The 118,498-nt window shown below is 41.6% G+C and overlaps 1 protein-coding gene across 2 annotated transcripts; it reads left to right on the top strand.

Annotated features, from left to right (window-relative positions):
* The first annotated feature begins 10,263 nt into the window (after positions 1-10,263).
* On the top strand, positions 10,264-111,104 carry SHQ1 (SHQ1, H/ACA ribonucleoprotein assembly factor). Of its 2 annotated transcripts, none has more exons than XM_048858623.2 (12): positions 10,264-10,351; positions 17,124-17,308; positions 18,158-18,222; positions 19,975-20,097; positions 22,867-23,039; positions 27,149-27,261; positions 28,082-28,212; positions 52,494-52,648; positions 54,451-54,504; positions 59,125-59,248; positions 68,026-68,146; positions 109,820-111,104. In XM_048858623.2, exons 2-12 carry the CDS (start codon positions 17,166-17,168, stop codon positions 110,469-110,471), a joined length of 1,854 nt encoding a protein of 617 aa, XP_048714580.2. In that variant the 5' UTR covers positions 10,264-10,351; positions 17,124-17,165; the 3' UTR covers positions 110,472-111,104. The 2 variants fall into 2 exon arrangements, with proteins under 2 accessions (XP_048714580.2, XP_048714581.2); XM_048858624.2 differs by lacking the exon at positions 10,264-10,351 and adding an exon at positions 11,441-11,577.
* Positions 111,105-118,498: the final 7,394 nt, after the last annotated feature.

Genomic DNA, 118,498 nt, shown 5'->3' with positions numbered 1-118,498 from the left:
TCACAGCTGTCCCGAGGGGTACCTCCGCCCTGCCTATTTCCATCTAGGGGGAGTCAGACCCCTGCTCACTGGCATGGAGCTAGCATGCTGGAAATAGCAGTTCGGCTGGGGCACTGAGCTGCCAACCCTGGGGTATGCACTAGGGCGGCTAGCTGCTGCTGCTGCCGCCTGTGTATTCACACCAGTATTGGTACAGTGCTAGCTTGACGAAAGTAGTGTAGGTCTGTCTACTCAAGCCAGAAATTACACCCCTACCTGCAGTGTAGACATACCCTAAACGGCATGTCCTGGCCACGCAGAACTTTGTGCTGGCAGCAGGGACAGGATTCCGGTCCTCTTGCTCCAAAACACAGGCCCCTGCCCTTTGAGCTCAAAAAGAATCCCGGTAGCAATTAGGAGTGTAGGTCCTGTGACACACAGAACTGTGGAATTCTAATTCCATACAGACTAACTGGTTCACTGGAGCACTGTCCCACTGCCAAGAGGTGTTTCACACATAATTCACTGTTAGAGACCCTTTGGTCAGGGATGCAATCAATGTAAAAGTCCTGTTTGGTGGTGAGAACAGGAACTGAGAGTCAGGATTCCTGGGTTCTACCACTGACTTATCACTGTATTACGCAGAGCTAGATTTATGACTGGCAGGTCCTCAAAGTGCCATGGTTATGTGAGTGTGCATGTGGGGTGTGGAGGACAGGAGGTGGATGGGGATAAATCAGTCCCTGAAATACATTTCTTCTGTCTGTGCTGCCAGATTGGGAAATCAGGCACTGAGATGCTGTCTACTATACACCTCAACACACATCTGCACTTATCACACACACACATTTGCCAGAGGTAGATTATGATGGGTGGTGAGTTGTGAAACTTTCATGGGAGTGCAGGAATGCAAGAATCCACTTACTTTTCTTGTGTTTTGGACTTGCCTTGCTGTGACTGTGGGCAAATTATTTCACCCACCAATGCAAGATCAATGGAGATGATAATATTGACCTACCTTACAGATTAGGGAATCAAACTCAGTGAGGTTTGTGAATTGATTTGTGATCCTTGGATGAAAGGTTTTATAGAAATGCAAGTATTAATATTATGCCTTATGGGCTAGAATTTAACTATCCAAAGGATGGAGGCATTACAGTCACAAATCGCTGAAGTAACAGCTGTTCTAGGGAAATAGGGCCCCCAAGTTTTCTCTTTAAGGGTGTGTGCTTGATACAAGATCTGCAGCAGAGCCACAGCTGGCCCAGGTCAACTGACTTGAGCTCACAGGGCTTGGGCTGTGGGGCTTCGAAACTGCAGTGTAGATGTTTGGGCTCAGGCTGGAGCCTTGGTTCTGGGACCTTCCCCCTACAAGGAGTCCCAGAGCCCAGCTTCAGCCCTAGTCCGAATGTGTGCAGTGCTGTTTATAGACTCGCTGAACCTGAGTCAGCTGACACAGGCCAGCCCCAGGTCTTTTATTGAAGTGTCGACATATCTTAAGACACATTTAATTCCTGAAACAAACTGGAATTGTGTCTGCTCAGTGTTGTCTTATGGTTTCATTGAGTATCTTTAAGTTATCTGTGTAGTGCTGAAGTATGCTGGAGTCAGGTTGTATGCCTGATGCCTCCTGATGCCCTCAGGAAAACTAAATGTGTTTCTCAGGAGACTGTTTCAACGGTAGGCTTTTAAACAAAGGGCCTAGCTGCTGCAACACTTACTAATTTGACAGGTTTCAGAGTAACAGCCGTGTTAGTCTGTATTCGCAAAAAGAAAAGGAGTACTTGTGGCACCTCAGAGACGAACCAATTTATTTGCGCATGGCCCACCTGATGATCACTTTAGATAAGCTATTACCAGCAGGACAGTGGGGTGGGAGGAGGTATTGTTTCATATTCTCTGTGTATATATAAAGTCTGCTGCAGTTTCCACGGTATGCATCCGATGAAGTGAGCTGTAGCTCACGAAAGCTCATGCTCAAATAAATTGGTTAGTCTCTAAGGTGCCACAAGTCCTCCTTTTCTTTCTGCACTCCACAATGTGCTTTTTCTTATACCAGACACACAGGTAGTGAAGGAGCCAGTGCATTGTACATGATGCATCCAGTGCAAAAGTGTGAGATGATTAGGTATTCAGTTCCATATGTTACAATGCTCTATGCTTTTAAAATCAGATTTGCTTTTAGGATCAAATCCTGCCAAAACGAGGAGTAAGAATGGCAGGAGTTGGATCTTCATACGTAAAGAATAAATGTTGAGAAAAGAACATTGTCAGTCACTCTGCTGAAAATGTGAGAACTGATAAAAAATCTGGCAGAACGAGTCCCTTTTGGGGAATCTCCTTTGGACATTCTGTTAGCTACATAAGTGTTTCTTTTGCTTGACTCGAAGTCACAGCTCTTTTCTTGGTTAAATAGATTGGGCCAGATCTCTGGGGCCAGATGAAATATGCTCAATGTAGGAACCAGAAAGGACCGAGAAAGACAAGCTGCCTTTCTGTTCCCCTGATCCCAGTACGGACTGGAGACCAAGCTAAGGCCTGCTGTGCACTGTGTTGGCAAGAATGCTCCCTCGGAGGATTGCTGCACTGACAAGAGATTACTGGAGCCTCGTGTGCCCCAAACTCATCCCCTCCTGCTTTCTGTCACATCCCTGATCCCCCACATCAAGGAAGTTACACCAACTTTATGCGACCCAGGGAATCCATTGATATCCTGTCAGGGCAGCTCTCCATCCTGTTTGCACTGATCCAGCTGTGATTTAGTTTTCTTGTACTGTTAATTAATAAATGCATAATTTGCCCAGCATGTTTGGCCCTGGTCTTTCTAAACATTATTTTAATGCATTTTTAATGATCTATACATCTATGTATCTATGCATCAATGTTGCAAATAAGTTCCCCCCCCCCACACTAAGTATACAGGTGCAATTAGGAAAAAGATAATTACTGAAAGATAGTCAGAAAGGATTATTAAAAGGTCAGTGTCAGGTAGTTTAGGGCCCAAGTTTAGATTTTATAAATAAAATAACGGATCATTCCATGTTTGTACCGTGCCTTAGCACAGTGGAGCTCTGATCTTGACTGGTATCTAAGAATGGCCGCCATAATACAAATAACAATTAATAATAAAAGGTAACAAAACACTTTTAAAGGATTTGTCCAAGTACCTGGGAGATTGCCCATGGCAGCTGTACGTTCAGGAAGAAGACTCAGGATTCAAGTCAGGATTGTACATGTATACCTGATAATGTGCAAGTACTGGTCTGAGACACTGGTACCTGTTTCTTATTAGTAACTACTCCCTTAAGATTGTTATAGAGATTCCAGTTAGGAGACTGAATGTTGCTGGGTAATAGTAATTTAAGATACAAAATTTAAAAGAATTCAAGCATTTTTTTTTAAATAAAGAAAATAATCATTAAGGAACTTGGTCCTGTTTCATTTCCATGAAATTAGCCAGCTAGACTTATATGCCATGCTTCTTACCTTGGTATCCAAACACCTTATGGGACTCATGGGTGGTTCTGCAGGATCAGCCCCTTTATGATTTAAGTTATCTTCTTTGAGATTGTCAGTATCCCACAATGTACTTAAATCTAATATTCCTGGAAAGAGTTTACTGAACTGAAAAGAATGGCACGGCACTTCTTTTATTAGAACTGTATGATAAAATCTACCTACATTTACTACTGAAAACTTAATTTAACTTAGGTTCAGAGCAGATGCCAAAGTATAAATGACTTCATAGCAGGAGAAAATAGCAATAGTAAATGAAAAAGCACAGAAAAACCACAAGCACAAACATATGTGTGCTTTTTTCAGCACTTACATACTGTCCTGTAAAAGAATTACACACTCATTCTCTCTAACAGGAAGAGGTATCAATAACAAAAGCTCAGACATTTGCCTTGCTCAATTTTACACCATCTGTTGTTTACGTCTAACTTGTACGTAGGAGAGCTATGGGCCATTGCAAATTATGCAGTTTGCAAAACGTAGGGGATTTTTACAGGGATATTTATCCCCTTCACTTTTGCAATACCTTGTGATGTGCCACTCACCTATCTGCTCACTCTCGCTTAGTTTAAATCAAGCCATTGTAGGGATATTAACTCATTAAAGTACCATAAGATGATACACATAAGCAAAATCAGCTCACAAAAGCAGTAGCTAGGGATTTTAGGCAGAGTTACATCACTCTGCCTTTAAATCCTTTATACTCTGCCCATAGTTCACCATTGCATGCAGCTCCTTTCCTTCTTTTTTTTTTTTTTGGCTGTGTTTTGAATTGGCATTCATGTCAAGTCCTGATAATATATTGCAGCAGTTACAGAGACAGGGACACTCAGACAGATAGTTTAGATCTATATCTGTGGTGGGAGCCAGCTCAGATAAGTGAAACTTCTTACACGGTAGCTTTAACTGGACTGTTTTGACAAATATATTATTACTTAAAAATTATCTTGTTACACACTTTTGGTATTGTAAATATGTCTCATGTTCTGGAAACTCTTTGCGTCCCCATCTGATGATTAAACAGTTGTTTAGATGGTAACCTGCACATGCCTGTGAACACCGGGGGTAAAATGCAAACCTACTTCATCTGCTTACTGGTCCTACCTGGGAGGAAATGGTGGTACTATGCTCTCCAACCTCATCTTCCACATGCATGTTTCAGTATTGTCCAGTGGCTACACCCACACACAACCCCAGCATTCCCCTTTTCCCATGCCACTATCTATGTAGGAATATTTATGGCTCCTCTTATCTTAGTATCTGACTAGTGCCCTGCAATCAGAGCCCCTGTGAAGTAGGTTTCAGAGTAGCAGCCGGGTTAGTCTGTATCCGTAAAAAGAACAGGAGTACTTGTGGCACCTTAGAGACTAACACATTTATTAGAGCATAAGCTTTCGTGGGCTACAGCCCACTTAATTGGATGCATAGAATGGAACATATAGTAAGAAGATATATATATATATATATATATACATACAGAGAAGGTGGAAGTTGCCATACAAACTGTAAGAGGCTAATTAATTAAGATGAGCTATTATCAGCAGGAGAAAAAAGCCTTTGTAGTGATAATCAAGATGGCCCATTTAGACAGTTGACAAGAAGGTGTGAGGATACTTAACATGGGGAAATAGATAAATATGTGTAATGACCTAGCCACTCCCAGTCTCTATTCAAATCCAAGTTAATGGTATCTAGTTTGCATATTAATTCAAGCTCAGCAGTTTCTCCTTGGAGTCTGTTTTTGAAGCTTTTCTGTTGCAAAATTGCCACCCTTAAGTCTTTTACTGAGTGGCCAGAGAGGTTGAAGTGTTCTCCTACCGGTTTTTGAATGTTATGATTCCTGATGGCAGATTTGTGTTCATTAGTAGTATTTTACAGATAGGGAATTGAGGCACAGAGTGTGAAATTCAAGCCTCATTAACTGCAATGAAGCCAAGATTTCATCCCTAATTTTTAGAGGTGCTAAAGTATCTCAAGTGCCCCTGGACTTTGACTGGAGTTGTGAGTGCTCAGAACCTCTGAAAATCAGGCCCAAAGTGACTTATCCAACATCACATAGGAAGTCAGTGGCTGAATCTGGAATTAAACACAGATTTCCTGAGTCCCAATCCACTGCCTTAATCATGAAATACTTCTTTATTTTCATCCTCACAATCCCAACATTCCTCTCCCGAATTGCCACATCTATAATCCCAGCATCTTCCCCACATACATATACTTTGCCATGATTACAATCCCAGTTTCAGATGGTGGGGATATATAATTGAATATAATTAATTGTCTATGAATCATGTACATATCATGCTAACATCTGTTTAAATTCCCTAAACACGTAGACACTGGTAGGGAACAGTATCAATGTTTTAACCACTTGGCTTGGGACAGCTAATAAAAATAAGAAATGTGAGGAGGGACAATAAGGATTTAATAAATTAAATTCATTCAAAGTGCAGCTCCATTGACTTCTAAGGAATAGTTTACAGAGTGAAGCCAGAGTATGAATTTACAGTGCACTAGCTTGCCGGGCAGTAACATCACATGGGGACACTGCTACAGCGCACTAAAAGTTTTGTAGTGTACTTTGACATACTGCTGTTTGAAATGGGGGTTAGCAGGACTGGCTCTAGGCACCTGCAAAGCAAGCATGTGCTTGGAGCGGAACAATTCCAGGTGCGGCATTCTGGCCATCCTTTCTTTTTTTGTTTGGGCGGCGTTCCGGCCATCCTGGTTTGTTTTTTTATTTTTTTCGCTTGGGCAATTGTGCTCTCAGAGCTTAGGGCGGCAAAAAACCTAGAGCCGGCCCTGGCAGTTAGTCAAAGCGCAGTACAGAATTTATAGTCCATTGTAGCAGTGTCCACACAGGATATTACCACATGGCAAGCTAGTGCACTGTAGATTCATATCCTGGTTTGCCACATGGTACCTTCCCATGTAGACAAGTGCTTTACATTCATCAGGGTTTAGTTTGGCCCAATGTCTGTAATATCATTGCCCACTTATGAAAATTGAGATTTAAACAATTTCTTTAAGGCTTTGGATTAGGACTGCAAAAGGCATGGAAGACAATCAAAGTTAGAAAAGAGTCATGGACATGTAAAATAGTCATTAAATATCAGCAATGATTCTATTATTATTGAAAATATTGAGGATCAAGAAGCCTTCATACACTGAATTGTTTTAGCATGGGAATCTGACCAGTTTGAACTGCATTACGATAGATTATAACCATAAAGAAAAATCTACCCTATAATCACATTCACATGAGTCTGCCAGTTTAGAGGAATCTGATGACATACAAGATGATTTCTTCATATTTCCATTAAGATGTGGCTTTTAAGCAATGAGAGATTTGTTCTCTACGTCAGAAAAACATTTAAAAGCCAAAAATTGCTCTCTCTGTAATGTTTTAGTTTACATTTCCTCCCAGTTTAAGCTTAATAAAATGAAATGTTCTGTATTAGTGAGAAAGTTATATTCTAACATTAGCCATAAGATCCAGCTGGCTTCTCATTATGCAATCCTGTAAATGATGCCGAATTATGTACTGTGGAAACTGGACATGCATTTTGCTAAATTTACTCCTATAACTATTTTACTCTTGGATAATAGGTGTACCTGTTCAAGGTATCACACCATAGAGGGAGAGCTTGGAGAAACGTGTGGTGATCCTGCACACTGAAAAAGAGAGTATCCAAATGTTTGTAAAGGGCTAACACTGGGGCTTTTTATTGCTGAACTAGAATTAACTAAATCTTGATTTTACTCTGAAATAATGGTAAGAATGACACCTTCTAGTCAATTTTGTTTTCTGGCACACAGACTTCAAGGTTGCATTACAGTGACTATCTTGGCGGATGCTGGGCACTGAAACAGCTAACTGCATGAGTTGCTGAAGCTTGAGCTAAAGAGCCAGGCTCTGAAACAGACTCACATTCTCTTTGGACTGGGCATAGAAGGGGACATGTAATGTATCTGGCGAGTGGGTTACAGTTTTAAGCAGGAAAATAACTCAGGGCCTCCTGCTTCAAAAAATAGGACCCTATCACTTGGGTTAAAAAGTGAATTTGACCCTGATTCTGGATTGCAGTAAAAATGGACAGGAGGTCATAGGGATGCAAAGGCTGATGTATGCTACCTTTGTGTCCGCTGAATTTCTGGAGTTGTCAGTTAGAGCAGCTCCAGGGGCAGCTCTAACTTACACTGTGCTGCCATAGCTTCCTGTGGAGCTGGTCACAGCCAGAATGCAAAGCCAACTGCCCCCTATAACTCCTTGCCACACCCTGACATGCCTCTCCACTTTTCCATTAGCCCCACGCCAGCAGGAAATCTCCCTGACACAGAACCGGCACTTGGAGTTCACAGATGAGGTCATGACCAGGGTCTTTGTGTTATGTATAGTAGCATTAAGGCTTATGTCCTTGAGCAGGTAACAGCTAAAACAGAACATGATCTCTCTCTCTCTCATGCATTCAACCCACGTGCTCACACGCACACACGCGCACACACACTCTTGAACAAGTCTGTCATTCTATCTACCTAGACACACTAGGAAGTACAATACACATACATCCTTGATTTTGTTTAAATTCCACTTTAGAAAGTAATTTGAAGTTTGAAAACATGATCCCAAAACCAATAAAGGACATGATCCATACTTTCCTGTGTCTAGTGCTAAAACATATTCAATACGTTATATTAGAGTTCTTTTTAAAAAAATCTAAAAAAGTGACAGAAGATCAGTGTGATTCAGGGTTCCATATCTTCTCTGGGGAAAAAAAACAGATAAAGACTGCAAGAAGAAATAAAGCTACTAAAATATCCATTGATGGTCAAAATGCTTTTATAATTGAAACTACTAAGGACTATAAAGTCCAGAGAAACTAAATCAATGACTTGGAAACAAACTCAGATTAAGGAATGTTTAATTAATGGGGGCCACCAAGCGCATTAAGATAGGAGAAGTCAAAATCTTGTGTTTCTAACTGGTTTCTGAAGGTGCTAGGAATGAACAATTGTGATTTTCCTCTATAATGCACTGTGGCACCTTCTATTCTGATCTCAGAAAAAACACCCAAACAGCACTTACATCATTCTTATAGACTGAGAGATTCTGCAAACCAGAAGCCTGAAGATGATCATGTGAATCTGAGTGACTATTTCAGGAATCCAATATTTTATCTAGATTACAGCAATTTAACTACAGGTCCATCTCCTTTCCAGTTGCAGAGGTGTTTTGTAATGCAGTGATGTTATTTGCTCATATGCTCTGGCTTTCCAGCAGGTGGAGTATTTATAATATTTTTAAGAAAAAGGGCATTTCTCTGTAGAAGAATGTGTTTCTTTCTTTTTAAAGCCACTACCAGCAGAGGTTAAATAAGCCTCTTTTTTCCCCCTTTAGGAAAGAGATTCATGATGCATTTCAATGGGGGTCTTCATACACCAACATTTAAAGATGCGGATAATTATTTTGAACTGAAAACCAAGACAGTGTCTCCCCTTCACAATAGCTAGGGCTTTTACACTCTATGCTATTTTAAAAAAAATGTTGTTAAATATCTTTGCTTTTTAGCCTCAGCTTTTCTACTTTTAATGTTCTCTTTGAGGTTCTTTGTCTATTTTCTCTTTAAACTTTGCATTTCTAATCTATGGATTGATTAGTTAGGACCCATCCTTGCAAAGAGCCATTCACATATATAATCTTATTCACCTTCACCTGTTGACTTCAGTGGGACTACTTAAGTGAGTGGAAGTTCCTTATGTGAATGATACTCTGTTTATCCATTTTCTGAAGGTTTTTCACCTCTGAATAAAAATTTCAGTTCTCAAAAAATCCCAATCACCTTTTAAATTAATTTAAATCTTAATCTCACATTCTATTTGCTTGACCCTCACTCTGTATTATTTCATTCTCTTTTCCCCACACTTGCTTTTTCTTGCTGTATGTTTGCTTTTATTTCCTTACAAGCCCTACTCATATCTCTAGCTCTTATGTGGCATCTACTTCCCAGGGCCTGACCCTGCAGTATAAATATAAATAGTATGTGGCCATATCTACAATAGGCATCCTGGTACCTATTACTTCAGGATGTCACAAAGGTGTATCTAAGGTTAGAAAAAAATTGAAGAACATAATGCATACACAAAAGAGGGCAGAGTTTTTTAATGTAGTTTATTTGTAATGGACTAATGATGGTACTATTCATGCCCACCTGCTGCCCAAAGAACATCGCAGACAGCTCCAAGGCACCCATGGGAGGGAGGGAAGGAAGGTTGGTTTCAGGGGAAAGTGGGTCCCAGGATTTGTATTTATGGCTTCCACTTCTTCCCTTAAGGAGCCACCCCTGGGGCTGCAACAGGCCAAGTCCTGATGCTGGGCTAGGACACAAGGGCCTCAGCCGCAGAGGACAGCCTTTGAGAATGGGACCAGAGAAATCCCTGGTTGTGGGACGTCCTTCGTCAGAACCACCAAGCCAGCGAGGTCACTGCGGCCCCCTGGGGCTGGGGCAGGAAGAGAACCCAGGTGTCCGGGCTGTATGTGGGGGGGGGGGCGGCCTTCCCCTCAGCAGGGACACCGTGAAGCCTGAGGACAGATGAGCTGGGCGGCCCTAGCAAGGCCCACGTGGGCGGGCCGTGCTTTCAGCACGGGCGGCGCCGAGCAGCAGCACAGTAAGCGAGGGGCGTGGCAACCTCGGAGGCGGGGCTGCCCAGCCCCTCCGCGGGTGGAGTCTCCACGTGCCCCGCCCCTTCCCGCGCTCTGGGGCCTGTGTCCCCGCCCCCGCCCAACGCCATGTGTGTCCGGGTCACGCGCGGGCCGCGCGCAGCTTGGTCCGCGTGCGAGTGAGGAGGCGGCGCCGCAGTAAGTGGCGGCGCGGGGAGGGCGGCGGGGGTCCGCAGCGCGCGTCCGCCGCTGCCGTTACTGCCTGGGCGCGCGGACTTGCCGGACCTCGCTCCCCCTGCACAGACCCCTCCCCCTCCCCGGCAGAGCGACCGACCTACAGACCCTCATCCCCACCCCCGCGGGGAGACAGACCGACCGACAGACAGACCCCTCCCCCTCCCCCTCCCCCTCCCAGGCAGAGCGACCGACCGACAGACCCTCATGTCCCCCGCCCCCCCCTGCGGGGAGACAGACAGACCCCTCCCCCTCCTAGGCAGAGCGACCGACCGACAGACCCTCATCGCCCCCCCACCCCCGCGGGGAGACAGACCGACAGACAGACCCCTCCCCCTCCCAGGCAGAGCGACCGACCGACAGACCCTCATCCGCCCCCCCAGAGGGGAGACGGAGCGACAGACAGACAGACACCCCCCCCCAGCAGAGCGACCGACAGACAGACCCTCATCGCCCCCCCCGGGGAGACAGACAGACAGACACCCCCCCCCAGCAGAGCGACCGACAGACAGACCCTCATCGCCCCCCCCGGGGAGACAGACAGACAGACAGACAGACCCTTCCCCCTCCCAGGCGGAGCGACCGACCCACAGATCCTCATCGCCCCCCCCCCCCCCCGCGGGGAGACAGAGTGACAGACAGACACCCCCCCCCGGCAGAGCGACCGACCTACAGACCCTCATCCCCACCCCCGCGGGGAGACAGACCGACCGACAGACAGACCCCTCCCCCTCCCAGGCAGAGCGACCGACCGACAGACCCTCATGTCCCCCGCCCCCCCCTGCGGGGAGACAGACAGACCCCTCCCCCTCCTAGGCAGAGCGACCGACCGACAGACCCTCATCGCCCCCCCACCCCCGCGGGGAGACAGACCGACAGACAGACCCTTCCCCCTCCCAGGCGGAGCGACCGACCCACAGATCCTCATCGCCCCCCCCCCCCCCCCCGCGGGGAGACAGAGTGACAGACAGACACCCCCCCCCCCCGGCAGAGCGACAGAGAGACAGACCCTCATCCCCCCATCCCTGCGGGGAGACAGAGCGACTGACCCTCATTTCCCCCCCTCCCCGCGGGGAGACACACCGACAGACAGCCCCCCACCACAGGCAGAGCAACCGACAGACAGACCCTCATTCCCCCCCTTCCGACAGATGGACTGACTCCCGCCACCCCTCCCCTCCTGCGATCAGGTTAGACCCGCTCAGCACCCCCACCCCAGGGCCCAGACCCCTCCCCTCCAAGGTCTTCCCCCCCCATGGCGGCCCCTGCAGCCAGAGCTGGCCCCTTCTACACCGCGGAGAGGGACCCTGGAAGCGTGGGCTAGGTGTCCTTGAAGGGTTGGGGGGAGCGAGGGGGAGGGGTTGCTACCTACCCCCTGCTTGTGTGGGTCCCGCTGGTTTGGTTGGCAGTGTGATTTTTACATCCACAGAAGGGTGGGTTGTACTGTTTCAACTGTGGGGTATCGTTGAAGCAGTCCAGCTTCTCAGTGTAGACAAGCCCTAAGTTTTATTTTGAAAGCACATTTACACAAAATCTCAAAGCTTGTCTACACTTACATTTTATAGCGCTCTAACTTGCTGGCTCGGGGTGTGAAAAATCACCCCACAATAGCGCTTTAAAGCGCTAGTGTAGACAGGCTTCGAGTGCTGGGAGCTAATCCCCTTGTGGAGGTGGATTACCAGGAGCACTGGGAGAGCTCTCTCCCAGCGCTCGCGTGCGACTATACTCGCACTTCAAAGCGCTGTTGCGTGAGCGTTCCCACAACAGCGCTTTGAAGTTTCCAGTATAGCCATGCCCCTGGTTAAACTGGCTCTTTGAATTAACAGTCAGGAAACTGAATAACCATGTCATAATATTAAGGGCATGAAATAAAAAAACCGCCTTTTCTGTGTCTAAACCCCACATAATGGTCAGGTATTTCACCATATTGCACTAGAAAGGCAGTGGTGTGGCACAAAGGAAGTTGAATCACTTTGGGACAATTGAAGCTTGATTGGACAAAGCATAGGATAATAAATCCACTGTAAGGTTTCATGGTAGCAGCCGTGTTAGTCTGTATCTGCAAAAAGAAAAGGAGTACTTGTGGCACCTTAGAAACTAACAAATTTATTTGCACATAAGCTTTCATGAGCTACAGCTGTAGTGAAGTGAGCTGTAGCTCACGAAAGCTTATGCGCAAATAAATTTGTTAGTTTCTAAGGTGCCACAAGTACTCCTTTTTCTTTTTACAGATCCACTGTAGAGGACAATCCTGAATTGGTGGGGAATGAACTAGATGACCTAATGGATCTTTATCTCTCCCTTAGCTAATGTTCTCTTCAGAATCATACTATATGGTGTTTAAAGTGTTGCAAAGAGAAAAAGTGAAATATCTAGCAAGTATTCAGATCCATGGTATTTTCTTAGTGTCAAAAGCAGTAGTATCTGTGGGCATGCCTTTACTAGCAACAGCAGCAGTTTAACATGGTTGTGTAGTCGCAGCACCTCCCAGCGCTATAAAAAACCCACCCCCACAAGGGGAGTAGCTACCAGGGCTGGGAGCATGGCCCCCAGCACTGGCGCACTGTCTACACTGCCACTTTACAGCACTGAAACTTGCAGTGCTCAGGGGGGTAGGGGTAGGCGTGGGGGGTTTCATACCCCTGAGCAAGCAAGTTGCAGCCCTGTAAAGTGGCAGTGTAGACAAAGCCTGTGCTTCCATTCCCACCCGATGGCCCCGTTAGCTGTGTGATCTATTAAGTAGATTAGGTAGCATTGTGTTAATGCAGTGCATTATGGCCTTAAAGAAGACAGTATTGTGATAAGAACATGAGTATGTTTAATAAAGACTATTGTGAAAATATTATTTTCCATGCATAATAGCTCTTTTCCAAATTATAATTCTTTTGTTTTTAAAGGATTTATTTTTAAATCCACCAAAAAGGCATCCAGGATAGTATATAAATTTCCTTTTAAAAAACAAACCAGTTCTTAGGGTTTTTTTTTTCTCCAAAAGAAAATTATCTCTAGCTGATCAAAAGAATATTTGTGGAGTCCTCTAATAGCCAAACCAATTTTTTGCCTGGTAGGATGGAATTAATTTTTGTTGATGAATTAAAATATCCCCTGAAAAACTGGGTTTATAAAGGGAATAGTGATGCATCTGTAGTAATAAGATCTATAGCTGTAATTCACAGAAGGCACAGATTAGGGAAAGAGAGGCAAAGGTAATTTTAAATTGCTCTTTGGTCACATTGATTCTGGGCCAGCTGTGGGACGCTAATTTACAGCAGCCTTATGCAGGCTGGGTTCTGCTGCAGCCCAGATTCTTGCTCAGTACTATGGATTCTCTTCTGACACCGTAAGAATGCTCCATATGCCTAGCACTGTTAGGGAAGCAGCGTAACACTGCATATGGCAGTCAAACATTGGGGGGAATTCTTCCCGGGAGGTTGCAGTTCCTTTTTTGCCCCCAAGATGTGATTTTTTTTTTTTAAGTAGATGTTGACCAGTTAAACATTACTGGTCAACTAAAACTATATAGGCCCTGATCCTGCAAACACTTTGCAGACATTGAGCTCAGTGAAACTGCTTGCGGACATAAATCTTTGCAGGACTGAGTTTCAAGAAATTCAGAAGTGACATCAATGTACTCGGACCACAAACTATAATATAATATAATATAATATAAGCTATTACCAGCAGGACAGTGGGGTGGGAGGAGGTATTGTTTCATATTCTCTGTGTGTATATAAAGTCTGCTGCAGTTTCCACGGTAAACATCTGATGAAGTGAGCTGTAGCTCACGAAAGCTCATGCTCAAATAAATTGGTTAGTCTCTAAGGTGCCACAAGTACTCCTTTTCTTTTTGCGAATACAGACTAACACGGCTGTTCCTCTGAAACCTATGATTTGAACATAATTACATTTTTACTTTGAGAGCATGCTGAAATACATCATATGATTAATGTATGAAAAGAGCACTTGTAATGCATGATATGAAATGAGTGTTTCAGAATTTTTTTAAGAAAAGTTCTTAGTGTTCTATGAATGAATGTGTGCTTTAGAAACAATACTTTTTTTTTGTTTTATAATTTATGGTCTCTTAAACAATGTATTCGTAAAATGAAAAATGGACACAGGGAAGTTTGGGGAAGATAGACATTTGTCTGTGGGGTATTAACCAACTTCCCATATCTGTTATAATAGAAAAAAGACATTAATAGGAAATACTTAACTAAAATGAATTTCTGATACAGCATAGTGTATTATACTTTTGATTAAACATAGTGGTGGTGCCCTGTGACTGTAATGTCACAATAAATGTAAATCTGCCATTTATGGATTGACAGACCTATAGATGCAAAATATATTCGTGCAAAAACCAAAAGATAGGATAAAGGACCTTATTTTGTCTTTCTTGAGCAGGGGTGGGCAAACTGCGGCCTGTCAGGGCTTTGGATCTGGCCTGTGGGATTGCCACCCCCGTGGCGCTGTGGGGCTAAGGCAGGCTCCCTGCCTGCCCTTGCCCTGCACCACTCGCAGAAGCGGCTGGCATCACATCCCTGCAGCCCCTGGGGGATGATGAGTCAGAGGGCTCTGCGTGCTGCCCTTGTTTGCAGGCTCTGCCCCCGCAGCTCCCATTGGCCAGGAACAGGGAACTGCGGCCAATGGGAGCTTTGGGGGAGGTACCCGCAGGCGAGGGCAGGGATGTGGTGCCGGCCACTTCTGGGAGCGGTACGGGGCCGGGGTAGGCAGGGAGCCTGCCTTAGCCCTGCTGCACGCTGCTGCCACCCCGAAGCCACTCAAGGTAAGCGGCGCCGGGCCGGAGCCCTTACCCTGAGCCCCTCCTGCACCCCGCACTCTAGCCCCCTGCCCTGAGCCCCCTGCCAGACCCCGAACCCCTCCTGTACCTTAACCCCCTGTCCTGAGCCCCCAACCCAATGCCCTGAGCCCCCTGCCGTACCACACGCCTCTCCTGCACCCCTTCCCTGAGCTCCCTCCCACAATCTGCACCCCCTCCTGCACCCCAGCTCCCTGCCCTGAGCCCCCTTGTACACTCTGCACCCCTCCTGCATCCCAACCCCTTGCCCTGAGCCTCTTTCTGCACCCCGCACTCCCTCCCGCACCCTGCACTCCCTCCCACACCCCAATCCCCTGCCCCAGCCCTACATTCATGGCCCTGCATGCAATTTCCCCAGCCAGATGTGGCCCTCGGGCCAAAAAAGTTTGCCCATCCCTGTTCTTGAGGGTTGTACTTTAATATATCATAAATCTGGCTCATATTTTTCAGCCTGTTTTCTGTAATATTTATTGGATTTCAACACTTCAGAGTCTACTGTCCTCTACATGTGCAATGAGGTGTTAATATCTTCATTGCTCAGCAGAATTTTAGGTTGTGAAATTGTGAGTAATTTGATACTGTGATTCTTTGTCATATTCAAAGCATACTTTTAACTGATTTTTTAAAATAATTTCTTTTTCTGCTTTAGTATACTTTCCGTCATATGGACAATTCTCTTCCAAATTTTATTTAATTCAGTTAATGAACTTTACAAATCTAACATTTAGCAACTGGGAAATTATAATCTGCTTTTTAACAACAGGAACGAATGCAGTGTTTGAACGTCAGGAGTATTGTTAGTGTTGCAGGAAGCCAAAAAATTGGTTGATATGTGTTTAGTTGCTCCCTGTCAAACTTTTCATTATTTGTTGTGAACATATTTACGTAAAAGCCATGTATTAAATTCATGACTATCTAAATTATTCTGTATAGAGGTTACACTTACTGAGACTTTTCCTGCCTTTATGATTTTAATCATTGTTAGGAGTCCATTACTGTGATGTGCTAATGCAATGGAGCCAAAACACATCAGGTTACTAGACTGATCTTTTTTTCAACTGCTATAGCAGAGCTCAGGTTTTAGGAACTCTGAAATCAAACAGGGCAAGCTAACACTCACTCATATGTGCAACGGCAAGGCAGTCCCATGAACCATATCAGTTCCATCGTCTGTCTCTTTCACTTTTCCTACCGTATTCCTAAATATTTTATAAAGATTCTTCTGGGGGAAAAAGTATGTGCATGGGAGAAGGGAATTGAATAATAATGGATTAAATTGGACACACCATGATCAATATCCTCCCTATAGGAATCAATTTTCAAATATTGTGTATTGAATTCTATCCAATTCTGATTACGATGACTAGTCATAGGCATCAGTAAATTGGTCATGTACCACCATCTTCTCATGTAATGGATTATACTTCTACCAGGTTTATCAGGTTTTAATTATGATGTTGTTAGGACTCAGGATTTCTTTGCATTGTATAAGTGTAAAAAAACCCCAAACCAACAGTAACAAATAGCTGGAATGTTTTTTCTTGCTAAAATTAAAAACTCTTTTGTTTCTCCATTGACATGATTATTAGAGGTAGTTAATTAACTAAAACTTAGCACTATCAGCTCTGTGCTTTACATACTGAATATGCTTGGCACTTTAAAATACTTCAGGAGTTTATCTTCATTTAGTTGGTTTGATTAAAGGCTATAATTAGGAACTAAGGAGATTGTTTTACAATTCTTGACAACGAAAATGTAAACAGTTCTTTTGTTCAGAGATGTTCTGGTCACGGGTATATAGAAGATAACCACATTCTCCTCCAATCTTAAATCCTGTTGCAGAGAGTGTATTTATTTTTGTAGTTCTCTTTGTTTATGAACATAATCTTTTTCCTTTTTTCCTTTTTTCAATAGGATTTTACAGGGAGTGTGGTTGCCTGTTCAGCTGCACTCATCATGATAACTCCAGCATTTGAACTGAGCCAGGATCCAGATTTTCTTACTATAATAATCAATGTACCTTATGCCAAAGTTTCTGAGTTTGATGTATATTTTGAAGGAAAGGATTTTAAATTTTATGCTAAGCCTTACTTTCTCAGGCAAGTAATGTAGGGATTTTAAAACCTTGAGCTTCATAAAATAAAAATATTGAAAAGAGAATGAACTTTATTTCTGTGTCTTACAGAACATTCTACTGCTGCAGTTCCTATACTGTGGTCTGCAGAGAACTGGCTGGTTACATGGTGCTGGTTCTCTTCTTGTTTCCAGCTGCCAAATCACATTAAAAGAAGCTAAAATATGTTAAATACGCTCGTGATATTACTTTGTCATGTTGGATAAGTAATGCAATCATGAATGGTATAGAAGATCCATGAAACAATTTCAATATTAAGAGGTCATCCGCACTTAAAAAGTTTGACAACTCTTTGCCTATAGTATCTTGTATTTTTAACACTCTTCTTTCTCTTGTTATGGGAACTTCAAGCATCAAGGCACCAGCTCTCATCTCTTGTACATGTTCATTTACCATAAGTGGGGTTGAGTAGGTGGGTGGACAATAGTATATCAGTTAGTCTAAAATAACAGAAGGATTTTCCTATGTTGTCATTCTGGGTCAACTCTCTTCATTCCTTGAAATGGCAAAATCCTTTACCTGTTCCACATAGTGCCGATGATGTCTTTGTAATGATGCTGATCCTATCCTGGCTGGGAAAACAGGAATATCAAATTCTGTCTCAAATGCTGATCTCTTTCATTTCTACATGGGGGGTAAACTTTCAAAGTAGTACACAGGGATTTAGCTGCATGACTTCCATTAACATCTATGAGAGTCATGTAGTTAAATCTCCTGTACTGCTTATGGAATGTGCCATATAGTTTTACTGGTCGAGCCATTAGTCTGGATGATAAATCAGGCGTTTGATAAGACATGTCATTTTTGTTCACAGGCTAACTCTTCCTGGAAGAATTGTGGAAGATGGAAGAGAAGAAGCATCTTATAATGTGGACAAAGGTATTAGTTAATAACATTGATATTTTTTATTATTAAAAACACAACACATGAGCTCTACTAATGTACCTTCTGCTGCATTGTAATTACAGAGAACTTTTAATTTACTTGCAGCAAAGTATGTTTAACTGGGAATCCTCATGGTTTTGGTTGTGTTTTAAAATCTGTAGTTCACAGTGGTTTATTTTATATACATTTACTATATAAACACAAATGGGTTATGCTAGCTAAAAAGAAGGAAGGTAATGACATTTCCATGTTCTGTTCTTATCTGGCATGAAGAGCTAGCCCCTGGTGTTCATCTACTGAAAGGACATTGAGGGCTTGTCTACACTACTGTGTGGGATCGATCTAAGATACGCAACTTCAGCTATGTGAATAGCATAGCTGAAGTTGATGTACTTAGAACCACTTACTGCGGCGTCTTCACTGGGGTAGGTCGACAGCTGACGCTCTCCTGTCAACTCCGCTTGCATTCCTCGTTCTGGTGAAGTACCGAAGTCGATAAATCGACCCCCACTAGATTGATCTCTGCCAGCCGATCCAGCGGGTAGTGTAGCCAAGCCCTAAGTGACCAACCACAAGTGAGAGTGGCTTTCATAATAGAACTTTCTGTATTGAAAGCTGAATTCTTCATGGATACAGATCATAACGTTCCTGTTAAAGAAAGATCTATGTATATTATTTCTTCCAATGTGACATGAACGATAGAAGTCACTGAACCAAGATCACTAGCCCATTCAGCCTGCAAGAAATAAGAATGAATAAGTTTCAGTAACTAGTAAGAGAACAAATCTCAAGACAGACTTCTGGCTAGTCTTATGAAAGAAATCAATGGAAATACACACATCAGCCCACCAAAAGTAATGTATTGCTGTAGAGACAGGACTAGTAAAGTTTTCGTTGAGCTCCAAAAAGAAATTCTAATTTATGTTGAAGCAGCAATAGTAGAAATACCATACAATATTCATATTTGCTATGACATCTGCATTATCTTTCATATGGTGATGTCAAAACATGGAAGTAGACACACATTTTCAGGCCTCATGGTAAATAATATATACACAAATTGCTCAAGATTTACGAAATTTAATGCCTGGATCTTGTAATCAGATCTTTGCTGAGCTCTGTGCATTGCCTGTTGATTGCCGTGGGACTTAGTGCAGATGTAAGTACAATATCTGTGTGTGGGAAAGTGACTGCAGCATTGGGGCTTAAAATTGTATCTGGTACAATTAAAGTATCTGGTTCAACAATTTATTCAATTAAAAAATAAAGCCCCACAAGAATATGTTTTGTAACCAAGACCTTGGCTTATTAAGATACAGTCTGCTGCCTCCAAAGGCAAGTTTATATACCTGAAATAAAATGTGCATCAGAATATTAAATGTGTCTTTCTTTAATCTTATGGTTGATTATTTGAGGGGAAAAAAGTTTTAAAAATAAAAATGTACTTATTCTATCTTTGTTATATGAGCTGTGTCAAGACATCACCATAAATGATAGTGTTGCATTTTTGTGTACCTTTTGAAAAATAATTTAATTTTCCGATTTCTGTGAAATTCATACAGTCAGGTTAACTCTAAAAAATGCATAGAGATGAACACATAGGAAAATTTTAGTTGCATGCATGAAATACATCCAAAGAGCTTCCCAAACATTTAGCTTCAATAAGAAGAAATGATTGTACATTTTTTTACAGTTTATCTTTTAAATTGTTATACATCTGAACCAAATTTTAATTTCTCTTTCAAGGCATTTTTACAGTTCGACTGCCTAAGGAGACTCCTGGTCAGTATTTTGATGGGTTGGACATGCTGACAGCTCTGTTAGCACAGAAGAAATCTAGATCAGCTAAACCATTAGTGGAAGAGATAGGTATGATTACTGACACTGGTAAATACAACATATTTTAAAAGTTTAACTTGTATAGTTGATTTTTTGTTTGAGTTTGTAAGGTGAATTTGTAAGCAAGAAAACTTCCCTTGTGTGAAGTGCATTACACGTTTACATGGTTTGAGAAAGTGTTTTGTAAGAGTTATATTTGCATCTCAAAATATATAACACTTACTAATCCTTTGTTCACCTGTAGTGTTTGTATGATCCATAGGGGTATGAGATTCTGCTGCTGCCTTTGTGCTAAGGTATCTGGTCTTTTAGCTCAAGTAATAGTAGCTCATTAGATCTCGTGGTCTCAGGTTCAACCCCTGCAAAAGACTTAAGAATGCTGTTACATATAGAAGAAGGCTTGAATAAATGTGGTTAATTGTGTGATTGTCTTCTTACCAAATAATTAGCAATATCTCTTTCCTTGTGTGTGTGTGTGATGGTTTTTTTAATATATGGAGTTGTGATCTTGGGGGTGAAATCCTAGCCTTATTGAAGTCAATGTGAAGTTTGCTCTTGACTTCAGTGGGGCCGCAGTTTTGCTCTTGGTATATATCTGGTTTGTCTCTGAGCCTCCGTTATCATATGTAGGAATGTGGGGCCCTGATCGTGCATGGAGCATTAACATGAGGGTCTCTCTGTATGAAACATAGCTTAATAGTACAGAATGTGGCTCACTGATTATCTGAGCATTCTGAGTGGTCTTAAGGTGTAATCGAGGGTAGAGCACAATGCAGTACCCATCATCAGGGTAATAGAAGCAAGCGTAACTGATGAGGCTTGTATCCAAAATAAAGTCATTGTCTTTTTGCCAAGTATGTGTAAAAACGGCTCTTAGAACAAATGCCATTTGGCTATCGAGAGGCAAGAATTAACTATCATGAACTGTCAAATTCTAAACTTGAGTTACAAATGCTGGGGAATACAACCTTCAGTCAAAAAGCTGATATAACCTGACATTCCTTCCAGTTGCCTCCTCCAGTCTCTGCTCGTTATCTTAGTCTTCTGTGGATCGAGTCTCTTCAGGCTAGCTCTCATCCAAGCGTTGCTCTCTGTTAGGCACTGAGAAGGGTTCTCAGTCATGCTGACTAAGATAAAATGAAGTTTTAGATGTAGGTGTCATACAATCACATGCACATGTTGGTGTCATACAAATACAATCCTCTCTGATCCTCCTGATGGATCCAGAGACATGTCAAACAAGGTGGGTCGTGTAGAACCCTGTGGAACCCTGCTAAAGAGAGTTGTGGGTGCAGGTGAACAGTGACCCATAACCATTCTTTGGGAGCTCTTAAAGAAAATAGTGGAGCCATTTGAGCACAGATTACTCCTGGGAGAATTTTGCACCAAAAATTAAAAGTTCTGCACGCAATATTTTAGAATTCTGAAAAATACTGCATATTTTATATGTCAAAATAACAATATAATGCCACTTTCAATTATTTTGGTAATGTATTTCATACCACCTGTCAGCAAGTATGTCTGTAACAATACAAACAACAAAAAAGATTCAGGAAATATTTTTTGACAAATAGATTTCTTACTAGGCATATTAATACAGAACTTTGAGTAATAATTCATTTAAACTACAATACAGAGGTGTATTTTCCGCACTCTTCAGAAGCAGTGCAAAGGCTTGGGGGATTCAGGTAATGGAGGAGCTGAGGGAGAGGGAAGTAATTGTTTGGAAGGAGCCTGGGAGTGAACCTAGAGGGTTGTTGGGTGTGGACGGGAGAAGTATTGAACAGTTGTTTCTTTTCTGGTGGGGGGTAAGGAATTGTTGTGGAGCCTCTCCCATGCAGACCCTGGCTGATCCCTAGCCTCCCTCATTCAGTCAGGCACATCTGCCTCTGTCCCCCCAACTAGCCCTTCTGAACCCTGATATGTGCCTCCCCCGCAGTAGTCCCATGTGCCCTATGATTTCTGTCCCCCCCCCCATGCCCTGTACCTCCTCACTTGGCCTTGTGAGCAGGGCACTGTGAGGAACGCAGCATCTTCTCCTCTCTATCTGCAGCTGGCTGCTCCCACCCACCCATCCGTTCTGGCGCCATAGTAGCTCCTGGTGGGTGAAAGACATAACTAGTGCCTCTAGCAGAATGTATTTTCTGCGGACAAAAAAATTCTATGGGGGACATGAATTCTGCACGTGCACAATGGTGCAGAATTCCCCCAGAAGTAACAGATTTGTCAGCAGCACCTGATGTTTTGCACTCCTGAATAGAGGTGTTGACATTCAAAAACAACTCCAGAATTTACCCACAGGCTTTCATGAGCTAAGAAGGACATGGATCTAATTTGTATACTGGTATGTGGGCCACACCTATGCACACAGTGAATATATACTTATGCATTTGGTACTTAAATGACATTTATATGTACAACTACTAAATTATCCCCCATATAGTTTTCATGGCTTAGCATTGAACTTTGTAACTATAGTTTATATTTTTCACCAAGCCAGATAGTGTCATTTTAAAGAAGAAAAAAATCTAAACAGCAGTAGATAAATTAATGCAGACTTTGTTATTGCTGAAATCAGTTAATGGTACAAAATCCTTTGTCGATCTTCCATTTTCCTTTCTTTCTCTGGAAACAATAGGGTCATCTGATACTAGAAAAGTTTTTCTAATAGTTTAAAAAATTAGTAAAACAAAAAAGCCTGATTCATAGATTAACTAGTAATCTTTTCATTAGCTACACTTCGACTAAAGTATCAACTTTGAGATCCTTTTCTTTTGTTATGATACAAAACATTTCTAGGTACCTCTGCTGAGCTAGCTGAGGAGGAGGAGGAGGAGGAAGAGGAGGAAGAGGAAGAATTTGACTGGGAAATTGAACAGACCCCTTATCATGAAATTGCAGAAAGCACTTTACATTTACAGTGCTGCTATGGGTTTGGAAATTTGAAATCGGGAGTTTTTCAGCGATTGCAGGTGTGTGATTTTTCTTTAAAAGCGAACCCTATAAAGTTTATAGTGTTTAGTATGATCTAGCATGCTGATTTCAGTTGGACTTAAAGTCAGTGCAATAATGTTTCAGATGTGTTCAATTTAGCAACATGTATTTGTCCAGGACAAATCATGCCAAATCAACCTCATTTCCTCTTTTGACAGGTTTACTGGCCTAGTGGATAGTAGGAAGCAGTACATATGATATATCTTGATTTTTTGTAAGGCGTTTGACACAGTCCCAAATTACATTCTCATAAGCAAACTAGTGAAATGTGGTCTAGATGAGATTATTGTAAGGTGGGTGCATAACTGGTTGAAAGACCATACTCAAAGTGTGGTTCCCAATGGTTTGTGGTAAAACTGGCAGGATGTATCTGGTGGATTCCCACAAGTGTCAGTCCTGGTTCTGATACTACTCAGTGTTTTCACTAATGGCTTGGTTAATGGAATAGAGCATATGCTTATAAAATTTGCGGGTGACACCAAGCTGGGAGGGGTTGCAAGCCCTTTAGAGGACAAGGTTAGAATTCAAAATGACCAGGATCAATTGTAGAGTTGATCTGAAAGCAACATGATGAAATTCAGTAAAGATGAGCAAAGTACTGCACTTAAGAAGAACAAATCCAATTCACAACTACAAAATGGGGAATAATTGGCTAGGCAGTAGTACTGCTGAAAAGGATCTGGGAGTTATAGTGGATTGCAAATTGGATGTGAGCCAACAACATGATGCAGTTGCAAAAATGGTTAATATTCCTGTTAATACCCATCAGAATGTTGTATGTAAGACATGGGAAGTCACTGTTTCATTCTACTCGGCATTGGTGACACCTCAGCTAAAGTCTTGTGTCCAGTTTTGGGTGTCTCAGTTTAAGAGAGTTGTGAACAAATTGGAGGGAGTGCAGAGCAACAAAAGTGATAAAAGGTTTAGAAAACCTGACTTGTGAGGAAAGGTTAAAAGACCTTTCCCTGTGTAGTCTTGAGCAAAGAAGACTAACGGTGGGACCTGATAAGTCTTCAAATATGTTAAAGGCTGTTATAAAGAAGATGGTGATTAGTACGTCCACTGAAGCAGAGCCGGAAGTAAATGTTTTAATCTGAAACCAGGGAGATTTGAGTTAGATATTAGGAAAATCTTTCTAACTATAAACGTAGTTAAATTCTGGAATAGGTTGGAGTCTTCTTCATTGCAGGTTTTTAAGAACAGGTTAGACAAATGCCTGCCATCGATGGTCTAGCTTACTTGGTTCTGCCTTAGTACAAGGGAGAGTGGACTAGATGACCTCTTGAGGACCCTTCAAGGTCCTACATTTTTATGATTCTATGTCATTGAAAAGATGGGTCTAAAAATGAGGACAAACAATGCTTTGAACTATCAACTTGGAAATGCAAAGATTTTATCTAATGCAAAATTAAATTATTTTATAGTCAGTTCTGTTCTCGTGTCTGAATTGCCCAGCTGTAAAATAAGGAAAATAGTACTTCTCTACATGAAAGTGGTATGAGGATAAATATGTTAAAGATTATAATGCCATATAACGATGTAAAATACATATATATGTTACAGATGTGGGAATTTTTTTAGTACTTATGAATCCAGTGTGCACCTCCGTTTCCCTCTGTGCTTTGTACTGCTATGTGCTGGGTGTAAAGAGCAGGAGACATAGGTGTTTTGTCACATAGCTGCCTCACGTTACTGCAGATATTGCTAAGGTGCACTGATCCTTGTATAGGGTAAAAGACTCCTGTTCAGAGACCATCTCAGTTGGATATTCTGGGCAGAGTTCATGGAGAGAAACAGGAGTCCTGGAGCCCAGACACTTGGTCTTGGAAGCGATGAGGCTGTGTGGCCTACCCTTGAGGAAGAGTGGGACCTCTTAGGGATCTGGAATGCTGAAGGGTACCTTCAGTGAACTGTTTAAAAGTTGAGGTGTAGCACATATCCTGTGGATCCATGGCAGTATATTAGTGAAGTCAGTCACAAGATAGATACGTAGGTTGCTTGTTGATAAACTGTGGTTTTGTTTTCAGAGTTAGTGCTAAATGCATACATATTGTTTAATATAATTGTAAACAAAATCTTGACTTTATATCCCAAACTTAGAAGTGGATTTTGAAGGATATACTTTATAGTTTGTTGTATGTGTGTAGTCTAGGGAGAAAGTTCTAGCTAACTTGCAAAAGAAATGCATCAGTCTGGACTAATTACTGCATTCTTGTCTGACTATATATGTTTATGCCAGATATTCACAATAATAAAATTATTAACTAGATAGTAAAACTGCTTATGGTTTTGGAGTTATCTCAGAGTAAAATGAACTAAAAAGGACATTTCAATTATTCATACTGGCGATACAGTTATTAAAAACAATTGAAATAAGATTGGTGTATGTATTATTTGCTTAGAAGAAACCGTTACTAACTTTGACCCCAATCCTCCAAGTTGTTCTCCTTGGGTAGGCTCCGTAAAGTCAGTGGGGCACTGCTCAGACACAGGAATCTACGTGTGTGGAACAATTTGCTGGATCAAAATCTTAAACTGTAGGCTTAAATCTGCATTGCTAATATACACTAAACAATTTCTTTGTTTATTGACTGTTCGTAGTTCATCTCCAATTTATTCCAACCTGGAGAGAATAAGGATTACATAAAGATATCACAAATATGTGCAGCATTTATTATGTTAGTAGATTATAGACAATTTACTAACTAATGTTTTGTTTCTGTACATAATACCAAGAGGTAGAAGTACTAGCTGTTTCTATCAACTCTAACTGTAATGTCAAGACAATATAACTTGGTTACTGCATGAATTATTATGTCTTAAGGTGGAAAAGTGAAGTAATGTCAGGGGAAAGCTTTCATGTTCTAATAGCACGTATATTAATTGGTCTGTTGCCATGGAATTCCTGCAGAAGTACATATTACACCAATATTAATGCCCCATTAGTTTGATTATTACAGTGAAATTCCAAATTACTAATGATTGCCCACTTCAATATTAAGAGTGTCAATTTGTGCATAAACAGTCCTGCGATCTCAGGTGCAGAATGTAGAAGTCAGTGGGGATTTGGGGATACGCAACATGTTGTAGGACTGGGCCCTAGAATTGCAAGAACAATAATGCCTGGTTTTTGTCTGTATCTTTATTGCAATAGCTTTCATTAAGTATTGCAGATTTGAGGCATTAATGAAAAATAGTGCATCTTTTTCTTTGTAACCAAGAGAAAAGCCCAAACAGAATGTATAGTGTTTGAAACACCCAAGGCATTTGGCATTTTTTATTTAAAAAGTCTGTGTCTAAAAGGTGTGGTGCAGGTGAGCAGAACTGATTGAAGTAGATTTAACAAAGATAGCACCCAATTTTCATTATTACAATCAACATGGAATCAACAGCAGATACATTATGAATCAAAAAGCAGTAGATTTGTAAAATATAGGGGAAATACTGGATCCAGGTCAGAGCTTTTTTTGTTTCATTGTTTACTGTTTCTACTTTAAGCTAATGTCTTAAAAACAAAATAAATGTAATTATATTAATTGTGCATAAAAACAAAGTATGCAATGAAAGGCATAGCATTATGACCCATAATTAAGGCTAAGATTTTGTCATGGATATTTTTGGAAAAGTCACAGACAGGTCACGGGCAATAATAAAAAATTCATGGAAGCCCATGGCCTGTTCCCTGAGTTTTACTAAAAATATCCATGACAAAATGGGGAGCCTGGGCATCTGCCAGTGGACTGGGAGCTCCAGGGGTCTCCACCATCCATGTGGGCTTGGCGCTCCCTGGTCACCCTACCACAGCAGAGTTGGGGGAACCCCACAGCTCCCTGCCTCCACAGGCTGCAGGGGACCCTGCAGATCCCAGCTGGCACTGGCTGAAGTCATGGAGGTCTTTGGAAGTTACTGATTCCATGACTTACATGATCTCTGTGACTAAATCACAGTCTTACCCATAATGCATAGCTTTTCAGTAAGGGAGACTTGGTAGTGGTACCTATCATTCTAATAGCTCACCTTAGTATAAGGCTGTTCAGCATTGCTTCTAAACTCTCATTTATTCTTTTTGTTCTTGTTGCCTTTCCAGGATGAACTCAGTGATTTTATTGACGTTAAGGATCCAGACTTAACCCCTGCAGATGGACGCAGACAGAAACGACTGGAGACTGAGGCTGCTAAGTTTGATCCTGATCATTATCTGTAAGTACTACTTTATTCCTCCTGATGAAGTGAATTTACATCAGCTAAAATAAATGTATTTTGCCATTTAATAGATGATGGATTTTAAAATCTCTTGAAAAAAATGGGTTTACTTCTTATTTGCCTGACTCTTCATGTCTCATAACACTAGACTTTAGAGGGTGTTCATAAGTGTGACAGTGACACAAGACATTGCTCATCCACTTCCAGCTTCCTTTGCTGGTCAGTTAAACTCAAAGGCCAGTCTGTACGCAAGCAGAGCTGCTGCTGCTGCGAACTGCAGAATATTATTTCATAGTTGACCTCTCAAGCATCAGGGTAACCAATCCTTGCCAGCATTTTAGGTTGTAGACATCGTAGTTTTCTCCTTAGTAACAATGGCAGTCAACCCATCTTAACCATGAGCAGATAAACATTCTCTTTTTAGATGGATTCTACAATGTTTCTCTGAGTTCTGTGATCATTTGACTTTTGCTTAAGTCACCCTTTATTTGTTGCTCAGATCCCATCCCCTTGTTAGTGAGCCCGGAGCAGTGCCACCCGGCCAGAGCAGCCCCCTGGCTGTGCTGGCTGGCCCTTTAATCAGTTAACCGTTTAAACTTTTAATAAATGGTATTCTGTTATTGTTTAACAGTGCAATTAATAGTGTGATTAATCAATTAATTTTTTTAAATTGCCCAATTAATTGTAATTAATTTTTTAATTGCTTGAAACCCCTAATTTTTAGTGTATGGCAAATGCCTCTAGAGAATCTGGGATTGGTGTTTTTTTGTATGTGTACTATACACTGAAATAAATAACAAGCGACTCTTTTCTCCAGTGCTGACTTTTTTGAAGATGAAGTCATTCAGCATGTTTTGAAGTACAAGCCCTGGTGGGTTGATGCTTGTGCAAAAAAGGTGGCTTCCCAGGGAAGGCGTCATCAGGAACATGTTAGTCAAACAACGTTCGGTAAGAGTGTATACATTTCATTTAATTTTTATTGCTTCTGTTCCACATTACTTGCCAGAAAGCTGTCTTCGAGATGAAAAGTCATGGTTCTAGCTAGCAATTTCCAATCTGTAATATTAATACCACCCTTTGTCATTATGTATTTCAAGGATGATTATAATGAGGTTGTTTTGAAGAGTTGAGTGTCTGTTTGGATAGGAGATATTGGTCATCTCTCCTGCAGCATTTATATATAAACTACTAGAGTTTTGTGCAATTCATTATTATGCAACCTTGTATCTTCAGAAGAAACTATAGTTTTAGTTCTTTGTCATCTGTTCTCAAGGATTATATTAGACACACCAGTGATCTGTGAAGACTCAGTTCCCTTTTAAGACTTTGCTATAGATTTTAAGGACCTCTTGGAAACCACTCAAGAGTTGACAGTCATGAAATGTAATATCAAATTAAAACTGTCTTTGTTTGGACATTATATTAGCTGGAATGTGGGAGTTCCCCATGTGTTATTAGTATATCTCCTTTTTTCAGATTTTCGTAAGTCATTGTTCTCTTGGTACCAGATATTTCCTTTTTTTGAAAACACAGTAGTAATTAATTTTTGTATCCACTTGTGAATATGATGCAGACACTGTACGGTACGTCTCATTGTTCAGAATCATTTGCATAAAACTGTCCTAATATCAGCCAATATTTCTATACAATATATGAATCATCTTTAGAAACTTGTATATTATAATATTCCACATATATTTTTTATGTATCCTATGGGCTTCTTTCCATTCCTTCTTTTATGGCCTACAAGATGTGTTTCATCTTTAGAGGATGAACTTGTGACAGTACTGTTAATGGATCTCTGTGTGAGATTACTACTTTTACATAAAGTGGTTTTAGAGTTGACTGTAACTTTTATATATGTTCTCTGATTGTCATATCATCTGCTAGATAATTTAGGAACACAGGATTTGCCATACTAAATGATAATTGTTAATACATCAAACATGGGATCCATATGTACAAATATTACTTTGTGTTTCTAGGCTCTAGTTCCTTGTACTCTGACCTTTTACACAGGAAATAGAAGGAAATCTGGGTAAACAGTGTGTGTTGCAACAGCTCTGGTGCATTCTCTCATTGATCTCCATCCAGCCATTGCAATGAGGCATTGTTAACACACACATCACATAAATTGGAGACACAGTAGATTAAAGACATTGAACAAAAGTGTGAGAGACATGGAAACAAAAAGGTAGCGAGGTTTATTTCTTTTGTTTGCTCTCACTGTTGACTTCTCATTTAATAAAGTTGTTACCACATTTGGCCATGTTACAGAATACAACAAAAATGAAGAACAGTGGGCAGATTATATTGATAGAATAAATAGTTTTTTTTTTTTTTTTTTGCAAATGATGTTCCTGAAGAAAAACATGGGGTTTATAGGAAATGACTCAGAAATTACTCAAAAACTCGACAAGCCTTAGTGATCCAACTGGGAAAAGTTATGCAGCGATTGGGACAGTCCTAAGGGACCATCTCTTTCCCAGATGGCTCATTATAGGGGAGAAGTTTAGTTTTGATGTCACAAACGTGATCAAAACCCCTCAGTCTGTTGGCTGAATTTAAGAAACTCATGGCATTTTGTGAGCACTCTTGTAAATTTAAATGACTCATTAAAGGACTGTGTGGTGTTTGGGTTATGTAATGACAGCAGCCAAAAGAAATTGTTGACTGAAGGAGATTTGAGAAAGAAGCTGCTATCTTGTCAGTGGAAACTTTAGCAAGAGATGACAGGGAATCGAGTGAGAGTCTGAAACCAGTGGAGGCTGTTGAACCCTGATTTAGATGTGATAGAAGAAATCACCATGAGAGGGAGTGCAGGTTCCACTTGGAGATCTGTCATTAATGCAGATGCATAAGGGAGCAGGAAGCCTCAAGGGTACAGAAAGTACGTACATGCTGTGGAGGAGCAATCAGTGAGCAATCTGATGAGTTCTCTATGTTTGAAGAAAGTATTAAAGCAATAAAATCAAAGACAGTGCAGCCAATTTGAGTTGTTATGAAGATTCAAGGAATTTCTCTTTATACAGAGTTAGAACAGGGATGTCACAAAAATATTTTACTCAGTACTTCCAAGGAAAATGCAAGTTGACTGTCTCCAGATCTGTATTAGTGATATATTCTGGAAAAGAACTGATGCGTCAGGGTATTGCCAAAGTGGAAATGATATTGAAAGACCACATGTATGAATTGAGACTGTATATTGTGGAAAGGGAAGGATTTCTCTTACTGGTTGTGAGTGGCTGTGTTATCCAGTAGGACTGGGCAGACATCTGCTTGCAGAAGGCAAGGGTGCCGTGTGTGCCTGAACCAGAGCTCACTGAAGTCAATGGGAAGGCTTTTGATGATTTCAAAGAGCTTTGGATCATGCCAATATTAAAAAGTCTCAGGAGGCTAGGGCCAATGCCCAGCTGCAAAATGTCAGAGAGTTTAAAAGTACAGGCACTCTAGTGGCACAAACTAATATTGCGTTTATCATAATATCCTTTGAGATTGATTTAGATGATGCCCATTGTATGATAAACCTGTAGTTTGTTGGGCATGTCAGTTTGTATACCACTGAAAGTGTTTGTTGTGTGCCAGACTGAATTTACAGCAGTGCCCATGGGGGCTGCCCTGTGCCCTCCCATGCAAGGGCATAAGGTGTGGAGTTGCCACTATCCTCCCTTGGTTCCTTCTTACTGCCCTCCTACTGCCTTCAGTGAGACAGAACCCAGCGAGTATCTGTCCTGCTACCCCGGCTAAGCTTCAGACTTATTCCTTTTCAAACTATTTGAAGAATATTTCTTGAATGTTCCTTTTTTATTATATAGGGACAAGGTAGTATTAAGGCCTTACCCAAAATTCATCCTCAGAGTGGTCTGAAACTTTATCTGAATCAATCCATCAAAAAACCACATTATGCACTGGGAGAAAATAAATTGCACACTAGATGTTTCCAAGACTTTGCTTTGTTATATTGATAGGATAAAACCATTGAGACTCACCCTCTCTATTTATGGCTGTAGATGGGTTTTGTGAAGGTTAAGCCATCTCATCTCAGAGAATATCACAATTGGCTACAACAATGTATCTCCTTGTGTTAACAGTTGGCTGGTGAATCTCTCCCACTGAACATCAAGACTCATTACAGAGTGACATTTGCATTCTTCAGACATTTGCCAATATCAGAGATGTACAAGGCAATGACATGGAGTAACTCCCTGACTTTTGTCAAACACTGTGGACTTAGCAGCTGGGTCAGGACTAAGTTTAGGAGAGCAGTATTACAATCAAGGTTTTACTGATGCAGCTGAAACTCCTCATTCCTCCCATCCTGAGGGGTAATGCTTGCCAGTCACCTGAAGTGGGATTCACTCTCATGCATACTTGAAGAAGAAAGGACAGTTACTTGCCTTATGGTTTCTTTGGTTCTTCAAGTTGATGTTGTCAGTGTGGATCCCCCAACCTGTTCTCTATCCCTGCTTTTCAGAGTCCTCAGCTACCAAGGGCTTTGAATTGCCAGGGAACTGAAGGAGGGCTGTGGTCACTCTGCTCTTGCATAGAAGCATGAGGAGGCACAGGGTGCATTTGCAACCCTGAGGGACACTGTTGTGTTAAAAAAAAAAAAAAAAATCTGATCTCATGCTCATCAGATGCAGGCACACCTACAGTGGGTTCCGTGTTGACAACATCTCAAAGAACCACAGTTACTGTAGAGTGGGTAACTTCTTTTGTCCTTTATCAGCCTGTCTTTCCATGGCTTGAAAAGCAATGCTTGTGTAGTACATGTGTTAAGCTTTCATGTATGTATAGTTTGTATGCTGTGTAGTTTTGCAGAAAACAAAACGATACACATTTACTCTTACCATGTTATCTTATATAATCAGATAATATGTATATAGTAATACTGTGTTAAGTTCCATTTTATGACTTTCAGCTTTAAGGGACATTTCTTTCTAACTGCGGAGATACTCATTATTCCTGACAGAAATTTATTGAAAAAGGAATCCATTTCTATTTGTGCCACTTGTAAGAAAATTTTAAAAAGCACTATTACTTGTATTATATTTGTAAACCAATTAATGTTGCAAAATGTAAGTGATTTATAATGGGTATATGACTCAGTCCATTATGGAGTGGCTGTATAGTCAGAACGATTCTATTTTGGCGTTAGAGAGCACTTATTTGCAGAATTCAGTGAAAATTTAAACTGAAAAGCAAAAATTTATTTTTTTGTAATTAGCCCACCTTCATCAACTTTACTGTCTTTTTTACTTTGAATGGGTGACTGAATGGAAATTTGAGCTAGCCTGATGATACTTATACCTATACATACTAAATACCTATAGAGGTAATAGAAGCCCAAAATAATCACTTTTTTTCAGCCTAAAGTGGTTTAAAAATGGACCCGCATCTCCATTCTCTGTAAAATATTTTTTTAAGTTTAGCATTTTCTCTATAAGTCCTCTAAAACAAGGGCTTACATCTGTGTTCAAAGTTCTTGCTCCTTATCTGGCCAACCCAGTGTGACTGGGATCCCACGATGGGGGTGGGAGGGCGGTGGCACATTGAGGTTACTCAGTTAGGGCAAATTTCAAAGAATGGGGCAGACAATCCCCCTAACTGGTGGATATTCCAATACTTAGATTTACCAAGCCAGCACAAAACAGCTTCTACAATACCTTACTGGCTACACAGAAGCGAGAAACTTAGTTCCCTTATAGCAACCCAGCCTTGGGCTTCTACACAGACTCTCAAGTCAAATATGATGAGGATTACTGAAAACCTTATTCATTGTATAAGAAAGTTCTGTCAATCCCAAAGGATCGGACAAATCACCTGTCAAGTTAAAGAATATTTCAGATCTTACCAATTCTTATTAACTGAATTAAAATTTATTAAAAAAGAAAAGAGAGAGATAATATTGATTAAAAGATCAGTATACCCACAAACATGAGTACAGTTCTGAGATCAATTTCATAGAGATGGTGAGCTTTGTAGTTGCAAAGAGTTCTTTCAGAATTAGTCCATGGATTCAGTCCAGTGTTTATATCCAGAGTGATCCAGGTGGGGTCTTAACGACTGAAGCTTTCCCTGCATAAAGCATCAAGCAGATCTGAGATAAAAAGGATCAGGACCCAAGAGTTTTGTAGATAGTTCCCGGCCTTCTCTTGACAGCTCGGAGTTCTTAGCTGAACAATAGGGAATCATCCCAACTCTGAAGTAGACCTATTTCCTAAGCATCACTGGTAATTAGCTACATAGATTAACATAAGGCAATTGCCTGTTTTCTGCCATTTGAAGGTGATTTGCTATATACGTCAAAGAGAAATCAATACAATGATATCAATATATTTACAGTTCATTTAAATGTTCTCCTTTTGATCTCTGAATTAAGAGAATACAGCATAGACAGGGACTGTTTGATTACATTGTTAACCGCTAACAGTATTTATGTAAACATACAAAAACACAAACATTATCTATCAATGTGTCCCTAAAGGTTGAATTTGGATCATGTATCCTGTAGGATGCTTAACCCTTTCTGGCCATGTATCACACCCAGTAAAATATCAGTCTCCTTCACTTGTTTTTTCTTATATCAGCTGGATGAACTGTTGTTTCAAAGATGGTAGTCAATGTGTTATGCCTTTTTTGTTGTAACTATCAACGGTGTAAAAGCAGATGTTGTGCCAGAGGCTGGTTAGAGAATTCTGGTTTGCGAGATAGTGGCAAGCTGTTGTCGAGTACAGGATGGGAGCCTGTACTCGACGGGGGCCAGCAGGGCCATTTGGCCTGGGCCTTAAGCTCAAAGGGGGCCTCAAATTTAGACACTTGTTAATTTTTTGGCATTTAATAAGTTTCACAACTTGTTTTTATGCGCATCCCTATCAGACCAAAATGTGATACACACTCTCAGCTTAGAGCTGTAAATTTAAGCAAATAAGAGATGTGATTTGGTAACAGACATAATTTTTTTGTTAACTGATATAGATTTTGTCATATTAAAGAGTTCAAAGTATTCATAAATGTTAAAATACATCTGTTCTGATGGCACAAGATTAGACCGTGATGAACATGTCCTCTCAGATAAGCTGATTATGTAAACAAACCATTACTAGTGGCTGGTGCTGGATCAAGTGCGTGTTGAAAGGTAGAGAATTGTTACATTTTAGTGTCTTTATAGTTTTACGTCTAGTTGACTAAGGAATTATTTATGTGTGAGAGTTCCTCATTGTTATCTTCATATGGTAGCTAAAAGAGGTGACTGTTCGGTTGGTTGAGACCTAGCTTGGTAACTTGGCCATCATCATAGACTTTCATAGTCTATAGGCCCAGATTCAAGGTGAAGATTTGTGAGGACAATCTTGTAGAGTGAGTTTCGTGAGGACACATGTTTGAAATTTTTGGACATTATCCCTCTGTCTGTATCCGTGTCTGTGTTTACTATATATATGTCATCCCTTTGTCTTCAGCTCAGCATGTTATATTATATCTTTTGTGCTTGAGTTTTGATTCAGCGATAAGGATAATAACCTGTCTGTCTGTTTCATTTTGGGTTCTTAATTAGTATTCCTTCCTTTTAAGTCTTTACAGCATTTGTGTACCATTCATCATTTGTGTACGTATTTACAGTAGGAGATTTCAAGTGTAGATAAGCTACTTATTTACAGCAGAATATTTTAAGGGTGGGTAGGCTACGTATTGACCAGATAGATCACTATGAAGAGGAGATTTGAAAGTGGTGCAAGCAAGAGATGGCGAAAACAACTGAGTGAAGCAGCAGCTAAGAGCTCAAAGCGAATAACTTCATTTCTCAAACCACTGGAAAACACACCTTACCCAACAAACAATGCTACAGATAATGAAAACTCCGCAACTGCAACAGGTGATATTTCAATGCCAATACATGAACATGAGGACAGTAGTCAAGGAGACGTGCCAACAGTAACAGCTGCAGCAGAAGATCCTGTGTACGATCAAGAAACTCAAGAGCAACAGGAAGGTGTCGATCTTACGCAGCAAGAGCAATTCATGAGTACTGTACTTGACAAGTTTGACTGTGACTGACATTGGAATTATTGACAAAAGCGATGCTGCCCAAATGCAATCTTTTCTTCAAATTAGTTGTTTTGAAATTCCAAGTAACATTCCACAAGATGCTGATAATCATACTTTCCCTACTCATGTTGTGACAAAAACTCTTCCAAATGGTGAGACCTGCACAAGAGAGTGGTTATGCTGGAGTACGGAAAAACAGTCTCTGTACTGTGCACCGTGCTTCATTTTGAACAAAAGTGCCTCAAATGCATCAGTTCTCTCTGATCAATCAGGATGGAGCATCAACAGAGGCTGGAGGAAGTTGAAAGACCAGATACCATCACATGAGAGTTCAATGTCACACAAAGAAAACTATGTTGCATGGAAATCAGCCAGTAGGGCAGCATTAGCTGAAAGTTCCGTTGAGAATTTACTTTTGAGTGAACTCTCTACAGAAACTAATAACTGGAAAAAACTTCTTGAGCGGATCCTGAATGTCATCCTTTTTCTTTCTGAGTGGGAATTGTCTTTCTTTGGTTCCAGTCAACATATTGGTGATCGTGCAAATGGAAGCTTTCTGGGCATAGTTGAGCTCCTCAGCAAATATGACCCAGTTTTATCAGAGCATGTTAAATGTGTTTGAGAATCGCAAGAGAGTCAAAAGCACATGCAAGTCCATTATCTCTCCACACGCATACAAAACGAGTTTAATGAGCTATGTGGGTCATTCATACAAACAGCCATTCTTGATGAGATTCGAAATGTCAAGTATTTTTCAATCATTGTTGATGCCACTCCAGATTGTTCTCACAAAGAACAGACTACTATGGTTATTTGATAGGTTAGGATTGTAGACAGCTCAAAATTTTCAATTGAAGAAAGATTTATTTGATAATTTCATGAGAAAAACTGGAAGAGAAATTGCTGCTCGAGTACTAGCAGTTCTAGAAGGTTTTAAGTTAGATTTTCAAGTCTGAATTGGTCAAGCCGATGACAATGGATCTAATATGGCTGGGAAGTACAAAGGCGTACAAGCAGTTCTGCTTGAGCATAATTCAAACTGTATTCTCCTCTGCTGTGGAAACCACACACTTAACCTTGTAGGTGTTGACTGTGCTGAATCATGCAAGGAGGCAATTACTTACTTTGGAACTATTCAACAAATGTACAATCTCTTCAGTAGCAGTCCACAAAGGTGGTAAATTCTGAAGCAGTATCTTCCTGTTTCACTGCGTGGGATGTCCAAAACTAGATGGTCTGCACGGATTGATGGTGTTCAACCAGTTGTGCAGCATTTGAATTCAATGAGAGAGTCTTTAAATGAGCTTGAATCTCTCAATCTCACTGCACGGGCTCGAACTGAACTTCAGTCTATTCAAAAGCACGTCTAAATTTGAATACATTCTGATGTCATCTATGTGGATGAAGCTACTTACAATGATCCACCAAACTAACCTGGTAATTGAAGCACACAATGCTACACTTGATTTTGAGAGGGATAACATTGAAAGTCTTATCGATGGGATGCGATCCTGACTGAGTCCAAATTAGTAGCACAGAGTACTGGCATTTCATCTGAGTTCTCCACCAATCGCAACTTACCTCCTGAATTCGATGCCGAGCAGCATTATAGGGTCAATGTCTTCCTTGTCATCATTGACTTTATTCACTTAGGTCTTACACGTTGATTTGAGTCACTGCAACTAATTTGTACCCTTTTTGGGTTTCTTTGGAAGTTCAATAGACTGAGTAATGAAGATCTGCTTTCTGTAGCTGAACAATTTCAGCAACAGTACAACAAAGAAATCTCAAAAGATCTCAGTGACGAGGTCATCTTCCTCAAACGAATATATTCCACAAACTTTAAATTGGATTGCAAGCCAAAGGAATTGCTTCAAGAAATATTTGAACTTGGACTCTGTGGGGTGTTTCCTAATATCACAATTGCATTGCATATTTTTGTCAGTTTTCCTGCATCAGTGGCTTCAGGTGAACGCACCTTCAACGTGTTGAAGCAGGTAAAGAACTATCACTGTTCAACTATGGGACAAGAGTGTTTGAATGGGCTCGCCATGCTTAATTTATATATATATATATATATATATATGTATGTATAACCCTTAAAATAAATATATATAATGTATATGTATAACCCCAGTAATGATTATACAGCTGTACATTACTGGCAAAGTAGTGGTGTCAGAATAAAATAAGTATAGGAGAATAATGACTCTAGTTAGAAAATTTTCTTAATGATTCCTCCACTGATACATTACTGATACATTACTTGTGTGTTTTTCTCCCTTTGCGAACCTAACAGGATATTCTAGATGTATCAAAATAGGAAAGATCTCACCCCCTCCAGGCTCCCACCAGAAGTTCTTTGTTTCTTCACAGAACTGAGGGTAGCCTAGACTCACTCTTTCTTACTTCTTATCAAGACAAGTAGATCTCAGTTCTGCCAGATAGTTAAAGATGTGCCTAACTTTAGGCATGAGAATAGTCCAATTGAAATCAATGGGATTATTCCCATGCTTAAAATTAAGCATGTGCTTGAATACCTTGCTGAATTGGCCCATACCTAAGCAAAAATTCTTTCTTGGTTCAAGGCTGTAGAAGCAAGAACTCCATAGCAGAGCTTCAGAGAGCAATTTTGAAAACCCCTATTCTCCACTTCTTTATGCTCTCTGTAGCCTGCCCTCTTCTGTCACATTTCTGACACTATCACTAGGACAGATTTGCTGAAGTAGCACCAGTGTATGGCCTGGTCTAGACTACAGGGTTAGGGCAACGCAAGGCAGCTTACAGCGACCTAACAGTATAAGCGTGTACACTAAAATATTGCTCCTGCCGATGTAACTCGCCCGCGACGCTGACATAATAACTCCACCTCTGTGAGAGGTGGAGCGCTTAGATTGTCATAGTTAGGTCGAACTCTTCTTATAGCTCTGGTATCTGGCTGTTAAAAATCAGCACACAGCTGTTTCACCTGCACCCTCCACTCTGGCAGGAACTTCTCCCCCTTTGCTTTACAGATATTATAAAGCGCACAGCAGACAGCTATAACCAGAGCCATTCCTAGGGTATGGCAAATTGGGGCAACTGCCCTGGGCCCTGTGCTTTGGGAGGCCCCGTGCTTCCTGAGGAGGTGGGCGGGGAGGTGAGGCATGGGAGGGCGGGGGGAGCAAGGAGGAGCCCCCCTAGCAACCTCCTCCTCCCCCAAGGGCCTCCTGCCTGCTGGCGGGCCCCGCCAATCAGTGTCTCCATCTCCATCCCAGCACCTACTGCCAATTAGCTGTTTTGCCACATCTGGAGCAAGGGTGCAGTGCACTCGGGGGGAGGGAGAGGTGGGGTGTGGACAGGTCTGGGCGGAGCCGGGGGGAGCACCCGTGGCTAGATAGAAACTTGGCACCTATGTCCTGGGCCCCCCATTCCCTAGGGATGGCCCTGGCTATAACCATGGGGATATTTTTTTCACTGAGGTCTAATCTTGTGAGTAGACAGCACCAGAGGCTTTTCAGGCAGCCAAAGCCACGTTCAACTGTCATTCTGTACCTGCTGTGGTTGAAGTGCTCCTAGCTGCTGTTGAGGTGGCCAGTGTATGGCTTCATGAGCCATGGGAATAAGGGGTAGGCTGGGTCTCCCAGCATCACTATAGGCATTTCAATATCCCCAGTGGTAATCATCTGGTCTGGAAAGAAAGTGCATGTTTACAGCTTTCTGAACAGGCCTGTGTTTTTAAAGATGCATGCGTCATGCATCTTCCCTGACCATCCCAAGTTGATGTCGGTAAAATGTGCCCGGTGAGCCACCAGCACTTGCAATACCATAGAAAAGTAGCCCTTTCTGTTGATGTACTTGTGGCAAGGAGGTCCTGTGCTAGAATAGGGATATGTGTGCCATCTATCATCCCACTGCAGTTCCTGAACCCCGTTGCTGCAAAACCACCCGCTATGTCCTGCATATTGCCCAGAGTCAAACTCCTTCGTAGCAGGACATGAGTAATGGCCCTGCACGTTTGCATCACAGCAACTCCGCCCCCCCAGTGGATTTCCCAACTCCGAATTGTTTCCTGACTGATCGTTAGCAATCTGGTGTTGCCAGCTTCCACACAGAAATCTCCACTTGCCCTCCACAGCCAGTTCAGTTCTCATTTTGATGTTCCTGTGCCGGAGGGCTGGGGCGAGCTCCAGACACAGTTCCAGGAATGTGGCCTTGTGCATCCGAAAGTTCTGTAGCCACTGTTTGTCATTCCATACCCGCATAATGATGCGGTCCCACCAGTCAGTGCTTGTTTCTTGGGCCCAGAACTGGCGCTTCATTGTTTGCAGCTGCTCTTTGATGGCCAACAACAACCTTGAATTGTTTCTTTTCATGGTGCACAGCAAGCCAGCCTGCAAAGAATTTTCATATTCCTTGTGGCTCTGGAAATGCTGCAGGATCAGGCACTCTTTGTTCACAACACTCATCACAGTAGTGCAGAGCTGTGTAGGATCCATGCTTCTTGCAGAGATGGCGGACACAAGGGTTTGTAGAGCTTTTCAAAAGAGGTGTGCAACATTCTGGGATGCAGATAAAATTATGGGATGGAGAAAACTGCATCATGGGACATTGAAACCATATTCCCAGTTACCCCGTGCAACTCGTTTGCTCCCGTGAGGCATTCCAAAACCTTCCCAAAACAGCCTGTGCTAGATAGTAGTGAGGTGCACAGTGGGATAGCTACCCACACTGCACTGCTCTTTGCATTGATGCAAGCACTGCTAGTTGGAGATGCGCACTGCTGAAACAAGGAGCATAATGTGGACATGCAAAAGCAATTTAATGACTGCGGCCGCTGTATGTCGATGTAACTTAGGCTGACTTAATTTTCTAGTATAGACTTGTCCTATATCTCATCACTACTCCCCTTGCTCAGCCCCCCTCCCACCTGTGTTTGTGGATAACCTGTGCTCTCAAGGGTTCGGCAGTACTAGAAGGAACTTGGCAGCTGGTTGGCCAATGGCAGGACATTGCTGGGAGAATGGATGAAAACGGACATAATTGAAAAGTATATTGCGATTGTAAAAAAGAAGATCTTTTAATGAACAAAGGTTTGTAAAATGCTGTGTAAGCTAGTAGAAGTTCATGGGAAGATGATATAAGTCAGTATGATATTTAATTTACTTTCCTATTGAAAATGTTGAACTAAAAAGCAGCTGAATTTTTGTTGTTACTACTGCTTTTACTAATTTGTCGAGAATTTTTTTTAATGATAAATAGTTTCTTAGAATAAACATTTGATTACTTTTGTTTTTGACTGGGAGGAGTAAGTACAAATGCAGATATCTTTTTGCATGGTATTATAATTAACTGAAGATTTTATTTGTTTATTGCTCTTACTTTCCTCCTTGCTTAGAATCATAGAATATAAGGGTTGGAAGGGACCCCAGAAGGTCATCTAGTCCAACCCCCTGCTCGAAGCAGGACCAATTCCCAGTTAAATCATCCCAGCCAGGGCTTTGTCAAGCCTGACCTTAAAAACCTCTAAGGAAGGAGATTCTACCACCTCCCTAGGTAACGCATTCCAGTGTTTCACCACCCTCTTAGTGAAAAAGTTTTTCCTAATATCCAATCTAAACCTCCCCCACTGCAGCTTGAGACCATTACTCCTCGTTCTGTCATCTGCTACCATTGAGAACAGTCTAGAGCCATCCTCTTTGGAACCCCCTTTCAGGTAGTTGAAAGCAGCTATCAAATCCCCCCTCATTCTTCTCTTCTGCAGGCTAAACAATCCCAGCTCCCTCAGCCTCTCCTCATAAGTCATGTGTTCCAGACCCCTAATCATTTTTGTTGCCCTTCGCTGGACTCTCTCCAATTTATCCACATCCTTCTTGTAGTGTGGGGCCCAAAACTGGACACAGTACTCCAGATGAGGCCTCACCAATGTCGAATAGAGGGGAACGATCACGTCCCTCGATCTGCTCGCTATGCCCCTACTTATACATCCCAAAATGCCATTGGCCTTCTTGGCAACAAGGGCACACTGCTGACTTATTTTCCCTTGTTTTGTTTTTTACCTCTTCAGTTCTCTTAATATCTCATTATCAGTTTTTTTTGGATCTGCTAGTCTCATTAGCATTTAATGCCGTTAGCTGTTTTCTATTCTTACCTTGAATCTACTTTTAATTAACCTTTTCTGTCTCTTCCTTCAGCTTTTATGTACACTGTATATTTTGTCTTCCTCTAATTTGCTGTTTCATTTGTCCTAAGTGGTTTTTTTCTTTTTTGTCCCTTATATTTTTATTGTTTATTGCAATCATTGCATCTCCAGTTCATGGTTTTCTTCCTGATTTTTCTTCTCAGCTTGAATGGCAGTCATCAGGCTATTAAGATCACTGAAAAACTGCTTTTGCTGCACAATGCTTGGGATGCCAGTGGAAACATTAGAGCAGGGGTGGCCAACCTGTGGCTCCGGAGCCACATACGGCTCTTCAGAAGTTAATATGTGGCTCCTTGTACAGGCACCGACTTTCCAATGTGCTGGGGGGTGCTCACTGCTCAAACCCTGGCTCTGTCCCCACTCCACTCCTTATTGCCCCCTCCCCTGAGCCTGCCATGGCCTTGCTGCCTCTCCCACCCTCCCCGAGCCTCCTGCACACCATGAAACAGCTAATTGAGAGGGATGGAGAGGCACTGGTTGGTGGGGCTGCTATTGGGTGGGAGGCGCTTGAAGCGGGGGCGGGGGAGCTAATGTGGGGCTGCTGACGTATTACTGTGGCTCTTTGGCAATGTACGTTGGTAAATTCTGGCTCCTTCTCAGGCTCAGGTTGGCACCCCTACATTAGAGACTAGACTTCATCTTCATTGTGTTTGTGTCAAAAGTATCATTTCAGGGATCGGCACCTTTTTCTTAAACTGACAGTCTCAGATTTTTTTTCATGCTTACAATGTCTAAGGCAAGTCAAATAATCCTTAAAAAAAAAAAAAAAAGCCTACCTAATTACATAGCCATTCCCATGACGGGGAAACTTTTGAAAGGCTCCCTTTCTTGCTGCTAAGGTTCACATTAGAGTCTTGCTTCTACAGAATCCAGATGAAAGGCTTTACATTTTGTAACGGTCACATTCAGCTTAGTTAAAAGTTCATTTTTACTTTATTTCAAAATGCTCAACAGTAAAACTCCTTTTTAGGCAATACAAAAGTCTTCAAAGACTCAGGCTGACACATATATTTAATATAGCATTTACATGCTCCAGGGATCACTTGTTTTATTTACAGTAATCCATCATGCTTACCAGTGACCAGTCTGTCTGATTTTTTTTAAAGAACAGCAACAATTTTTCTTTTTAAAGACTGAACCTTTCCATAAGCCTGTAAATTTCCAAAAAAATATAGCTTGTTCACCTGCACATCTACCAATGTGATATATACTAGCATGTGCCAGCAATGCCCCTCTGCCATGTACATTGGCCAAACCGGACAGTCTCTACGCAAAAGAATAAGTGGACAGAAACCAGATATCAAGAATCATAACATTCAAAAACCAGTAGGAGAGCACTTCAATCTCCCTGGACACTCTTTTACAGACTTCAAAGTCACTGTTCTTCAACAAAAAAAAAAAATTAAAAAACAGACTCCAACAAGAAACTGCAGAACTGGAATTAATTTGCAAACTGGACACCATCAAATTAGGCCAGAATGAAGACTGGGAGTGGCTGGGTCACTACAGAAAAATAATTTTCCCTCTGTTGATACTCTCATCTTCTTGTCAACTGCTGGGAATGGGGCACATCCACCTTGATTGAATTGGCCTCGTTAGCACGACAAAAAATAATTTTCTTTCTGTTGATATTCACACCTTCTTGTCAGCTCTTGGGAATGGGCTACATCCACCCTAACTGAATAGGCCTCGTTAGCACTGACCCCCCACTTGGTAAGGCAACTACCATCTTTTCATGTGCTGTATATTTATACCTGCTTACTGTATTTTCCACTCCATGCATCTGGTGAAGTGGGTTATAGCCCACGAAAGCTTATGCCCAAATAAATTTGTTAGTCTCTAAGGTGCCACAAGGGCTCCAAATAAATACAGTTACTTGGAGTTTCACAGGTTGACAATGTTGTGGCTATCTTACTGCCTTCTGAAGTCTTCCTTGGATTCACTGCATAGGTGACATTAGTGGCACTGATTTGCCCTTCAGCAAATACTTTTCATATGGTGAAAAATTACGATTTATGTACTACCAAAAATTTGCTAGGCTCTTTGCTAATATATTTGAAAAGCAAGCTCCTTCTCCTGAAATATTACAGTCTAAAAAGGTGACACAAACATAAAGGAGAAGAAAGGATTATATCTTTTTTGATATATCTTATAGAGAATTACAGGTTTGTTTTTCATGGACCGTGGAAAAATAGTTTTGGGGAGGGCTTGTGGAAGAGAGAAGTTGAGATTCATGGAGGACTCTCCCATGTAATGGCTGCATGGGAGAAGGTGTAGAAATGCTTGTGGGAGAGAGGACAAAGGAAGTAGGGAGAGAGATGGAATTGGTAGGAAACAGGAGAGTGATGAATATTCAGGAATGAGAGGTAGGCATTAGCAGAAACTTGAAATTGAGAACATGGAGTTTGAAATGGATGTGGAGGCATTCAAGGGACTGTAAAGAGGGTGATGTGTTTGGAGCGATGGACAAGGCAGGTGAGTTTGACAGCAGCAAAGATGTTTAACTCAATGCACTTTGTATTTTTTAGGTTTCCAATACGGTATATTGTTGAATATTCGGAGGGCAGAGACTCTTTCTTATTGTCTGTTGTACAGCATCTAGCTCTTTTGGATCCTGAGGGGAGTGTCTGAGCACAGTTGAAATCACAATAATAATAATAATAATAATAATAATACATATTGCTGTATAATATCACAGAAGTAGACCCATTTTACAACTGTGTAGACTGACACCAAGAAGGTTAAGGAGTTTGCTCAGTGTCATAAAGTCATTGGCAACACTGGAAGTAGAATTTACAGTGAAACACTCTGACTGTTTGATAGTTATTCGCTCCCTTTAAAGGATGTTAAACCATACTGACTCTAATATTAAGAAGCAATTTGAAACACAGTCATATATGTTCCTGACAATGTGCAGCCACTCCAAAAAAAAAAAAAAAAAAAAAAACAACCCCAAAACCAAACCTTATCTGTGCAGACCTATGTCATTGCTGGTTCCACTACATGTTACCATTGAAGGAACGGTATTTTTTTTTTAAAAAAAAAATTAGTTTAATTTAAACAGCTCTTTTTTAAGGAAATGATCAAGTTGCTCTATAATAGGTGCCTGATAATCTCTTGTAATATGTGTCTTGTTCTGAGTTTGCCATGATAACCTTTATTTTTGTTCTGTCTCTTACATTTTGAGCTTGTGAAAAATGCTCATGTAGTTAAACTGTGGCGATAAAAGACATCATCTGGGCACTGACTAATGTATAAAATATTTTAAATCAAGTTTAAGAATTTGTGTATGTAGAACACAGTAGGTGATAGCTGATGCTACTTTGCAGGAGATTAACCTTAAATACTATGAAAATATTGTTTGACAAAACACATTGATAACACAGAAGCGTGCGTAGCACACATTTAAAGAGGCAGAAGATGTAGTTATGCATTTATTCTGCTAAACTATGCAGAATTTTTTAAAAAGTAGAAAAATAATATGAATAACTAGATAGGTGTTTTCGTATGTTAATGAGCAGTCTCAGGCTTGGGTAATTTATAATTCAAAGTCCTTGATAAATGGAAAGATCTTTATTTGTCAACTAGAAGAAATATATTTCCTCTGGGGAGAGATTTTATTAAGGACACCTGGCACTTTGTATCAGCTAAATTAATGAATGTCTCACCACTTTATCCTTGGGGAATTGTTGCAAATCTTCTTTGCCAACCTCTAGTGAGCTTAAATTTTCTCTGTATATATTAGTTCCAGTTGAATATATGTTATAAGATACACTCTTGTCCTCTTCAAAACATATACCTCTTCATATATTTCTGTCATTCATGCCCTCTCACTGTTATGGCTTGGGGAGCTTGATCACTTTTTGCATGGTTTATGTTGCTTTTCACATTAACAGTAAGAGATGTAGTATTCGTTGCACACGCACACTTCCCTCCTAAAATCCAGATTTCAGATATAGACTCCAATTAATTTTTATTAGTGGCAAACTTTTTAAAAAGTCAGTTAACATTTGCCATTTGTTTGTTACTTTTTCCACTGAGATAGCTAGGAACACGAGGTTTGGATTATTTCTTGTTCCTGATCATGTCTAACCTTGTGGCCAGTAAGCATGTGAATTATTTTCCACTACTAGGGAAACAAACCTGAGTTTGCTTGTAATTTGTGATTCCTCACTCTACAACTGGCCTGTAACGAGGATATAATACCTATTGCTACTGACACATAAGGGGGCATCCTTTGTTTGTTCAATTAGTGGAGACCTATGATTTTTGGAGAAGGAGGTTCGAGCTAGTATTCTCCATAGTGTGTGTGTTACATTTGATGGCTGACCATGGTGTGTACAGCTGTGCAACTATAGGAGTATAGGAATTACCGGGGTAGACCAGAGCCAACCTGTGGTCCATCTAATCCAGTTACCTCTGTATGACAGTGGGCAGTGCCAGATGCTTCTGAGGGATTATTTAGCTTCTCTGACACATCATTCTCCTTAATAGCTCTCTTATTGCCAGGTAGCAATCTTCTGTAGATTTTCAGACTCTGATATTGTGATGCTCTGATTGTGCATAGGAATCAACCAGATCTGCTGCTTCCTGTTCAGAACCCAGGGATTTATCCCAAATGGCTTCTCTGATCTCCTTAGGGCATATACTCAGGAAATCGTCTTGTTCAAAAGGTCAAATAAATGGTCATAATTCTCAGTCCCTTTGCCCATTTTCTCAAGGAATCACATATCTTATATTCATATTCTCTGTGACTCATCATTCTAAACCTTACTGTATACATTTTTGGGCAAATTGAAATATTTGCAATACAGCCCTTTACAATTCACTCTATATCGAAGCTTGTTTAGTTTCCATTTAATTAAATACACTTAATGCTTTACCGAAGAGCTTTGCTGCTAGCAGGGAGACTTCCGTGTCTTCTGGAATTTTATGTAATTCACACAGTCTCTTCAAAGTAGTGAAATATTCTTTAATACAATGTATCTGTTTGTGTACAGGGCTCAGTGCGTCCCAAATGGGTGTTTTTTGGGGAAGATCGATTACTGCTTGAGGATTTTCTGTTTTTAGTTCCCATATACTGAGTTCATGTTGGCATTGCTTCCCTTTCTCTTCTTGCTGTAGTTTGATCTGAAAGGTTTCCAGTTGCAATTTTTCTCTCTCCAGCTATATCCATCCTGGGCTCCATTATAAGCTGGAGGGTCTGTCTCCTCCCATCACTGTAGGCTGTGGAACTGCAGATATGCTTTGGAGAGCCGGGTGCACTCCATGGAGCCTGTCAGAAGCACTCCATGGAGCCGTCCAACCTTTTACCTGCAGAGAAGATGCAGAGGTCTGCACAGAACTCTTCTAATTTATTTCTTGTGTATTTGGCATACGTTTCTTTGTTCATACTGCCCTTGCTGCTGTTCTGTTTACCTAATGCTTTCCTTTGTTCTATTTCATTTATCCAAAATAAACAGAAAACAACAAACTGTAACCTTATCTTATTGTTCCCAGCCTTCTCACTCTGAATCACTTAAAAATCTAATTTACCAGTGCTTGAAGTGTGAACTTCAGTCAACCAGCAAGCAGCATGTAAATCCTACAATTGACTGTGTCACTGATATGCTCCTCAGGAGAGTCCAGAACCATAAGCCATCTCTTACTCTTCCGCCTTAGCAAGAATGAGCTTTGCTGAAGATTAGACTGTATCAGCTTCCTCCCACACCAGTCTGTCCGCTTCATCAGCAAACATCTCGAGACTTTGCCAGTCTTAACCTTGACTTGCAGGTAGTACTCGGTGAACCAGTTCCTGAGTTCCCCAGAGATATCTCTCTGTAAGTGTCCAATCTCTCTCACTTTTTACAGACTAAAACTTAATTTTATGAAGTTACAATTTTTGCCAAAGTGAGTTTCTTTCTTACATTAAATGACTAGCATCTCTAACCCTCCAGGCCAGAGGATCCAATGTTCACAGAATCAGAGGGTGCCGTCCCTTTTGTTCCGTAAGTGACAGATAACTAGAATGTCTTTTTTTCTCCCCTTATATTTCCCAAAGTCCGTTGTCTCTGCCTACAGAGCCAGGAAGACTTCCTGGAGAGTGTGTACTCTGTCCCCCAGTATGCCCACAGTGCTGTTTCCGCTGACACTTATCAGCTTGAATACTTTGTTTACCTTTTATGTAAATGTACTTTCATTGTCCTCTGCCTGTAATCAAGCCAGTCAGACAGGTAAATCCACATTGCGTTGTCTAGGGCAGGCTTGACTTATGCCCTGTCTCCAAAACACATTTTAAGAACATATTTCCAACACATATACATAACGCTTTATGCACAACCCATACATTAATCACGCAATAATATTCATGACCAATGTGTCACCAGCTTTCATAAAAGACCTTATTCGATACACTTTTGTAGTACAATACTATTGTATATAATCAGTTGATTCAGTTGCTTATTCTTTGGGGTTGAGACCCTATGGTCTCCCCCGTGTGTCTGGACCCTGATTGTCACAGATATACTTAACCAAAGACTTGAAAAGGTAAGATTTGTTGTTTGCCTTTAGGATATATCTACACAGTTTGTAGCAGACTGCAGCAACAAGTGTCCGAGTCCAGGATCATAGACTCGGACTTGGGTTACCACGCTAACAATAGCTAGATGTTACAGCTCAGGCTCTGAATCCTAAGGAGGGGGTGGGTTTGCAGCTTGGGCTGGAGCTTGTACTCCGTCTTCATAGCTGTTGTAAGTGTAGTAGCTCGAGTCTGTTGACCAAGGCTCTGAGACTTGCTGCTGCAGGCCATGTAGACATATCCTTAGATTCCCTGTTACACTTTCAGCTTTTCTGTCTTCCATTTTGACATAGTTTGTGCTCTTTTATGTTGGCCTCGATAGGGTGGAATTTCCATTTATACATGATTCTGCAATAGATCTCAGAATAGCCTCTTACTGAGGTTTCTCTATTGGAAGCTAGTTGAAATTTAAAAGTGACTTGTTTTCCAATTTGATATTACTGTAAGTGCGGACACCCTGATGCGACAGCTTCGGATATCACAGTAGAGCCCACCCTAGCATAGCAAAATGCAAATGTTTTCATGGTATGTTCTTTCAGAAATCAATTTATTTCAAATGTATTAAAATGTTGCACATGGCGGCTTATAGATAAGTTAGTGTAAATGAACCAGATAATTCACTGAAAAAGTCAATAAGAGATTCCAAAACTTACAAAAGATCTCTTTGTAAGTTTTGGAATCTAAATATAAGGAATAGATGCTAAATCATTCTGTACTGATGGAGAATAAGGGTTGAATTACCATCATTCTTGCTAAATTATCATTTCTCACTAAACCATGGCAACAGAAAGAGATCAACTTTTTCAAGACATAACAAAAGCTTGAATTTCTGGGAATTTGGAACTAAGTTGGCTTCATTCCTCAGAAATGTTTAGTTCACAAAGAAGTTTGCAAAGAGCTAAAATCAAAGCATGTAATGCTTATGAAGTAGATGAGACATTGAAGATTTTCAAAAAGAAGCATGTACAATTTTTTTTCCATTTGCAGTCTGATGCTTTAAGAGAGTGTGTGTGTATGTATGTGCTGGAGCCTTTGGTGTCCATTATGTTTGTAACATTTTATGGTATGTTTGGATAAACTCTTGTGCCAAGATCCTGGGATAAAGAAGACTGCACTTCTTATGGAGAAGATTGTAACCATGAGGATGTGGATTGTATAAAAACTGTGAGCAATATTCCAGTGTAAACACACATTTCCTGGATTTACTGGAATTGTTGGAAGAATGTGACATGGTTGTGTTAAAGAGAAGGGGTTTATGCATAAAAGAGAAATTCGTTTACGTGATATAACTATGAGAAATACTCTAATAATTCTAAGGAAATGTACTTAATATTTTCTACGTAGGGTAACTGAAGAAAAGATAGTGTGCTAAACAACACACTGCCACACCACGAGCAACACCACCACTCAAACACTGACATAAAGTTTCTTGATAGTCTTAATGAAAATTTTTAGATCAGGTTCCTTGGCTTCTTAATTTGACTTAAAAGAGATTTCTTGTTGACGTAGCCTGAGGTTTGCACAAGGATCATTTCTGGTCAGTCATCCTATCTCTTCTGTAGTTTAAGGATAATTCCAGGGTCCTTTTGCATTGCATTTAAGCAGTGATCAGAAACATTACCTTTGGGTTCCTTTAAAAAACAAGTCTTGTGAGAGAGCAGAAATGAGCAGAAAATTTTCACTTGTATTATTTTATATGTGGGACTAATTTTCTATGTGTACACTAGAGATTGTGCCACTACAGTCAATTTTGGATTCAGATAAAAATTTTTCCCTGGAAAATCTAACAGCAAAATTCTTTTACCGATGTGTTGAATGGCTAACATAATATATCAAGTACTACATTATCTAGGGATTCATCTATCTGCAGGACCTAGACGTGTTCTTAGTATTCTGCTCCCGACAGCTAATCAAAACACATGATTTTTACTTGACACTTTAAGAATGCCAGTAGGACAGTAAATGCGGTTATTCATATCTGTTCTTGGAATAAACCTGAATAGAGGATATGTTGTATTTATTCATATTTATAAAAGTGCCTGTAACAGTGCACTAGTTGCAGAACAATAATTCTATATACAGTCAAAACTCAGTTAAAATGGTCATAAAAGGACCTCCCAACCCATTGAAATAGGCTTCTCCTGGTCCTTGCAACACAGATTGGCTTCTCTTCCTGCATTGTGGAAAAGTATGGGAAAATAGCATATTACTGAAGATAATCAAATCTGAGTGGTGTCAGAGCAAAGGCGGAAGTCGGTTCCAACATTCCAGACAGCACCTTGCCACCAGAACATTTTTTGTTTAAACTTAATGGCTGTAAGCTTGAGCATCTCAGAAAGTTGCAACTGCAACATTAATACATAAGGAATAACGTGACTCCTCAAATAGCTGAGACTGAAACAATTTAGTTCTTTAGAACTCAAAATCAACAGCTAAAATGGCAGACCATGCAAATCAGGACGCATGAGTGTAATGTATTCCCTACTGATAATATAGTAAGCAGGCAGCCTCTTAGTATGCTTAGAAAGTAGGCAGACTCATTCTCTACCAGCTACAAATTCTAAATGGATTTACAGTACAGCCTCATGTGAAGCACATTGGTGTAATCCAGCCTTAAACTGTAAAGAGACAGTTGGCCCTGGTGATGTCTGTATACGAAAGAAAAGGCCGTGACCTCCTTGACAAGTACAAGTGATGGGAAGAGAGCTTGGTAGTTGCTACTACGTGACATCTGAAAGCAGCTGGGGAACCAAAAAGGCACTCAAATTGTGAACCTGAGTCGCAGATGGCAGGCTTGCTCCCTCGTTTAAAGGCGCTAATACAACTGTGGTCAGTTTTGGGGTACTTCTTGTAGTACGTAATAACTTCAGTTTTCCTGCATGCTTACTATTAATTAACTCCAATAACTCAGTCTCTACCACCTAGCCCTTATCTAATTTCAGTCTCCGTGGGCTCTGGATCTGGGTTAATTTTTCAGTTGTATCAGATGTCTCCAGTGATTTGAAGAGAGAGCAGGGTGTTGACAGCATGCGGAAGGCAGGTATACCATGCCTTCCCATTAAACCCTCCTCACGGCCCCCATAGGGAACAGGAAGAGAGAAAATAGAACCCTGTGTCAGAAAATCCTTGGCTCAGAAGGGCAATTGCCCAGTCCTCTTTTCTGGGTAATGTAAAAAAGAAAGGAGAATAGCTGTTCTAGAGCCAATCCCAGTCTGTTCCTGTGAAGGTTTGAGACATTCAGAGCACCAGTATCAAAAGCAACCAACAGAAAAAAATTAGCATGAACATTGGGGGGTGACAGGCTGAATGAATGGCGAAATGGACTTCAGTGGGGACAGGATTTCACTCTTGATCTTCATTCAGCACTGGGAGGCGATTGTCAGCCAATACAACCAGCACAGCTTCTAAACCTTATCCAGGTCTAAAAATCAAACTTGACGGGGTTCAGAGAGACAGAATTACTCTTGTTTTCATTCTTTCTCTTATCATTTCTTTATCCTGCCACTGCTCTGGGAATGCTAATATCTAGGTTCCTTGGTAAGAACTTCAGAAATGTTCAGTCACTGTCTTTGGCCCTGATTTTGCATAAAGCTCTATACAGGATACCCCTGCAACCTCACTGAACCCTGGCATTTTCAGAATGGTTCTAACATGGGTACATGGGTCTGCCTAAGCAGAGTAACTTGCATTATCGGGGCACTGGCAATCCTAAAAGCCTATGCACTTGTCTACATGGGGAGAAAGCTCACAGTAACAGGTGTGCACTAGTTACTCCACACTAACTCCCTGTGTGGGCACTTCAGTGTCCACTGACAGAGCCTTTGTGCTCACTAGCTTAATGCACTTTGGAAGAGTATTAAGCTAAACCACCTGAGGGCACTCTTAGTGCACAGTAAGAGTGTCCACAGAGGGAGTTAGTGCGGAGTAGCTACTATTGTACTTTAAATTCACACCCTGGCTTACTGCACATTAAACTTCCCTGTGTAGTTAAACCCTAAGTCGAGTTAATACGTGTTCAGTAAAAGATTGATAATAATCAAAGTAAGAATGACTTAGGCTTTTTGTCTCAGAGATATGTAATGTTGTAATGGGCAACTCCCTTACCACTTCAAAAGTTATTTTTCCGCCCTTGGTATCCTGCTGTTAATTGATTTAAACTCGTTAGTCTGACCTCACACTTGGTAAAGCAACCCCCCATCCTTTCATGTATTTATACCTGCTCCTGTATTTTCACTCCATGCATCCAATGAAGTGGGTTCTAGTCCACAAAAGCTTATGCCCAAATAAATTTGTTAGTCTCTAAGGTGCCATGAGGGCTCCTTGTTGTTTTTGCTTTAAATATGTGATTGTTAACCAGTTTGCTTTCATGGGATTGTGGAAGAAGTATATCTCTTTGTAAAAGGAACATTTTGGTTTTTAATTTGTAATCTGTTTTACTTTTTTTAGTCTCCTGGTCAGAAGAAGAGAGAGAGCAGCTGAGAAAATTCACAAATAAATCTTACCTGCTAGATAAAAGAACCCGTCATCAAGTGTATTTCAGTTTAATTGATATCCTTCTGGCATACTGCTATGAAATTTGTATTACTGAAGGAGACAAAAATGTAAGTTTTTTTTTCCTTCATGAAACTTCAGAAGTGGCTCAGCAGCCAGTCTACAAGACATTGCATTGTCTCCCACAAGGCATAGCTTTTAAAGTGCACTTTGTTCCAGAATTTAAAAAGTGAGGACTGAATGTTAAATTTCTAGAGTAGCCTAATGGACAGCAGCTTAGAATTGGTATCATTCCAAATTATTTTTATGCTGGTGCGACAGGTCTGAAGCATCACTTAGCTGTGGTAGCGAAAGGGAAAGAGGGTGTGGTGCAGGAGATATAAAAACAAATGAATCACTTCAGGTTATTTCTTGGATCATTGCTATGCTATGACTTGATTATCTAGATAGGGACTACATGAAAGGACAGCTGTTTAATACTGGGTTTTTTATTTTTTTTTCTGGGTAGTTTTATAATAGTTCAAATTGTTTGTTTGTCACAACAGTGTGTGTTTGGTTATGTAAAATGTCATTGGTGGGCGTGTAGGATGAAGGACAGGGTTCTGGAGTTCCACAGAAGCTGCTATTTTGAATTGCTTCTGTTCAGGGAATTCCATAGCTCTGAAGCTTTAAAACAACTGTTTTTTGTTTTAAAATGTCTCTTAGAGCACAGGTATTAGTTATGGGAAACAGTCAGTAAACTAAAGCAAAACTTTTGAAACCTTCAAAGTAGCCACAGAAAACTTTGGCCCCAATTCTGAGTACTCCCTTTCCCCTAGCTCACCACAGGTTGTGGGGCTTGCCCTTCCCCTGTGAAAGAGTAACCATAAGTCTCCCCTTACTTACATTCTGTTTCCCATAGCCTCTGATGGGCCATAGGAAACAGAACAGCCAGAGCACCGTGTTCTTCAGCTATGTTCTTTTCCCTTCCCCAAAACAGCCTTAGCACACTCCCCCCACCCCCCCCACCCCCGGCTCCCCGCCACAGATTGGGAGAGGGGGCAGCATAGAGCTGTACTTTGGCCAGGAAGGTGCCCTGCAAACCAGTGTTGATATTCTCTGAGAGCTATTACTTCCCCTTTTTAAACAATCCTGCTCTCCTGATTGGAGTGAATCCTTAAGAATAGACATTAGAATTGTGTGCAGAACTTTGCAGGTCTGTACAGTTCAATGGTATAATAATAATACTTATTACTAATATAGCACTTCTATTTTCAGTGTGCTGTACAAACACACACAACTTTATCCTTACAATAGCCCTGTTAGGTAAGGTAATAAATATTGTTATGCTAATTTTTTAATGGGGAAACGGAGACATGCAGAAGTTAAATGATTTGTCCAAGGTCACAAATCAAAGTAAAATCAGAGCCAGGATTATAATTCAGGAATTCCTGGCTCCTAGCCCTTCTCATTCCGCTGGAGCATACTACCTTACAAATCCCATGAATCTGCCACAGTTTAAAAAGAACCACACTGTACATGCACTGCTGGATTTAGGTCCCGATTTGGAAGCCAAAAACATTGAACAGTTTTTAGGAAAAAGAGGCATTTCAGTTTGAGCTGTGTTGATTCACTCGGCAGACATTCAAGGTGCTGTTGCTCGGAGGAAAGTGTATTTATTAAGAGAGAGAATTCCTCTAAAATGCAGTTTTTCTGTGATTGCTGTTGTGTGTGAAAGGCTTTATGCATAAACTAGATATTCCCAGTTATTTAAATACACATGTCATAAGTATTCGTAACCTTTGCAATTTTAAACATTTAAATGACTACTGGCAGAATATTATTTGAAAATAGTTTGCCTGCAATTTTGAATGTTGAATTAAATAATATTTGCTTTATTCTATTTCCCCCCCCACCCAAAAAAAAAAATCAGGTAGAGTCGTCATGGAATATCAGGAAACTGAGTGCAACTTTGTGCTGGCTCGAGGTAAGGTGAATTTCAAGAACTTTCGTGTTGGTGGTTAAAATACCATTATTACTGTATGTTATGTTCTGCTCATTCATAACTATAGATGTTTTGAATGTTTTAAATTTCCTTTTGCTGTATGTAGTTATTTTAATTAATTACATGTTGTAACTTCCAAAACTGACTACAGAATTATTTAAAGTGGATCTTTTAGGAAGTGCAGTAGACGTTTCCAGGCTAAGCTTATTGTAAGTGAGATATTTTTGGACTACACAGATATCTGGTAAAGTTTTGATATCATTGTCACCACCGTGGAGCAAACTGTAATATCCATTAGGTGGAACACTGATGTATATAAAGACGAGCAGTATAGAAAAAGTAAAACAAATACTTTGGCAAGGTGTCTGCATCTGATAAGTAAGCCGGAACAAAATCAGGTGCTTTCTCTTGCTCACATGGAGTGGACTGACACTCTGAAGAAGCATTAAATATATCATTCTTACCACATAAACTTTTTTCCTTAAATTAATAAAGTTTACTTATCTGGTTGGATGTGGTTTGTGGTATGTCAGTAAGGATATTATAGTAAAGCTATGGTCTGACTAAACTAGGATTTTTCCTGCTGTTATGAAAAAATAGTAGTTTCTTTACCAGCTTGATACTGTAATATAGTAAAATATTTGTCAAGTAGGCATATTAAATGCAACCAAATTTGTAGCACTAGAAAATAATAGTATAAAACTCCAGCTGTTTGAACAAAAGCCAGAGATAATCTTCCTATTTCACTGGCTGAGAGCAGCATTGGATGGTAAGACAGCTGCTGTCAATCAGAATGTTTGAAAAGTATCTTAAAAATTAACTACAAAAACTGGCAAGTGGCTTTATTTTACTGGGCAATTAGTTTTAGAAAGGATTATTCTAATTGTTATCTTTTTCACACTGAGCTCTCTCACACACAAGCATATTACCTGTTTGAAGGGATACTGACCATGTATTACTTTAAAATAGTTGTGTAGTTCTATCTTCATGTTTCTCTGATTAAATTTTTTGATTTAAAATGGTTTTAAGGCATTAAACTTTATTTCTGTCAAAGAAGGTAATCATGGCATGGGAAAATGGAAGTAAGAACAAATATAATAAAGAGTACACACAAATTGCAGTATCATGCAAATTTGCTTTAATGACTAGAAGTCCCTTTTTTAATGAATGACTGATGGACAATCAAGATAAAAACATATGGATGAAACGCATTTGTTTTGCTAGAAAATTCTCTCATCCTGAGCACCAGCTGACAGAAAACACAAGATATGAATGTCAAATGTTGTTGTGATACTCAAGTACAAAATCATTATGGATCACTGGGTTTGCAAATTACTAAGGGGCGGATTAATAACTTTACTTTATGACAACACACATATGTCTTTATAAAGTTTTTATATATAACAAAAACGTTTAAATATTAAATCAAATAAATGTATACTCTTTAAAGAAAGACATGATAGAAGCTAGTGTATTATGTAAGGCGATGCACTATAAAAGGGTACTGTCAGAATTGACAGGCCAAGTTATATCTATTTAAAATATTCATATTTTACTTCATCCTGCTTCTGTGATTCCTAAAAACTGGTTTATACCAGCAAACAAGGATTGTAGCACATTTTAAACTGAAACTGTTCTTCTGGGTGATATTATAATAAAAAACCCATAGTAAGGAGTTTCTCCACAATTGTAAGGGCATAAAACTGATGCTGTGTGTCCATTCCACTCTTGTGTGGGGGAATCTTGTAAATTTTAATAATCTGCCTAAACACAAAAATGAGAAAAGCAGAATGAAGAGACTGTCAAAACACATCTGGGCCTACTAGCTCTGACAATGCCCTGTGAATTTAATTTGCTTTTGTAATATTTTTGATGTTGTTAAATTAGTACGTTCTTCACATTTTGAAGTGTGAATAATTCATAATGTATTTTTATAATCAGAGTCCCGTGTACTACACGGCACAATGGGACCAAACTGCACCGATGGTTAAATTCTGCTCAAGCAACTTCTAAATTCTGAGGCAACAACCTCTAAATTCTATAGCAACACTAATTTATTTCATCACTGTGCTATATTCTTCATTTCCCTCTTCCCATCTCCACACAAACACACACAGCTGTGGGTCTGATTTTAAAAAACAAATTCAGGTTAAATTTGTTTCAATATGTTTTACAGTGTTTGCTTTCGAGGATGGTATTTTTTTCCTTGTGCTCTTTTGGAAGCCCAGTTCGGTGCACTGAAACTCAGCTCTTGCAGTGTTTTCTTGATAGCCCAGCTATCTTTGCCATGTGTGGGCAGGGACTGTCATTTATTAGGTGTTTGTACAGTGCCTAGCACAATGGGGAGGTCTAATCTGGCTGTGCCTTTTAGGCACTATGGCAATATAAATGTTATATAATAATAATAATTTGTATCAGGGAAGTCAGACACTTGTAGCCTGCTTCAGCTGCTCATCTCTGCAGCTCAATCGGTCTTGACTGTTGCACTGTTTTCCAGGCTTCATAGCTTACACCAGTCTGCACTTTTGGCTTCCTCTTTGGGCTGTAATTGGACTGTAATTCTGGCTCCCCAGTCTTCTGCCACCAGGCATCAAACAACAGTGCAGGGAGTATGCACTGTAATCCATTTAACTTCTCGTTGTGGGGAAGGATGGGAAGCAAGCAGCAACTGCAGCCTGGTTGCAGACAGAAGACAAAATGTTAGGCTCTTGGCTGCAGCAAAACAGCAAATTTCATGACCGAAATAGTGAATTTCATGGCATCTTGAAAAATATCCCAAATTCCATAGTTGCAGAATTGCAGAATCCACATGCCCCTCATTGAGTTTACATCTTTCAGAGCTATTGTTTCAGAGTGTCTGCAGACGTGAGCAGTGGATGCTTACAGTGATTTATCCTTGGTTCATGTTTTCAACCATGCTTTTTTTTAACTCCTGTGAACCTTACATAGCCAGTACAGCCAAGACTGAGTGAACTGAATTCTATTCCATTTTGTGCATCTTTCAGTAGAATTGTTCCCTGAGTTTCTGTTACACTTGTATAAAGCAGTAGGTGTGACTGAGGGGCTTATCTGGCCTGTGGAACCTTTATTTCTGGTGAAGATAAAGAGGATAGAAGGAACCCAGCTTAACTGTCTGAGCCAAGACTCTGTTTGTAGGGTTGGCAATTAAAAAAAAAAATAGGGCCTAATCTTGCAAACACTTCCAGTGGTGCACTACTCATGATAGCAAACACTATTCAGTAGTAAGAGTTTGCAGGGTTTGGACATTTAGTTTTGTAGTTTTTAACATTTCAATGCCATGTGTGTTACTGTGTAACACTGTAGTTAGGCGCAACTGATGAAGTTGTAAATGCAGTGGCAGTCTTAACTCTTGACTTTTTCACAATCATAGCTTATTGTAATGAAGAGGTTTTCTTATGGGTGTGCATTTACCGTACAACGTAGCAATTCTTGCCTCAGCCACAGTCAGCAGTAGACTTTACACCCAGGAAATTCAGTCATCTGGCACCAAGCTGTTAATAACAGTGACCAGGTCTATATTACAGACTTACATTGGTATAACTACATTGCTCAGGGGTGTGAAAAATCCATCCTGCATCCTGCCATCAAAGCTTCGTCGGTTAACTATGCCGCTGGAGGAGCTGTAAGGGCTTGTCTTCATGTACAGTGCTAATCTGTTATGCAAACCATGTAGAAGCAGCGTGTTTTCATCAATCTGTAAACAATATTGCCCGAGATATAGTTTGTTTGAATGGACTGTCATTTTGCTGTGCATGAAATATGCACAATTTATGACTGTAACGTTAATGACTAACAATATATAAATAATTAAAATATGTATCAATAAACTTAAAATGAAAAAAGTTTGCTATGTTCATATAATATGAACCAAGTGCTGAGTGGTTAGCAATAGTGGTTTTTATTAATTTTAATCAATTGCAAATTCAGGATGAAAAAGGGTGGTTTTTTTTGAAATTCATAAATGGAAAGTTTTATCTTTGAAGAGTGAAAGATGGAAAGGAAATCACTCTTGAGAGAATCTTTAATAACTCACTAATGCCTCTGGCCTAAGTAAATTAGAGGTCTTCTTCCCTCATAAAGGAGGACAATGAGCTGCCTTCCCAGGGGAGATATATTTATCTCTATCTTCCGTATTCATAACTTTGCTAAAAGGCAAAGGCATATGTCATTTTTAGAGTTCTTGTGTGTGTACACGTGGATTCTGTTATCATATGTTTTTAATTTTTATTTATTCTTAAAAGGCTTTTTATAGCTCTCTTTAATATACATAATGTTAAGGGACAGACATTGCCGTAATGTAAAGAATGACAAAGACTTCAGTTAAATGTTTTATTGTAATGTGCTCTGAATTCAATATTTTTCAATTAAAAGCCAATAAATTTGTCAGACTTTTATAATTGTACCATGCAAGTTGAAAGTGCTGGGTCTTGTTTCTGTTTAAAATTAACCTATTGTTTCCATAACTGTTAAAACTATAGACCTTTTTGTGTGTGTAGCTATAATGTCTTTTAAAAAAAATAAATTACTATGTGCTTTTTTTATTCAAGTAAATTAATTATACAATTTCATTGATTCACTCAGAGTTTCACTAGTATTCCTGAGGTCCTGGTATCCTTTGGAAGAAGAGTTTTATGTTATCCACTCTACAGACATTTCAGATTAGTGACACGAGCCTTCAGTGATACAGTCATGATATTGCAACTAGGTGAGATACTTAATTTTTTACTATATGTGTTAATTAGCCATATACAGTGAAGTTTGACGTACTATATATTTATTTATATGGGGGATGAAGGGGTCTTGTCTACCCAGAGCATTAGTACACACCAGCCAGGGTGTAAATTCTAGTGTACACCAACGTGTCATGCACTAACTGTCCGTGTGGATCTTGCTGACACGCACTAAAAGTTCCTTAATGCATGTTGTACTAATGTATTGTTTTATCAGTCACCCAGAAAGGGCTGAAATAACAGCTTCATGATGTGGAAAGCATCAAAATAATGCAGTATGCATCATAAAATGTTTTTTTATCACTTTCAAAGTCATAATTATATATTAGGGGGGAAGGAAGACATCTATAAGCTTGTATTTTAGTGCACTGCCTCTGCCTTTACCTACGCAAAATCAGACAGTGTTAAATAACCAAATAGTGCTGTGTAAACAAAACATATAGTGGTGGGATGCCATATGGACAAAACCATTCCTTTTGACCCGAATCCAGTAAAACACTTAAGCACGTGCTTAACTTTCGACAAGTGAGCAGTCTGATTTACTTCATGCTCAATTGTGGCCTTTTCCTAAATGATGATAGACAAAGCTATAATATATAGTATATAGCATAGTATAATAATATATTTGGAATTTAAAGTTGAATAAAATATTTTGGCAAGGAATTTCATTGCAGCTGTGATAGTGTCTGATGTAAAAAGAAAAGGAGTACTTGTGGCACCTTAGAGACTAACCAATTTATTTGAGCATGAGCTTTCGTGAGCAGTTTATTGATAACACACAAAATGCATCGCCCAAGGTCTGAGACTCTGTGTACTAGATATACACCAGTGGTTCTCAATGTACTGGTGACCCCTTTCACATAGCAAGTGTCTGAGTGTGACCCCCCCTTATAAATTAAAAACACTTTTTAATATATTTAACACTATTATAAATGCTGGAGGTGAAGCGGGGTTTGGGGTGGAGGCTGGCAGCTCGCGACCCCCCCATGTAATAACCTCGCGACCCCCTGAGGGGTCCTGACCACCACTTTGAGAACCCCTGATGTACACTTTCCAAAGGCACTTAACAGAGCATAACCCAGTGAATGTTAAGGAACAGCTCCTAGGAAACCAGTCCTTTCTACTCATTAAAAATAGTTTGTCAGATTTGCCACAAACAATTATTCAGTCATTAAATGAATTGTTAACCAGTTTTTCAGAAATTATTGCTTTTCCAAAATATTATTCAATTGATGTAATAGAAAAATGTATGTAAAAAGAGAAGAACTGCCAGGAAAACAGCTGGACAGGTAGCTCATGAAGGAAAACTGTGAGTGAATTTGTTTTAAATATGTAGAGTTCACTCTCAACATTCACAGTATTGAATTTTGTTCAAATGTTCATTTGCATTAATTCATGTTAACATATATATGTTTGGCATAGAGATACACTGAGTTTTTTAGTATACTTCTCTCTGCTTAAATATTCTTGAGATTTTGTCTCTTAGAATTTGATGACTGTATTGGTGCAAACACAAGGGGTTGGTGACATCTTTTATTGTCCTCATATATTCAGTTTCATGCTATCCTTTAAGAGGGAGACAATAAAGTTCAGTTTATTTCTTTAGATGCAAACTCATTTTGCTGCTTGCAGGTATGTGGAAAAAATATACAGAATTGTCTTTGGGGAAAGAGCTTAATTTACTTGATTTGATGCCGTAGAGTGGAAAAAAATCAGATTGAGGAAATAAAAACTAGCTGAATGAATTGTATAGTCTCCTGTTACTTTATAAATGTTTTATTTTCAATGCATGAGCCACTGAGCCTGTGAAAAAGTTAGATTACAGTGACTTTATTTCTGTTACATCAAATGATTGATGTAGATTTAGGCCCGAATTATACCCTCCTACACACAACCTCATAGGAGAGGAAAAAGTCCTTCTGAAACTCCATGAGTTTAAAATTGTGGGATTTCTGCTGCAGGCAGTCACAGCAGTGAACTCCTGCAGAGTCCAACAATCTGAGCAAATGCGTTGGCTCTTATGGCACTTATTGTGTTTAATATAATGAAATCTCATAAATATTTATAAGATCATTGTTTTCAATTGTCTTACAGATGTGGGATCTTTTTATATATTTATTTTAAAATCTGTCCCACTAACTTTTAAGCAATCAGAAAACATCTCTTCAATAAAAGCAGTTTATTAACTGCTCAATATAGTGTAATACCGTTAACTTTACAAATAAACTAAATTGTTACAGGTTAATATTTTCATTTATTTAAGACACCTTAAAGTGAATTCCATTTACCATGCTTAGACTTGTTTCTGTGATCATTGTATGACTTGGAAAAATTTTGGTTCAGCAAATCCCTATGATGAAGCAAAGAAAATCTTTAGTTCACAAATGTTTACACTAATCTTGTGCACATTCTTAAACACTTATCATTACTTTCTGAATAGATTGTTTCCTTCTTCAACCTTGATTTGAGTCTTTGCACTGTGCAAAACAATTGAAATTCCCCATGCTTGGTACTTGGTAATCAAGTTGATATTCAGTCCTGTGTTTCCAAACTACAGAATAAAGTTAACTGCAGTAAATGACTTGAAGAAAAGGAATTTTGGGCAAAAACAGTGGCATGGTCTTCATAGGCCATGAAATCTTAGACTTGAGTAAAGAACTGATGTTAGTAAAGGCCAAAACCAAATGTCCTTGGATAGAACTTAGCATTGTGAATTTCATGGTGATGGGCTAGTAAATGAGTTACACTTTCTAGAATAGCTACATTAAGGTTTGAATATTATTTTTATGTACCTCTTATTTCTTCTTTGAGTATAGTCCCTATAGATGTGCGTGCCTCTGTGCACTCTTGATCGGAGACTGTAAAGTAATATCCACCTGCACAGAACAGTGCCTCGTGCTCTGAATGAGGGCACATCAGGAGGTGTGAGCACACCACCACTCAGTTCCTTCTCAGTTGCCTGCAGCTCAAGACAGAGTTCTGCTGTCTGCTATATTCGCCTTAACTTGTGAATTCCCTACTCCCATGGGTCCCTTTCATGAAGAACATCCTAGGGAATGTACATTGTAGGCCCAAAGATTGACTATCACTGAGTTCCCTTCCCTTATCCCCTTCCTCAGTGGAGTTATTGGAACTTATGGGGCCCTACAGTAACCAACTCTATTGGGGGCCTAAGAGAAAGCACCAGCACCCATTGGTACCATGTCCCCTACCGGCATCTCTAGACTGTCCTGTGCTATGTCACACTTCGGTACCACACACTTCTCTGGTTTGGATGATGTAAAGGAGGAACAAAAATCTCAGGTGGAAGAGATTTTACTCCCGTCTGTGTAATACTCTCCATCTCTGGTTAAGGTAGTAATGCCACCACTGCCCTCCCACGCTGATGATTTTAAGACCTTCCAGGACCACAGGAAAAGGCAAGCAGACTCGCTTCAGATCCTGCTGGGGGAAGTGCGAAAGTCTAAGCATTCCCTCGTCAGTATCCTGAACGTCAGTCCCCATGGAAAGATTGCCATCATCTCAGTGAGGTGAAGGGGGAGCTGGCAGTGCTCATGGTGAGTCCATGATGTATCACCTTCTACAAAGACAAGGTTATATTACATCTCTATCCTTGCTTCCTTCCAAAGGTCTCCTTGGAACATAACATTAACCAGGAGATTCGCTATCATTTTTCTATTCAAAACCTCATGCCTTTTGAGGAGAATCAGACCTTCATTCACTGAGTGTTAGGAGGGCCCTTGCTTTCTATGTGGATAGGACTAAATCATTCAGGCCTCTCCAAGACTATTTGTATCAATTGCAGATAGGTTGAAGGGCCAGCTGATTTCCGCACAGACTAAGTGGGTTTCGGGTTGCATCATCACCTGCTATTAAAATGCCAACATGCATCCCACCGCACAGAGCAACAGTGTATTCTAAAACTCAGTCCACATTGCCAGGGCTACCCAAGGACATTCCCGTAGCAGAAATTGGCAGGACTGCTACTTGGTCTTCTCTCTATACCTTTGACAAACATTTTGCCATCTTACCTGTTTGTAGAGATACCACCACCTTTGGTGATGCAGGCTTTTGAACTATCCTGGATTTACCCACCTCTTCGATGGGTTACTCATTGGGAGTCTCCTATGGTGGAGCACCCACAGGGACATATACTTGAAAAAGGAGGAGAGATTACTTACCTCATAGTAACTTGAGTTCTTTGAGATGTTTTTTACCTGTGGATGTTCCACCTCCCACCCTCCTTTTGCTCTACTGCAGAGGTAGGCTTCAAGGTCAAGAAGGAATTGAGAGACACTCCTTATATGTCCTTGTCAGAGCATGAGGCACTGTTCTGCACACCCGTGGGTCTGCAGACACTACTTTGCAGTCTATGATAGAGAGCACAGATCAGAGTTCAGGAACCTACTTAGGGCACTCATTCTCTGAGGAAAGAATAGACTGAAATACCTTAATTAACATGCTCTGGAGGAAGTTGTATTTACCTGGCGGGTTGCTGTAATGAATGGACTTGGGTATGGATAGGAGAACAGGCTCCAACAAGTCCCCTTTTCTCTCCCCAAAAATGCAAAAGCAAAGTGGGTTTGTGGGACAAGAAAGCTGTTAGAAATAAAGTATATTGGAGGTGACAGGCAAGAAATGAACATACAAAGCAATTTTTTTTCTTTCAAACTGGAGGAAACTCTGTTGTAGTCTGGAGTGCAACTAAAAGCAAAACATCCAAGGAAGGAGAACAGACACAAACACCCACCAGTGGGAAAAAATATTAATAGGTTAATTTAAGGTGAGATATTTTAATTGAGTTTCTTCTTTGAGTGGAGAACCCATAGGTACACTACATCATGATGTGCATCTGCTTGTTCACGCTTGATTGGCGATTTTTGCCAGCCATGTCTGTGGGGTCTGCCTTTGCGCCTTGCAAATTCTCATGTTCTGGTACAAGAATATATAGGCAGGGTGGGACTTGCTATCACACTCCAGTTCCTTTTCAACCATCTGTGGCTGGAAACAGAGCAATGCGGTGTCAGTTAGCTAGCTACACAGCTTGCTACCTCTTCCCCTTAAACTTTTATTTGCTTGGTATTTTCTTTATTTTATGGTTTTTTTTAGAGTTTGTGCTTTTTTGGGATGGGATTTCTTTCTTCCCTTTGTCATTTGCCTGATCTGAGCCTTTGGGTTTTTTTCTGTCTTGGGCCTTTATCTGTGTCAGATAGTCAAGCTGCCTCGGCTGCCTGGGAGGACTCACATCCCTTTCAAATGTAAAGGTATGTCTACACTGGCAAGTTTCTGCGCCACAAGTTATACCACTTTTATTAAAATGCTGGAATTAAACCGCTGTTGCGTGTCCACACTCTGCTCTTTGTGAGACTGGAGTGCATCTACATTAGCAGCTCTTGCAACACAAAGACAGCAGTGCGTTATGGTAGCTATCCCACTGTGCAACTGGCCGCAGGATGCTTTGGGAAGGGTTTGCAATGCACACACACACACATGCCTGCCTCTGTGTTCAAGGGCACGAACATTCCACATTAATGATTTGCTTTGTGTCCCGAAGCAGATCAACACAGCACGCAATGGCTGTCAGAAACTGTGCTTTGAAAGGGGAGGGACGCATGTCTCCAGGGCAACTGAGTTCAAAACAATGAGCAGAGCAATCACTTGAGGCATTATGGGACAGCTCCAGAGGCCAATTACAGCACAGAGAGCAATCAAGTGTCTACACTGGCAATAGAGCGCTGGAGCCTCTGCGCAAATAGCCTGATGACTCTCATCATGGTGGTTCTTTTGCAGTGATGCAACTGAGGAGTTTCTGCACACAGAGTGGCTTGGCAGTGTGTACATGTCTGCAGTTTGAGCGCAAAAAGCTGCTTTACTGCGCAGAAACTTGCCAGTGTAGACAAGACTTTAGATCTGTTCAGTGTTTAAAAGCAGCTCTAAGAAATTGAGGGAGGACAGACTTAAATGCCTATTGGTTGAGTGAGTGGTGTCTGAGACCCATAGGGTACAGTTCACCCCCCTGTACCTTGGACCCGGTTGCTTACAGACCCCTGGTGACCATGTCTTTTGCAATGGTAAGCAGAGACCCTGAGGGCCCTTCAGAACCATCCAGGCCCTCAAAGAAGAAAAGGCTACATTCTTCAGGACAGGCTAAGAGAAGGGGAAAGTTACCCCTTGTTTTGGATCTCAGGAGACCTTGCATCCTGGTTCTGCCGAGGCTCCCATCATTTCTGGTGCTGAAACCAGAGCACCGGCTAAGAAAACCATGCTTCATACTGAAAAGCGATCAGGTAAACAACTTAAAACAGCACTAGCATCAAAGCCACAAGGTCTCTAGAGCCAGGCCAAAATCATTGTCAGTGCCATATTCTGTAACCAGATGAGAAGGGCACACCACTTGTCCTTCAGTACCCACTCCAGTACCGCTCAACATAAGAACTCTTGAGGCTTCCTATTGAGAGTCCCCGGTACCATCCAAGCTGCTATTCAGTGATGATCTTTGAATCCTGGAAGGACCTGAAATGATTTTACAAACTATTCAACGTTTTCATCTTTCATTGAACACCTGCCTCACAATCAGAGGGAACAATTTCATGCCCCCATAAGAGAAGGGCAGACAATTGCCAAGATATCTCTTCAGGCCTCTCTCAGTGCCGCTGATACAGCTGCACATTCCATGGGTATGGCAGTAATCATGCCCCAAGCTTCTTGGCTGCCTCTGGCCTCCCCTATGAGGTACAAAGTACTATCAAGGACCTTCTCTTTGAGGGGCCCACGTTATACAGTGACTCTTCATATTCTTATGCTCCCAGGCAACACTACAATCTTTGGGTATCTATAGACCCCAGACAAGGAGAAAATACAGTAGATTGCAGATGCCTCAATGTCTTGCTTATGCCACTGCCAGCCCTGAACTGTCAGCTGAACTGTCACTCATGTGCAGTCACACAGTGTATTCCTCCTTTTTCTTTTTGCCAATGTAAACAGTATGCGACTTGAAAGACTGTTGGATGAAAATGAAATCCGTGACCACATCCATTGTGCCTTAACTAAACAGAGTAGAACTGTAACAAACCATATTTCCCCTTTCTCATCCCTTAGTGTACTGGACGGATCCTGACTTTGTGAAATCATTGCAGCAATGTATAAAGTGGGTATGAAATGAAAATTCCCTTTCTATCTCGTGTACAAGAACACTAGACAATGCTATGGAATCATTAACTTGATGTGCTGTTTGCTGCAGCTGGGGACCACTTAGAAAAGCAACCAAACCCCCATGAATATCTGTGAAGTAGAATCAAGGGCTATGGGGGCATTAGAGAGAGAATCTCAAACCCAGTTTGTCCCCCCTCTTTTATGTGTTGTGAGAACTTTTAAAACCTGTTTTATACTCTTTTTTTTTTGTTGTTGTTAACTGCAAACTGGTCTGATTGGCAGTTTGACAGCTAAACAAGGTTTTCACTTACATTGTCATTTTTTTAAGAAAATGGGTCTGCTTCTTTGCAATTCAGAATAGTCTGTCTTGACAGATATTAAGGATGATAAAGTTTAGAAGTTATAGTTCAGCCCCATGCTTGTGCATCTTAATTTTTATCTGATTCTCTCTCTAGTGTTCTGTTTGACTAATTCCCTTCCAGTGCAGCATATCTCCAGCTACTCCACACCTGCCACTTACACCCTGTTGTACAACTTCTCCTTCCTTGTTCCCCTCCCCTCTGCATAGACACACTCAGGCTGTTCTGTGCAGAGGTACTTCTCTGTTAAAATCTTGTGGTTGGACAGCAGGGGGAGTTCTGAGTTGATCTCGTATAGATCTTAATTTTTTATTTATTTAATTTGATTTTATTTAATTTATTTTATTTTTATTGTATAAATTTTATTTATATTTATTAAAATTTATTTTATACATTTTATTTATTTTTATTTATTTTATTTATTAAGAGTGTAACCTCGCCAAGTTAAGATTAAATAATCTAGGAGGCGCTCACCCTAGCAGAGGGGCTGGTAGACTCCCTCTGCACACTTTATTTTTTTATTAGCCATACTTGTTTTCACTGGCTAATAAAACTATATTTTAAAAGTGTTCTCACTTACACTTAAGCCTCAGTGGTTTTGAGACTTTTGAAAAAAGGGTGCAAGGAAGTGCTAAGTAATTAGGAAATGTTTGTAGCTAAACATCTGCTTTGCAGAAATGGTGACATAGGAAAGAAAAATGAAGCAGAACAGGTCTCTTCTGCTTGTGAAATAAGAAAATGTATTTCTGCTGCCAAATGTACATCTTTCAGAGATTTATCCCATGTTTTTAAAAATGGGATTTTTTTTTAGTTATTAGGAATGTATGATGAGTTCTTTTTTATCTCAGACATTTGAGCTGCCAACCAGTTTGTCACTAACAGCAGCAGGAAACAGTAATGAATTCTAAGACTCCGATCCTGCCATTAACTGTAAATGGGCACACTTCCATTGACTTCAGTAAGGCTCCGTGTATGCAAAGGAGCCCAATGGACGAGAACTTGTGCAATTGGGACCTAAATCTCTCCTCCCTTTATTTTGTTTTTTTAAATGAGGGGAAATGGGAGAATTCCAATCAAATGATTGAGGCACTAACTCAGCATAAAAAGGTAGTAAGATTGCTCCAAACCTGCCATAGATATAAGTTGTTGCAATGAAATGTTTATTAAGATGTCAAGTGTAAGACTGTAACGTTTTAGTTTTCATTTATTTATTTTTCAAAAAGCATCAATGTTTTTTCCAGGTAAAAGTGCTGTTTTGAAGTGTCTGTTGGACATTCACAAGATTTTTCGAGAAAATGACCCTGCCTACATCCTTAATGATCTGTACATTACGGACTATTGTATTTGGATTCAAAAAACCAAGTAAGTTTTAAATCAGTTGCTATTCTGAGGGAGTTTTTAGCATATTGTATCCAGGAACAAGTGTTGATAATTTGTAAACTCCTCAAAATGGAAAAAAAATCCTTCCTTAAAATCATAAATGGAAATCTGTTCAATCTTTCACTTATTAAACTTACCTAACATGCTATTCATGCAAGACAAAAGAAGGCTTTTTATTTTTTTAATAATGTTGATAGTAGTAGAAGGATGGAAGGTTTGCTTTTAAAGAAAAATATAAATTCTGTTTGGTTGCAGACTGCTAATACATAAGGGAGATGCAGCTTCATGGGAGTGTTCATGTAACTGCACAGAAATCAAGAAGCTTTTCCAAGGAATTAAAATGATTAAAAAACATTCATGTAATATTTGAAAAAAGTTTATGGCAACTCACAAATCCTGAATTGGATGTCTTGAGCTAACAACACACATACAATATTTCATCTGCACAGAACAACTGACTGACTTAGGCATTTTACATTTACTGCTTGTACTAATTGGTTTCAGCACCTAGAAAGAGGATTGTAGCACAGATCCAGCTGAATAAGTGCAGTTTCCACAGGTTTCTTCCTGGGGTAGAGAGGAAGCAGTGATGGGACAAAGCTGCCCTGGTTCACCTGGTCCTCCACCTGTCAGTGCAGTGCTTTGCTACCAAAAGCCCCTACTCCAAGCAGCAGTGTAGGGTACAGGTGCCTCAGTAGCTCCAGAATGCCTTGGTACAGTCATGGTTGTAAAATGTACTGTATGTGGATGTGTTAAAACTGCTCTGTGAATATCTTGCTGCTGAAGGCATGGTAATTGATATACAGTATAATATAATATCACCCTGATATGGCTTGATGGTCTGTAAGCAGCCTCTAAATCTTAGTCTATAATTTAACAGAGAGGTTCACAGGAAATTGTGAATCCTGTAAATCAACCAATCACAAAAAACAGATTATTTTGGGTGACATGGCCAAGAAAATTTCAGAGCAAGTATTGGGGCAGGAAGGGAAATATGAAAGAATTTTTTATTTTATATAAAATATGGATCCAACTTAAATAGGCTAATATTAAGTAATGGCACATCTCTGAGTTCTGAGGGTGTTTTTTTCTTTTCTTTTTTATTAAAACAGATGTGGTTTGATATCATCAGAATGTCTCAATGAATAATAGCCCTACAATTCACAACTGCCTGTTACTAAATGCTGTGTATTACTTGATTGTTTATTCATTTGCTCTTTAGTATATTTTTAAATTATTAATTTTGCTACCACTATGAAGAGTGGGAAAAAATCTATTACGGTATAAAAGACCGTTTAATCCCAGTATATCAAAATACTGCCAATTCAATCAGTTTTCACTTCTTTGATTAGGCCAGTTTAGGCCAGTAGCCTAAAGAGAGCCATTGGAGAATTCAGAAGCAGACTGAAGCTTTAGTAGAGAAAGTACAGTAAATGAAGACAGAGGTCTTTTCATGCATCTTTCACGAAGAAATGAGTCCTAGGAGAGAAGCATTGCTGCTGTCCACGTCAGTAAATATAACATCGAGCAAGCCAGTCATCGAACTTAGCCTTTTTCAAATGCAGTGGAGGAAAATGTAGGGTAGATATAAGGGACTGATAGATTAATACATTTACTGCAAGACACATACATTAGGTACCAGTTAAGCAGAACTGACATCCTCTGGAAAGAGGCAATTAAGCTATCTTACTGTCATCATGATATGGCACAATAGTTGCCTGTCATTAGGAGAGCAAGAGACAGAGGAACTGCAGAATCAATCTCCTATTTTTAGGCCCCAAATCAGGAAAGCATTTAATCATGTGCTTATGTCCTTTTCTATTCAGGATAACACTGAACCGTATGCTTGAAATTAAGCACATGCTTAAGTGCTGGCCTGAACAGAGATCTTTTCTTGAATCAGAGCCTTAATGTTTTCCGCTAATAAATGTTGCAGGAAATTGTTAGGTTCACATATGATTTCAAATAATATATAGGGGAATCAAAAATAGGCATTGGCTGGTCTGCTAACAATGGGGGGGCTGCACATCCTAATAGAATGATCACATGAGCCCACTCTACTCTCATGCATGATCATGTAACAACCCTGTGGCAGCTGCTGCAATTGCTTACATTGTAAGGGGATATGTGCGGGTTGTGGTGGGGATATTTTGGTATTTATAGCTATCTTTAATGAAATGTTTCGTTCTTTTTGAAATCAGTTGATGATACTATCTACTTTTGGTCTTCATTTTATTGTTTTGTCATACCTGTTCTTTGCTCCCCTGAACACGCGACTAAAATGCATTGTCTCCTTCTTCCCTGGGTGTTCCTCTGCTCTTGTGGCTGGCAGCATCAGCTGCACTGAGGGTTCAAAGTCTCTGAAGGCAGGTCCTGTTTTCCTGCCTCAGATTTGTACGCAACTCGTAATAGAGGCTGAGCCCTTTTTGTTTCCCTCTGCTTTTATAGGTGTCCTGGCTCCTTTTTGCCATGAAACACTTGGATACTTGTGAAAGCAGAGGCACCTCCATTAGTTCTCCATGGGTCTGCACCAGCAGACAGCCGTCTGGGAGCCCCTGGTTTAGGACAATTTTATATATTCGTGCACTTTCAAATCCTAGACGAGAAGAGTGTACTGGAATGCTGATTACACAAGGCTTCCAGTTTAAGGCCTTCTCCACAGTATAGCTGTGTATTTGTAACCAGTTATTAACAGACTTATATGACCAAGTCAGAACAAACAGTTTGAATGAATCCACAATGCAGCTTTTCTGATTCAGAGCTGGAGATAAATGTGCTTCACATCTCTGCCTACCAGGCACTCTGCTTATGTTTGCAACAGTGATTTCTGGGAAAACTTGGGCAGTTATCCTATGTTGCTTCAGCAGGGGAGAACACTCCCAGAAGAAGCTGTGAGGATTCTTAGGGTATATAGGACTGAAAGTCACTTTGTTACCCACCCTGCCTCCAGCAAGAGGGAGACTTTCTTGTGCTTAACTGAATGTCAGCTCCTTAACACCATCAGCCTGTTTGCCACCTACGCAATCTTCTCTGGGCTATGCCAGCCCTTATTTTGCCTTGCAGATTAACAATCGGTGCACGACAGACCCTGAGCCCCTTTGAAGCATTCCACTGTAGTGTCCAGCCTCTTCTGCACCAAGAGTCATAGAAATACCAGATCTGCTGTCCCTAGGGGAACGGTGTACATGAATGGTCTCCAACCTTTTTACGCCCAAGATCACTCTTTGAATTTAAGGGCAACTCAGGATCTACCCTGCCCCTCCCCGAGGTCCCACCCCTTCCCCAAAGCCCCGCCCACACCATTCCCCCCTTTCTGCGTCATTCACTCTCCCCCACCCTCACTCACTTTCACCAGGCTGGAGCTGGGGATTGGGGTTTGGGAGGGGGTGCCAGCTCTGGGATGGGGACGAGGGGTCTGCACTGCGGGAGGGCGCTCTGGGCTGAGCCTGGAGCAGGGGGTTGGGGTACAGGAGGGGTTGCGTGCTCTGGGAGGGAGTTTGGGTGCAGGAGGGGGTTCTGGACTGGGACAGAGTGTTGGGGTACAGGAGGGGGCATGAGGTGCTGGCTCTGGGAGGGGGGGGTCAGGGCTGGGGCAGGGTTTTGGGATGCAGGAGTGGGTATGGGGGGCTGGCTCCGGGAGGCTGCAGGTTGGGTGGAAAAAGAGATATGCTGGTCCAGCATAGCTTGGCCTGCTGTATTCATGCTACTTCTGGTCTTAATGCTGCAGAGCCGTTCAGAACCTGCCTATTGAAGGGGGTGGCAATTACCTTGGGCGGCCCCGGCCCCACACCACTCACGGAAGGGACCAATGCGGCTCCACGCGCTACCGCTCTCTGCAGGCACCTCCCCTGCAGTTCCCATTGGCCGCAGTTCCCATTGGCCACAGTTCCCTGTTCCTAGCCAATGAGAGCTGCAGGGGCGGTGCTTGCAGGCAGGAGCAGCGCACAGAGACCCATGCCCCCACCCCTCCCGGGGCCGTGCTGTCCGCTTTCGGGAACGGCGTGGGGCTGGAGCAGGCTGAGAGCCTGCCTTAGCCAGCCCCGCTGCACCAACGGAGATCACGATCGACTGGGAGAGTCTCCCATAATGACCAGTCAATCATGATCGACCTGTTGGTGACCACTGGTGTACACACTAGCTTGTATGATTCAACTTCGGATCAGCACAAATTACTAATACCTCAGCACTGAAATATACGGCTCTGTGAAGACCAAGTTTATTATCAAAGATTCAAGAGATAGTATGTAAGGATAATGGAAAAAAAAGGATTACATATAATGCAAAATAATAAAATGCTTCCTAGAGATTATAGTTAACAGGCTAACCTCCTGTATAAATAAGTCTTATCTCACCTAAAGTCTTTTGCAGTGTCTTCCATCAAGGTAGACAGAGATCCTGTTTTCATGAAGCATGATCCATTTTCGTCCGAGGTGCAGGAAAAGGGGGTGGAACATTGTTTGTACTGAGGCAGGATAACTTCCCCATAGCTAATTTTCCTGTGTGCTGCTGTCCTGTTGATTTCACATTCCCCTGTTGACTTTGTATGTAGATGGGTAGCCATTGCATTAGCTTACAATGCTTAATTTCCATGCTGACAGAGAAAGATGAATAAACATCTTTTGTCTGACAGAAAACATGTTTGTCTGCCTTGATACAGACTTTAAAACATGTTTTCAGTACACATCCATAACTCCTTACATAGTATCTGTACATATATTTCACAACTACAGTGATGACCATTGTGGCCCTCGCTTTCATTTAGGACCTCACATGACATTCTTTGGTGAACCAGAATGTATGTACCAGGATTAGGACATTCTTGTAACCTCCCTGCCAATTGGCACGGAGAGGTTTTTGGATCACAAGAAGTGCACACATGACACCACCCGCATGATACTATGGGAAGGAGGACTAGCCTTATTAGGTGCACAAGCGTAATTAGGTAAAGGCTTCCTATCAGCACTGTAGAAAGCAAACAAAAACACACAACAGTGTGTCAAATTGGTTAAAAGAAAGAAAACCGCATGCCAGGATAGGCCTCTAATGCAGGATTAACACTCTTAGCTGCCATGGTTACTCACCAAATTTTAACTATGTAGTATGGGAACAAAGCACATTTACAGCTAGTGCCAATAACTGGTTACAATTGGTTAAAGGTTATAATTTGGACATAGCCTAAACTGTATGATGCTGTTGAGTGTGTGGAGATGGATTGATGGGGTATGATTTTAAACATAGTGATGTGGTCTTGGCTGAAAGCAAATAAGCTGTTGAACAAAATGATGATACATAGATAGTTGATAAGTCTGATTTGGTGAATACCATCTGTTATTTTGCTTATATTAGAGGTGGTTCTTTGAGTGCTGATCCTTGTGTATTTCACTGTGGGTACACATCTGTCCCAGGATGGCACCAAGCCAGAAACTGCTGTCCTGTAGGAGTTCATCATACATGGTCCCCTAGAAGTGGAGCCGACATTCTTCTTTTTAGGAGACTTGGATGTTATTGAACTGCCCTCACCTCCTTAGGGACAAGATCTAAGCTCACACAGAGGTGTCCAGAATTTCTTGAGTGCCTTTGCAATTCTACAAGGCTGAGTTCATGTGGGACTGCCATGAGGACTTCCCCACCCAGTATTTGATCCCTCACACTGGCCTTATTGGTGACTTTGGGGCCCAGTAGAAACCATGAAGAATCTGTAAGTCCCTTCAAGCATCATTGTGTCATTCCCCTCCCAGAGAGGAACCCAAACTTCCTCAAGAGGCTATGCAGAAGGAAAGAAGGAAAAAGAACCAGAACCAATGGTACCGGCGCTCCCACAAAGAACGTTTTTGTTTTCGCATGACAAGGAGGTTGCTCCAGCCTCTCCTGTATCTGATGACAACAGGCAGTTTCAAGATCTACCTAGGAGGGTGGCAGATGCATTCCATTTCCCCCCAGGGGAGGTCCAAGAGACACCTCAGAGCTCCTGGACATCCTACAGAGTGCTGTGCCTAATAAAATACCGCACCTCATCAGTGATGCTATTCTGGAGCCTGCCAAAGCTGTCAGGCACACACAAGCAGCATGTGCCCCCACGTCTAAGGGGCAGAAAAAAAATACTCCATACCAGCCAAGGGAGCTGAATATTTATTTACATGTCCTGTTCTGAACTCTTCAGGTTTGCATGCTGCTACAGAGCGAAGTAGACAATATCAAATTGCCAAGTGTTGCTTTTTAAATATGACTATTAATTACTTAAAATTCACTGAATTTGCAGACAGATTCCCACAAGAGAACAGCGAACAGTTCCAAACTCTTATTGGGGAAGGTGAAGCTAATTGCCAGATCCTCCCTCCAGGCTACAGCCAATATAGCTGACACAGCCTCCTGTTCAGTGGCTACGATAATCATCACGCATAGAGAGTCCAGTCAGGCCATAGCAGAGGACTTTGAAGGACTCAAGGATTATCCTCCACACCTGGAGATATACACCCCAGTTCCCTAAAGGAAATTCCATAGGCTACAAACATAAAAACCCAGGCTGCCACCTCAACTCTTTAATAATCAGAGAGATACAAATCACCACAAAAAAGACAAAGAACACAGAGAACCAAGCATAACACTCTGCTTCCTCCTTCCTTCCAACCACAGCATCCTGCTAAAAAGTTCTTTTGATAGTATCTTAGAGAGCTGTGAATCCATCCAGATGTCACATCCTTCATCTGAGAACTCAGGTACTCAATTTGGTGGCTGTCTAACCCACTTCTCACACATGTGGTGGACAGTAACAGTGGTAAAAAGGGTACTTGACATCAGTCACTCCAGCTGTCTCATAGAATTCACCTCCCTTCTCCTTCCAAAGCTGTCTTCCATTTTCAAGATTGGGTTTTGTGATACATCTTCACTGCACACTCCTTATGATGGCATACACTGCACAGTCTCCTAGCATGAGTATAAATAGCAATGCATACAGTGCTTAGGCAAATAAAGACATGCCTGAATGCTTTAGTGTAGGTACCTTACACGGTTCTCTGAGCACCCAAAAATTGCCTCCCCTGTCGACATTGCTGTTTGTTCCTCTGCCTCCCCACTGCTGGAATCTTTCCACACAGTGGGGAAAGGCTCTGGTAGCTCCGTGCTGCTAGAGCCTTTCCCTGATGCAAGGAAAAATTCTGGCAGCAGAGAAGCAGTGGGGAAAGGCTCCTGGCAGCTCTCTGCTACCAGAGCTTGTCCCTGCTGCCTCCCACTGCCAGAGCCTTTCACTGATGCATGTAGCTACACACTGCAGTGTGGAAGCAGTTAGCTACATGCCACAGTGAAAAGCTACACATACCCTACACGCCTCTGCCAGTGGCGTACAGTGTAGCGATGACCTCAGTGAACAGATAGAGACCATATATGTGTTGGAGTCCCATTTTCTCCCCCTCCACCCGCGAGGGCACTGCTCATAAACATCTCTTTGTTGGGATGGGGTGCCCATTTGGATGAGCAGACCATACAAGAAACATAGACTTCCCAGAAATTCAGGATACACAGAAACCTCTTAGAACTGAAAACAGTGTGAGAAGCCTGCAAACATTTTCTACCACTAATACAAAATCATGTTCAGGTGATGAACTATGTGACAGCAGTGTTCTACATTAGGAAACAATGGGGTTTAGAATCCCCCCCTTTACATAGAAGCCGTTAGCCTGTGGAACTGATGTATTCACCACCAGATTACTCCCTTAGCAGTGCACTTCACAAGAAATCACAGTACAGTAGCAGATAGCCTCAGCAGGTATTTTGTCACAGATCATGTGTGGGATCTCCATGACTTGGTGGTCCAGAGCGTTTTCCAACTATGGGGGATTCTATCTTGCACCCTGTTTGCATCCCCAGGGAGCAAAAAATGGATAATGTACTGCTCCAGGTCAGCTGGAGGTCAGGTCTCTGTGGGAGAGGCACTCCTAATCCTGTGGTCAGGACCCTTAGTGTATGCATTCCCACCCATTCCCCTTTAACGTCCGGTTCTGAGGAAGAATCCAGCAGGATGGAGCATTGGTGATTCTAATTGTGCCCCGATTGATTTGGTCTCCCAGTCCCATACAGTTGTCAGCATGTCCGCCGATCACAATGCCGTCCTTCCCTGTCTTTCTGATCCAGGACAAAGGCAAAGTCAGGCATCCCAATCCATATTTCCTCCATCTCACAACATGATATTTGTATGGGCATCAAAACTGGAGAAGGACATGTTCAGAAGTTGTCCAGAACATTCTCAATAGTAGTAGGAAGAAGTCCACTAGAAAGTGCTGCACTGCCAAGTGGAAAAGATTCTCCATCTGATGGCAACATCCTCTATCCGCTCCAAAAGACTCTGACATCCCTAGCACCCAAGACTATTTACTCTCCTTAAAGACATCAGGTCCGTCCATCAGTTCTATTTGGGTACACCTAGCAACCATTAGCAGTCACCCGCCCAATTGACAACCACTTAATTTTCACACATTCAGCAACTGCATGGTTTCTGAAGGACCCCCTGCAACTGAAATGCCGCTGAAGATCGGAGCAAGTGAAGGACCCGACGCCAAAGTCCCGCCGAAGACCCGGAGAGAGTAAAGGACCCGACGCCAAAATGCAGCCGAAGACCCGGAGTACCGCTGGGTGAGTAAAAATTAAAAAGGCGCCACTTCTGCTCGGTGGGAGAGCAGCCACTGCCCCGCTCCCCCCCTAGCGACGCTGCTGCTTATGGGTGATCACTGTACACAGTTTTCTCTAAGGATAATGTTTCTTGGAGACGGCACCCCAGATTTACCACCAAGCTGATCTCAGACTCATTTGAACCAAGTGATACAAGCGATATCTGCCCTTTTCCTGAAGCCACATGTCAGCAATGACAACAAGAGACTTCATTCTCAGGATGTATGCTGGGCTTTGGCACTGTAACTACAGAGAACAAGACTGTTTAGGAAATTGCCTAGACTGTTTATGTCCCTGGCAGGATGGATGAAAGGAGAAGTGATTTTCTTCGCAGCAATTTTCCAAATGGATCTCAGGCTGTATTCTACAATGTTGAAAGTTGGCAGATACCCCTCCTCCACAAGATCTGAGGGCTCACTTTGCCAGAGTCCAGGCATCCTTGGTGGTGTTTCTTCGAGATGTTCCACTCATTGAATTCATCAATACCTTTACAAGATATGAATTGGTACAGGCATCCACAGCTGATGCGTCTTTTGGCTTGTCAGCCCTCCGGTTGCCAGTGTGACCGAGAGCCTTGCACCCTTCTCCTGCAATGAGCACTGCTGGTCAGTCACACACCGTAGAATATACTTAGGGACCAGTATCTTGAAGAACCCCAGTTCCGATAAGATAAGTAAACTCTCCTCCTTCAAGTGTTGGTCCCTATCTATATTTCACTACCTGCTCTCCTTCCTCTCTGCTTAGGATCCTTCACTCATGATTCGCAGTAGAGAAGGAATCGAAGAGGTGGTCAGTTCCTGCTGCCCCGTACACCCTCAGTCCACAGCACGTGGAGAGGAAGGAAGGCACGGACCAATGGTCACTGCTAGGAAAAATCTTCCAGACTCAGATGCATGGAGTGCATGTGCACCCACAATGAAATACAGATAGGGACCATACATCTCAAAGGACTCCAGTTGCCATGAGATAGGTAACGTCTCTTTTCAGACACTCCCATTTCAGAAGCATGTGGCTGTTAAGCATGTTACTTTTCTCTCATTAGATTGTCCTTAAACTTTATAGGAGAATGGTGTAAGGCATTAGCAGATGCAGCCTGGCAGATTACGCCATTCATAATTTTAAAGCAAGTTTTCCCTGCCTAGTAGTTTTCTAATGAATGTCTTCAGGTTCCTTGTTAAATTAGTACTTAATGCAATTATTACATTGAATACAAAAAAAGCGAGGAGTCTGGTGGCACCTTAAAGACTAACAGATTTATTTGGGCAACATTTATGCCCAAATAAATCTGTTAGTCTTTAAGGTGTCACCAGACTCCTTGTTGTTTTTGTGGATGTAGATTAACACGGCTACCCCTCTGGTACTTACAGTGCATCCGATGAAGTGAGCTGTAGCTCACGAAAGCTTATGCTCAAATAAATTAGTTAGTCTCTAAGGTGCCACAAGTATTCCTTTTATTTTTGTGAATACAGACTAACACGGCTGTTACTCTGAAACCTTACAATGTAGTGTACTCAATGTAACTTTTGGTTTTTAACTTTCCATTTGTTTACTGGGGAGGGAGCATATTGTACAACAAAACAGAGGGAGAAATAAATGTTAACCTAGGCTTGAAAAACTACATAGAGAATAGTGGAAGCAACTCATAGTAAACCTCGGCAGGTGGTGTCAACATTTACGTTGAAAAGCCAGATGCAGCCAGATGGAAAATTGCATCTTTAACCCCTGAGGTCAGAATGGCATGTCACCACTTCATTTGATCTCCCTGCTAAGTGAGCTTATCATCCGCCCTGCTGTCATTCTTGTTACTACTTTCATTTCCATAATAAAATTACATTTAATTTGTCTGGTGTGCTTGGGTTTTTTTGGGGGGGGAGCAGATGGGGGGGGGAGGGGTTTGGTCAGTGCTTTTACAAACTGCTATGACGCAGATTAGGGAATGATGGCTGCCTGTCCAAAGCTGACTAAAAGACCAATTTTGTCTCCCTTTCCCCCACAAATAAAATCATTGGGTCTCTGATGCGAAGGACATCAGAGGATGCAGAGAGCAGAAGAGCTGTGAGGTAACAATTGTTTATCTGGGGGACGGGGGTGCTCGGAGCAAAGGAGTCCAAGTGCGGATGATGTAGGAGAAGAAGGGAGCAGGAAGCACTGAGGCTGAGAGAACACCCTGTGCATCATGAGAAGAGACTCCTCCTGCTGTGACCCACAGGAGTTTTGTCAGCTGTTGAAGCCAGGGAAGCACTAGTGGTTTTTCCCACTGCTCCTGCAGCCTTGATCTACTCTATGGTCTCCCATCTAGCTCTTTCTGCTCCTCTAGGCCCTGGTGTTCTCCTTACCAAAAGATCGCTCCCTGTCCACAGTCTCCCCCATTACCTACTCTTTCACATACCCAGCTCCTAGGCTTTGGTGGGGCGGAGCTCACAATTCCCAGAGTAATTGGGTGGCTTGATGGAGGGAGATTCTGAGTTGGATTAAGAGCCTAGGGATGGACACTGGGACCGGGGATGGGCGAGTGTTACAGTCAGAGGGATGACTGGAGGCCAGGGAGAAAGGAGAGAGAGATTGGATGCGGAACCAGAAGAGAGAAACCGGAACTGACTGGGCAAGGACACTGGAGATAAGGAGCTGGGGTGGTGAGAAACTGGGACTGGCTGGGCCAGGAGACTGGGACTATGGGGCAGAGAGGGCGTGTGAGAAAGATGAAGCCTACTGTGACCCATTAGGGCTGGCTGGGCAAGGAGACTGGGTTGAGAAGTCTGAAGAGTGGAGACTAGCCCAGGGTAGGCGAGACTGGGACTGGGATGAGGAGACAGGGATGGGAAAACGACAGGACTGGGACAGGGAACAGGTTGGAGGGATGGGGTAGAAAGATCAAGCCTGGTGGAACAGGCAGAAGGGTCTGTTACCACTAGAGCGCACTCTATTCCAGAGGTTGGAATGGAACCTAAGATTCTTAACATTCCTTGCTGTCAGCAAATATCTGAAACCCACTTGCAAAGTGTGTGTCTCATCTCCTGCTAATACTGGCCAAAATAGAGATTGACAGCCTACTACTACTATCAGTTACCCTGTTAGCTCAAGTGGCAGAGGTCTGTCTGTTGAATTTGAAGGTTTCAACTTTGCTGAGGAACCTTATGTATGTCAATATGATGGAGATAGTTTTTCATATGTAAGTTTCAAGGTTTTTAAAAAAAAATGTTAAAAGAACATTAAGGTTTCAAACATTAGAAAGTTAGGAAATGCCACAATTAAGGTTGCTTGTGCCTTGGAGATGAGAATACCCAGGTTGCCCTACATTACATAAGCATCCAAACTTTAGAAATATTAACCACTAGGAATTCTATAGGAACACATGGTTCGCCTTACTGGATCATACCCACGCTCCATCTAGTCCAGTGTCATGTCTCTCTGGCAGTGCCAAAATCATATGCTTCAGAGAATTCTGTAAGAACCCTGCAGTAGGCGTATGTGGAATAGTCTGCTTTCCACATAGATCTCATCCTGATCTCTGATAGAGGTTGGCTTAAGCCCTGAATCACAGTCCTTTCTAAAATGTTTGTCATTAATTATGATAAACTTGGATATTTTTATATCCATATAAATATCTAATTCCTTTTTGAATTTTGTTAAGTTCTTGGCCTCAGCAACTTCCTCTGGTAATGAATTCCACAGCTCAGTTACATTTTCTGAGGAAAGAATGTTTTCTTCTATCCGTTTTGAATTTCCTACCTTTTAATTTAATTTGAATGTTCCCCTTGTCCTTGTCTGATGAGCCAGGGAAAACAGAAGCTATGGATCTCCCTTCTGTATATCATTAATTTATTTTCTTTTATCATGTCACCTCTTCTTCATTTCTTTTCTAAGACAAACAGTCCTCCTAATCTTTTCACTTTTTCTTCGTATGAGAGTTTTTCCAGACCTTTGTTCATTCACCTTGCTCTTCTCTGAACCTCCTCCAGTTTTGCAATATCTTTTTTGAGATGAGGTAACCAGTGCTATGTGGAGTATTCCAGGTGTGACCACACTATTGATTTATATAAAGGCATTCTAATGTTTTCAGTATTCTCCATCCCATTCCTTATACTTCCTCACAACTGGTTAACTTTTCTTGACTGCTGCTGTGCATTGAGCACATGTTTTCAGTGAGCTGTGTATGGTGATGCCCAGGTCCCTTTCTTGGGTTGATAGAATTAAATTAGAACCTTTATAAGGCATAAGAGTAGTTTAAATTTTTCCCTCCAGTGTGCTTTACTTTGCAGTTATCGATATTAAATTTAATGTGCCATCGTGTTATGCATTTACCCAGCTCTGAGTTCTCTCTGAAGTTACACACAGTCCTCTCTAGTCATGACTCGCATAAGTAACTTTGTGGTGTTCCCTGTGTACAAGGAAAACAATATGAGAGTCAAGTCAAGAGCCCTGTATGAATCAGAGAGGAGCATTTTGTCCTTCAGACGTAGGCTGTCTGCATTAGCACTTTTGTCAATATAACTTATGTTGCTCAGGCATATGAAAAAAACACACACACCCCGAGCAACATAAGTTACACCGACAGAAGCGCCAGTGTGGACTATGCTATGTCGGCAGGAGACACTCTCCCACCGACATAGCTACTGCCATTCGTTGAAGGTGGTTTAATTATTTTGACGTGAGAGCTCTCTCCTGTGTAGACTTTGTACATTCCCTATAAATAAACAAGATTGTGTCAAACAAAATTCCAAACTCTGTCAATTTCTGCTTCCAGCTGGAACATCCCAAGGGCCCCAAACTTTGACTAGCTGCTGAGGTTGAAAAGCGAAACTGAGTCCTACACATGGTAAAACGCTACCGGGAGTGTGATGGGTGTACAGGGCTTTCGGTGCTCCCTGCAGCTGGGGTCTTAGCGTGTCTCATTCCATCCTCATTATGCTGCTAGGAGAAGGCTCCACTCCGCTAGTTGGCAGCATAGTGCTTTTGGGGTTAAATCTTTGTAGGGTTTTCAGAGTTGCGGGTTGGATGACCTCCTTGAGCTGCACCAATCCTTTTCTGCTGAGCCAAAGTATGTTCAAACTCATAAAAAGAGGCTTGAAAGGAAGAGGCGGAGTTTGGCTGGTCAGTTATGCAAATAAGCAGCTTACAGTGTAACACAGGGCCAGTTTGGTTTTGTGTTCTTTTGGTTGAAAAAGAAGCCTGTATAATAAATGTGAAACTCTGGGGATTTTCTTGACTTGCACCTTCCATAAAGTTTCTCTTCAGTGTTGGCCTGTGTTGCCCTAGGGAGCATTATAGATAAAAGTAACTGGAAAAAATGGCCAAAGTAATTATCTCCTGTCCTGTACTATTCTGATTGCTAGAATTTGTGGTGGATTCTAATTCATATGGCTAACCCGTTTGGAGGCATGTTGAACACCTGAAAAGGTGTACAGCCGAGTGAATCCCACATTTGCACAGTACATGTGTTGCTAGCAACTAAAGTATTCCATGTGTTGATGGCTGTGTCAAGAACACAATTTGAATTATGTCAAAAGTAGGCTTTATGTAAAAGATATGCTTCTTTGCAGCATTTTCCTTTTCATCCTCTCATTATGATCGAAACCCAATCCTTGTTACAACATAATTACCTTGTCTGAAGCCAGCAGGGAGTTGCTGCTTTATGTGAAGGGTGTGAAGTTCCCTAAATAAACAGAGGATTAATTACATTCACAGTATGTCATTGAGGTGATGAGATTGATTGATTGATTGTGATCGCTCAACTCTTCTACTTTCCTGACACTAGGATTTGTGAATTACTGTTTTCAAATACAGACAGTGGTGTTTGGTAGAAACTGAGAGCATACTTGGAAGTAAAGAGCCCAACCTTAGGTTTAAAAGCTTTACTCCATTGCCTGGTGTCTAGTAGAAGGAAGGTTTATATATTCCCTAAGCTGCTTGGTTTTAGTTTGGTTTTAGTTGGTTTTGAGTACTTATCTTACTCCTAATTATTTCAGTGGTCAGCACCATTAAGCTTTCACTTAAAACCAGCAAACATATAAAAACTGTACACTAAAAAATTGCTCCCTGAAATATTCATTTGACAATCATAGCAGTGTTGGCAGTTTGGCCAGACAACTTGTTTCTGTATCACATTTGCCTAAATGGAAACTAACACTAGGACTAACAAAACAGATTGTGAAGTATTATACTTCTTTTTAAGCCCCTTTTTGTTTATTTTTAAACAAATATTAATAGAGTTTCACATGTTCTATTCACTTTCAAATGAACTCTCACAGGCAAATGATAAAAGACAAAAACACCACATTATCTCTGGGTGACCACTTTTCACAAAGCCATCACTCTATATCTGACTTATCAGCCCTCATCCTCCAAGGAAACTTGCAGGACACTTTCAAAAGAGGAGCCTGGGAGCTTAAATTCATTCCTCTGTGAGACACTAAATATCATGGGCTGAACAGACACCTTGGATTTATGGTTTATTACAACAATCTGTAACCCATTAACCCCCTCTTTTTGTGCTGTGACTCACTGCAGAGGTGCTAATAGGCCACTCTACCTTGAATGGCCCCTTACTACTTATGATAACTACTTATGCTAAACAACCTGTTCCACCTTGCACAGGGGTTCTCAAACTGGGGGTCGTGAGGTTATTACATGGGGAGTCACGAGCTGTCAGCCTCCACCCCAAACCCTGCTTCACCTCCAGCATTTATAATAGTGTTAAATATACAAAAAAGAGTTTTTAATTGAAAGGGGTCACAAGTACAAAAGTTTGAGAACCACTGACCTTGCATTTTGCTGTGATGCTGGGAGTACCTTTTCCATACCTGAAGAAGAGCTCTATGTGGCATGAAATCTTGTCTCTCTCACCAACAGAAGTTGGTCCAACAAAATATATTACCTCACCCACCTTCTCTTTCTAACTTTGTTATTCTCTCTTTTTCCTACTTCTGGGATGCTCTCTGAGCCCCAGTGCTGCCTCTCAATATTATCAGGTCGGTCCCAATATTAGGGGCTTTGTCTTATATAGGCAATTATCTTTTTGTGGGGTGGGAGGGTCCTGATTTTTCACACTTGCTATCTGGTCACTCTAGTACTGCCCTATGCGCATTCCTTGCTATCTTGCTTTGCTTTTCCACTCACGAAGGCTTTGTCTACACTACGCACCTTTTAGAAACACGGCTGTGCGGCTTCAGCCGTGCTGCTTAAAGACGTGCAGTGTAGCCGCTGTTTGTTGGCAGGAGAGAGCACTCCTGCCGGCAAAGCGCTGTTACACCAGTGCTTTTTGTCGGAAAAACTTGTGTCTGGGGGGGGAGGGGAGGTGTTAACACATCTGAATGTCAAAAGTTTTGTTTTGTCATTCAGTTGCCAGTGTAGACAAAACCTAAGCCATTTATCTTTACCATTCTTATGGCACAGGGAACCTGAATGCAGCTTATGCGAACACTGCTTTCCTGAAATAGCGAAGCACAAGCATAAGCATTTGCAAGACCTGGGCCAGGGTGTCATAAAACGTAATGCTTTCTAAGTTTGTGAAGTATAGTACTGTGACTTCTTTGTGAATATTCAAAGATTTCTAAAACAGGATTTTAACAATATTTTAGAAGTTATCTTTGTGGAACTATTCATGAATCTATAAATTTTACATATTTAATAAATCTTTTACTACTAGTTGCTGATACTTCCTGGAAAACTTTGAATAATGTTTTATTTAGAAACTACCCTGATCACGTCACATTTCTGTAATTCTCTTTCCTTGATGTGTTTTTTGATTACTTTCAGGATATTTGAATAAAAACCAGATCTTTGTTTTGTTTTTTAAATTCACCTACTTTTATTATTTATTTCTCTCATAAATTTCTAATCCTCTGTTTGTGACATTGTAATAGTTCCCAGAGTGGCTAAAATGCAATGTTTCAATCACAAGACTTAGCCCTGAGCTACACTACAGAATTACTGTGGTAGAAAGTGTCGCTCAGGGGTGTGAATAGCCGTTCTAATCTGAGCGACATGGTTATACCGACCTAAGCACCAGTGTAGAAACCGTTATGTCAGCAGGAGAGCTTCTCCCACCAACATAGCTATTCTCTCTCACGGAGGTGCAGTTATTAAGCCAACAGGAGAGCTCTCTCCCACTGACGTAGAGTGTCTTCCCCAGAAGTGCTACAGTGGTGCAGCTGTGCTGCTATAAATTTGTAGAGTAGACCTGCCCTTAGTTTTTCCAGTATAGGCATACCCTACAGCGGCACAGCGATAGAAGGAGTTCTTCCGTTGACCTAGCTGTGTCCAGACCAGAGCTTAGATCGGCTTGGTTACATCACACAGGAAACTTTTCACAGCTCTGAGAGATGTAGTTAAGCCGACCTACCTTTGTAGCGCAGACCAGCCCTATAACTTAATGGGAAGAGTGAACAATGCAAAACCTGTTTGCCTGGATACTTCTGTAGTACTTTAGAAAAGAGAAGCGAAATTCAGGAAGTAGGATTTACAGGTAAAATTGTTACTGAAACATAATTTTTTTAAGCTTTGTGCATTGATAATTTCTTAGTGTTACCAGGTTGTGCCTGTGTCTACATGTGTGAAATAAAATAATTTATTAATTTATTTTTAAAATTTAATTAATTTGTTCTTTTTAGGATTCTCAAATTATTTATGAATGTGCAGATTTTCACAGCTATTAGCCTGTTGGATTCAGCAGTGAGGATTGACTGTGAGTGCTCCACTTCAGGTGCACATGTGCCTGTGATCAGAGACTGTAACAGTGTCCATTGAGTCCGCACATTCACCCTAGCTAGCCTCATGCCCTAGCTAGCCTCATGCCCTGACATGCCCTGTAGGGCACAATGTCTGATGAACCGCCCTCAATTCCTTCTCAAATGCCTTGACCTGAGATGGAGCATCTTGTGGTGCCCACTTTGTAGCTGTTTTCCCTTAGGGAATAGCTTTCTAACTTAACATTTGTTGCTGAGGTTTTATTTAGCCCTTTTAGTTTCTACTAGTTATAGTAGTTTTTGTAATTTTTGTTTGGGGGGGACTTCTTTAAGAGTTACCTCTCCTGACATCTTTTCTGAGAAAGAGAGTCCAAGATGCAAGCAGACTTGTGTCACTGTGCATTCCTCCTGGTATGACCAATCTTGGTGCCTCCCCTCCTTTTCCTTATGGCCCCACCCAGTGGCCATATTGGCAGCCGTGGGCTGCTTATCAGCTACAGTTCTCCAGAGCACCCAGCTACACCCCTGGAGAGTGCCAGAGGCAGCAATCACCTACTCCTTCTGTTCCTCCGCATCTGTCTCCACCTCAGGAGTGATCTTCTGAGCAACAGGAGAAAAGGGCTGATGAGGAAGCTACACCACAAACTAACATCTCCTCACCTGGTGAGATTGTGATGTCTCTTCCTCTCTCATATGTGGATGGTTTTAAGCAGTTCCAGGAACTTATGAAGAGGATCACTTTGGAGGAGGAGAACCATGAGACCCAACATAAACTTTTGGGCATTCTCCATATTGCCACTTCAGGTCAGGTAGCCTTGCCCATAAATGAGACTTTACTTGAACCTGCCAAAGAATCTGGTAAACCCCAGCTACCAGACCTTCAACTTGTAAAAGAACAGATAAAAAGTATTATGTTCCTGCTAAAATTCCGAATTTATGTTCACACACCCAGCACCTAATTCCTTGGTCGTCAATGCTATGCACGAGCATAGTTGGCAGTGCCATTCTAAGGCCACCTTGCATGATAAAAACCAAAAACACCAAGATCTCCTTGATCTCCAAAGTTACTCATCAGTGCCATTGCTGATTAAAATCACCAGCTATCAAGCTCTGATCACAAACTATAACCATACCAACTACAGGAAGTGTAACTCTTCTTTTGACTATCTGCTTCAAGAACATGGAGTACAATTCCATGAGATCATCTCAGAGGGTCATTTATTAGCAAGGACTTTGTTAAGGCCTCCCTGGATGTGACTGTCACTGCAGCTCACTCTAGATCTACAGTGATTGTCATACCCCGTGCCTCCTGGCTGCAATCATCAGGAACGCTGAAAGAGGTCCAGAATACTGTTGAGGACTATTTTTTTGATAGGCTCAGTCTCTTCAGTGAGTCCCCACAATGAGTCCTTTCATTCTCAATGGTTTGAAGGTGGCTACTATCCACTCCCATGGATATCTACATGCATGTGAATAAAAGGAGATTCAGCAGATAACAGATGGTACAGAGTTCCTGCCCAGCCCAATTTCCAGCCTACCATAGACCTTAGGAATCACATAGGAGATCGGGGTTCCAGAAGAAAAAAGCATCTGCCATCACAATGACTGCTCCTCAGCCACCTTTGTCATCTACGTGTCAGTTTTGATGCTTTGGTTGAGAGGCAAGAACTGTCCCATCTTCTGGATCTAAAGCTGCATTATCCTGCTGCATCTCTCATCACTCCCTTACCCCCACCCTTTGGAGATAGTCTCTTCCATTTTTGACTGTATGGGAGCAGATTACTTTCAGCAGTTGAGTTTTGGAGGTTATAACACAGAGCTATTCCATCAATATCCTCTCCCTTCCCCTTTTCGGAGCACATCTCATGAACATCTGCTGAGACAAGAATTCCTATCCTTTTTTCGCATAGGAGTCATAGAATCAGTACCTGCCCAATACAGAGGGAAGGGGTTCTATTCCAAGTACTTTCTGGTTCCCAAGAAGAAGGTTGGGTGGAGACCGACCTTAGACCTCAGGTTGTTGAATGCTTTCACCAAAACACAGAAGTTCAGGATGGTGATGCTCACAGCTATAACACCGTCTCTGGATCTGGGGGACTGGTTTGCAGCCCTTGGCCTACAAGAGAGATCTTTCATCTTTGTGATGCGTCCATCTCCCAAGAGGTTTCTGTGTTTTGTGATTGGCCAGGAGCACTGTCAATGTCAAGTGTTTCCCTTCATACTCTCTTCTGCCCCCAGAGTCTTTATGAAAGTTCTGGCAGTGGTAGCCACTCAACTGCGTCAGTTGGGAGTAATTGTCTGCTCTTGTGCTCCCACAACAAAGTTCATTCTGCAGTAGGGAAAGCTGTGATGCTGATTTACAAGCTAGGACTTCAGTTCAACAGAGAAAAGTTTACTTTGACCCTTCTTCAGCAAATACAATTTATAGGAGCCACATTAGGTGCCACAACATCCAGAATTTAGCTACCAATAGACAGATTTATGATGCTAATTAACCTGATTTCACAGATTCAAATAAGCCCACAGACAATAGCCAGGACTTGTTTGCTGCTCCCAGGTCACATGGCATCCTGCACCTTTGTTGCACTTCACAGGTTGCAACTGTGCTGCTTCTAAGGATGGTTGAGAACTGTTTACACCTCCAGCAAATTCAGTCTGAACAAATGAGTGTTGATCCTCATCAGGTTCTAGAATCGCTCATTTGTGTACTGTATACCTATTTACATACTAAGCCAAGTGTGAATTGAGGGATTGCGAAATCGACAAGACAGGAACTATACAGGAGAAAACTAACAGCAGGGGGATGTCCCATTGATGAATAAAGACAAAGGATTGGTGTGGTAACGCTCAGTGCAAAAAGACACAGTGAATCTTTCACCTAGGAGGGAAACTGACAATGTGCTTGTCTCATGAAAGGAAGGTCACAACCTGGTTGAAAAGTGCTGTAAGGATTTTGGGTGAGGAATACTATACAAGACATGAGAGTAACTTGTTAATTAAGTCTAGGCTCTAGAATGCTTGTTATGATTTTATTTTATATGTAACCATTTGTTTCCAATAGTTTTACTTGCTACTACTTGAATCTCTATGGTTTCTTAAAAAAACCTATACTTGATTTCACCATACACAAATTTAAGTCCTGTGAGTTAAGTGAAGGGGTGATCTGGGGTGAAACTGGTATGCTGCTGTGTACTGCTTCTTTGAAAGCAGCAGATTGGTGAATGCTTAAGAGTGTCCAGTGGGTCAGAGGTTAGATGTTTCAGGGAGATTCTCGGACGGCTCGAGGGTTCCAGTGTGCCTATCACTAACCTGTAGAGCAGTGGTCCCCAAACTTTTAAGGGTCATACCTCTCTTATCCCTGTCTGCACCCCAGTCCCTGTCTTCTGATTAGGGGGCTGGAGCACATGATTTATGAGGAGAGGCTGAGGGACCTGGGATTATTTAGTCTGCAAAAGAGAAGAATGGGGGGGGGGGGGATTTGATAGCTGCTTTCAACTACCTGAAAGGGGGTTCCAAAGAGGACGGATCTAGACTGTTCTCACTGGTACCAGATGGCAGAACAAGGAGTAATGGTCTCAAGTTGCAGTGGGGGAGGTTTAGGCTGGATATTAGGAAAAACTTGTTCACTAGGAGGGTGGTTAAGCATTGGAATGTGTTACCTAGGGAGGTGGTAGAATCTCCTTCCTTAGAGGTTTTTAAGGTCAGGCTTGACAAAGCCCTGGCTGGGATGATTTAGTTGGGGATTGGTCCTGCTTTGAGCAGGGGGTTGGACTAGATGACCTCCTGAGGTCCCTTCCAACCCTGGTATTCTATGATTTCCCCCCAGCCCAGCCAGGAGTGGGGCTGCGGCTCCCAGGGCGAGGGGTCGGACGCGGACAGGAGTAAGGGGGCTGCAGCTGGGGGTGAGTCTGAGGCCAAGAGTGGGGCCAGGGCTGAGAACAGAGCCATGGCCCGGGGCTGGGGTCGGGGTGGGAGCAGAGCCACATCCGGGCTGCAGTGGGCGCCAGAAGCCAGGCCCAGGGCTGGGGGTAGCTCTGCTCCTGGCCCTGCCTCCAGCCTCGGCCCTGCGCTGGGAATGGAGCCGCTGGCAGCTGGGCTTGTGGCTGGGTGAGGCTCTGCTCCTGGCCCTTGCCCCAGACTCGGCCCTGGGCCAGGAATGGAGCTGGGGCTGGGGAGGGGGATGGGGACAGGATCGGAGCTGCAGTCGGGCCCGCAGACAGATGCAGAACCACACCGAGGCTGGGAATGGGGCCAGGTGCAGGGATGGGGTTGGGGCGGGGCTGGAGCAGAGCTGGGGGCAGGTGGGGCTGGGTGGCCGTGCCACCCTGAATGTTCCTCTGTGCCCTCCACAGGGGGGTTTGGGGACCTCTGCTGTACAGTGACAGCGGGGCCTGTGAAGCCTTGAGGGGAGTGCTTGGGTTGCCTGTGGCCAGTGAAGTTGGGGAACTGACCCACATCTGGTGCAGACAAGGCTGCCTTGTGTTAAGGGCAGGTGGTAGCGAGGTGCCTCACAACCCTGGGTACTCCCAGGAACCATCATAGAGGTCTCCTGTAGGAGAGAGATTCAAGAGGTTTTGTTTAATATCAGAAAAGCGTTAACTAGAAAAAACCTCTCTGCAGAAATGGAAGAGATTCCACCATTGATGTAGCCAGTGGCACTTGTCCCCATTCGATCCTTCCCTTTCGGACATTTTAGATTACCTATTTGGTTTAACGATTTTGGGTCTCACTCTGGGCTCTTTTAAAGTTCATTTAGCAGCTACCACAGCTTTCCATTCCCCTGTTGAAGGGTTTTCAGTGTTTGTTATCCCCACCATTTCCAGTTTCACCGAAGGGCTAGTTAACCTTTTTTCCAAAGTCGGGAAACCCACTCCTTCATAGGACTTGAATTTGGTTCTCCATTTTCTGTGGAAGCCTCCCTTTGAGCCACTAGCTAAGTATTGCTTTCTGCACTTTTCTGTAAAGATTTTATTTTTCGAAGCTATCACTTCTTCTGGGAGAACTGGTGAGCTAGGAGCCTTAATGGCCGATCTCCCCTACACAGTTTTCTATAAAGAAAAGATATGTCTCTGGCCAAATTCATGGTTTTTAGTGAAGGTGACCTTAGACTTTCATATCAATCATGGTGGTGTTGCTTTTTACTTAGACAGGACTAAGCCCTTTAGGCCCCCTTTTTTCCACAAGCAGAATTAAAGGGGGTCTCTGTTTCTATCCAAAAACTCTCCAAGTGGGTTCATGGTTGTATTGTCTCCTTCTGTGAGGTCACATTTTAAGATTTGGGACCATATCCTGGAAAACCATGACTCTAAAAAGGGCTTTGGGGTCATGGTAGATAACCTGCTGAACAGGCGCTCTTACTGTGATGCTGTAGAGGGTGAATGCACTAGTTGGGTAGGTAAGCAGGGGAACATCAGGTAAGGATAGAAAGGTGGTATTACATCTGTATGTGGCATTATTGAAACCATGATTGAAATACTGTTCTAGTCCTGGTGTCTACAATTCAAAAAGGATGTTAAAAAATTGGAAGAGAGTCAGGAAAAAACTACAAGAATGATTAGAGGTCTGGAAAATATGTGAATTAAAAAGGTTCAGTTGTTTCTGGAAGAGAAGGTTAGAGGTGACTTGGTCATGTTCTGCAAGTACTTACAATCAAAAGAGGTTTCTGATAGTAGATATAGTTCAATATAGTTGAAAAATGCACAACAAGATCCAGTGGTCTGACAGTGAGGGTAATCAACTACTGGAGTAGTCTACCTAGGGACATGGTAAATTCTCCATCATTTGTAGGCTATAAGTCAAGACCAAATATCTTTCTAAAAAATATGCTGTAGCTCAAACAGAGGTTATGGGCTTGATGTAGAAATTATTGGGGTGAGGTCCTTTGGCTTGTGTTATCCAGGAGGTCAGACTAGATAATCATTTGTCCCTAGGTCCCCTCTGGCCTTAAAAACCTCTGAAAGTGTTATCACTTTCTCCGGAGGAGAAAACATAGACAGAGAGCGGATAAGTGACTTGTCAGAGGTCCCACTGAAAGCTAGTGCCTATATTGGGAATATGACCTGGTCTTTTGACTCAAATTGCTATGACTTAACTACTAGATCATGGGTCCCTGATTTAAAAACAGTAGATAACAAGTTGTGTGCACTTCCATAAGCTTCAGAGTAACAGCCGTGTTAGTCTGTATTCGCAAAAAGAAAAGGACTTTGTGGCACCTTAGAGACTAACCAGTTTATTTGAGCATAAGCTTTCGTGAGCCACAGCTCACTTCATCGGATGCATACTGTGGAAAGTTTAGAAGATCTTATTATATGCACACAAAGCATGAAAAAAATACCTCCTCCCACCCCACTCTCCTGCTGGTAATAGCTTATCTAAAGTGGGGTGGGAGGAGGTATTTTTTTCATGCTTTGTGTGCATATAATAAGATCTTCTAAACTTTCCACAGTATGCATCCGATGAAGTGAGCTGTAGCTCACGAAAGCTTATGCTCCAATAAATTGGTTAGTCTCTAAGGTGCCACAAGTACTCCTTTTCTTTTTCCATAAGCTTATGTCTCATCTGTTATTGTTGCAATGCTTGTCTTTTCATATGTTTTCCCTTTTTTAATGTAATCTTGAAATACCATACTTTTCATGTAGATTGTATCCTCTTTAAAACCCACACCTGTCACAGTAAGTACATCTAGGGCTCTTTATAAATAATACTACCCATGTAATATAAAATACTGACTAGAGTCGAGGCTTCAAGTAACAACCTATTTGCCCTGCAGGCTTGTAAAAGTGACAAATAGTTGGATATAATACCAGAAACTCCTCTTTATACATGTTTTAGCAAACCCTGTAAAACATTGCTTTTTAATAAGGGATTTAATCTCTCTTCCCAGCTGCTGGCTGCAGTTTCCTTTGATGTTTTTCCTTTCTCATCTCTGTTGTTTTTTCTTTATTCCGTCGCTTTTCTCTAGCTCGTATTCCTCCAGGCAGTGTCGGAATCACCTTGCTATGGGTAAAAGAGGGGAAGAAAAAAGCCGACTTCTCTCCCCTCAGGCTTGGGCTTTGATTTTCCGAAGTTGCGAGGAGGCAGTTCCTGTTTGCCTTCAGACGGCTCAGCGATTTGGGTCGTGTCTTTTCAGTCAGCACATCTCTGCTGACTCTCCTGTTTGACTACAGGAATGATGAGCCTGTGTAGTTGTTGCCTTTTTAAGCAGGTGGAGTGTGCAGCTGTGATCAAAGGGGGAAGCTGTTCTCCAGGCAGATAACATCTTCCTCTTCTGTTTTCAACTTTGTCAGTAGCTGGCTTGGTCTCTCCCCTTGTCAGTGATTCCACCATAAACCACAAGTGTGAACGAGGATGGAGTGAGCGGAGGAAAAGGGTGAAAGTTCTCAATTAATAATGTGCTGAGATGATGATTTACAGTTTGTGGCCTAACGCCTATTAGCCACTATTCCCTGGGGACTCCCTCTCTCAACAATTACTGCTCTAGGTCAGCTGCATCAAGTGTGGGCCAGCAGCTCTAGGTGTAAACACGAAATGGCTAGCAAATTCCCCTGTTAGAGTCAGCCAGCAAGGGAACAAGACCATCAACCATTTTAGGTGCAAAAGAGTATGATGATGATTATTTGTATTACTGTAGCACCTAGGCGCCCTAGTCTTGGACCATTGTCCTAGGTGCTGTACAAATACAGATCAAAAATACTGTAGCTAGCTATGTTGTTTAGGCTGTTCTGAGATGGCAATGGATGGACTCCTCCCTTCTGCCAGGGATTGGTAAACTGGTCAAGTTTGGCACACCTCCATTTTAGATGTGCATTTTACTGAAGAATCCAGGGTAACAGGTTGGGAAGGATGGAGGCTTTTTTCCTTTGTCAGGATTAAAGGTAGTAGTAGCAATCTGGCAGATCTGTTAGTCATAACTTCACTAGCATTTTTCTGGGACTAAAATGTATACTGCCTTTGGATGCCTTTGGTCTCCTGGTACAGCACCCACATTGCATACCATACTGTGTTAGGAGTGCTATGTCATAAAAAAGAATACCAGAGATACAAGATGGAGACCAAAGCCTGTATAAAGATGGCTCAAGAGATGTAGAAGGGATTGTGGGTTGCTGCCTGCTGTACTTATACCTAATACATTTTATTTCCCCTTATGGGAAAATCCAAGTAATGAAACTAAGATGTTACATCTTAAAGCTTTATCCTTTCTTAATATTTATAAATGTGCATTGGCTAAAGATTAGTCTTTAGAATCGGTGTGAAAGGAGCACTGTAGAATTTCAGAATTACCGTTGAGGGAGACAACAATCATTTGAGACAACCAGGCAAACTCTTGAACATGAAACAGCGCTACTAAGTAGAAGCATTTCAGATTTTGTTTCCTGAAGTGCGGTGCTCTGAGCCACCAGTTTGTTTACAGTATTGCCAGTTAGACTGTAACAAGTACACTTCCTTTTCTCTGCCTTCCTGTCATCGCCCTCTTAATTTTAGAACCAGTGTATGCTCCCTTGGAAGCTAAACTTTCAAAACGGAAGACAGGTCTTGTGCCACTCGGGGTCTGTGGATTCTTCCACTTTAGTCAGTGTTTCATATTAAAAGGGGCAAGTTCAGTTTCCATTTTCTAAAGCCAGATGATTGGTTCTTGCTTTGAAAAGGAATCTCCTTTAATCTAAACTTATGGAACACAGCCCTCCATGTACAGGGAGAGAACTTAATCCTCAAGGTGTCTTCTTGAACACGATGCTCCAGTTTATATTGTTTCTCTTTTTGATCTCCTAGTTTTATAGCAGAAGAGTTGGGTTGAAGCATACTCTCCTCTATCTCTAAGGGCTACTCTCAAGGAAACAATTAAAAAACACAAGCCCCATTCATTGGAGATGATGGGAAGGATGAAAGTTTACCAGTCTCTGCTCCCTGCAGTCACAGGAAATTTATATTGGCTAGGCCCATGTTATTCTAACAGCTGATACTACCAGAGGAAGCTCAAAACTCCCATTACTGGGAATGAATTACTACCTGCCCATAAAGGTGGTTTAACCCTAGTTCATATGAACAAATATTGCAGTATTTATGTCATGTTTAAACTTTTCTGTCTTTTTCTTCTACTGCAGATAATGTAGTAAGTAGTGTAAACTTTAGTTCAGTTTTCATTTCAGCTACAGTTTTATAATCCTAAAAAACCCTACTTTTTCTCTGGAGCTCACTGATCAGATTTAGTAGGATGTTTTGGTTTGAGTTTTTTCATTTGGGTGGGATGTTTTGGTTTGGGTTTTTTTTTAATGGTCAATACAAATATTATTTAATGTTTTTTAATGGTCAATAAAAATTATATTTATTGTAATATAATTTACAGTTATTCACTGACTTATTGTGAAAATGTGTAATAAAATAAATATGTAAAACATATATTATTTGTGTTTATAATATCAGCCTTTAGCCATATCACCCCATTCTGTGAGCCTGTCAGATCTCACAAGCTAAGGTAGACTCATAGTAGGTCTCTACTTGGGTGGGAAATCTCTAGGGAACAGATTTAGTAAGAACTGCTGGAAGCAGTGTTGGTGTTTCAGTAAATGCTACCATTTTCTCTTTGTCACCATTTGTTTGGTGTGCTAGATGGCATTTCAGGGAGGACGTAAAACAGATCCTATGTTTCAGGGAGGACGGAAAACAGATCCTGCCCCCCTGCGTTCATTAAAGAACTGTTATTCTTTGTAAGCTAGTGGTGATAATCATTGTGTCTTTGGAACATTCCAACTCAATGATTACATTCTGCCTACTTAAAAGTTTCAACTCCGGTTTCAGTTGGCTGTTTTGGGGGTTCTTCGGCCTCCATTTGTGTACTGTTGTGCTCTGTTAAATAGTAGACAAGTTTCACGCTAGAGGTGGCTATATTCCCAGCAATGGATTAAAATGAAACCTATGTATAGTTTGTGCTGCTATATCATTTTGTTTTGTAGAATACTTTGGGATGAAAAGAACTGTATAAATGTAAGATCATATCATGATCACAATATCAATAACGTATAGCCATGTGGTTGATTCAGATTGTCTATAAACATTTCCAGTACAAATCCACAGGCTGTCTAACGTGACTTTTGTATTTCAGAGCAAACAAGCTAAATATACAGAATTTTTAGGTCCTAATAAGCAATACAAGGCATATTTGTTGGCTAAATGCTCTGCTTACTCTTTTTAAACCATTTGATTAGAGTGCCAGTGGGTGAGTAGCTTATAAGGGCTTGTCTACACTTACATTTTATAGCACTCTAACTTGCTGACTCAGGGGTGTGAAAAATCACCCCTCTGAGCGCAGCAAGTTTGAGCACTTTAAAGCGCTAGTGTAGACAGGCTCCGAGTGCTTGGAGCCACGCTTCAAGTGCTCAGAGCTATTCCCCTCGTGGAGGTGGATTACCAGGAGTGCTGGGAGAGCTGTCTCCCAGTGCTCGCACGTGACCACACTCACATTTCAAAGCACTCCTGCAGCAGCGCTTTGAAGTTTCTAGTGTAGACGTAGCCTTTCTTGAAGGACTAATTTGAAATTGTAAATAGCAGCATGGAAATATGGCCTCCTATGTAAAATGCATATGCCAAAAGGTATAACTGAGTCAAAGATTTATCTCTAACCATATTTTGAAGTTTTTTATTTTTTGTAACCCAGTGCTTTATAAAGAGTGAGATCAGCAAATGGATGGTGTCTGTAGGTTGATGTTTATTGTTATAGTTAAATGTTCATTTGTAAGGATCTTTTTCTGAAAAATTACCCTACAATAATCTCGATTGTTGGGCTATTTATGCTTTTTAGTCCATATTAACAAAGGGTCTACTTTTGCATTCTACGTCATCATCATTAACACTTCTATTTCATTTTAATAGTACCTGATCAAGCCTGCTCTTTTTACTATCTTTTTTATGTCTGTATTTTATTGAAATCTAATTGAGCTCTTTCGCTGTCTTTCAATTCCGTATCTCAGTAATTAAATCAATGTTGATTTTCCTTTCTAGCAGCTTGGAACTGTTTTTCAAGATTTGGAGGGAACTTTTACTGTTTCAGTTTAATTTCTAAGGACAGTATGCTATCGTTAATCTATCGTCCCCTCTCTTTTTTCAGTAGTGTTGGAGTGATTTGAGTACTACTTTCTAGATGTCAAAATATGCCATTGTAGTAACTTATAGTATTGCCTTAGGGGGCCAGCTTTTCATTATCAGCTTCAAGGGATGTTCCCAGAAGAACAGTATGATATCTTCCAATCACAGGTTTGGCTGCTGAAGCACCTATGTCATACTTGATGAAAGGTGTCATCCAAATTTTAGATTGACAACTAATTTATTTTTCTTTCAAATACCTATGGCTATTTTGCCATCTGTTTCATTCAAGGATCAAATTCCCTTCTGGTTCTTTCCTCCCATGATAACATGGTCAACTATAACTTTGCTTGAGCCTTCTGTTTCAAAGGAGCCCAGCTATTAGACGTCTTGCCATTTGCAAATTAATTTTCATCAAAGTTCCTGTGCGAAATTAATGTCAACATTATCTCATTCTCCCTAGGAGTATAAACCTAGTGTGGCTTGGGCTGGAAGACAATGGCAGGCTGGCTCCTGAGAGAGCCAGGTTCTTGGGAACAGGAAATAATAGCGCAAAGGGGCTGACCCTTCCCAAATGCGTTGAAATCTGTATGACTTCTGTTCATCATTGAGGATTCATGTAGAAACATAAATAATCCTACTGCTGTCTATGTTCTACCTGTGTGGTGGCTAAGCAAATAATTTCATTGTCCTTTATAGGCTGATTTGCTATTTCATCATCTTTCCCAAACACTAAATTCACACACACTCATTTCACCTTCCTTATGTTATGGGGACAAACGTATCACTAAAAACATGACTGGAACCACTTGGAGAACAGTATTAAGACTGGAGGAGGCTTAAGATGTATGATGCATCTAGTCACGGAATAATGAGGCAGTGGTGAGCAACGCAGCTTGGTATGATTCTGAACTGATTTCAGGTGGGTATACTCCCCTGACAAGCTCACTAATCTGCCATGGACTCTTTTATCTATATATCGAAGCATATATGGTGTGCTCAGTGCCGTAGTGCATGGAAGTCTGAACTGTGACGGGCCTTACCAAGAGCAGCAATTTGTCTTCACCCCGTTTTTCACTAAAGCTCAGTAACTTGTACGATGATCGTGTAAAACTTGCGTGATTGGAAATGCCCTGCAATCCAGCATGCACAACGCCTTTAGCTTGATAATGCAGCTGCTTCACACTAAGGTGAATCTCGTGAGTCCAGATCCCTGTAGAGTGGAGATAAGTTAAATAACTGCTCTTGGTAAATCAGTCAGCTATACTGATTGGCACAGTGTGATGTCATTTTCTATTTGAATGCACATTGAGGCATTGCAGGCTTCCCGTGGGGGATAGCTGCTTAGCAATGTAACAAACTCATTTTCCCATATGGTAGAACCTCCGGAAACTATATGAAGAAGACTCTATCCAGGGACAGACTGCCACATCTGTGAGGCTTGCCTGCCTTTTCTTTAAACATTTAAAATGCAGGTTTAAATTTAGGGTTTAATTTAAAATAGGGCTCGTCTGCCCTACAAAACCAACTGAGTTAGGGGTTTACCAGCAGGGTTGTCCCCCTACTCCAGGCACAACACAATTAAAATCTGTTGTACAGATTCAACCTGACTGCATTATTTGTAACGGTACCACATAATGAAATATAGCCAAGGCTTTAGTCTGATTGTTAAACCTTTGTTAAAGCCTAGTCAGGTCCTGTCCACACAACAGGTTTGAACTATGCTGCACCCGGGATTGGGGATAACATTGTTGCAACTCGATCCCGTGGCTTGGTTGTTTTTGTAATGTAGTTAGGCTCTTTCTCCAATGAAAGCAGAAAAAAGTGGGAAGTGGTAGCAGAATCGGACAAATGTTATAGAATTTGTCCAGACTATCAGGAAACATAGATGTAAAATCAGATTAGCTATGTGATTTGTGCAATCCAGCATGGCAGCATCCACGCATCACACAGCAACTCAGTGTGACTTAGCAAGCATAGGTAGTAAGAATGCACTGTTGCGCTCACCTGTAATATGGTAGCACCCTGTTAAATAGAGAGATCTGAAGATTGTATTACTGTATAATGTTTCTCTAACAAACACTCACTGTTGTAATGGTTCTTGTTTTGTCTCTGATATTTGGATGACATGGATTTGTAAATCTGTTAAAACTACCCCAATAAATTAATAGCTATAAAAAAAGCACTGTTGCTTTATGCATGTATTGTGCCATCCCATGCTGTTATGTCTAATTTACAATGTAAACTTCTCAGGGTAGTGAACTCTTTTTATAGATCTGTAAAATGTCGTGCCGAACTTATGATGCATTAGAATAATCTTTTTATTGTGGGTTTTTTTAAACCATTAAGGTGGCGCTTTTATCTGCACATGAAGAAGTTTTATTCTGTTTCATTTAGTAGCAAAATGTCACTGAGCTATGCATTCAAAGCCTGATGTACCAATCTGGCCGCTGTGTTTATACACAAAGGTGTAAATATTCCACACAGTAATTTAGCTGGGTAACTCCCACGGTGATGATGTAAGTTGCATGGTTAAATGTTCTTGCGTTATATAGAATATTTATTGCTAACTGATTTTTAACTCTTTCAGGTAGTTTTGCTACTTGGGCTAAATCCCTAAACCAAGAGTGTTGCTACACAGGGCAATCTACCACAAGGACTGAAAGGCCTGCTCCAGTAGTTCCTGTGTTTTTAGTTTTTCCTATGTAGTGTTGTTTCTGGTTGATGGGTATGTTATTCAGAAAGGCAGGTTGTGCATCATTTTACTTTTATTTTGCTACAGATTAATATCTAGGAAAAACTACAAACAACGGATTCCAAGGCAGGATGGATGCCTCAAATTATGCATGTATTCTTTTTATTTAATATCTAGGCTCACTTTGTAAGAATTGTCTTCTCCCTGGCTCCCTACAGAACTTATCTTAGAATCACAGAATATCAGGGTTGGAAGGGACCTCAGGAGGTCATCTAGTCCAACCCCCTGCTCAAAGCAGGACCCATCCCCAATTTTTGCTCCAGATCCCTAAATGGCCCCCTCAAGATTTAACTCACAACCCTGGGTTTAGCAGGCCAATGCTCAAACCATTGAGCTATCCCTCCCCTCTTCAGCAACTATAACTCTCCAGATCATTCCCCCTCCAAAAATATGACAAAAATAATCTCCATAAAACAGGAGGGTGCTTTGCTAGCAGCTTTGGGGGAGGAGACCTGGGCAGCTCACTCCCCTGGATGTGGCTAAGGAGGACAACTGTATGGGGCACCAGGTTCCAAGTGCCCTTTAACTCCACAAGCCACATTGACTGCAAGAGACAGAACAGAAGCTCTGGGAGCACTATCAGCTGCGGAGAGGCAAAGGGTATCTTTAAATCCCCTGTACTCCAGTGATATCAGCAGACAGGACCTTAATTGGAACATTGAGACATTTCGTTTCTGTCTGCTGATTGGAGCTTTGCTTCAGGCTCCTTCTTCCCCCTCTATTATTGCCCTCTGCTGTTGGCCTCACTCACCCTGCTCCCCAAACCCTTCTCTCTCTCCTCTCACCATTCTCTTCCTTTTCCTACTTCTTTACTTGTGTGCTGTTTCAATTTCCCCCACACTCATCTGTTTTTGTCTTTTTAGCAGATAAGCTGTGGAGGGCAGAGACACTCTCTTCATACATATTTGGAAAGCACCTAGCACACCAAAGATCTGTTGTAATCTAATGATGATAATACTGCAGCATTGTCTTCCAGTAATTACGTCAGGTGTATGAACAAGACGTGTGAGGTCTTTGCTGTCTATTTATTAAAGCTGTACATTAAATAAAACGTGCCTATTATCAATTTAACCTGCAGTTAAAAACATTTTCCCAGTGCAATTGGCATCTTGACAACTAATAATTACTATGTGCAATGCTTTAAATACCTATTATGCATGTTTATGTAGGATCACTATTACCATAATAATAAGATGATATTACCACAAATGTGCATACTGAATGAGCATATCTTCAAGTAATCATGAGATTTCATTAATCATTACTGAAGAATTAACTTTACTAGAAAGAGTTACTTTAATCTTAAATACTATTCTAGAGGTCTTGGAAACAGCAGGGCATGTTTACCTGGTCCCTAAACGCTGCACTATATCCCCCATTCTGTTCATGACATAGGGTCACTTCTGTTCCCTGAACTATTGTTTTAACCTGTACAATTTATCAAACTAAACCCACAGTCTCGCTTGGGAAAGTGTTCTATGCTGTGATTTCTGCAGTGTGGTTTAGCTGTCTTCCACTGAGTCAGGTTTCTGGTACACTCTCTCTCTAGCTGGATTCCTGAGATTCAGTTCTCCTTGCTAGTGGATTGTTTCCTTAAAAATAAAATGAACTGGCAGTTCCCAATTGGCAGGTGTGTGCCAACAACTATTTAGTTCTGTTTATCTCTTAAATAGAGGAGAGAAACTTTTTTCCCTGATGGCAGCTGCATAACAGACCATCAGATTTTTACTTGCCTTCATTCTTCTACAATTCAAAGAATGTATATCCAATATTATTTTAGCAGGTGATTTGTTTCTGGATTCTTCAGCTATGCTCAGAATATCCAGAAAAAAGAAAGTATTCTTAGATAGATGAGACCTACTTTTATTTTACAGACTTTACATGTAGATTGGGTTTGTCTTTGTTGGCCGAGGAGTTACATTATTTCCTTTCCATATTATCAGGAGTCATTCTCTTTCTCTCTTTCTCCTCTTCTTCCCCCAAAAGGCACCCTTTCTATCACAAGTCCAGAATCTAACTAGTTGTCAGCTGTAGAAAATCTTCTATTCACATTGTTCTTTATGTTTTGAGCCTGGGATTCTTCAGATCAGGGAAAGTGATTACATAATTGCTTTAGCAAAAGGACTTTAAAAGATGAAAATTATTTTAAAAAACCCAAACATTTTATCAGAAAGTTAGCATGTTTTTATGTGATAATAGCTAAGAAAGTGTGCTTGTTAAAAATGTCCTAGAGTCCTTAAATACAGTATAGACAAAAGCGTTTTTGCAGTTTATACAACAATTCAAAAAATACAGAGCTGAGAAACTCCCCAAATAACATTTATAGAATCTGCTTCTTAAAAATATAGGAAGTTCTTGTTTTTCTTGATATCTCCTTTCCAACCTATCTCAAATATCAAGCATGCAGCTGATGAAGTTAGCCTATTCCTGATTCAGGTGCATTGTCATCAGGTGTTTCTGTACTGCTTCTGTTCATTGTTCTGTTTTAATCTAGCATTCATAAAACAAAGAGAATAGCATACAAAAAAATCAAGTTTAAATAATGCTAACATTGCAGCATAATCAATCAATTGCAGGGAAGATTTAAACTGAACCGGCACAGAAAAAATAGCCATTGTGCTTTTTTATGCTGCTTTATGATATATAAAGGCCTGACAGTGGGGAGTGGTTTCTGCTTGTTTTTTACAATTAGAAACATCAGCTTTGTACACTCCAGTTTTCCTGAAAGAGACTATGGATGACTGGACCACTCCTAGGAGTAAGATATTATATGCACCAAAAAAATGAAATCTGAGTAACTGAAAGGAAGAGGGATTTTTCAGACTGTTGAAAATCTATTGAACTCAAATATCTGACACAGTTGGCAGGAAAAGATCTTTGAGAAATATTCTTTTAGTCCTTAAGTGAGGGCTAAACAAACTCCTATTCCAGTTCTCAAGCCATCTTCCAGAAAAAAGGGGAAGACAAGACAAGCAGGGGAAAAGCCCTTCTTTGTACGTTATATAAAGAAGTGGAGGGAAAGGCACAAACCCATTTTTTCATTTGCAGGCCGTGCTGTGGCAAAGCTGATACACTCATCCGACTTACATTTGTACTACAGGGCTCTTAGATACATAGAATCATAGAATCATAGAATATAAGGGTTGGAAGGGACCCCTGAAGGTCATCTAGTCCAACCCCCTGCTCGAAGCAGGACCAATTCCCAGTTAAATCATCCCAGCCAGGGCTTTGTCGAGCCTGACCTTAAAAACCTCTAAGGAAGGAGATTCTACCACCTCCCTAGGTAACGCATTCCAGTGTTTCACCACCCTCTTAGTGAAAAAGTTTTTCCTAATATCCAATCTAAACCTCCCCCACTGCAGCTTGAGACCATTACTCCTCGTTCTGTCATCTCCTACCATTGAGAACAGTCTAGAGCCATCCTCTTTGGAACCCCCTTTCAGGTAGTTGAAAGCAGCTATCAAATCCCCCCTCATTCTTCTCTTCTGCAGGCTAAACAATCCCAGCTCCCTCAGCCTCTCCTCATAAGTCATGTGTTCCAGACCCCTAATCATTTTTGTTGCCCTTCGCTGGACTCTCTCCAATTTATCCACATCCTTCTTGTAGTGTGGGGCCCAAAACTGGACACAGTACTCCAGATGAGGCCTCACCAATGTCGAATAGAGGGGAACGATCACGTCCCTCGATCTGCTCGCTATGCCCCTACTTATACATCCCAAAATGCCATTGGCCTTCTTGGCAACAAGGGCACACTGCTGACTCATATCCAGCTTCTCGTCCACTGTCACCCCTAGGTCCTTTTCCGCAGAACTGCTGCCTAGCCATTCGGTCCCTAGTCTGTAGCGGTGCCTTGGGTTCTTCCGTCCTAAGTGCAGGACCCTGCACTTATCCTTATTGAACCTCATCAGATTTCTTTTGGCCCAATCCTCTAATTTGTCTAGGTCCTTCTGTATCCTATCCCTCCCCTCCAGCGTATCTACCACTCCTCCCAGTTTAGTATCATCCGCAAATTTGCTGAGAGTGCAATCCACACCATCCTCCAGATCATTTATGAAGATATTGAACAAAACCGGCCCCAGGACCGACCCTTGGGGCACTCCACTTGATACCGGCTGCCAACTAGACATGGAGCCATTGATCACTACCCGTTGAGCCCGACAATCTAGCCAGCTTTCTACCCACCTTATAGTGCATTCATCCAGCCCATACTTCCTTAACTTGCTGACAAGAATACTGTGGGAGACCGTGTCAAAAGCTTTGCTAAAGTCAAGAAACAATACATCCACTGCTTTCCCTTCATCCACAGAACCAGTAATCTCATCATAAAAGGCGATTAGATTAGTCAGGCATGACCTTCCCTTGGTGAATCCATGCTGGCTGTTCCTGATCACTTTCCTCTCATGCAAGTGCATCAGGATTGATTCTTTGAGGACCTGCTCCATGATTTTTCCAGGGACTGAGGTGAGGCTGACTGGCCTGTAGTTCCGAGAATCCTCCTCCTTCCCTTTTTTAAAGATTGGCACTACATTAGCCTTTTTCCAGTCATCCGGGACTTCCCCAGTTCGCCACGAGTTTTCAAAGATAATGGCCAATGGCTCTGCAATCACAGCCGCCAATTCCTTCAGCACTCTCGGATGCAGCTCGTCCGGCCCCATGGACTTGTGCACGTCCAGCTTTTCTAAATAGTCCCTAACCACCTCTATCTCCACAGAGGGCTGGCCATCTCTTCCCCATTTTGCGATGCCCAGCGCAGCAGTCTGGGAGCTGACCTTGTTCGTGAAAACAGAGGCAAAAAAAGCATTGAGTACATTAGCTTTTTCCACATCCTCTGTCACTAGGTTGCCTCCCTCATTCAGTAAGGGGCCCACACTTTCCTTGGCTTTCTTCTTGTTGCCAACATACCTGAAGAAACCCTTCTTGTTACTCTTGACATCTCTTGCTAGCTGCAGCTCCAGGTGCGATTTGGCCCTCCTGATATCATTCCTACATGCCCGAGCAATATTTTTATACTCTTCCCTGGTCATATGTCCAACCTTCCACTTCTTGTAAGCCTCTTTTTTATGTTTAAGATCCGCTAGGATTTCACCATTAAGCCAAGCTGGTCGCCTGCCATATTTACTATTCTTTCGACTCATCGGGATGGTTTGTCCCTGTAACCTCAACAGGGATTCCTTGAAATACAGCCAGCTCTCCTGGACTCCTTTCCCCTTCAAGTTAGTCCCCCAGGGGATCCTGGCCATCCGTTCCCTGAGGGAGTCGAAGTCTGCTTTCCTGAAGTCCAGGGTCCGTATCCTGCTGCTTACCTTTCTTCCCTGCGTCAGGATCCTGAACTCAACCAACTCATGGTCACTGCCTCCCAGATTCCCATCCACTTTTGCTTCCCCCACTAATTCTACCTGGTTTGTGAGCAGCAGGTCAAGAAAAGCGGCCCCCCTAGTTGGCTCCTCTAGCACTTGCGCCAGGAAATTGTCCCCTACGCTTTCCAAAAACTTCCTGGATTGTCTTAAACATCTCCAGTGTTGTTTAATCTTGTGGGCTGTTGCACTTAGCAGAATAAGAATAGAATGCCAATATGAATTCTGAATTTCCTTGCTTTTATGTGATATATACATCATGCACATTAATAGATATGGGGTTCTGAAATGGATGTAGACCAACAAGAACAAAATGTTATTCCTTGGGCTATTCCTCAGGTACGTCTGGGCAGTTTTGCAGTGCTCCACCAGCACAAAGCTGTCCTAACAATGCTAACATTACTGCCACTCTAGGATCCCTCTATGTATGGGGATCACTAAGTGTCAAAGAGCCTCCATCGTGCAGATGATACTATCCCCTTACTGAAGCCAAGGTGTCCCTGCACCCTCATGATCCCTGCCTGCCATAAGAGTTCTATGGGGTTGCTGGCAGTCAACATAATTTAGAACAGCCTCTAGGCTGCGGCAAATGGACTCGGGATTAGGGGAGTGCAACAGTAGCTTAAAGTCTGCACATGCTTCCACCTTGTCGTGAGCTGCACCAAGAACTTCTTGACCACAGCTCAGGAACTGAGCCCTTGTGTTTATCTGCTGTAAGCATGCCAACGGCTCCACAGAACCATGCACATAAAGAGTTACAGAAAGTCAACTGCAGAGTTCAGGAGGGGAATTGTTGGTCTTTGGAGAGCATTTACTAATCAAGTCAGAGTACTCATAACTGCGTTATTTATTTTTATAGAAAGTAGTGGGGTCTCTTATGTCATTTTTATCTCCTTTCCCCTGTAGCACTTGATACAGGTAGAGAATACGTCATCTCTCAGCAACTTTGGTAAAACTTTCAATGTGAAGGGTTCGTGTGGATCTTTTAGCAACAGCTGTGCAATGGAAATCAGTTAAGATCATTAAATTACTATTGAAGTAGATCAAATCATAGGAAGTAAACCAAAGCTTTCAGAGATTGAGTATATTTTCTGTTGCAGTCTTGTACCTATCCGGCAGGAGAGTATTTATTCCTTCCTGATTTGCCCCTGTTAGACACCAACTCTTTCATAAGTGGACTCACTGTTTAGTATGTACTTGTACTTGCATAAAGAGTGGCGGGGACAAGTATTTGCTGCTTCAAAGAGATAAGCTCTTTCTATATAGCCATAGTATTACATTTTTGTTAAGTAGCATAATGCAAATGAAGGAGCCAAAACATATTACCGTATATTTTCTTCTTGAACTCTAAGCTTTAGATACTCTGGGGCACAGATAATTATTATGTATTAATAATAAAATTTATGGAGTGTTGTAAATTTATGTGGACTTCTACAAACTGAAATACGACATATTTCATCCATAAAGAGCTAGCAGTTTTGGGAGTTAAGAAGAGGGAGGGTGTGGAGAATATTAAAAGGAAGGAGGGAGGTAGGATTGTTTGGCTAGGAGGGTTTAAGGAGTGATTTGAAGGGGCTGTGGAGGAGGTGCACTTGATAGGGAAAAATTTGGATGATAGAAACCAGAAAGTGAAGAAAGGGAAGATGAGAGGAAGTACAAAGAGTATTGGGAAGAAGAGCTTGAAGAAATGAGAGAAGAGAAATATGGGGATAAGATTATATAGGGGATTACATGTGACAACAGCTGTCTTGAATTTTATGCAGTAAGAGAGGAATGAGGGGCTGTCGTGCCTGGAGTTGAACAACAGTCAGCAGAGAGAAAAACATTCCTCCTTTTCGCATCAGTCTTGGTTTACTGTGAAATCAAAAGACAGCATATTTGAAAGTTATAAAGGGGACTTTTTGCACAATATACATTTAGTCTGTGCACTCATTGAAGCCAAGAGTTTAGTAACATTCGAAAAAAGATTGCATTTTTATATGGTTACCACGCATATGTAGAGTTTAAAAAAAAATGGAGATCTGGAAGGGATATAAAACCTCATTCTTCAGGGCATAAACCAACCTCTCAATAGTGGGGTCAGGAAATAAACCGAGTGGGCAGGTTATTCCATTACAGTCTACTTGCAGGGGGTTTTGCAGGATAGATGGACCTTGGATCTGATCCACTTTGGCAGTTCCTATGATCCTGCGTAACTTTGTACTTTTAAGGAAAATGCAAGTTGCTGAAGATGATTTGGGGGAAATGTTATGACTGAACATCACTGGGGTTATTTAATGAAGTAAATTAGTATATTAAATAGTTGATGAAAATTTTGGATGTGTATCAGGCATTACATAGAGAAGTGTGTGGCTTATCTGTGAGCTTCTGTACGTGCTTTTTATTGTTTTTAAACTTTTATGTGGTTTTGATTACTCTTCATAAACATGAATTTCTGAGTTCTTTGGCTTGAATGGAGAAAGTTAACAAATAATCTGTTTCAATCCAAGATTTGTTTTTAAATGCTACACTGTCTCTGTAAGAAAGTGTAAGAAGCTGCATTAAATTTCCCTTCCTCCACCTTTTAAATAAAATTCCTTTAGGAGAAAAAAATTGCACAGTCTATGTTATACTGAGTAATTATCCCCCCTGGGAAGCAGAATATAAAGATCTTTAAAGTCATTCAACTGAGAGAACAAGCGCTTTAACTTTTGCCTCGCAGGAGTTATGTATTACATTATCAGCTGCTTGCTCCAGTGTCAGTGTGTCATGCCTTGCAGGTTAGCAGGTTTTGGCAGAGGAAATGAAACCCAGTCAGTTACTGCAGGATTTATAGTAGACCTGCTGTTGCAGGAAGTGGTGAAAAGTTGATTGATAGTCTGAGGCAAAACTCTACAGTAAGAAACAGGATGTATGTTTGCTATTTATACCTGGTTTTCTTTTTTCCCACATTTCAAGACATTCTCTTGCTTTTTGTTCTCTCTGTTTATAAATTTATGGCACAGTTTTCTGTTAAAGCATATGCTGAATTTCAAATACTTGAAGAAATTTTTATGGCTACAGCTGTACTAAATGAGCTTGCTAAGCCTGAAAGTTGACCTACCATGTCTGTTGTCCCCTATTGTAGGCCTTACAGAAAGGGGTATAGCAGTTCTTTTGTTCACTACAGAAGTTTTTTTTCTCCTGCTGATAATAGCTCATCTTAATTAGCCTCTTACAGTTGGTATGGCTACTTCCACCTTTTCATGTTCTCTGTATGTATATGTATATATATATGTGTGTGTGTGTGTGTGTATATATATATATGTCTTCTTACTATGTGTTCCATTCTATGCATTCGATGAAGTGGGCTGTAGCCCATGAAAGCTTATGTTCAACTAAATTTGTTAGTCTCTAAGGTGCCACAAGTACTCCTGTTCTTTGTTGCGGATACGGACTAACACGGCTGCTGCTCTGAAACCTTTGTTTAGTTCATTCTTAGGTACAATACTAAATAAATTTAAAATAAATCTAGAACTGATTTATTCTGCAACATGTTCTAAAACAGGTGCACATGTGCTGCTGTGGTAGGAGAGAGAACACATATATGAAATAGGGCCCATAAGAAGTTACATGATTGCAGCATGTTTTTCTTTTAAACTTTACATAACAGGAAAGATAATTTTTGGAAAACTTAGTGTGAGATAATTGTCGGCTGATCAGTTCTTAAATCTAAATTTTTGGCATTGTTGCTTTTTTAAAGTAAAATGAATTATTTTTGGCTTAATGAAAATTTATTTGCTAAATGTGTGGCTCAAAATAGACCAATAGGCACATATTTCCCCAAAGATTGTATTTTTAACCTACCATCTAAAAAAAAAAATAAACTGGTCTAAACCTTACCACTTTAGGATTTCATATCAGTTAGCCTTGTTTTTTTAATGCAACATATTTTCTTACTCCTAACATAAATATTTATTTGGCATGTATCAGCAGTTCAGCTGAGGGAAGGTGTAGGACTCACTAAAGATAAGACAGGAAGATTTGTCTTCTTAAAGAGGTGGGTTTTAAGAAATTGGAGAGGGAAGGGGAAAGGAGGGATTAGAAGAATGACGGTAGAAAGGAAGCATTGAGAATGCAGTATATGAAATTATTTGTATTCAGGACTGAATGAACCTAGGGTGAATAATGTGTAGAGTAAAGTGGTGAGACTTGCACAGAGGAGATGTAGGAGATTTCTCTTAGCCATAAAACCTGTGTCCTGATTTCATTCTTTTTTTATTTTTCCCGTTTTCTGTGCATTTAAGTGGATTAAATTTAATACAATTACTTTGTCTTCACAAATTACGTCATTCAGTTGAACAAAACCAAGTCCAGTACCACCTTTCCCAGGTTTGTTAACATTGCTGTTTTGGAGGTGCTCATTTACTAGGGAAGTATGTTAGTCAACAGTAATTTGTATCCATTAGGATAAGAATGAAATGGTAATAAGAGGTTGGTAAATATGTAATATAATTCTGAAGGCATCAGATAACTAAGGGGCATTAAAGGGGAAAAATAGGAGTTTAAAAATAGTGCAAGTAGCCCAATGAGAAGAGCCTGATAAAATATATTCTGTAAATATACTGTATTTTGGGTAATACTGAGAGAAAATTGTCATACCTTATTTACATTTGGGGTACGACAAAGCCAACTGACTTAGTCCCCTCTGGATTCATGCCTTACGAAGCTGCTTCAAACCAGCTAATGACAGCCTCTTGGCTAGCCAAATGCTGAAGTTTTACAACATTAAAAATAGATAATCTCTCTGCAGAGATTTCCTGTTGCTTCATCATCATCAGTTGCAGTTGGTGTTTCTCATTACAATGTATCTCCAAAGCTTGTAAAGAAGTGTGTGCTTTCTTCTGAAAAATTCACTGTAAGTTTGCTGAGGTGATGATTTATGTAGCTGCTTTTCTAGCCTTGTGGGAGTGAATAAGTTCAAGTGAATAAGGGATCATTTTTATCTCTGTTTCCTGTACCTTTTCTGTTACCATTCTGTAACTGAAGAAAGAAGTTGTTTACAAATAAAATGAATAACAAAAATGTTTAGCTCCCTGCTACTTATTATCAAATGGGAAATATTTTGTTTCTAGCATTTAACAATGTGTTTTGTTCTTTTTTAAAGGTCAAAAAAGTTGGCAGCACTTGCTGAATCCTTACAGAAAGCCAAGCTAACTAAGGCCCATTTAGGGTTTGAACTAGAAGAGCTGGAATCAGCTGCACGTCTGGTACAAGAGGAAGAAAGTGAGTTAAAAGCTGTCAGTGCTGTTTCCAAGCAACAACTGCGTTCCTCTGAATTGGAGACGAGTGACTCTGAAGAATCAAGCAGTACTTCATCATCTGAGACAGAAAGCTCTGATTCAGATGAACAAGAGTCCTCAACCAGTGAAGATGGGAAAATAAATTCTCTACAAGGGACACTCCAAGAGGAGAGGACAGCCTCACTTATTGACTGCAGTGGATTAGGACGAGACACAGACACTTTGACATTAGATGTTAGTAATGAAAAATCAAAGGCTTCTTTACAATCTACATCTGTTTCTGGAAAACTGATAGAGGAATTAGGAAAGAAAATGCAGACTGCAATTAGGCTTTCAGAACAGACTGAAGGATTGGCTACTGCAAGCTACACAGTTTTGCAAGAGAAAGGAGCAAATTATGCAGTTGAACCCCAAAGACTTTCAGAGGATCCAGGTGGAAAAGAAAATTTCTTGGAGGTTTCCCCAAAGGAAAACCTACTGCTGTTTGTTGGCAGAACAAATGAAGATGAAGACTAAACAAGCGTGTTAGGAAAAACTCTGACCCTTTACATAATACAGCTCATTGCTATAATGTGATATTGTTCCTACATCTAATGTGTGCAAAAAGGAGGTGATATTTTTCCTCTCTTTTTTTTTTCACCTTGTTGACAGTTGTTAAACACAAGAGTCCTTTGAAGGGAATCAACAAGACTTTCTCAAACCCTCACAATTAGATATATTTTGTACACCAGTGATTCATCAGAAAGTAAAATTTTGATCCCCAAATGCAGGAATCTATAACTTCAGTAAATACTTTCAGGAACGGTTTTCATTAAGGTTAGTAATGGAGTGAAGAGAGAGAATGAAATATAACTGAAAATAGTTGTACCATCAGTTAACTGACTCAACTGATGACATCATCTTGATAAATAGACCTGTACGTTCGTGACTTTTATAATGACATTTTACTACATTATTGGATTGTGAATATTTTATTTCTAATTTCTACTTTAAAAAGAATGATGAATGTCATAAAAATCCAAGCAGCACTGGCAGTTTGTGTTTGTTAGTACAAAATAAAGGGAGTTTCTTTATTGTGAGGTCCAGGCAATGCTATGTATAATCTTCTATGTCTACAGTCCTGTTATAAATTGTTCTTTACCACTTTCAGCATTTGTTTACTTTACTGTGCCGTCCATTTTTTGAAATGTTTCTAGGTGTAGATGTTGTTTCCCTTTCAAAAATGAAAAAATCTTCCTTCGTGTTACTATTCCAGGGCTGTTGCTGGCCCCACTGAGGTGGCGAGACAATGTGGTCTACTGCTCTGAGCCCAAGAATGAAAGCCAGGAACTCATAATTTCTAGTCCCAGCTCTGCCACTGTGTCTTTGAAAAAGTCATTTAACCTCCCTACGCCTCATTTTCTCCATCAGTAAAATATGAATAATACTTGCCTATCTCACAGTGATGTTGTGAGAATATCAATTAATTGATGGTAATACCATATTAATTGATGGTAATAGTAATACCATTACTATTCATGGTAATAGTGAAAAGTCTAATGTCTTACAAATGAAATGCCATATTTCCAGGCAGGTATGACTTACCCATAAAAGGTTGCTTCAGGATGAAAGCTAGCTTGAATGGTCTCTTGCTTTCATGTGTGTGGTGTGGGTGTGTCTTACTAATATTAAAATCCAATTTTTTGGCAATGAAAAAACAAATTTGAATGTGGCAGAGTTTCTGGTAGTTTGTCATTGGTAAGTGACAGTTCTTGAAAAGGGATGGTTATTGCATAGCGGATGGTGCTGTGCTGTCATTGGAACAGGGTAACAGATTTGTGATGAGGAACTCAAGGATTTATGTGCTCTCATGGGAACTGTGAAACTCCAGCACATCTCAAATTTAGTCTTCCCACACTTTCTTTTTGACCTTACAATTACAAAAGCATATAGGAAATCACAATTTAAAAAGATTAAATTCTTCACCCTTGTTGCTATTGTCCCAGCACCTCTAAAATCAGCAGGCTTGCTCTGTGCCAACACATGCTCCTGTTTCACCTCTGTTGGTAGGAACTGCAGTCCTCACGCTACTGATACTGAATTTATAATCCTAGGTACCTGTGAGTCACTTCACCGCCACTTGTTTTCTCCTCTTCCTGTAAGGGTGGAACCTTCCTCATCTTACAATTAAGTGAGCATTTCTTTCTCTCCCTACTAACAATTAAATCCAAACTATAGCTGATATAAGCAAGATGCATTCGAGAATGACAGAGAGAAAACAGGTAGAAATAAAGGGTGAATGTTGAAACTTGCTAGAAACAAGCTGCAGAAAGCTGAACTAAGTATGGGTTGGGAAATGCAGGTTGCAAAAGTTAAAGGTACACGTCAGAGTCCATATCTGCTGCTTTCATTTTTTGTTTTCTCTCTCCCTCATTTTGTGGCAGGCTGCCAAGGAGAGCTGGTTTGCCTGTTCTCCAAACCGGTTTGTTTCCCTCTCGGACCTGGCTACCTCTTTTATAGTGAAATAAATCTCTTTGTTCCAAAGGATTAACCCTCCTGGTGGCTAAGGACATTCACCAATCTGCCTTTGTCCAGGCACACGAGAGCTTGACCTTTCCCACTACTCCTCAGGGAACCTTTCTGGAGTGAAATACCTGCAGTGTCTCCTCAAAGTGACATAGTAGCAAATTCCGTATGGATAGAAACACATAGAATGTAGTAACTTTCTGGGACACTTTGGGGTTTCACCCAGACCAGTAAGGGGCTGTGTCACTTCCTCCCTGTTAACCTTGGGTGCTACTGTGCAGTGCGGCTTTGGCTCAGAGCCCTGATACCATCACCCTGTTTGCAGCTCAGTGACCTCACCCTGGTTTCCACTAGCCTGGTTACTCCCTGCAGGGTGATGAAACAACCTGTCCAGTTCAAGTTTCCCCAAAAACCTTCTCCTTTGAGTGCTCAGACCCTCTCACTGTTTCCCTCTCAAAACCTTAACGCATTCGCTGCTTCTTTAAAGAGACAGAACACAGCATCAACCTGTTAGTGTGGCTGAGGATTTTACAGGTTAGTTTGAAACACAGCAGGACTGAGGTGGCTGTGTAGTAAAACAAGATTATTAAATTTATTACCAAGGAACAGATCATAGAATCATAGAATATAAGGGTTGGAAGGGACCCCAGAAGGTCATCTAGTCCAACCCCCTGCTCGAAGCAGGACCAATTCCCAGTTAAATCATCCCAGCCAGGGCTTTGTCGAGCCTGACCTTAAAAACCTCTAAGGAAGGAGATTCTACCACCTCCCTAGGTAACGCATTCCAGTGTTTCACCACCCTCTTAGTGAAAAAGTTTTTCCTAATATCCAATCTAAACCTCCCCCACTGCAGCTTGAGACCATTACTCCTCGTTCTGTCATCTGCTACCATTGAGAACAGTCTAGAGCCATCCTCTTTGGAACCCCCTTTCAGGTAGTTGAAAGCAGCTATCAAATCCCCCCTCATTCTTCTCTTCTGCAGGCTAAACAATCCCAGCTCCCTCAGCCTCTCCTCATAAGTCATGTGTTCCAGACCCCTAATCATTTTTGTTGCCCTTCGCTGGACTCTCTCCAATTTATCCACATCCTTCTTGAAGTGTGGGGCCCAAAACTGGACACAGTACTCCAGATGAGGCCTCACCAATGTCGAATAGAGGGGAACGATCACGTCCCTCGATCTGCTCGCTATGCCCCTACTTATACATCCCAAAATGCCATTGGCCTTCTTGGCAACAAGGGCACACTGCTGACTCATATCCAGCTTCTCGTCCACTGTCACCCCTAGGTCCTTTTCCGCAGAACTGCTGCCTAGCCATTCGGTCCCTAGTCTGTAGCGGTGCATTGGGTTCTTCCGTCCTAAGTGCAGGACCCTGCACTTATCCTTATTGAACCTCATCAGATTTCTTTTGGCCCAATCCTCCAATTTGTCTAGGTCCTTCTGTATCCTATCCCTCCCCTCCAGCGTATCTACCACTCCCAGTTTAGTATCATCCGCAAATTTGCTGAGAGTGCAATCCACACCATCCTCCAGATCATTTATGAAGATATTGAACAAAACCAGCCCCAGGACCGACCCTTGGGGCACTCCACTTGATACCGGCTGCCAACTAGACATGGAGCCATTGATCACTACCCGTTGAGCCCGACAATCTAGCCAGCTTTCTACCCACCTTATAGTGCATTCTTCCAGCCCATACTTCCTTAACTTGCTGACAAGAATACTGTGGGAGACCGTGTCAAAAGCTTTGCTAAAGTCAAGAAACAATACATCCACTGCTTTCCCTTCATCCACAGAACCAGTAATCTCATCATAAAAGGCGATTAGATTAGTTAGGCATGACCTTCCCTTGGTGAATCCATGCTGGCTGTTCCTGATCACTTTCCTCTCATGCAAGTGCTTCAGGATTGATTCTTTGAGGACCTGCTCCATGATTTTTCCAGGGACTGAGGTGAGGCTGACTGGCCTGTAGTTCCCAGGATCCTCCTTCTTCCCTTTTTTAAAGATTGGCACTACATTAGCCTTTTTCCAGTCATCCGGGACTTCCCCCGTTCGCCACGAGTTTTCAAAGATAATGGCCAATGGCTCTGCAATCACAGCCGCCAATTCCTTCAGCACTCTCGGATGCAACTCGTCCGGCCCCATGGACTTGTGCTCGTCCAGCTTTTCTAAATAGTCCCTAACCACCTCTATCTCCACAGAGGGCTGGCCATCTCTTCCCCATTTTGCGATGCCCAGCGCAGCAGTCTGGGAGCTGACCTTGTTCGTGAAAACAGAGGCAAAAAAAGCATTGAGTACATTAGCTTTTTCCACATCCTCTGTCACTAGGTTGCCTCCCTCATTCAGTAAGGGGCCCACACTTTCCTTGGCTTTCTTCTTGTTGCCAACATACCTGAAGAAACCCTTCTTGTTACTCTTGACATCTCTTGCTAGCTGCAGCTCTAGGTGCGATTTGGCCCTCCTGATATCATTCCTACATGCCCGAGCAATATTTTTATACTCTTCCCTGGTCATATGTCCAACCTTCCACTTCTTGTAAGCCTCTTTTTTATGTTTAAGATCCGCTAGGATTTCACCATTAAGCCAAGCTGGTCGCCTGCCATATTTACTATTCTTTCGACTCATCGGGATGGTTTGTCCCTGTAACCTCAACAGGGATTCCTTGAAATACAGCCAGCTCTCCTGGACTCCTTTCCCCTTCAAGTTAGTCCCCCAGGGGATCCTGGCCATCCGTTCCCTGAGGGAGTCGAAGTCTGCTTTCCTGAAGTCCAGGGTCCGTATCCTGCTGCTTACCTTTCTTCCCTGCGTCAGGATCCTGAACTCAACCAACTCATGGTCACTGCCTCCCAGATTCCCATCCACTTTTGCTTCCCCCACTAATTCTACCCGGTTTGTGAGCAGCAGGTCAAGAAAAGCGCCCCCCCGCCTAGTTGGCTCCTCTAGCACTTGCGCCAGGAAATTGTCCCCTACGCTTTCCAAAAACTTCCTGGATTGTCTATGCACCGCTGTATTGCTCTCCCAGCAGATATCAGGAAAATTAAAGATGTGTAAGTGATTCCGAGTAGAAGGAATTGGGATAGAAGTGGTTACAAACAAAAGGAAACATATGCTTTGAAGACTGAAACCTATCTTAACAAACTAGAGTCTCTTGTTTGGAATAGCTTTCTCACCACAGTCATTCCTCCAGCATGGCTGGCGAGTCCTTAAACCAGGATCCCACACAGAGTGCTTTGTTTCTTTGTCTCCTCAGGTGAAGAATGCCAAAATGGCTTTCTCTGAGTTTCTCTTCCCTTGTGACTCAGCTTGCTGTGGCAGGTAGGGAGCTGACACCACATTAATTTATCTCCTCTCCCCACCCCTCATGATAATTTATCTCCCTCTCTGTCTCCTCATGATAGTTAAGTGGCCATCTCCCCCACTGGCTAGTTTGATGGCTTTGTTCACCTTTTATGTAAACATACTTCCATGGTCTCTCCTTGCTCAGTTTACACTGGAGACACATTCAAGCTGGCAGAACCACATTTCTTTGTCCTGGGGCGGGAGGCTGGGGGAGCCGTAAGCCCTCTCTGCCAAACACATGTTAAGAACATATTGCCAGCCCATATTTATAATTTTTCATATATCACCTGTACATACACCACACAATAACGCTTATGACCAGCACATTGCCAGTTCAGATATGATACCTTACATGACCCCCTTTAGATTAAAGTTATGACAGCAGAAAGAAAAGGAGGACTTGTGGCACCTTAGAGACTAACCAATTTATTTGAGCATGAGCTTTCGTGAGCTACAGCTCACTTATGCTCAAATAAATTGGTTAGTCTCTGAGGTGCCACAAGTCCTCCTTTTCTTTTTGCGAATACAGACTAACACGGCTGTTCCTCTGAAACCTGTCATTATGACAGCAGTGAGTTGAGTGCACTGAGCTGGTCAGGCCAGCTGTCACTGCTTGATACCAGGAAGCCCCTTACCCTCTGGCACTGGGATGCTCTTAGGGTCACACTTTCATATTAAGAGGTCATCACACTCAACGTCAAGGCCGTGCATAGCTCTGCCCTGTCTACGTCTCATAAAACCCAGTACCCTGACTCTCACCCGATGTTCTGCCAAATTGCCTCTCGCACCTCCTTGCCTTCTTTCCCCCCCCCCCCCCCCGCTGCCCTCCCAGCACCATTCTTCATGCCAGGAGCCTCCTCTCTCATCCTTTGGACCATGCCATCCCGCTCCTCCCCCCTCCAAATTCCTCCTCAGAATGCTCTCCTTTCAGTCCATTGCTGACATCCACTCCTGCCTCCTTGCCAAGCTTGGTGGGACAGCCATAGTGCTGCTATGTAGTAATGTTAGGAATGCAGAGATGTAACAATGTTGTGAGCACTGTGGGTTACCAGGTCAGGGAGAAGTAGTTGTATATTGAGTTGTTGCAATTTCCTATGTGACTATCTTGATCTAATTTATATTGGAGGTAGTGGAATGTCTGTTATATGCCTAGAATGCTCAAATTCCATGGGGTCTGTGCATGAAGGCGGCACAATAGCTTCCCAGATAGGACCAAGCAAAGACAGTGGGGCAAGCTGTTAGCTTCAAGGCTCCCGTCTCCCATGAGTTGCAGACCCATTTTGCCAGAGCTGGGAGTCCACAGATCAAAGAGCAATAAACAGTTAAAAAGGAAGTTGATTCCTGCAAAGGGGAGTGAGTTGCCTGGGCTGTCCGGGGCATTGTCAATGAGCCCTAACAGGCTGACACAGAGAAAGGGTCTGCCAAAGAGTCTACAGGAAATTAGTCCTTCCAGATATCCCATGTGGAAGATGGTTAACCACCTGGTAAGTTAGAGATGCGGAGAGTCTGATTTATTGCCTTTAAGGTATGCTTTCTCTGAAATGTTTGTGTTCTAAATAAATAATACTTGGCTTTATTGAGGCTGTCTGCTCACTGATTATTACTGTCATTGTCCTGAAGAGAACAGAATTGCAGAGACTGGCCTAAATCAGACCTGCTGAGGTAAGTCATGGTTGATACACGGGAGATTCTCAGACCGGGCCCTGGGTTGCAATCACCTGATTTCACCCCAAGAGAGGGGGTGCACTCAGAGAGACTAGGTGCAATTTGCCTGGTGACAGTGGAGCAAGCCGGTCTGTGCTAACTTACATAACGAATGATTTGGAGTATTTAAACACTATGGTTCATGTTCCAGCCACTTTGTGTTGTGCTGCTGGTGCAAAGCCAGTGTAGCCAACCATGGGAAGATCACACCAGTGCAGGAGGCTCTTCAGAAGGCATAGGGCTAGCGTGATGATTTCTACCCAACCTCTGTCTCCTGATTGCAGCCTCAGGGGGCATGGTGGAAGCTGACCTCAATCCGCAGCTGCCAGTGGCTACTCAGGGTTATTTGCAGCCATCCAGCTGGATGGGGCCTGGAGTCCAAGAGGGGATCCCTGGTTATCCTAGGGATAAGGGGCCCCAGCTGAGCCATCCCCTTCCCCTTCCCTTCCTTACTGCTGCTTCCTCTGTCAGGGAAACCCCGTGGTCATTTGGGTTTGGTTCCCTTGGAGGCACCATTGTTATGTTGCTCCAGGGGAAAGCCCGGCTAGGTCCCACTTCCTGTCCCCAGTTCTCGGCACAATTGTTACAACCTGCATCATTTCCAAAGGCTGTCACCACTAACGGCCCATGTTTCCAGAGGTTAGGGGTGCGGGTGGCAGTTCCTGACTGCCAGCATTCTTGCTCAAAGCGTAGTGAGGCCTCCCGCCCGCTTTGCTACTGCTTGGAGTGCTGCTTCCTGCTAAAGCTAGACAGAGGGAATCTGCAGGTCAAATTATGCTCTTGGTGACACCTGTGCCAGGCCCACTGCTCTGTAACTGGGAATTGTTGCTGGTGATGTCTAGAGGGAATACAGTCCAGCTCTCCAAGTCTTGCCTGTGGTGGCTCTCCAGGGCTAAGAGGAGTGGGAAAATTTGGTTTTGTTTCTAAAGTCAGTCGATGTGATGCTGAATGAACAGGGAGATCACGTGCCTTACAGAGCATGGTGTCTTTTTACCTA

Source organism: Caretta caretta, chromosome 7 (genome assembly GCF_965140235.1).
Source record: "Caretta caretta isolate rCarCar2 chromosome 7, rCarCar1.hap1, whole genome shotgun sequence".
In the NCBI taxonomy this organism is placed as follows: domain Eukaryota; kingdom Metazoa; phylum Chordata; order Testudines; family Cheloniidae; genus Caretta; species Caretta caretta.
The sequence above is the reverse complement of the archived record's forward strand: the minus strand, read 5'-3'. Positions and strand labels throughout refer to the sequence as shown.

Excerpts from the sequence above, each read along its gene's own strand:
- SHQ1 (XM_048858623.2), top strand. The coding sequence starts at position 17,166 with ATGATAACTCCAGCATTTGAACTGAGCCAGGATCCAGATTTTCTTACT. Across the intron at positions 27,262-28,081 it reads TTTGATCCTGATCATTATCT|TGCTGACTTTTTTGAAGATG; the intron begins GTAAGTACTACT and ends TCTTTTCTCCAG. Across the intron at positions 68,147-109,819 it reads ATTTGGATTCAAAAAACCAA|GTCAAAAAAGTTGGCAGCAC; the intron begins GTAAGTTTTAAA and ends TCTTTTTTAAAG.